Source organism: Odontesthes bonariensis, chromosome 10, assembly GCF_027942865.1.
Source record: "Odontesthes bonariensis isolate fOdoBon6 chromosome 10, fOdoBon6.hap1, whole genome shotgun sequence".
NCBI lineage: Eukaryota > Metazoa > Chordata > Actinopteri > Atheriniformes > Atherinopsidae > Odontesthes > Odontesthes bonariensis.
This window is the reverse complement of record NC_134515.1, coordinates 13,945,793-14,089,971: the sequence shown is the minus strand read 5'-3', so window position 1 is coordinate 14,089,971 and position 144,179 is coordinate 13,945,793. Positions and strand designations below refer to the sequence as shown.

Sequence of the window (144,179 nt, the reverse complement as noted above, 5' to 3'; positions counted from 1 at the left end):
GACATACAGTATATCTGTCTGCACCACCAGTTCTTGCTTTATGAACAGGGGCCTTTTAATCTAAACTTCTGTCAAATTTTATGTCTCACTTCCTTTGCCAAAACATGTCTACCCTTCCTGATGTAGGAACACCTGTAAAAGTGCAGATACTCATAAATCTGTCAAGCACAGTACTTTGCTTTTAATCTGCACATGTACTTGCTTTGCTCATTGAGTCCTGTTAAACACAGTGGTGATGCTGTTAAAGCAAAAACAGAGAGACATGAAAGGTGAATTTCTTTACAGTACGATCCAGATTTCCTCTCAAGCAAGAGTCGGACAAACAACAAGAAAGAAAAGCAAGAAATGATGTTAGAATGTCATTATGATTTCATTGTGTAATCATTCTTCACACTACAGTGATTGCAGCATTCTGTAAGGACTGTAATTAATGGATATTGCCATTATACAGTCACACAAATCTGTGCATAAATGTGTAATTTGTGTAGAGGTGTAGATTAGTGTGGATGGATTAGATGGATGTTCCCAAGAATACAATGATATTATGAGTGATAAATATATCAGTGACATTGCCAAAGGCTTTCACAGGGAGTAAAGTTTTATGGAGGAACTATATATATTGTAGTAACAGACATGATGTGCCTGAGATCAGTAAGCAAACAGTTTCAGTGTTTGGGCTCTAATGGAAAAGACCCAACGACCCTTTGCCAAAGCTGTAACCTGGGAACAGTTAGCAGGATAGAATCTGTGGATCTGAATGGTTGGGAGGGAACGTATCATGTCAGTAAGGCTGACATGTATTTGGAGGCAAGGCCATACCAGGCCTTTAAGGTGAAGAATCAGATTGTAAAATCAATATAAAAACCAAGAGGAAGTTATAGATGGAGAGTAGTGATGCCTCGGCTTAATTCAAGAAGCCTTGATATGGCATTTTAAAAGCAAAGGAGAGATTTATATCTCCCATTAGAACTAAATCAATAATTTGTGTAATTTATTCTGTGGAACAGTAGACCCTGATGAGTCTTGGTATGATTTGTGGAGTTAGGGAGAATTATCTCAAGAGATTTCAGTGTGTTTTTGTTGGAAAATGTTGTCATCAAGGAAATTGGTTCACATTAAAACAGCATTTCAATTCACCAACATGTGTTTCCTGGATTGTACAGGACAAAAATAAGTCTGAAACTAAAAGCCCCAGCATGCGCCAGCACTTTAGTAAGATCTGCATTGTGTGTAGGTAAAGTGTGGCTACTTGTGACGGGTGGAAGAGGCTGTGATGACACAGAGTGCATGTGTGAATGGAGAATTCAAGAACACAAAAACAACAGATGTCCACCTCTTACTTCTCCCTCAGTTCTCGCTTCCTCTCACTGTGATATGTCTCTGCTTACGGTCACGCATACGGTCAGCTTGTTGACATTCTAGTGTGCTGTAAGCTGTCAGAATTCTAACACACCATGTGTCTGTCAGAACCAGCTTCGTCAGCTCAGGAAAGAAAAGTTTATTAATGGACACACATCTGCTGATAAAACATCTCCAAAAACAAACAGAGGAAAAAAACACAAGATTATTCAGACAGTGTTTGTCTTCACACGGTGGGTTATTTGTCTAAGTAAATCATGTTTATGTTAATATTACTATGACAACCACCATCCTCGTTTAAAAGCTGTAAGCATCTCAGCTGATCCTTGCATCATTTTGTGAAATTTGAGGTCATTTGCAAATTGAAAGAGTAATCCAGCATATTTGGAAAGTATACCTTTGGCCTGAAGTTGAAGTTTTCTGGTATTTCTATTCAATTATTTAAAAGAGTGAAGTTTAATAACTACAATAACGAGACTTTAATCCGGTAAACTAATCTTTGGTCCTCCAGCTCAAACTCTGCTTTTATATCTGGCATTTAAACCTAGTTTATCAACCTTTCCACTCAAAACCTGACCAACAATGTTGTTATGGGAAATAAATGTAATTACCAACAACAGGATTTAGCTTAAAAGTCAGGCGGCATTAACAAACCATGCAGCCTGTATCCACCCAGAACTGTTTCCACCCCTCTTATTCAAGGTATAGAAATTCCCTTGATGGTAATTACTCTGAAAAATTAAAACAAACTGGCGATCCATTTCATTGCAAATATTTCATATGATATAAAAAAAATGTTCCACTTTGCCCGTGCTGAAAGATAAACACATTTGATTGCTATTTGATATCCTACCTTTGGTTGTTCTATAGGAAATGTTCAGTCTTGCTTTTAAGCCTGGAAATGTGATTGGCTATCACAGACGTTTCATATGTTTCAGCACGTTCAGACAACTGGTTTACTTTCTACAGTGTTTGCTTACGTTCATTGAATCGAGTGAGGTGTGCTGCCTTGGTGATTCTAGAGATGGCATCTAGCCCAGCTTACTTAGCATTGCTTAACTCCAGAGTAATCCCCCTGGCCTGAAAAGAATACTGTGTTCGAAGTGGAGTGTTGATAAAGGCAGAGTGTGTGTTGAAATTGAATGTTTCTCTTTGGGGCCACTTTTTTTTTTTTACAGAGTTTTACATTGTTTCAGCTCAATAATTAAACTAAGCAAACCTGCCCGTGTTTCATCCTCATGGCATGTTTCAGTCTACATGTACTAGGCTGACTTAGAAAATACAAGAATTTTTATATTTTATGTGCAAACGGAGATTGTCAAACCTCCGGCAGGTGATGTGCATGCGCATATAGGTTTATAAAACCATACATACACTTAGCTTTATAAATCTGTAAAAAATATGCATATATTTTGAGCTGGATGGCCAGAATGCAAAGCATCCTCACGCACTGAAAGAAAATAAAATCTGGTTACAATAATGTTTTACTTCAAAATGTATTGGCTTTTTAGTTTGGTTTGGATACGAGGGTAATATCCAAGAAAAACGGTTGCTAATTTAGGTGAACAAAAACACTAAGAGCTGGTCTAGGTACCAAAATATGCCTGCAAAGATCACCCATTCAGCACTAAATGTACTACATATTTTCTTTTCTTACCATAGTGATTTCAAAGAACTTTACACTGTTGTTGTCAAATTCACATATCCACACATCCATGTCGATTACTGGACAGCACACACTATGATCAAAGACACATCTTCCCTAACTACTAAACTGGTGAATTTTTGTCCCCTCCTATCCCCACAATCCCTACAGTCCCTAACATTAAAGACTCCAGAGCATTACCCCCAGTGAAAGAGACATTTTTACACATTTTTCACACATAACAGGTTATAACAACAATAAATCTATAAACTACAAATAAACATATTTCAGGTGTCTTAGTGAGCCACATGCTGAGAGAACAGTATCATGAGCTTTTCCATTGGTTCTACAATTCTTTGAAACTCTGCTGGAGGGATACATTGACATTGAAATAAAAGGCTTCCCAGAAAGCCCTCAGAATTTAGAAGGCCAAAGGTTAAACTAGTTTCTTGCTTCAGTGTCACATATTATATGCACATAGAAATGTCTAAAGTGACTCAGATTTGTAATATTGGAGGCCAGTTGTCAGTCATTCTGATTTACAGTCCAAGACTGTTTTGATTCCAGATTTATGACAGAGGAGATACAATCTCTCTTACAGTTTTACTGCTGACATGAAGTACTTGTGATAAGTTCAAGAAGAGAATGTGGCTCTTTTTAAGCCAACAAGGCACTTTACTGCTTCTGATTCATACTCTCTCTTTAATATCATTGCAGCTACATGTATATACAATACAGTCCATACGCACAATGAGTCAAAATAATGTCAGTCAGGATCATTTGATTTCCCCTGGTTGCTTTTCTCCTGGTTAGCCAAAACAAATGGCAGTTTCCTTTTAGACCAGACAAAGACTTATTGTCTTAGGCAGTCTGCACAAAACAGCAGTTTTACCTACGTCATTGAAGTTCAACAGAGATTATTTTGGGCTTTACTCTTCAAAGACAATTTCATTTCATGTTATAAGCACAGAGAGCAGTGTGAAAACTAGTTCCATTGTGTCAGGTCCATTTTTAATTCTCTTGAAATATAAGAATACGAAGAAGGGGCAATGACTTTACTGTGTAAAACATGTTGACGCAACAGCAGGATGAATTTTCAATGTAAGAAAATCAAAAAGACTGCAAAAGATGAGACGGAATAAGTAATTGAGAATAATGATTGTGGGAATTATGGTTGTACACTTTTGAATACTAACTTTTCTCTCATTAATACTTTGTCTTTGCATGAAGACAATGTCATTCGTGAGAACCACAAAAGAATTGTCTTTTCCTGCCATATTCAAAATCTCAGTCAGTGAGAATGTGTTCATTGGCGAAGGCCTCTGGAGTTAAGATCAGAGTAATACATCTGTCTTGTTTCAAACAAGGTTTCAGATTTACCGGCCAAAAGTTCCGTCTTTGGCTGCTCGTTGCTCAGCCTTTGGTACATCATCGGTTTGAGGATCTGCTTTGCTCAATTTGGTTCTAATTTCTGAAAAACTTTCATTTTTCTTCAGAATAATTCACATTTAATGACACCAAGGCTGATTGTAATGTTTTGATTGCATCCCACAAAACTTGCGTGGCTCCCTCAAAGCAATTGCATTTTGTAGTGTGGCTGAATAAAGCCCTATTCGGACGGGACTAGTTTAATGGGGGGACCTGGGGTAAAGTAATAATAACCGGGAAATCTAGTCCCGTCCGAACGCGCCATGTCAGTAAAGATAGCGGAGTATGTCGGTAAACTTTGCCGAGAATTCTACCTCCTGTGAAACGGTCCGGAGTATCTACCATAGGTAATACTAATCCCGTGCGAATGCGACCCTCGGTAATAAGTACGGAATATATCGTCACATCCTTTTAAAGACAGAAACAATTAGGTGTAAAATAGAAAATTACACTTAAGTTTCGTTGTGCAATCCTTTTTTTAAACTATACTTTACATTCAGGTAAAATAAGTATCCTGAGCAAAACTTTTGGTGAGCAGTACTTTACATTAAGGTCAAAAATGAATAAATCTTCTGTTATACTGTACAATACGTTTTAGTAATACTTATCATTCAGGTAAACAAACAAAAAAGTCTTCTGCGTTTGTATACAATAATTTTGGAGCAGAATGCTTTATATTCAAGAAAACCCCTCCCATGTTAGATGAATATTACAGGGATTTCTTGTCCCGTCCGAATAGGTCATTTCTTCTCCCTGGCGTCGTCTGGTTAACCAACATTACCATACGTCCCCCCATTGAACTAGTCCCGTCCGAATAGGGCTTAAGATGATTGTTTGCATAATTTCACAATTATGAGGTCATTAATCAACACACTCTTTTTCTTTTTCTTTCACTGTTCCCTCTTTTTTCCCTTTCCTCCTCCTTCACAGATCTACTGGCCCCCGTTACCTGGTAACAGAGAAGACTGCATTCAGAAAGGGAAGGAACAGGTAAGGATTTAACAGTTTAGTCCTGCCTCTTTTCACATATTTCACCTAAAAGATCATTGGGGATAGTTTATTTAATGGAAAACTGAGTTTGTTCAAACATTTATATTGCTTGACAGTGAGTTGAAAAATCTGCACTGCTCTCAGATTTGTCAGGGTCTCAAATGTTTTCAACTCCACCGAGATCGAATCGCTGTGTGCTTTTCATTCTGCTTCTGCTCTCCTGGCTTATAAAGTTCCCATTGCAGTTAATATGAACACACCCAGTGACACTCTCTAGCTTCCAGTTTCCATTTTCCCTCTTTCTGGATGTTTTCCTGTCCTGTCTTGCCTCAGCTGTACTGTAACTGCCCTCATATTTCCATTTTCCAGAGATCATCTGCCTGCCAACTAGCTCGCCCTGTTTTCTACATCTACTTTGTAACCGGCAATGTTGCCTATTTCCTGTCTGCCTGCAGAATTTTGATTTGATTTTCTTGCACGCCAACATGCACTTTTCCTATCCCAAATTAATTCTTGTGTCTGCCTTATTCCTCTCTGCAGAAACTTCAGCTCCTACTGTCTGATGTTGCCAAAAACACTGCAACAGTTTTATAAGTAAAGGGCTTGTGCTGAGCTAAGCAGTTGAACAGCTCTCTCCTTGCCAATAAATTGCTTCCATGAGAAGCATTCTCTCTATGACATCAGCTTGTCATCCTGATGAAAGATTTGGATTGCTCACCAGCTGATTTCTACATCTCACTCTACCTGGGTTGCAGTGTCTTTCCTTTATCTTCCGGTCCGTTTAGATTTTTTTTCTGCTTGACTTTACTGAAAGACATTTTATGCAGTTTGAAAATGATAATGAAAGATATCCTCTCACACTTGGCAGTGTAACAACAGTTCCCACTTATGAAGAAAAGAGCCGAAGGTTCCTCTGGCAGTACTGTGTATGCAATGAATGGGATATTGTAACACCTTGGTGCTGTGTTGTGTTGTACTGCTTACACTGCCCTACAAAATAGCTCTTTTATCTCTACTTCGTCACATCCTAAACAAGATCCAGTGGTCAGTTTTGTTGTTAATTAAGTTGACAACATTTATAGTGGAGCAGCAGGGAAAGACCAATGTTTCAGCTGATCATTGCATTTTCTAACTGAAGTTATTTAAATGAGAGGGTGTTCGATTGTATGTGCTTGTGTAGGTTTAGAAAACAAAGAGTAAGAAAAAGGACAGGAAGGACCAAACTGTTCGAGTTCTTTCAACATTTAAAAAAAAAAAGATGTTGATGAAGCAGTCTTTGTGTGCGGATTATTCTGTCCCCTCCGTCAGGTCTACACTGTACCTGAAACAGGTGGTGTCCTGAGCATGCAGGGTCTTTAATGGTGGTTTCAGTGGCATTACTGTGAGTGAGAGCAACGGGAGCATACGGGTTTCTCTTTAATCCGGTGTAGAATGTACACTAGTCTACACTGGTACTTTGTTTTGTCCAAAAGCTTTTTCTTCCAAGCCCCAGAAGTTGAGAGTAATTCTAACTTAATGAAATTTAGTGGGGAAAAAATGCCCTTTAATTTGTTCATGTCAGCACACAAGTCATGTTTATGACAACATTACACCTCCGAGTCACCCTTCAAGTCAGATTCAGGAGTCACATTTCTCCATCAAAACTTTAACTTATATTCTTCTCTGTATTTGTTCTTCATTGAGACAATCTGATTAAACAGGATCAGGTAATAAATTAAGGGAAAGAGAAAATAAAAGCTTTTCTTTTTCTTGATGTGGGACATTTTCTTTTATTTTATCCCAGTTGGAGGAGAATCTCTGAGCGGCTTTAGTTTTGCTTAGAATACATGAATGCTGTTGCCGTACTCTTGATTCAGTGAATACACACTGTTGTAAGATATAAAAGCGCTGTAATTTTTGTACCTTCTTGTGCTCACAGCAAGAATCCTGACAGCCACTTCCATCTGGAACGAGTTAGACTTTGTGTGTGTACGTGTGTGTACGTGTATGTTCTGTGTTTTTGAAGTGGCAGGTGTGTCTGGGGTGTCTTATATCAGTTTTATTAAGTGTTTCCTATGTGCTGCTCACAGAGCTCACACAGTGTTACGTGTGTGTGTGTGTGTGTGTGTGTGTGTGTGTGTGTGTGTGTGTGTGCTGTTCTACTATCTGCAGCGGAGAGGAGGCACAATGCGTTTTTACTGAGGTCTTTGCTCGTGTGTCACCTTAACTTACTTGCACAAAAAGAGTCATAAAGACTGTGTGTTTGCTTTAAATGGATTGAGATGTTTGCCAGCTTTTGTTAAGCTGCACAGACATCTTTTGGCATTCCTTCACGGATCCTGTTTTCTGTGACTTCTTATTGTCACATGGATTACTGCTAGCCTGGGAATTCCCATGCTGCTTTGCGCTCGATTTCATTCTCACTGCAAAGTCAGCCTGGAAACCACCGCCCTTATTTTTGTCTGAGTTTGGGAACCAATCACAGAACGGGGGGGGGGGGGGCAGCAAGACGATGACGACGTCTATGCGCTACACCGAAGCTTGTAGAGTGTTAATCCAACATGGCAGTGGACACAACGTTACCGTTCGATGCAGCCTTAGAAAGTGTTTCGGAGTAGATTCACCCTAGGGTCATTTGAACCGTGACATCCAGCCACGTTTTTCTGATATTGGCTGAACATCAGCCGAGTTACTGAGTTATTCCGAATAGCTTAGTACAAGCGCTAATGGACCCTGGCAGTATCTCCAAAATTACCACACTAAAATCACATGCCATGACACCAAACTTCTACAGTAGTACAAATATGGTCTGTACTCACAAAACGATGCATTTGGAAGTTTGTACATAGTCCAGGAGTTTATTATTATTAACACAAGCCTAATAGCTTCTCTGCTGCTAAAGCTGCATCGACGTCACTTCCTTGATCTGGGAGCTTCAATGTAAGATGAGGGTTGATCTACTACTGTAGACAACAAAGTATATGCTATATTCTACATGAATGTTTATGTTGTATAGTTGTGAATTTATTTTATCAATGGAGAAATTGAGCAGCCTTGCTTTGTTGTCTACAGCAGCGTGGGAAGAACCAGACGCCATTTGATAGACATTCGTAGCGCCCAATAAACGGCTCTAGGCATTCGTAAACCACGCCTCAAATACGAGAAAATGCACACCTAGTTCCCAGACCACCATCTCATCGAGATTGTGGACGCGTCAGCCAGGCTAGATTACTGCTGTACTTTGTAGCATTTTCAGTGCAAGAGACTCACACACTGAACACACTGACATACACACGGCCGCATGGGTTACATCTCATATGTTTGCTGTGCTGGTCTGTTTAACACAGACACAAACCGAAGGTTGAAAGATTACATTCTTTACATTGTTTCTTTTTACTTTTCTGTATGAGAGTGTGTGTTTATGTACTTGGTGATGCAATGAGGCATATGGAGTTTCGGAAATGAGACAGACAGAGACTTCCAAACTAAGAATTACTTACCTTTTAATGGCAAAAGTAAGTGCAGGCTAAGATTTGTATGCATTGCTTGGATATAGATAAGAGAAAAACATGCATCTTGCCTTTCTCAACACAGCTTGGCTCTCTTAAATGTGTACATACATCATAATGAAAACATTAGTTAAAAAAAAGAATAAAGGGATGTAGTTTTTAATCTCTTTTCTTTTATCTCTTTGTCTATATGTTCACGACCTTCTGCTGACAAGTGTCAACCACCTTCAACATGTTTTCACTGATAGCGTTTCCTCCTAGAGTCACAACCTCATGACCACCATGATCATTAATCACAGTTCAGACAAATAAATACCAGGCAGAGGGAAGGCATTTAGTGACTTCAGCCAAACATGCACCGTCTTGCTCTGGCTGTTAACACATTTTTCTGCTTCATTTGTTTACATGTTCTGTTAGCAACTCGCTTGATAATCAGATCAGCTTATGACATCCCTGCTTGTGATATAACTTTTTATCCCAGCCTCACCAGAAAATTTGTAATGAGGACATTTGTCCAAATGTCCAAAATGTAATGGTGTGACAGGCAATGGTATAACACCACCTTCGGCATCCTACCATTTCCTTCAAAGCATTTCTGAAAGTTATAGTTCTTAGATTTGTCCACTTTTGAGACAGTGTTGCATGATATAAAATGGACAATATGGCAACATTCTGAGCTCTGGACCAGTTTTGCTTTTCCACATTATGGGTGAAACTGTGCTAATTCGTGACACTTCATAATGTAATATAATGCGCCAAAAAAAAAAAGAACATCAACAAAATATGGAAAATAAATTACAGTTTGACTGTAATTAAGAGAATTTTCATTCTGTATGTGGTTTCCAAAAATGAATTTATGCACTCGGTTTTGGACTTTGTCCTCTCATGGCAACGCTGATTGTGTCAGTTACTGTCTTTATGTCAAGGTCTCACTTTCAAAGGTTCTGTTTAATTTTAATCTCATCGAATCTCTGCGAGATATTAAAAGACCAGTAGAAAAACATTCAGGCTTTAAGTCAACGTCCCTATTAAAGGAGATTTCATTTGTTTATCACTTCAGCATCAGAAACTGAAATGACGACCTCACAATGTCGAGACAGGCTTTGGAAATTTTTAACATTTTATTTCTGATATTTTTTTATACCCACTTAACCCTATTCAGCGTCACGGGGGGCTGGAGTCTATTTGAGTTACTTTCGGGCCAGAGGCCGAGTTCACCCTGAACGGGTCACCCCTCCATCACAGGGCCAACACAAAGACATGCAAAACAAACAACCATGCAAGCTTACTTCTAGAGTAGGTGTAGAATCACAAATTAATCAAACATTTCTTTTTAGCATTGTGGAAGGAAGCCAGCTCATCCAGAAAGAACTCCACACAGAAAGGCCCAGAGATTCAACATGGCTTGCTGTGAGGACACAGACATTTGATTCACCGCCACACCACTTTCCAGCCCCTCTGTCATATTTAACCACTATTTGCACATTTGTGTTAAATTAGAGGTAATCCCTTCAAGACCGATAAAATTTGTACAGTATATGGATGGATAAACATCTTGCTTGTTGACTGTGCTGAACCAGCTGAATGAAGCAGTTCCAGAATATCTAATGCCATTTCACTACTATTAAATGCGGATGCCAAATGTCAATGTTTCCAAGCTGAGACTGTAAATCTGTTTTGAACTATTCTTAACTTTAATGCAGTGGTGATGGTGAAACATTGATCTCTGTATTTGACTTAGCAGCAGCTCCTCTATATGAGTTTTCGCTGCTTTTAAAAATATTAATCAGAAAAATATGCTGCAAATTTGGTAAATGTTTCGTGCATTTCTAATCTCTGCCAGCGTTTGTGGTTTTCTCTACTAAAATGGTGGATATTGGGAAAAATCCTCTCATTCTATTTGGCAGGAGTTTCTTACCATGACTGAACATCATCAGTACTTTCTGGAAATCAGTCAAGAAAACTTATTTGAAGATCAAACAGCTGCAGAGACCAAATAGACCAGTTCATTTAGCTGTCCAGCTTTGAACTGCTTTCATGTTGTGTGTGTGTGTGTGTGTGTGTGTGTGTGTGTGTGTTTGTGTAGGTCTTTGTTTCCTGTTAGTATTACAGAATCAGAAAGTTATCTATTGAACATTGCTGTTTATACTGGAAACTACAGTGTCCAAACCTGCCTCTCTGTAGCCATGTCAGCCATCATTAAACATGTTTGACTGATGCAGTCTCCATTGCTGTTAGTTCCTTGTTAACTGTACCACTGCGCCCCAAGGACATTGATGATTGTGGCTAGTGACCACATCCATAAATTCCTCTGAGCACTGGTGACTCAGACTTTCTGCGTCCCATCCTGGTGTCTCAAACTTCACTGTGCATAAAGTTAAAGCCTTATGATGACAGTGACTCTGAGCACACAGTAGAGCTGACCTTACAACAATTCAAATTTAGTGATCTCTCCAGATTTCTGCATCTCCAAACCTTAGTATGGAGACTTCTAGTTAATAGTATGTATTTTTACTCTAATTTAGCTTGTAGCTGTTACCTAGCACCTCATTGGTGTCAGTTTTGCAGGGACTGAGAAATATAAGGAGACTTGTCATCTTAACGTTGCAAAGAAACGTTTTGAAGCGATAATGATTCCTTTTGACGTACAGTTAGATAGAGGAACTAATAGTCCACATGCTGTTGCTAATGCAGACACACTAATAATCACTCCTTTCTTGTAAAATTTGTCTTATGTCACTCGCACAGGTTAGTCACAATGGATCCTTTCTAAGGGGTAAAAAGAATGGTTGATTACAGCTGAAAATACCTTAAAATTTCACCAAAATAGCTGTAAAATACAAGAAACAATGTGACTAAGAAGTTACGTTTTAATCAGTCAAATTGGAATACTTTTTGTAAATAAATCAGAACCAAAATAAAAAAGTTGCCATACAAATTTCTACAAGCTAAATGTTTATTTAATTTAAAAGTCTGAGCCCACTATGATGTCCAAGGATATTTTTAGCGTAGATGTCATGATATACTGATCTTAGCAATATTTTAAAGATCAAAAAAAGCAAAGTCAAAAAAGTACATTATTTATGAAGTCCACATTAGCAGGCCGACAGGGGTCTAGTCTAGTACGTCATAGACTCCTCTACAGGATGACCTGGGCTTGAGTCCACTGTCTCTTAAGATGAGATAAGACATATTTAATTGTCCCATAGGAAAACCTTAAGCTTAAAGACCCTGTGTCTTGGAGCACACATCATCATCATGCTTAATCACACATTTACTGATATTGTACAAAAAGAAAAAGATGATAAAATTCCCAGTGACGAGAGCAACATAAGAACCAGAACTAGACCACCAATGATAATATGCAAAAAAAAAACACATTGATTATTTAATCTGTCACGGATGTATGGAGAAGAGGAATCAAAAGCAGTGAAGCTTCCAGAGGAAGAACAAATTTACTTTATTAAACTGTAAAGTAAACTTAAGGTGCTGCTAAGCAGGTGTCTAAGAAAACTTTGCATGAACCTGATAGAAATAAACTAAATGTGGACGGAATCGTGACACAGAATAAAAAGATGACCACGGAAATCTGGCACGGAACAAAAGAAACCGGGGGCATTTACTCAGAGGGAACTAATGACAAATAAAGGCCTTGCGTGGCAGTGGGCTAAATGAATCCAGGTGTGCAGGGACTGAGACGACCCCAGAAACAGACTGAGGAAATGAAACAAGTACATAAGACATTAAACGAAACGGAAACCTAAGATGAACCTAACCAATCAACACAGAAAGCACAGGAGTACAAAATAACAAAATATTAGTAAAACACCAACACATTAAGGGAGAATATCTTCATGGGGAAAAGGAACAAATAAATTCTTAAACTGGGATGATTTACAGATTGGAAGATTTGAAGCGGTTTCATTTTTCTCTTAGCCTTCTTCTTACTGTATTGTTTAGACCAAAGGTGGTTTCTGATTACGTAAAAAAAAAAACTGTGTTTGAGTAAGGAAAAGGTTGTGGTTTGGCTTAAAATGCAGCCTTATGTAACCACTTCATTAAAGAGTCGGTATAATACTGGGCTCTTTTGTAGAAACCCTAAGAAATTGTGAATTTGTGGTTTGCAGGAATCCCAACATTTTCTTAAAAAATAGAGCTGAAAATCAAACCATAATTAAAATTATATGAAGCCTGTGATTAACTTACTGCTTTTGCTTCTCACTGTTTCCTTTTGCCCAGTTCACTCAGAAATGACAGGAAAAATCCATTTTAGAGAGGTCAGTAGATTTGTTATCCAAATATGAGAAGTCAGAGTAAAACTTAAACATGCCAGACCTGATGTGATTTCTTAACCAGTAGCAGGCTACACTTGTATGACTCTTGTGGGAAGTGACTTAGCTGTTGTACGTTTACCTGCTATTGAACTCTCGAGCTGTTACTGGAAGCACAATGCCTTCCTGTTGTATGCTCCAGATAAATCACCATACTCAAAGGGAAATCAGTCTTGGTATTGTGAATTGTGAAGGCAAAGACAGGCTGCCAGAGGGCTTGGCAGTGTGCCTGTTTGTTTATGATAATGATTCATGTGCCTCAGAAAAAGTAGTAATACTGTGTTTAAAATGTACTCCAAGAAAGATGTCAAATGTTTTAACTGTGTGTACAGATTACTGGGGAGAATATTTGTGGTCAGCAAATTTTCTCTCAACAATCAAAGATTACTAAAAGGAACATTGGAAGCTTTTGTTTTCACCAGCTTGCCCTGACCCAGGGTATTTATGCTGGGATTTTCAATTCTGGCTCAAAGGCTATACTCCCTGAGATCTCCCCGTGTTTTAGTAATCACACCACTTCATTTTCTGTTAAACACCACTCCCTTTGCTGCCACTTAATCTCAGAAAGACCACACAGAATTGTAAAACCCAAAACCCCAGACTGGGAGAGCAGAGACATATTTCCCCTTTTCAACATTTCATTCCACTCTTTGGTCTCCCAGGCCGCACAGATCCTCAAGACAACTCCCTGAGTGGTAGAACGGAAATGGAGGAGAGGCAGATTTTAACACATTCTGAGTCAATTTGGCTGTGTTAGACCTTGTATATTTTAAATTGATTTGTAATTAAAATTGATCAATTATGTTCTTAGTATGTGTGTCTCTTTGAATCATTGGCCTGGTTTTGTTTGGTACATGCTGAGAAGAGAAATATTATGATGTCAACTGTGTCTCGGGGTACAGTTACTTGGTTTACATTAGGTCTGCAGTGTCGCCGAAGCACTCGAAGAAATGATCAACAATGGCTGAGGGTCTAAGAGCAACTTCTAAGGGACGGGGGGCCACACAACAAAGTGATAGATTTACTAGACATATCCACTTGTCAAAACAACAAGACTTGTTCTTGTGCACATGTGGGAATCAGGATGCAGACAGACAACACACTAAAGTAATGCAAAGCAAAGAAACACAACAACACTCTGAGATCTAATTTAGTTTATCTCATTCATTATTTGCTCATAAATGTACGTACTTGTGTGGAAGTACAGATAACAGTACATTGATTTACAATTCTTCTTGAGAGAATTACTCCTACTCACCCAATAATAACCACATCTTAACCTTAAACACGTCTTCAGCCTTAATTTGAAAGATTTATGTTATGAAGATTTGCTTCGTATCCCCACAAGGAAGATTTTCCCTTGCTATGTATATTCTGTAAACAGATTTAGGTCCCCACAACATGAGGAACTTGAACCACACACACACACATACACTACGTGATAATTATACTTATATGAGATTGACCTGGTTAACTTCTTGGAATGACAACCGACTGATCCCTTTCTTGTGGCCAGAAACAAATTCTGTAAGCTAGTGTTGTTACAAAAAGGAAAAAGGAAGTAGTCGTGCACCCCTGCTTCCTCTGGATTTCTGTAGTATACAAATGTCATGATACGTTTTTCCTTAGAAACCACTTGTATTGTTCTTATTCTTGTTAGTCATTGGTGCTTCTGTGTGGGATGTTTTACACATGTGCTTCTCAATCTATTTTCTACTCACTTTAGTTCTCAATGTTAAAGCAGTGGCAGCTTCTGTCTTTGTTTTGGTCTGTCCTTCTGCTAGATTTAATGTTTCTTTCTTTTTCATCAAAATAGCTTGACAATAAATTCAGATTTATTGTTGGCAGGATTGGATTAAGACTATTACCATATCCTTGTCATTTTCACAAGACTAGCACTTGATGTCGAAAGCTTGAAAATATCTACTGCATACACAAGCATACTTGGTGTTTCTGAAGTTTCTTTAATCAAGGTGTGTTGGAGTTTGTTCTTCACCATTAGCATGCTACTGACAGCTGACATCCAAATATCAGAGATATGAGTAGTGTTAGGGGAGCTATCACATTTCATCTGATAAAACTCTTTTCTTGGCCCTCATTAGAACATGTGGGTTCAATAAGCCTTGCTAAGAATCATTTTGCTTCCCTTCAATAGCATGAAAATCAACTTACCAGAATTTGGATGAAAGTTAGTATGATTTGATTTATTCATTGGTTCTCCAATATTATGTGCATGTGTTTGTGTGTGCAATGGTGAGTGATTCATCGTGCACATGGGCAGAAGTTTTCTGTTAACTTTTAATGGATGCAGCTTTGACTTTTTTTGTATCTGTCCATACAAAAATCAAGAAATCAAGACCCCTAAAACTTATGGTAGTAATACTGAAGAATAATGTTAATCTGTCCGTGTTTATATGTGTTTTTCAGATGGAGTGCGCCAACTTTGTTCGTCTCCTTCAGCCCTACAACCGCACCCACCTACTGGCCTGTGGCACTGGTGCCTTCCAGCCCATGTGTGCCTTCATCTATGTGGGGCACAGAGGAGAGGTAAGCAGGGAGTGAAGTTGGGCTGTGTTTTTGTGTTATGGGGCTCCAACACAGAGGGCCTGAATTTTGGTAAGACGATTGTCTCAAGACATCAGTTATTCACAAAACCACAGATGCAAATACTTATCCTTTTCATGCAAAAAATAACAATCAGTTGGTGTTTTTGAGGAAAACTCTGTGGGGTAGAGCTGTCAGACTTGTGCAAGAAACATTAAAATATGTATGCTTGGCTTCACTTTTTCAACCTTTTCTTTTGAAACTAAAAAATAAGCAATTTTCTCAGGCACTATAGCCACTGCTCGGTTTGGATTGTGCCTTTTAATGTTAGAAAGTTCAAATTTTATTCTATCTGTAATATATAGAATATAAAACATCTGCACACAGGCGGCCAATTAAAGCATACAGTGGTGGAGGACAAGGAGCAATTCAGTACTCAAACTTGCTACACACTGTACTCTTTCAACCAATCAGCATATGAATTACACACTTTTTGGAGGACTGTGTGCAAGCTTGCCTGTGTTTGTTGAATACCAAAAATAATTTAGTCCACATTTGATACTGGGTTACCAAAGGCTGCCACTGAATTGAGTTTTCCAGCAATCAGCGGCCTATTGACTTTTGGTGTACGACCCTAATTCCAAAAAAGTTGTGATGCTGTGTAAAATGTAAATCAAAAGAAAAAGGAATGATTTGAAAATGTTATAAACCAATATTTCATTGACTATAGAAAAGAGAAAACACATCAAATGTTTACTTTTTCTAAAATTGACGGCAACAACATGTCTCAAAAAAGTTGGGACCAGCTCGGACAACATGGCTGTATTTAATCTATTGGGGTAATAATGGATAGGTTGTTCAGTGTGAACTAGTACAGCATTCTACCCTGATTATTGATGAATACAAAGACAAAAGGCTAAAGTATCATTACCCAACAGGAAGATTGTATATGGGAGAATATGATGGTATGAGGAGTCAATGGTCCTGTTGAGGAGACTTTGGGCGAATTGAACAAATGTAGCATGTAAAAGTATCCTTTTTTAGAAAAACACTGAATAATTTGGCTGGAATATGAGTACAGATCGCAAGGTTCACAATAGGCAGCTCTGCCATGAGTTTTTCTTTAGTAGTACTCAGGATCTCTATACATCTTTTCAGCTGCGCAGGCTGGCTCTTTTTCACCACCACTCAGCTCAGTGGGACCCTCTGCAGTGTCTCACACTTGGACCCATTTAAAGAACTAGAACCAATGAATGGGACTATTAAGACAAACCCGTAGCTTTCGGTTTCAAGGCAGTTTTCCCGAAAGTTGCCCAGTGTGCTGCCATGCCCGGCTCAGCGGGAGGGGGTCAAAATTTGCATCGTGAAAAGGAAACGCTAGATGTTGGCAAAGAGATGTGTGGGGGAAACGAGTGTGGTGGGTGTGTGCCAGTCTTTCAGAGAATGTGTAGTGGATTGTGTGCACATGTAAAGTCCATTACAGCATTTCTCATTTTCCATATTGATTTTGGTGCTCAGTACAGTGTTTGTTCTCCTTGGTGGTACTATTCTCTCCCCTTCTAAATACGTCATTGTCATTGTGTTTTTTGGACTGTGGGTTTCATGGCACATCATTGGAAAAAAAAAACAGCTGACAAAAACTCTAGATGCAAAAAGAAGTAAGCTGAAACCTTAAAAAGTGTCACTGCCTTTTAGGATAGAGCCGACATGCCACGAAAAGTAGGTCACCTGCATCAGTTGTTGCCATTGAATCATGCAGGAAAGCACTTGAACTTTCTTGGCAACAACTGATATCAAAATTGAAGTATGATTTATGGTTAAATACTTTGTGGTGTATTTCACCAAATGTCTGTGTGCAGAAGTGGGACTTCTCAGATTATCCTTAAGTATAATGCTTAGCCATGTTTCTGAATAAATAATAGTTTGACATTATAGGCTAAAATGTCAAACTGTGATGCTGCTTGCAAGGTTTTTTTCTTTTTATGAATGTAGTGCATCTGTCTTAATTACTGCTGCATTTGCTTTGTTTATTTCCATATTGTATGTTTGTGTCTGTGTCTATGTTAGAAGGTTGGGTTTGTGTGAGAATCTGGCTGTGTGACATGACTCAAACAGGTTATGTCAGTTTGTGTCAAAATGTTGCCCGACTGATATCGAGGTACCAGCTGCTTTTCAGCTGCAAACGCATTGCAGGTGAATGTGTTTGCAACAATTATTCAGACCATAAGCATGTCCTCTCAGGGAGTCAGAAAGTCCATGTGACAGGACGACACTAAAGGGAGCCTGTCCATTTATTTAAGCAATCGTTAACTGGTGGAGAACACACATCAGGTCTGTTTGTGTGACCTCTCCCAGGAACCGGGGCTCGGAGACCTCGGACTGGACTCTGGGTGGGATGACCTTTGACGTTCTAGGTGTTTCATCTCTGTTAGGGGTAGATGTACACATACTCTATCTCTCACACACCACCCTGCTTGCCTCTTTCAAAGTCAGTGTGTTATACTGTTGTTTAAATGTCACAGAGGATTTAGACAAAATCTATGAAATGTTGTGAGAACTCTGGGTTTGGTTCATTTCAAAACAGCTGGCTTGAAGTGAAGAAATAGGCTCTTCTTCAAACAATGTTTTGTCAGACTACATTTGGATTGGACTTTCTATTGTTGTTCTTTAGCATTAGGTAATCCTAACAATATTTCATGCTTTGTAAATGCATGCAACAATATTCTAGTCCACTAACCACTCGACACGCCCTCATGATGGAAGGGGATGTCAGTGGTTTTCATATTTCTGGGAGGTCATTGGGAACAGACAGCAGTTTGAAGCCATAAACAACATTTTCAACCTGTTGTGTAATGAAGCTAAATTTCGTTTGGACAGTCAACAACTGACATTATGGGCTGGTTTATTGAACAGATCTTTATTTTTAAAAAAAAATTGTAAAACCAATGTTTCACTTAATTGTCATCACATGGTGTTCAACTTTATCCCTCTCAACATATAAGTCCACACTGTGTTTCTTTAGTCTGTGTTTTGCCTTCTTCTGTCTCTCTCACCCACAAACCCACACTCGTACTCTGACATAAACCGGAATCCCCATGGTGACTGATACTAGTGCCTGAGCAGCGTCATAGATGTGAAAATAAACCATCATGTTACCGTGACGACACAAAGGGGACAAGACCACACACACACACACACACACACACACACACACACACACACAGTCAAACAAAACAAATGACACCAATTTGGACATATAAATACGCAGGGACGCAGACAGAAACACACACAAACATGATGAAAGACATACACATTGAGACATAAACATATAGAAATGAGTGTTTATCAGAACACCAATGCACATGAAGACGAAACAGATACAGGCACCGACCAAGAGGTGACAGAACACGATGGAGAAAATGGACATTTAAAGGCTTAAAATGCTAAGTTTCACAAGTTTTACTTAACAGAAATGCTTGTTGATACTCTGAATAGAAATATGCCGACTCCTTCCTCAACTGTGTGCTAAAAATCACCCATTTATTATTCCATGTATGTTACCTTTGGATCGGAGTTGTACAAACAGAAGATAATTTATGACCTTTTCAGGCCAATATTACTGTTTCAGTTTTGTTCAAATCATCAGAACAAGCAACAAACAGTCAAATGAGCTCTGTTGTTTGTCCAAGTTTTAGGTCTAAGATACCTAAAGCTAGTTTAAACTGTTGAGGTTTAGACTTTGAGCATTTTAGAAGACCATTGGGACTACACAACCAAAAATGCAGATCATTTTTATCCAGTTTAAATGAGTAAACAAATGTATCCAAAGAATGCTCGAACTCAGAAAAAAGATTTGAATGTTCAAATAGCAGCCTTGGTTCATTTTCAGTGTTTTGTACACTCGCGTAGATTAAACTTTTCCTCATCTGAACATTTGAACGAAGGAAGGACATAAAGGTAGTAAGATGGAGAAGATGCAAGGCTTCTTGATCTCAAGTGAAAATAGATTTTCTCCCACTCTAAAACATTATGGAACATATGCAGGAGTGCCAAAGTGATAGGATATGAAGATCCTCACAAAGAAGGAATATCAGTGAATCTGCATCTCAGCCTCATTCAAGTTTATGTCACACACATACAGTAAATGACCAGAACCTCCTCAACATGTGTGGAAGTGCAAAGTAAAGTGTCATGCCATGTTGGCACTGTAGACATAGTGACAATGTTAACACTTATAGCAGCTCATCCATGGTGGACACACAAATATCTCCACTCGACTGAAGTGTAACAAAAAATAGTTTTGTTCTGGATAGAGTCATTGAATGTGTCATAGAGGCACCATTGCAAAGCTTTAAACCAACAAACTCTGGGAGTAGAACCATCATTTATCTAATATGGGTTTAAAGCTAGTATAATTGCTTCAATGTTTTTCAAAATACAAGGTTAAATAATGGATAAGGTGGAGTTAATGAAATAACAAAGTGAAAGATTCAAATGCTTCTTGTGTGTCCATGTGTCAGAAGTCACTTGTCTCAGTGGTTTTGTAGTTGGGTTATGTTGCATTTTGCTTGGCAGAGCTGAGTACGGAGTGGCCTGGATGTCTCTCTGTATCACAGCACTCAGCATTTGTTTTGGCAGAGTTAGGCCCAAGTGACTCTGACAGTTCAATCTGCTGCACCATTCTTCTGGATCGCAATGAGAAAGCACACACACACACACACACACACACACACACACACACACACACACAGTGAATTTATAGAAGCAGTGATGTTATCTTCTGCAACAAGAGGGCAAAGAGGTGCTGAAAAAAAAGTATGATAATGAGTGAGCTAAAAAACACCTCTGCAGAGAAAGAGCTGAAGAGCTGAAAGCAACTGGAAATAATAGCAAATTTAAGGCATTAGTATTTCTGTGAGGTATCGAATCATTCTTGCACAAAAAAATGTGATTCTCTGCTAGCTTGTGTTTTATCAGTGAATTAATCAAATTAAAAAAGTTCATCAGGTAGAGTGAAAATGACAAATGAAACTTAAAAAAAATGACACTGATGGGGGGACTGGGTGACAGGTAAGTCAAAACAGGATTCAAAGTACTTTTAAATATCCCTTCAGTAAAGTGAAGCTTGTGTTTCAGGATTATGTGTGCCGGTGTGGGCTGTGCATGTTCACTTTACCACCTGTATAAGTCATTCAAACCCCCTGATGAACATTTAAAAAGATACATGAGGATCAAATGGAAAAAGTTAACTGTGTACTTGTTTCCTAAGGTCTTCCAGTTGATAAATGATCCTGCTGTATGTAGCATTTTGCAGTATTCATGCTACTCAGCACGTATTGTTGTATTGCACAAATGAGCGCCTGGTGCACGTTCTAAACATTCGTGTGTGTCCGTAAGTGTATTGTCCACTATACTTTTATCAAGCTGACTTCTATGGCATCATCTCCCCTGTGATCTCTGCTCAGTAAGGACTCGCCCACCTTGTAACAATACTCCATTGTCTATTAGAGGAACAGAGACTGAGACACCGGGTTCACTGTAAGGACACTTCAATTTGTAACATGGATTGCAACGAACTGGAGGTTTTACCGTCGGTCTTGTCACCTCCCATTCCCCTTTTTATCCTGAAAGTGGACTGTGTTTGATCATACTCAGGCGTCTCTGGTGGAGACAGCCTGGCACATTGGTGGCATTGAAGTGGAAGAAGAAAGGCTAAAGACAAAAGGCCCTTTGTCCAAAGTGACCCTTTTTTGACCTGACAAATTACACAGTCCAAGAATGTGGAAAGTTTTCATCAGGTATACTGGACCAGCTTGTGATTAGAAAGAACCCCTTTGGTTATTTAATCACTTCCTTACTTCTTCACTGCTTGAAATTGAATAAAGATTGATGTAAAATGCAATCAATGAAATCCTTGGAAGTATCAGAGAGTTTTTAAACGGTTTTGATATGTACACAGCGAAGTGGTTAACAAGGTGACAAGCAGTTGGTTTTATTTCAAAGTCCACTGTTGCTGCAGCCGAAAGCTACATTTGTTTTCTTGGACCAGGGAAGAAAAAATACATCTGGCATGCTCCTGCTGAAATGAAACGGAAAAACGTTTCACGATTAGAGTGCTAGTTCAATCTGTTATTTGGCAACGGAGAGTGGAAAAAAGTTTTATCTAAATGTCATGCAATATGGCCTTACATTTATACTTTGTCAGTGACTGCAGAGTACTTGATAACTTGGTTTTATGCTTTCTGGAATCATAATGAAATCTGCAACTATTAGCACTGTAATAGTGTTGATAAAGTTTGAATTTTAAGTGGAGTTTTTATTAGATAGCAGTGTTGTGCTCTGTGTTTTCCTTTATTATGCTGTTGGCCTCCCAAGATCCAACACTCTGAGGACGGATCTGCTCTGGGAACTTGGTGGGAAACTTGTCTGAATTCTGGCGGCTTCACTGATCCTGCATTTCCTCTTATCTCTGACGACGCCTTCATTCTCAGACGGACATGAGTTCGGTGAAAGGACGAATACGTCTGGAAAACTAACTGAAACCAGAAAAAAAGCCCAAAGTCTGTTTTGTGTGGACAATGGGGAAAGGAGGCAAATGAATGGCCTGCCTGTAAGAATGCTCACAGTAATGTTTTATAAAAGATTTGCATTGATCTGCTGTGCAGCCATACCTGCTGAACTTTCATTCAGCAACATAATCAGCAGCAGGTGGTGGATTGGGCTGCCAGTATTTATAGAGCAGAAGGAAAAACATTTTTCTGTAAGAAAAACTGATGAAGAAAATATGATTCAGTTATTTGGTTTAACTCAGTAATATAAAACCATTTGATACAAATTGTTACTATATTTGTAGGGTTTCTGGAGAAGTGATTAACATCCAGTTGAAAGATCCCTTCTCAGCAGGACCACCTGCTGGAATTAATTACTTGTAACTGTGTCTTCTTCCTCCCCAGCATGTGTTCACCATGGACCCATTGAATGTGGAGAGTGGGCGAGGGAAGGTTCCACACGACCCCAGCTTCCCTTTCACAAGCACCTTCAATGGTATGTCCCATTTATTGGCCTGGATTTCTGTACATTTTCCCAGGTGGCTCATGGAGCTAAAATGGCAAGGACTACAGTGTAGGAATCACCAAATAAGTTGGCTTATGCCAATAACCATAATATTTACAATGCTAATGGTCCTCTTTTTTTTCTATCTTCCTCTTTTCTGGCAACTATCAAAGTAAAGACAACAGAGACAAAAAAGAGGGGAAAACCAAAGACTGGAGGCGACAAACGTCAATATGTGTTTAGACGTACATTCTTGATCTGCCACATCTGAGTATTCAAAATGCCAAACATGGATTTGTTTCTTGCCCCCCTCAACTCTCTGCACAGACCTTTACTGTTTAAAAAAAAAAAAAAAAAAAAGAACTCTGCTAACAGCAGCTCGGAAAACTTTTTTTGACAGTCATTTTGGCCTGTGCTGACTACATTAAATAGTTCAGGGTGTTTCTCTCAAAATGTCATTAGGTATTTATTGTAGCTTGTGAAATAACCTTGATTCATGCCAGTGACAGACAATCCTGGGATCTGTTGAGGGTGGAGGTATGTATGGTGTGTGTTAGTGTGTATGCATCCCTTCCTCCCTCCACAGCTGGGTGACTCCAGCATCAGAAATCATCCCACGGTGCTTCGTGTTTGGCAGGAAACTTTCTAAATTGGAGCCAAATATTTAATAGTTTGGACCACAGCAGTGATACACAGTGGCCACTTAGACTTCAAATTTAGAAGTTCACTGCAGGAGAAGGGACAGATATAGAGGCGTCCATACAGACAAAAATAAAGATAATAAGGATTATACATTCTGGGAGAGGCCAGCGATATATTTAGGGTTTGATCACTTTCATTATGCACAGAGAAAGTCTAAAAAGCTGACTCAGCAGCTTTCCAGACCTACTCCAGGTCAGTAAGGTTGAGATGGACAAAAAGACTGATTGAACTCAAACTATCGCTACAGGACTGCCCTTGACTCTCTGCCCCTGAGCACTGAACTCTACATGGACTGTCAACATGGGAGATCAATGTTGCACAAAACTAAAATGTTTCATATTGGTCTTTGCTGCTTATTTTGTGAATTTATTTTTCTCTGGTGAAAATAAGACAATTCTTGAGCCAGTGAAAATTTTGCAGGAACAGAAAACTAAAATAGGAGTAGATCTTTGAATCCCAGGATGAGAAAGATAAACAGAAAAAGAGATGCCAAAAATGAAACAGTAAAACTTGATGAAAGTTCTCACCATCAGTTATCAGCTCAAAAATGGCTCCTCTTAAATTTCAAGATCTTCTCCCAAAATACACAAAGCGTAACTCCCCAGGTCCCCTGTCAACTCTGTCATATTAGGATCTGTTTATATTTGCTTGTGAGATAATGTCAAAGCACATAGGTTTGAGGTGACTTTAGGTTTTTCTGTAATGAGTGTGTTTCTGATACTGTTATTTTAGCCAAATGAAATAAGTAAATCTTAACCGTGATGTCGCATGAGAGTGAACTGTGGCCAGATTCAATTTCAACTATCCCTGTGAAAAATTAAAAACAGTTGCGTATTTGAAAGCAGATAGTTTTAATAAAAAACTACCTTGAATAAATCTAATAATCATTAATCATCTGACAAGTGTGGTTTGGGTTTTCCTTTCCTGGGTAGTTTCCAAGTAAGCTGACTCAGCTGTGTTAACTAATGACAGATAACCTTGACAGCTACGCTGTATAGTTTTCTCCACATATAACAAACATGCCAGGGGAAAGATTTAGCTTTTAATTTCCACTTGCTGGGATGGTGTGAGTGATTGAAAGTGAAAGTCGGACTATTCCTGATGGTCTCGGTGTAGAATGTACTGTGTGAAGTGCGTCTGACCTTCAAAGTGCCCCTCAGTCTGTTCAGTGTTGGATTTGTTGGTTTTCCTCTTTCCTGTCCAGCTTCATTTGCCTAAACCACAAAATATTTCTGTCACTCACAATTACCTTATTTTTCTACTGCATCAGACATTTGTTTTATTTTTTCCTTTATTGCAGCTGTGCCTAGGATAAAAAGTCTTAAAGGAGAACTGCGGTATTTTCAACATTAAGCCTCATTTATGAGTCATCTGCAATGTTTTAGAACCCCCCTCACCGCTTTTTTGATGTTTACTGCTGTCTCCGGTATTTGCCTAATTTTGATTCTTCTCAACCTGCTTCAGAATGGCAAGTCATGTGCATGTCCTAAAAGGTCCGTAAAAGCACCATAAACGTCCGTTTTCAAAATAATCAACTCACCGGAGTGGTTACTGGTGTGCACTGGTAATCCATATCAAATTTCGTTGCGAAAAGTTGCTTCTGTCGTGTTTTATTTGGCAGCTCGTTCATGCTCGCACTATTTTCTTCGCGGTGGCGGAGTAATATCAACAAACATCCAGTACAAAATGTGAAATAAAACACGACAGACATGCACCATGCTTGCCATTCTGAAGCAGGTTGAGAAGAATCAAAATTGAGCAAATACCGGAGACAGCAGTAAACATCAAAAAAGTGGTGAAGGGGGTTCTAAAACATTGCAGACGACTCATAAATGAGGCTTAATGTTGAAAATACCGCAGTTCTCCTTTAAGTTTTCCAATTAACGTGACGATAACAGTATACAAGATAAATAGTTGTTTAATAAATTACCTTGATTTCTGTCTGATTCACTTCAGACAGATTTTCATTGGCACCATGGTAAAGACAAGCCCATGATTCTACGGTAATTCAAACGATCCTCAAATTACAGTATATTTTTGCCATGACTGAGAGATCATTAGAAATTGAAATGCTGCACTTTGGAATATTTTATCTCTTTCCTACCACATGTCCCTGGTTCTCCACAGGTGGGGAGTTGTATACAGGACTGACAGCAGATTTCCTCGGAAGAGACTCTGTGATTTTCAGGAGCATGGGGGGTCGCTCCACCATGAGGACAGAGACTGACCAGAAACTCCTTCATGGTAGGTTACAAATCATATTCAGTTTGAAAATTAAACAATGTAAACAAAATGATCTTCTTGCCTCCAAGTTGTTGTTTTTTTTTTTTTTTTCAAAATAAATGCATAAATTTAATTAACTCCTAAATCAAATCTGCTCTTGCTCTGGTCACATTGTTGTTTCCACTATCTTTAAAGTTATAACCTGCATGGCAATAGTTGGTCTGTAAATTTATTATCTTCATAGAAGCACAAGAAGTACAAATAAAACAGGGAAAATGGAGGGTCACTTGGAATAACTGGATTTTAAACCTAACAAGACTACAAGTTAAGTTGAGTTATGCTATTTAAATTGATTATTCTCATCTATCTGCTTTCTTCTATCCTTCCATTTACCCGTGCAGACCCCAAGTTCATTGCTGCCCACGTCATCCCAGACAATGACGACAGGGACGACGATAAAGTGTATTTCTTCTTCACTGAGAAAGCTTCCGAGGCAGGGGACAGGGAGGGGGCCATACATACACGAGTTGGACGAGTGTGTGCGGTGAGATACTCCTTAACTGTTTTTTTTTCTTTTGTTGATACTGCAAAGGGTCACGTTTCAGACTGCTGATGTAAGCAGTAGACAGCAGAGTTAGGGAACTGCTATCACTTTGTCTTTGCAGGTACTTTTTATTGCTGCTGTTCTGAAAATTGACTTTGAACTGAGTTCATTTACTCATGAAAAGCTCATCCGGAGTAAAAGGTGCGAATAATTAGACTTGAGAACTATTTATTGGATGGTCACATACAAACGTCTACATGAGTAACTTCCCATGACAGGAGATAATGGGTTTATAGGTTAATCCTTTTATTTTATGACATTTACAAACTCTCTTGTGGAAAAGACACATTTCTCGCAGGGTAATCTTATATTTACATTTCCCCAAAGGACTGTGAGGGTATCATCAAATTCCAACTTAGATAACTGTTTTCTCCTCCCGAAACGCACCCAGCTGTCAAATTTCCCAACCACAGTCTCCATCTGCTCTGCACGCTCTGTAACATTCTTTCACGCTTTGACTTGTCTTATGAAACCACATGTGTGCTGTGAGAACCACACGCATTTGAAGGTATGCATAGAGGAATACACACAAACACACTTCCACACACAGTCAAACATTCAGCTGCAGGGTTTTAGGGTTTGAGCCGGGTGGATTGTGCCAGAAAGGTTTCAGACAAACTTCTCAGACAAAATCCTACCTAAACCATCCAGTTTTACCTTTTCTTGTCATCTTTATCTCTGCTCCTGTTTCTCTCCATCTGTTTCTTCCCCATACTGTACGTGTATTATAGTATTTTGTCCTGAGCTCTCAGTCTTCCCCTCAGGCAACTATGAGGAGTTGTCAGTACATCTATCACACACACACATAAGCTTACACTGCTGTCCTTAATAACATACTGTCCATTCACTGTACAGTATTTACAGCTGTTTTTTTGTCTATACTGCTGCACCGTTTTAAGCTGTAATTTGAAGATTAACTGACACATTGAACGGGTACGGTATGAAAATGGGCCAGTGGTAATAACACACATCCTTGTAAAGTTAGGATGTTTTAAATATCTGGTTCAAAGCCACAGCGTCTACTTTATAGCCTCCTTGCTGGTGCTCTTGCTTTTGATCTAAAAACTCCTTGATTATTTTGAATAGGATTGTCTTTAAACTGGGAGCTTGTATGTAGAAAAAGAGGAAAGTCCTGCACTGTTCAGATATATAGATGGGAACACCTGAAATGATAGCTTAGGCTGGACGTCAACACTTTAACCTCAGCCATTGATTACTAAATCCTGTGTGCTGGAGCACAGAGCCAAAACCATGAATAACCTCTGTTTGGAAATATATATGCAGCTGTGTTTAATAAATTGTTTCTCTGCATTTCCTACCAGAATGATGTTGGAGGCCAGAGAGTTCTGGTTAATAAGTGGAGCACCTTCATAAAAGCCAGACTGCTCTGCTCTGTACCAGGACCTCATGGCATCGACACACACTTTAACCAGCTTGGTGAGATACACTATTAACTTCACATCATGGGCATGAGCATTAGCATTTGCATGCACACCCATGCAGTAACTCTTTTTTTGGCCTGTCAAGTCTATACTCAGAATACTCACACACACACACTAACTGGCATTGTCTTAATGTGGAACAGAGGATATTTTCCTGCTAAGGACCAAGGATGAGAGGAACCCAGATATCTATGCAATCTTCAGCACCATCAGGTAAACACACATACAGCATAATGTCTTACGTGCAGCTTAATGTGTTTACCCTCCTTGTCTTATCGATGAAAAGTGAAATCAATAATGTATCCATAGAGCATGATATAGCATTTCTAAAAGTGTTTCATTCCCAAACTGTGTATTTGCTCTCTCTCGTCTACAGTAATGTGTTCCAAGGCTTCGCTGTATGTGTTTACCGTATGGCCGACATCAGAGAGGCTTTCAACGGACCTTTTGCTCATAAGGAGGGTCCTGACTACCAGTGGGGGGCTTATGAAGGGAGGGTGCCCTACCCAAGACCAGGCGTGGTAAGTGATAGTTTACTAGTTATATCATCTCAAAAACAAAAATTTACTCCCATGTTGCCCAGCTTTAACTGAACCGCAATTGTACTGTGCCTACCATTATCTGGGCTGGACAGTTGTGTGGTGGTTCGTTTTGTTGCTTCACAACAGGAGGCTACCTGGTTCCAGCCCCAACTGGGGCCTTTCTGTGTGGAGTTTGCATGTTCTGCCCGCATGCAGGGCTTCCCTCTGAGTGCTCACGCTCCCTCCCACAGTCTAAAACTCTACATATTTGGTTAATTGGTGATTGGAAATTAACCCTAGGAGTGAGAGTGAGTGTGTTTGTTTGTCTTTGGGATGGACTGACAACCGGTCCAGAATGTTCCTTGCCTATCACCCAGCGGGAGTTGAAATAGGCTCCAGCCCCACCCCATGACCCTGAAATGGATTAAGCGGGTATAGAAAATGGGTAGTTCTTTTTTTTTTTTTTTTACCAGAATCATAGCATAGGCTGCTGCTCGGCAGTATTATGGGGAAACATTAAACTTTTTTTTTCATATGATGTTGACATACTGTTGTACATCCCTCTGTCCTCTGTCATCTCACCCTCTAAAAGTTACTTTTCATTTGTATCTGAGGATTTACATCTCAAAGTGAAACTGGTAAATTGATTGACCCATCAGTGGTCCAACAAACTGAGGCCTGCAAAAACACCCATAAATCTGAATTAAAATCTTTCTAAAGTTATTTCAACAACACCTGGAGCTCGATTAATAAAAATATTTATTGCTGGGCTGTTCAATAATGCCATAACTTTAGCTACACCAGGTTTTTCCAAAAAATTTGAGTGACTGCGTATATGGTTACAGAACAACTACAACAAAATGAAGAGCACTCAAAGTGCTGGAGGACTGACCCTATCAAATACAGGGATTGTCCTCACCACAGTGTAATAACTGTTACCATTTCCCCCAAAGCAGTTTAGTGTAAAATGATTGTGATGAATCTATAGTTTGTGTTTTCAGAACATGTTTACCTAAAGCAGCAAGTAGCTTATCATTCGAAACAGTTACTCAGGTCCACATTATGTACAAAAACAAAACAGAAAAATATTATGTTATAGAAAGTCTATGCAAATATCAAACATTAGGTGTAGAAAGTTTCCATATCAGTAAAGTAAACTACTGTATGTTGTAGTGCAGCTGTGGGGACTGTACACAGCGCAGACCCGGCTCCTGGTTTACATCCTGACTCTCAGCAGAGTCCTCTCATATTCTCTTGTTCACATCACCGTAACGCAGCCCTTTTACACACACAAAGCCATGTGTCCGCAACGCACGTACACATAATTAGGTTGTGTGTACGATTCCACTTCATTACCAGAGTGAATGAGGGCGCTCAGAGGAAGAAGAAGATGAATAATGTGAGAACAGAGTAGACACCTCTGTGGTTTCCCTCTGCTGACTCTCTGATTAACAGGAATGTCTTGGCTTGAAACTGAGAGTGAAACGGGGTAAAAGAAAGAGGAAATGATGGAAGTGAAGAAAAAGGTGGTGGCTCAGGGTAGGCTGGTGAGGAGGCACAGATGGTGGGAAGAGGTAGTTCTTTCTTTCTCCACGATTTGATATCCCACCTGGAGTTTTTGGCAGGAGTTGAAATGGTTATCGTTATTAAATTGTATCAAATCAGTATCATTACCCTGATTTTAAGTGCAATCAAGTCCTTGCCTACCTTCTGCATTGATAACAGTGTCCTATTTACAAGTGGCAGATATTCTATAATTATTGCATTTGTGCAATCATTTCAACCTTTGTATGATGATCAGTAATTTGAAAAATCCCATCATCTACAGTCATTTGATTATTTTGTGACACGTATTAGCATTTGAAAGAACAAAAATTTGAGCATATTTAAATATGGATTACACGTCTGTATTTGACCCCTCAAACTACGAACATGGCAGAAAATATTCACAGTACCTCACACCAACTTCTGATTTTAAATTTAAAATTTCAACATTCCTTGATTTTTTTTTTTTTTATGGAAAGTGTTATTTTCATGTTGCAGGTAACTATAACTTTATTACAAATGAACAAATAGATGCTTACTGCGTTATACCATGTTAAATCAAGAAAATAATAGAGATTGCATGAAATCTCAGCAACCTTATTAGAAGGGTTAGTTGTGTGGCATGGATTCCCACTTTGAGTATTTTAAGCTTTTTATTGCTCTTGAAGTGCACATAATTTTGGCCAAAAAGGGATACTTTAAGGTATACATTCAGCCATACAATTCTGCAAAAAATACTTATACCCGCTTTTCCTGAATGAAAGCAGTCATCCTGCTTTGGTTTAAAGTGTGGATAGGTAACAGACTTTTCTGTTAAGATTTTATGAGCAATGCATACATCATTAAATTAACAGGCTGACATCAGCCAATAGCTAGTCCATAATCAATGCCTTAAAGAAAATAATATATATTTATTTTTATCTATTCATTCTTTTTATTTTTGTTCCAAAAACACGTTTTGAGGCGTTTCGTTTTATTGAGGCATACATTTAACCAATTGATTCAGCAATTGGTTTTATCCACACAATTTTAAATGGGTTTCTTAGACGTGTACAACGGGCATTATTTATCGTCGGAAAATCTGTGTTTGGATTTGACATTCTACATCTTCTGCAACAACATGAAAGTAAAGCAACCTCAAAGGAACAGTCTATTATACATCAATGATTTCATTATAACTTGAATGCAACCTCTCTGCACAGTTTAAATAGCCTTTTGAATATAAATCCACACCATTTTTTGTTTATGGTGTGGATAATTTACTGTTATGGTAAGCTGAAGGAACAATAATTCTTCCATACCAAATTGCAAACTCAAACAGCAATATTATAACATTAAGATTAAATAAATACCCGTCTCTCAGTCAGATGATTAATTGATGAATTGCTCTTTTGTGTTGAAGAGCATCTGTCTCAGTTATTTACTTTCTTTTTCTCAGCCTCAGTTTATGATTTTTGGCTAAACTCTCAGGCTCATCTGTCATTTTAGTCATTTGTTACAATGTTACTTTCCCTCACTGATGCTGCTTCACTCAGCCAAACATCTTAGTCATCCCAAATACCCTTTCTATGAAATCACTAATTTTACAGTTTTTTTTCAATTGCTTGGGCTCGCACATTCATATGCTTGTTTGAAATCTTTTTAAAATGCAGTAGTCAAGTAGCCTGGGAATTCCCATGCTGCTTTGCGTGCGATTTCATTCACACTGCAAAGGCAGCCTGGAAACCACCGCCCTTATTTTTGCCTGAGTTAGGGAACCAATCACAGAACGGGGGGGGCAACAAGACGATGACGACGTCTATGCACGACACCGAAGCTTGTAGAGTGTTAATCCAACATGGCAGCGGACACAACGTTACCGTTCGATGCAGCCTTAGAAAGTGTTTAAAGTAGCTTAGCACGCAAGTTTACTTTTAAAAAAGAGCAACGTTTGGCGTTGAAAGATTTCATTGCCAAGAAGGATGTATTTCCTCGTCGAATTTCTGTCGCTCTACATACGTCATCTGGTATAAGTGATACAATTGGCTATGAATCGCGCGCAAAGCAGCATGGGAAGAACCAGACGCCATTTGATAGACATTTGTAGCGCCCAATAAACGGCTCTAGGCATTCGTAAACCACGCCTCAAATACGAGAAAATGCACACCTAGTTCCCAGACCACCATCTCATCGAGATGTGGACGCGTCATCCAGGCTAGTAGTCAAGCCTCAAATAAGAATTTAATTGTTTCATGATAAATTGGAGTATTACCCATGTATGCTCATTATGACTTGATATTTCATTGCTGCAGCACTGTTGAAATTAGCCTGAGAAGCAGTCTTTTGGGGAGTCTTTTAGTCTAGTCCTCCTTTAATTGAAGTGAAGGTCTGCTGACGACGCTCCTAAATATCTGTGCTGGAACATACTAGCCAGTACTCATGATGTCGTCAGCATAACGCATGGAGCCGATTTTGCTTGCTTACATTTTATGTTAATCCTCATTGTTTTAAACACACTGTATGTAAAGCGCTCACGCGGGGATTTATGAAAAAAAAGCTCTGCTCACAAAGACTTTGGCTGCTCCACTAATAAAATCTGAATCATGACCAAAGTCGGAGGCCACGTAGTTCATGTAAATGCTTTCATCTGGACAATGTTCAGCTCACTTGATTATATGAGCAATACAGTATTACTGCCAAGTGCCAACATGTTCATTTTCCCTTTGTTATGGTGGTACAGATTGGAGCAGTTTTTTGCTGACTCTGCTTCTTCAAAGAGGTTTCTAAGCACTTAATGTCGTAACAGTAGTTGTGAACCTTCATCCAAAGCTTTAAACTCTATATAACTCCTAATGAAGGTTCTCCAAGAAAATGTTAGGACCGTGATTAGGTCAGTTTTTGGAAGGAACACCACCAGTTTGGTGGAAATGGTGGGAAATTACAGTGAATGTGGAAACAGTTGGCATTTTTTTCTATAGACTCTTATTTGTGCAATCAAAGAATCTGCCAACATATCAGTTTGAAGTGTTTTCTCTTTGACCTGATCGCATGTTCTTTGTGTGTCTTTTCTCTACCCTTGTCTCTTCAGTGCCCCAGTAAAATCACCAACCAGCCTGGCAGAGAGTTTGGCAGCACAAAGGACTTTCCCGATTCAGTGCTGCATTTTGCCCGCAGTCACCCGTTGATGTGGCGGCCGGTGTACCCGGCTCTGCGCCAGCCTTTGCTCGTAAAGGCAAACATTCCTTACAAGCTGAAACAAATTGTGGTAGACCGGGTTGAGGCAGATGATGGGCAGTATGATGTCATGTTCATTGGTACAGGTAAGAACTTGTACTGGTCAAACTACCAATTATGTTGGTAGTCATTGAATTGGACATCTTTTACATCCAGCAGGAAAGTGAGATTCTTGTTTTTCAATATTTCAGATTTTGTATTTATCTGCTTGTATTTCAGATGTTGGTACAGTATTGAAAGTAATTGCTCTGAATACTGGAAATAGTTTGGAGACAGAGGAGGTCACACTAGAGGAGCTACAAGTCTTTAAAGTAAGTTTTACCTCAACAAGTATGCAAATAAAAGTGCGCAACTCTTTGCTTCCTCAGTCTTTTGCCCCTTTCTTTCTACACAACAAGCCATTAATCACTATACATGTAGACAACCCTTCTTTCTCTATGTCTCTTAAATCCTCCTTTGAGGCAGCAGATACCAACTCTGAAAGAGTCTTTACAGAAAAGCTACTTTAAATTCTCATCACCTAATTCTCTTCCCAGCTATTTTGGCCTTTGTCCTTGTAAGTCTTTTCACAAAAATGAAAAACATCAGAAGATAATGACTTTCTTTACTGCAGGTGCCAACTCCAATTACATCCCTGGATATATCTGTGAAAAGGGTGAGTTGATCCAATGTGGTTACTGTGATAACTGTAATCCCCACTTTTGCAACCTTAAATAAATAAAGTGTTGTCTTGATAATGTTTTACTCCCTTCTTTTCTCCACTCATTATTTCAAACAGCAAGCCTTGTATGTGGGCTCTCCAGCAGGTGTGGTGCAGGTGAAGCTGCATCGCTGCGAGACTTATGGGAAAGCCTGTGCTGAGTGCTGCTTAGCCAGAGACCCTTACTGCGCTTGGGATGGATCATCCTGCACACGATTTGTTCCCAACAGCAAACGTCGCTACCGCAGACAGGACATCAGGCATGGAAATCCCATGCTGCAGTGTGTGGATCAAAATCTGAGTGGTAAGTTCACTTCACTCGTGTTTTGCGACCTTTTTGTTGGATCTGACCATTTTTTGGCCAGTCACAGTGACTTTCTGAAGTCTCTTTCGCAAGCCTGGCAACCTCATAATGTCGGCAAGGATCCCAATCACAAGTGGTTATGTGATTCAAACAAATGTGTTACTACACTTTGATTAGTGTTGGGAGGATCGCCTTTTTTCTTTTGGATAGAGCCATGTTAGCTGTTTCCAGACTTTCTTCTTAGCTGACATATGGATGTCATTACCAACATGTCAAACTATTTGTTTACTGAAAACGAAAGGGAAAAGAGTAAAAACCTTTTTAAGCCTTTTATCTTATTTTTCTACCTATATTTCTTGTCCTTGACTTGAATTCATTTCACAATTAATGCAGAGATTGTCTTGCTTTTGAGGTTGTGTTCCAAACATGTTTGACTCTCTTAGTGCTTTGACATCATTGCACACTTTGGATGATATTTTTACCTGTTTTGAAAAGGGAAGAGCTTCCCTTACTCTATCTAAACTATTTAGCCGGAAAAAGAAAAAAAGCCCTGTTAGACTCCTCTCTTGTGAATACTGTATGTGCCTCTGTAGGTAATGCATCGTCATGTGTGTGTATGTATGTATGTGCAAACCGGGTTTAAATGAAGACTGTAGGAATGTGTTTGTATCTGTGAGGCTCCGTATCAGGACGGGAATTTATCTGAAGAGGTCAGTCTGTTTGTGTTGAGGTGCGTGAGACACATGCTAAAGTGTGTTTCACCAAAAAGTACATGTCAACAACACATGCTCATTTACGTGTAAACACTACACAAATAGTGCATATAAAACAAAACCTATACTCAATTCACGCTTCAGTGGCTACATTTACATGTGCATTCTGACTATTGATCTTATACTACAAGTGTTCCAAGTATGATGTTTACAGGAGTTTCAAATAGAATTTTCCATTCATATTTCTGTAAATGTCTTACTCAGAGCCATTATTGGAGGTGTTATGGGACTTTTATGTTGAAGAAGAAGCCAAGTAATAGACCAGTTTGACAATAGTCAGCGCTCCTACTGAGACAAGTGAACGGAAGAAACATGTATAAAGGTGATTTTGAGGTGAGGGTAAGAGTGTGAAGACAGACAAGAAAATGAGGAAAGAGTTTGTGAATGTGTTTTCTCACCTGAGTGCTTGTATGGAGGCGAGGTGATGATGAATGCATCCCTGAAAGCCTCCGGGTGAACCTCTGTTGAACAAGCTGTCTTTGTTCCAGCTGTCAGGTTTTTGTTTAAGAAATGTCTTTCAGAGCTCTTTGTTTTGTTCCTAAGATAAAGAATTGAGCGAAATTCGGACATTCAGTGTTTACTCACAATTTGCACTCGCATGACATGATGTGAACTCTTTTCTTAAGTGAGGTCAGACTTTCAAACATTGCTACTGTGTGTGTTTGGGGTGTGTTTTAGGAAGCCATAGTTTTCACACTGCAGTAGAACCGGAGGAAATATTTCCCCTGTCAGAAAAAGCACAAACACGTACTAACATTTTATGTTTGTTTCAATTATGTGGACAACAGCAATGTATATATTCTGGCTTTTTTTTTCACATTACAGACAAAAAGTGTAATAAATCAACAAACCAAATGGGAATGATTTTAATTTCAGTTTACTGCTAATTTCTTACGATTTTGACTTTGCTCTGAAACAATGAGGCCACTGACTGATGGTTCTAACCAATGAACAACTATAACAATACTATCTGGGTAAATTGATCTAAGTTCCCTTTAATGGTACTAAAAAAAAAGCTGAGATCAAAAATCCAAAACACACAGTTGATGCAAAATATTTTTGTGACTTTAAAGCTGTAGAAAAACGTACCTACAATAATCAACTAAGCACATGAGGCAGTTTTTAATTAACAGTGAGCAGGTAAAACTGATGATGCTGCACTTGGGATGAAGTCTATGAGAGGAGTGGGTCTTGACCACTAACAGCAGCTTATCCAAGAATCCCATTTGTCTTCAATCAAAGTTTGTAAATCTTCCAGGAGTAAACTGGCCACAGCAGAGACGGCTGTTGTTGCTCTTCATTAACACAGAGTGCTGTGAGCACTCTGTGTTAATGAAAAAGGCTCCAGAGGGCTGGAAACGTATGATTATTAAATGTTGAGGCAAAACAAAAGCAGTGTGAGTTTTTTATTTTATTTAAGACCAGTCATTTTCTGACATATCTAATGAGTTTTGAATCAGACTCTTTCATTTGCTTTATAGAGATTTATAAATCTAGTTAAAATGAAAAGTAACAGCTTATATGCAGGAGCGTTTCTCTGTGTTAGAGCAGTAACTGCCTGATAAGCAGATTTAGCCCCTTTTAAACAAAGCCTGACTGGTCAGATTGAGCTCCGTGGACAGGTTATTAGTTTGTTGGGTTGTACGCTAATTTGTTATGCCACATTCCAGGCACACAATGTCTTTTTCGCTTGAAAATCCATTACAAAAGTTTTTTGAAAAAGCTGAAAAAGCTTTCAAAGATGAATGCTTTATCAAAAATTATATGTGAAATGTGCCATTTAGTCCGAAGAGAGCAAAAATAATAACTCTACTATTTGTTTCTACATTTTATTAATTTATTATAGACAAAAAAAAAAGAATTACCAACATTTTACTCAAGAAAACTTTGACAATATAGGTTACTGATTGGATACATAGATGTATGTGAATTTTACAGTTTGTTAATAGTTCAGCCTCACAGACTAAGTCTTTATTTTCATTCTTTAAAATCTCCTCTTTCAATCTTTCTTTCAATGAGAAGACCTGGATGTGACAGAGGACAAGGTGGTATATGGAACAGAGAACAACAGCACCCTCCTAGAGTGTGTTCCTCGCTCACCACAAGCTACTGTCACCTGGTTAGTCCAGCGTGATGATCGCAAGGAAGAGGTAAGATGATCAGACAATTGAAACCCGAGATAATAAAATGCACATGTGATGGGAGGACAGACGGGAAGCTTTAGGAGACAGTTGAAGGGTGGAATAAAAGCTTTTGGCAAACAGTGGCCTGAGTAACTGCCTGTAAAAGTGAGATTTCTGTGTGAATTTGGCACATGGCTGACACATTTGACAGCCATTTGACATATGGTTGAAATTAAGCAGTTATATTTCAAAGCAAAAAGCACAATTACTCTGTCTCTTGAATAAACAGTGAATTCTTCGCAAACTTCGACCACATGCCACTGACGGATCACGTGTCACTCAACGTCTGCTGGCCACTGTGACTTAAACACGGAGCTGCAAAGTTGTTTAAGCCTATATGTAGAAAATGATGTTGTGTGTCTCTGCACCCACAGTAATCCCTCATCTGTTTGAGGTTATGTTCCTCCGGGCTCAACTGAGTGCCTCGGTCAGCCATGCAAGTATTAAGGCATTACCATCCCTCTCCATTTCCTTACAAATAAACATTTGGTTGCCACTAGCCAAGGTTGCCATGTTTGTGTTGGCACCGAGGGGCAGTTAGAGGGGCTGAGGCAAAGAATCTGAAAAGTGAGGGGAGGCAGATAATGTATGGAGTAAATGTATAGGGGTGGCAGAGAGGCATTGGGTGGGACTTGTGTAGGAAAGAGTGAAGGAATTAAAGAAAAAGAATAAAGAGAAACATACTCGATTCTATGGTTCATTCCTGCTGCTGCAGGAAATACCACCAGTCCCTTTTCTCTGTCTGTCTTCTTTCATGTCACGAAGTGCAGATAACTTGCTCTATCCCTATTTTTTCCTGATTTATATGCTTATACTGTATGAGACAGTGCTGTATTGAATGCTTTTCCTTCTCCAGACACATCAGATAAACATACTAATTCAAGATAAATCAGGATCAGAATGGGAGCTCTTTCGAGGCTGCTTTTAAAAGAACAAAAAGCAACAACTTATTGCATGATAGTCGGACTTTTTACAGTTTCTTCAAAAAAATTTACACAAATATGTCATTACAATAATTCAAAGTATTAATAAAATATAATTTCATATATAATATCAAACATGTACAGTCATTAAATTAATTTAGTCTGTTTTTTGTTAAACTATAAAATATGTGCCTATTATATAATAAAAAAAAGGAAAAACTTGAAATGCCGAACTGAATGACAGATGCGAGTGACTTTGTGTTGGTTATGTTGAATTTTGAAAATATTACACTTGGAAGAAAAATTTTCATTGTAAGTGTAGAATTCAAATCTGATCCACTTGCCAACAGATTGAACATGCATAGTTAAGTCAGGAAATCTTTGGACACAGCACAATTTTTTTTTTAGTTTCATCCATTGATCCAAATGGACTTACAGTTTAGACTCAACTTTAACTTGAAGGGATTCCCATTCAAACGAGTGAAAACAACTCTTTAATACGTAGTATTCAATATTCACCTTTCAGTCTGTTTCAGCCAGAATAGATGTATAGAATATATCATTTTAGCATAAACACATATTCTCCATCTGCCCCTTTCAGGTGAAGCTGGACGATCGTGTCATGTCAACGGAACAGGGTCTGCTGTTTCGTCGTCTCTTCCGCCAGGATGAAGGTGTTTACATCTGCCGCTCTCGAGAGCATGGCTTCACACAGACCTTGGCCCGCCTCACCCTGGAGGTCCTCCAGGGTGACACTGTTGACGAGCTCATGGCGCGTGACAACGCAGGCCTCTCTGATACTTTCAAAGACAGGTCTACGGGAGGATATAGGGCCTGGATGCCTTGCAGCACATACAGCAGGGGCAGCTCGTCGAGCCAAATCGGCCAATCACGCACATGGTTCAAGGACATCATGCAGCTCATTGGGCCGTCGAACCTGGCACATGTGGAGGAGTACTGCGAACGGATGTGGTGCAACGACAAGCTCAAAAGGAAACACAAGAGCATGCTAGAGAAATACCGCCAAGCACAGGACAGTGCGAGGAAGACTCGTAGCAAGAGCTCTGGTGAGCGGAACCGAACGCCACGGGATCTGAGGGCATGGGAGGAGTAACAAGGGAGAATGCGGTGAGACATGATCAAAGTGGGAAAACAGAGACTAAGGTTTGTGAATGAGATCAGAGAGGCAACATAAAAGACCGCTCTAATAATCTTATTTGTAAAGAATTTGTTAGATCAGTGTGCTTTGTCATTAATCTGAATACAAATTCTGAATTTATTGTAGACGAAAACTGTTTGATTCACCTGAATATATGACAGGTATGTAGAAGGAAATCACTGCTTAAATGGAAAAACTCCAGCAAAATGTTATTAGTCATATTCCAGCAGTAAGCAAAGCATGTGTTGGAGGTTTTCAGTCGTTATGAAGTTAGTGCACTAAATTACTGCATGCAGATGTTGTGGTCTTGGCTGTCACCCAAAGAAAAGGAGAAGATTTCATTTGTGTGGAGAGACAGCTCAACAAGAGGCCACAATGCTGAACTGAACAGATCGTTGCAGATGTGGTGATGTTAGTATAGAAGAGAGAAAGTGTTTCAGTTATGATTTAAAAAATCTTAATTAAGGACTTTTTCCCTCGCACACCTTTTGTCCTTGTGTGCTGTTGTCACTGAGATGACTGACTCAGCTCTTGTTTCATCATCATCAGAACTTCTTGGACCTCAGATTTATAAAACATATGCATGCTTGTGGGCTGACTTTACTGACAACAGGCCCTCTCTCATGCTTGATTTTCATCCTCGTAGACTCTTTAATGAATAATTCTTGCTGGCTCATATTAAATTCTTTGTTGTATTTAGCATATGCAGTTCAGACACACTTCCACACACACATTTCTTTTTTGGATGGTTTTCACACAATGCAATCACTGGATTAATTTACTTTTCAGTTTGTATTTAATGGTTCATGTCTCTTACCTCGCTCCTTCTTGGACTTATTATGACATTAGCTCATACCCTGATGCTGCAGTATATTAATGCGAGATATACACAGTTTATAATGATAGTGTATGCATGAACACAAACTCATATTAACTGAAATCTCTGTCATCCAACACACTGAATTCATAAGCTCAACTAGCTCAAACTAGAAGTTATGAGACGATTGTTGATGGTTCAACTGATGAAAGGCACATTGCTTTGTTTTTACTTTTGTTTGTCAAAGTTTCCATAGACACTAGCTAGGGTTCAAAAACCCAAAGTCACCAACCCCAAATAGAATTTTTAGTTGTTTCGTGTTTGGTTGAATGCCATCACACCTCTGGAAACGTACACCAATTAGTCACAGCATTAAAAGCACCTGCCTGAAACAGCAGTGCTGTCAACACCACTCTGATCCATCAGATGGACTCAGAACCTCTGCAGCTGTCATGTGGTGCCCGACACAGAGATATTCAGCAGATGTTTTTGGTCGTGTGGGGTGCAGGGGTGGGGTCTCTGAAGATCATGTTTGTTCAGGCCTATCTAGTGGTTGCCTAGTTGGAGAGATTTGGCAAGGTCATTTTACTCTTTGATGAGTTCCTCAGGCTGTCCTACTCGGGGAGGCTGCTGTCGTCACAAACCGCCATTGCTTTGGAGGTTTGCGCAATGATACATGTTCAACATTTTAGGGCCCAAAGTTTCCCTACAGTGCATTGCCTTGTAACAAGATGTCCAAAATTATTTGCTTCACCTGTCACTTGTTCTAAAGTTGTGTCTGAACCTTCTGCACCACAGTGCAATGAATAAGCCTCACTAAGTGACATTCAACATAGGAAAAGAGGCAAAGAGCAATTATTTTCTTGGCTCACTAAATATATGTCCTTATTTTTATAAATAATTGTTTAGTCTTTGAAATGTAAGGAAGCATTAACATTTTACTTCAAGGTTATTTTTCTTTCCAACCACTGGTCAAAAAAAGCCATTGGAGAGGAAATTCCAAAAGTCTTTGTTGTGACCTCGCCTCCTAATTTGACCATCCACTAAAGTCTTTCCCAGTGATACAAGATAACAAAAGAGGGGGTCAAGTGTAATGGCCAGATCTTCTTGTGCCATCTGCTTGTTTTTTTTATATTTCATGTGTTGAAAAGAGAGTAATTCATATCACTATTTTCATGAACATGATTTTTGTGGTTACCTCAAAAATGCCCCCCCCCAGATTATGATGTGGAATAAACAAAAGAGGATTGAGCTGGTGACAGAGGAGGACATGTCTCAGCAAAACAGGGGTTGAAGCTGAGAAAATATGAGCCCTTAACTGCCTACTTTCAATCATAAAAGCCCTTTCCTTTGAAAGGAAAAGGCACCATCCTCCAATTTTGAAACCAAAATGAATTTTGTATAGGTCCTCTTTAACAGCACCCCTCCCACCAGGGCATTATTTGCCTGTGCCTTTGAAAATCTGTCACGAATCTGCTGAAAAAGTTTACTTCAACATATATTTGCTGCACAATCATTTCTGGCATTACAAAAAAAAATGGCAAAGAGCATAGATACCGGGCTTTGGTTTCACTGAGTGTTGTACATAGATGGAAAGGAGACTGTTGGAGCTCCCGTAACAGAAGAAAAACATCAAAACAGTAACACCGATTAAATTAGTTCATGACTTGAGAATGGGCAATAAAAGAAGTGCAAAATTTTGCTTTCAGAAAGGTACGTCAGTATAAGCATCTTATGAAGACTGTATTTGAAACTACTAAACCCCTCAATTCTTATTAGGTGGAGTTTTCTACAAACTACAGTGTGGAATAAACACATTTTTACCCCAGGCAGTACAGCACATTTCAGCACATGCTTTACATTACTTTCTCTAAAACATATTCAGACATATATCTCCCAACTAAAGTGAAAACATTTTTTTTTTATTTCACTTTATTTTATGTGTAAGAAGGCACGATCTTCAAAGATCATTAAATAAAGTATATCTTTAGTTTTGGTGCAATGAATTTGTTTTAACTTCTGTTTCTTTAAGTTGTGAGTAGCTGTCAGCAGGAAAAAAAAACAATTGAAATGTGTTTGAATAACTTTTTAACCATAACTATAACATTATTGTGTTAAAGAATCAAGTGTAAGACGAGCAAGGTTTCATTTTACAACAGTTGTCATCAGACATAATTGCTAAAGTAAATGCTGACACTAACTGGTTAGTGCTTTGACACTGAACCTGTACAGTGAATTACACTAAATGCAGTTTCCTGTGCATGTTCACACACTATGTAAATCCACCAAATGCAGTTTTTGTACAGTTGAAAGCATGTTGCTGTATTGCATGTGACATTTTATACTTTTAACTTAATCCTGTGTCCACTGTAGCTAGCTGTGTTCATTGTAGTTTATTTGCCTTGTAACTTTTATCTGCCACTGTTTGGACATTTGTTGCCTTAACGTCCAGCTGTGGTATTCTTTTTGGTGTGTATATAAGAACAACTGATGGATTTGTCATTAATATTGTGATACTGTATAGAAATCAGGGGCAACAGGTTTCACTCCAGCCAAATTAATTGGTGGTATTTCAAATACTTTAAGGACTACATCCTTTGACCTTCACAACTGCTCTGCATTATCAAGAAAAACGATAGAAAACGCAGTAGTTATTTTTCAAATGGCATTAAAAATGTACATGATTTATCCTTAAAGTTGTGATTAGTCCAGCTATAGCACATAATCATTTTGAACCTCAGAGGTTCAATACGCATGCCTTCTCCATCAAAAACTGTTTTTCACAAATATAAAGATAACACTGAATATAGATTTAGGCTACGAAATGTGAAGATCAAAATAAACATCTACTCAGTGAAATGTTTCATGAAATGGGTTCTCTTTCAGAAATTAAATGTGTATTTATGTTTTATTTAAGTATGTTTCTACAGTGCATGCTATGAACTTGTATGCTATTTAACACAATTAAAAGTGGATCTTTGTAACATGAAGCCAAATAGATAGATTTTTAGTTTGTAAGGAACAGACAGAATCCTGCAGGCTTTTGTCTTTTTTTTGGTGAGACTAGACTAATGGCGCCAGTGATGTAAACACACAAACAGCAGTCCTACGAAATGAGTCATTCTTCTAGGCTGTGCTGTTTACTGCACTGAAACCAAGACACACTCTGTTTATAACGAAATCAACAACATGCAGACTGCACACCTGCAATGAGGTATTTTTTGGCATTAAATGCTGGGGTAGAAGCAACTCGTTCCATTTCCCATGTGTTTGATTTGTTATTTCCAAATGTGCGTCTTCTGTGCATGTGAGGGGCAACATATCCTTGAATAAAAAGCTAAAACAGAAAGACAACTTATGTTTCTTTCTTTTAATAGGAATTTCATTTAGACTGATGGCATTATCTGTATATAAGTCACCAAACAGGTAATGGAAGTTCCACAATGTACTATAGAGGAAGCAGGAAGCATGTGTGGGAGTGATTGGGGAGTTATGGGCCCGCTGCTGACTCATTACGATACCCAGTTACTGTGTCTGGCCATGCATGTGATTGAAGGGTAATTGGCCTGTAACATCTGTGTAAATGTGGGTAACAATGCCTGCTTGTCACTTCAACAAACAGACCATCTCATAAAAATCCAACCTGCAACCGAACCCACTAAACGACTTCACACCTTGTCAATGGTTGCAACCACGAGACACACACAAATGCAGAGTAGATGGCCGCACATGCACACAAATAAAGAGCTGCATGCAAACAAGCCCACTACTAACACAAGCGTGTTTTTTGGGTTCTGACTTCAGTCACCCACGTGTAAAAGCCATTAAAGTGGCCTCGGAGTTGATGTTAGGCTGAGAACTTTCTCAAGCTTTCATGACAAACAAATGGGATGTGGCTGGAAGCTCCACGAGGTTCATTGCATTGTTGTAAAAAATGTTAACACTCAGTGGGGTTACATGGCACTGAAAGGATCAGATAATTGGCTAAATTACAATAAGATTGAGTTATTAAGTGCATGTAGACACCTTAATCTGACAAGAAATTGGGTCAAATCGAGTTACTCGCGATGGGATTAAGACCCCGAGATAACTCGGTTGAAAGTCAGACTAAACGTGCTTGTAGACGGGTGAAGCACGTGGTGAATTAGACTTTGCGTTCTGCGCATGCTCGAGATTTTTTTCCAGGGTCGGGAACCGGAAGCTGGAAGAGACGATATTATTGTTGTAGTCGCCGTCAGAAAGAAAAACACTGCGATGAAGAATGCGCCGTTGTGCATCGCTTTTCTGCAATAAGCAACTCATCACAAACGAAATATAGGGGGACGTACCTTCATCTTTCTCTTCATACGCCATTTTCTCGAATGCCTGAGTTTGGTGTTGAAGGGGTCAACCAAAGTATGACATGCTTTGTGCCTATGATCCGATTCATTCACCGCCATATATCCAAGGATAATTACCCTTGCTCAACTCATTCTTAATGTAATTTAGCCAATTATCTGATCCTTTCAGTGCCATGTAACCCCACTGACTGTGCGCCTGTCTCATGTACAGTACATGACCAATAAGTCATCAAACTAAGTGGTGGTCCTTTAAAGTGTAAGACTTTAAGAATATCTGTATCAGTTTTCTGTCCCAGTCTCACTCTAGAATGTGTAAAAGTTATCTGTAGATTATCCACATCGCAAGAGTAGCAGTGTCAACCATAAAAGCTCAAAAATCTGTAACATGAAAACTCCAATATGTACAGTATTTTCACATTTGTAAACCTGACCATGTAAATCTTTATATTCCAAATATTAACCCTGTATTTTTTTTCTATTTCAAACCTGAAAGCATGTATTTCTAACTTCCGTGAAACAGCTTTATATGTATTTTTGAAGTGTTTGACAAATAAACTAATAAATTATTACTATGCATAACACTCAACACTACCTTAAGATAAAGTGTGTCTTCTTAAAAAATATATGTGGTCTGATACATTAGATTCATTCAAATTATTTTACAAAGTGGAAATATAAAACAAATAAAGCAAAGAATTTACCAAGGACTTCCAAAACTTGAAATGGCACAGGCAAAATCTAAAGTTTGCCAAATTTAAATACAAGTTAATATTTTAAGCAGAATTTACAACTATAAGGTCACAAACCAAAATACTAATACAACTGTGTCTTAGATTTTTAAAAAACGAAAAAACATATGGTGCAAATCTTAGCAGTCTGGGGCAGGACATGGTCTGCAGTCAGTCCGTGTGAGATCTGATGCTTTCCAGCACAGCAGCCTGAAAAGAAAACCTCATACCCTCCATCAGGATCAATAAGTGCAACAAACTTCACCAGTGGGTGTGATCAGAAACAACATAACGTGAACAAAAGATAACTTTATAGTCCACCGGACAAAAATAACCCGAGAGAGGATAACATGCTGGTTGGAAACTAACTCTGAAACTATGATGCTGTCATGATCTACTCTTATAAACCCAACTCAGAGGTTATAAAACAACTTTGTCCCACAGCTTTAAAAGTAAACTAATATGATACGATACAAGACATTTAAACAGAGTGTGGCTTCATGCCTCTTGTGAAAATATATGACACGGGAGCACAGCATAATGTAGGATCTCAGCAAAAGGTCTGACAGTAACCGGTTTAATACACATTTTTCTCAATACACAGGAAAAAATTGTCCTGGGAACAGCTGGCTTTCAGCAGTAATCATTTCAGTCAATATTGCACTTAATTGCATGCATTTAACTGTGCTCGCTGTCAAATATTGTTTTATAAGCTCTTTTTATATTAAGCTATTTATTGGCAAAAGCCCCACATTGCATTATGTGCTAAACAACATGCATTATTAAAGTCATTTAAAGTAATTTTAGTCTGAGCCATTATGTCTATTAAATGTATCCAATGATGAATAATTGAATGCTATTAAATGAGAATTATTCTTATAAATCTAATGACTAAACAATTTAAGTGTGTTTCCATATGCTTTCTTTAGGTTTTGACTTGCACAGATGGACTTTGGAATAATATGACAGCATCAAATATGATGCTATTTGCTAAATACACATTCAATACACACCAGTTGCATTTTTGGCCTGTCAAAAAACACGGTAATGTTTGCCTTAGGTTGAAACCTCAGTCAGAGATGTATTTTTTTATGCTGCTGTTACAATGACTGATAAAATACATATGTGACCTAAGGAAGTTAAAACCCACCTCCCTTTGGGTATTCATCATTAGAATTCTCTGAATTTTGATTAGCACCAAAAAAAAAAAACAATGAGTTGATCAATACAATACCATACAATAAATACAATGGCACCAGGTGTCCTGGACAGCAATGTGTAAACTCATTTAAAATGTAACAAGATGCATTAAGACTGGACATCTAAGACCACATTTGGAAGTGGTCTGTGGTACATTTATCTGCATTCTTATAACAGTGTAACTGTGTGTGTCCTGGGACACATTGAAGGGACCACCTCCTCACAAGCTGCAGGCTTTCTGTTCTGTAGTTATTCTGTGCAAAGCCCAGCTTAATTGCATTGGATGCATCATTAACAGAGAACCTTTTTGTTTGTGTTCATTTCTGCAGCAGCTGTGTTCAGCACATCTTGGAACACAGCTACAATATTTCATCATGCGTTGTGCATTCAACACATGGGTGAATTACAGGCAGTAAAGGTACTTTTTATATAACACAGCCTATAAAAGTATTTGTCAAAATACTGCAATGAATGTGACTAAAGTGAAATGTGATTCCATTCATACATGTGTCTGAGAAGATGAAGTCATAAAAACTTTTTTCTCCTTATTACCCTCCTATTTGCCTTGAAATAGCTGAGAACATTATCGCTCTGCAGCCTTTAAAGAAAGGGGTTACTTATAGCCAGTTTGAGCCACACATGTGTGTGTGCACTTGTTTTTTTTTATGTTCAAAAAGTCCAAAAATGGGGAGCCCATTAGACTTGTGGTGTTCAAAGAATCTTGTGGGAATGAAATAGAGTTCGAATAAGGTTGTGGTTAGGTTTAGAGAACAGGTTATGCTTAGGTATTCAACTGTGATGGCAATGGTGAGGGTATGAGGCTGGGGAATGCATTATCCCTGTGGTGAATCACCACAGAAATAGAAAAACAAGTTTGTGTGTGTATGTGTGAGGGGAAGGTGTATGCGCACATGCATAGACGTGAGAAGAGGCATGCCTAAGAAATCCACATGGAGGCAAATGCTGATGTAAAGTCTCCACTTTGACTGATGAAGATTAATCTACAGAGATGTGACTGGGTGAGATGGAAAGATCCTGAACTGATGTTTCACTTTAGAGTATTCCTTTTTCTACAGGGAGTTCCAAAGAATAAGAAAATATAAAGTTATTCTAATCTGGAAATGTATTTATGGCTATAAAGGATGATATTATTTTCATTCTGTCTTTGTTATAAAACATTAATGCTTGATGTGACCTTTTCTTTTCCACAGCTTGCTTGCTCGTGGTGTCCTCCAGGAAGTAGGTTGCTGCTAATAGGCACTGAGCACAGCTCAAGCCAGTCAAATATGCAATGGTGAATGTGAAGGTGGCAGTTCTTCTGGGATTCTTTTTAATATTAGCAGCATAATACACACTGCTATGACATAATATCATTAAGATGACAAACAACATGCAGTATGTGCTCATGGGAAACATTTACTGAAACATACGCTTCGTGTCCCAAGAGTAAGAAACAAGAGAACAGAATAGTAAAATGTTGTGAGAAGGCATTGATGAAGGGGAGAAGAAAGTATGCTGAGGAAATAAAATAATGACCAGAGAGAGGCCTCATGGGGAAAGATTAAAGAATATTTTGGTCCCAGCTTATTACAAGTTTGAACTGGGTTTTTAAGGCTTCAATAATTCATCAGTGTGCATTTGTGTCATCACTATCTGTGAGGAAGCATAGTCCATGAAGAAGTTTTAACTGTCAGGGAGGTTGAGAGGTTTGAGAGACCAAAGTCCAAAAAAATACTCAAACCCTAACATCAATACTTTAACCTAAATTATCAGCCTTCCAACCAGAATCATTTATCACTCTCTCTCACTCCTTTATGTTCCACACAACCACAGGAACCACACTCTCTCATGTTGAGGTCGGGAATGTACTTGGCTGAATTGATTGCTTTCAAGGTTTCCGCTCAAAAGCCACAGCATTTCCCAGTGCAGCCTGATTCTTAATTAAAAAGGGTGGCGAATACAGTCAAATGCAAGAAAAGAATTTCTTTTGAAAATCAAGAGGGCTCCTTAGAGAGACATTAGAGAGATAAATCTTGTAACAAGTTGGTTTCAATAAAGATGAGACTACAGCAGAAGATTTAACCTCTGAACAGAAATAGGTTACTATTGTTCCAGGGTTGCCTAAAACATAGCAAATATTAATAATAATAGTTAAACCTTGTTTCTGGTATTCCAGACAGCATTGAGTCATCACTGGTGTAAGCTCAACTTTTCTGTGCACCAAATAACTCATCATTGTATTCAGCATATGGCCTGCCGTCAAGAGACAGAGCTGATGATGAGGGGGCCTTTTAATTTCCTGGCATTAGCAGGATCCTTGTCAACAAATACAGGAAATCTATTTGACCCTTAAACAGATGTTTGTTACATCACAGGGAAGAACATGTGTTTTCAAGTTTCTCAGGCAGTCATCCTTTTGGTTTATTATAAACCAAAAGGATACCGTTTATAAATGGATGAATTGGAGACAAAGTGGTGTTTTTATCAAAAACATAATAAACCATAAAGAGGTGGACAAACACCTGATTATTTCAAGATGCAAGTACGTCGTACGGTAACAATCATCTTGCTGCATGGGAACTCTCATCAGTAACTCACATACCACTGGTTGCTTACATTCACCTACACATATGATTCACTTCCTGTTTAGGATCAGCGCTAAAATTGGATTTGGTTCCTTTCCTGAATGCCTGATTATGCCGGAGGTAATGACCAGGCTGACAGGACAGGCCAATGGTGAATGATGGCTGCAAAAGCTGTGCTGGATAATATAGCAGGCACCTCGGGAACTGCTCACCTGGGACCAAAACCTTTTCAAACAGACCCCACGATATAGCTGATGTAGAAATGTTGATCTAATACCCGATGCAATACTGCATGATGTTTTTGACATTCAACCCCAATTCCAGATTGGATGCTGTGTCGAATGTGAATTGAAACTAAACATATTTACAAATCTCATAAGCAAATATCTTATTCAAGATGCATCCTAAAAATATATATAAAATGTCGAAGGTGAGATATTTGACTCGTTTAGGAAAAATATTAGTGTATATTGAATTTGATGGCGGCGACACATGTAAAGCTAATTACAGGGCTACTGTGCAGCGTCTGCTCCTCCATTAACAAAAGTCCGAAAACTTCTGTGAGATGTGGAGACCAACTACTGGACCTCTGGGACTGAAAGTTGGAAGCGTTGTAGAGAGAGTGAGAGAAGTGGCTGAAATCTTCGAAGATCACCATGAATGCGTTCGGGTGTTGTGTCACCTGGCAACGGCTGAGGTGATGACATCACAGGCCTCATTTGCAGCGGCACAGGGTAAGATTTACATCACTACTAGAGTACAGAGAAACATGAGAACAAGAGAACACAGGTGAAACCTCTCAATAGATAATATGGCTGTAAACTCACAGCTAACAGTTCAGATAGTTTCATTGACTTACTATATATCCACATATGTATATACATATGTAGATACATAAAAATCTTTCGGGTAGAAAGAAACAAAAAACAATTGCTGACACTCTTTCATCACATCTTGTTCTCTCCTGCTGCGCAGTTTCCATTACACACACCTAATGTGTAGTTTAATCAACTTGTCCCCGCAAACTGTCCCCCAAACAAACAACCCCAGCCTCACCATCCATCTCGGTGTGACGCCTCACAGTAAATGAACAACTGCAAGTGTCTTGTGGAGTTCAGAGGGAGTAAATTAGTTCTATGTGTATTCAACTTCCACTTACCTGCATGCCAGGAATAATTCATTTACCATGTGGGTAAGTGTATGTTTGTTATAGCAACAGGAAGTGTCCCAATGCATGAGTCATTCAGCTGCTTCCTTCACAAACATGTGGTGACATCTTGACCACCAGGAATCTGTGTCTCTCCCTGGAACTGGATGGGTCATTGTGCTGCTTGTTGACTTTCAGAGCTCTTGGTCATTAGGATTTCATGTGATCAGGTCTTAGATAAGATAAATCTTTGTTTTTTTTATATTATCATCTTGAACATAGCTGATGGGCTCGTCCTCTCTATTTCATGTTTTAGTTCCTGTTTATCTTCCTTTTCATACTTATCTGTTAATTTATCTCTTATTTATGATGAATTGATGCAAGAGTTTCTTTGAATAGTTATTCTAAAGAATGATTTGATTGTCCTCATGATTGTGACTTTGTTTTAAAATATTACCAGCCACAGTGGTATCTTGGTAACTTAGTTGCACTATTCCTCACTCAACAAATCTATGTACAACACGATAGACGCAGACTGTGGCCAGTAGTAGAAATAAAGATGTAAATCATATGTTTGTATGTATGTGGAATAACTTCAAATGAAAATGTACTCCCAAATTAATTTGTGTGATTTAATAAAACAGAAAATCTCCAAAGTTTCTTACCGTGGAAATCTCAGTCTGCATTTATGTCCTCTGAAATGGTTTCTTTCAACCATAGACGTAATATTTCCAAACCTTTACAGAGTAGCTGCAATAAAAGAGGCAGGAGTCATTTTTTTGGAATGGTTTGACATTGATTTGGTAAGAAATGACAAACCACCTATTTTATCATTTGGGTATGAGGTAAGAACTCCTCCCCAAACCCAAGCTTCCCCTTTAAAGAGGTGTTCAAATGAGGTGCAATTCTGGAACAAAGCAGCCCTTCTCTGGCATGAATGACTCAATAACTTGATTTTGCTCAAGAGACAACTCATTTTGGCAGAATTTGGACATTACTGGTTCATATACCCTTTAACAGAGCTCAAAAACAGCCTGAAATCCGAACTTTTTACTTGCTCATGGTACATGATATATTGTCTTTACCATACAGCATTGTTTGAACTGTAATGCAACCCATTGGGTGGTGGTAAGCAGTAACTGGAGAATCTTTAAGGTGTTTATATGTGAGTAATGATAAACTATCCCAGACTGTCGGCTCTCTCTGAACGACAAGTTAAACAATACTGTAGACAAATTAGTCTAAATCCTTTTCTTTCTTTTTTTTAAAATATCTTTCCTTATTTGTATACTTTTTTTTTTCATGTCGAGCCCATTTTTTTCTATAGAAACAATTGCTGTTTGTTTGGTATGTCAAGGAGGTAAAGTTCCATCACTGCTAATCTAAGGCAGTGCTTGAAGTCTGTGTTTGGGTGTTTAAAAGACTGGCTATGGTTAGTTAGTGGGGGAGCCCTGTCTCCTTTGTGTCAACATGCTTTTTCACTTGCTGAGGCTAATCACCCAGGTAATTACTCTTAATTAGGCTCATAAATCATCAAACCTGTCCGTCTGCTTCACAGTGCTGTATCCTGTGTGTGTTTACTGTGTTTATTGTAAGAAAGATTGCCAAGAAATGGGTTTATTTAATTTCAGATAATATTTTTGGAGGATTTGAGTTCAGGGATCACAGTGAGCAAAATCACTGTTTTAAAGTCAGAAAAAAATAAGTAAATAATATAATAAGTGAGTTTTCTAATAAATATTTAGTTATGTGCACAGAAAAACAACACAAATTAGGTTTTTTTTAGTGTTCCACAGCTATCTAGGTTGAGGGGGGTTGTTGTAACAGCCCTGAAAGTAAAAGAAAAAAAATTGAACAATAAATATGGTATGAATTATTTAAAAATGTGCAAAGAGTGACAGTTAGTTTATATTGAGAAAAACTGTGTTAGATCAACATAATGAAGTGCTTTTACAGAGCAAAAAGACATAGATCACAATTTAGTTTCAGCAATGTCAGCTACAAGGTGACTTTACCTAATTGCGCTGTGACTTTACGGCGCAAAGTTGAGTTACTCTAAATGACGATTTCTCATTTAAAACTTAACAATAGTGTTTAAATTCACATGTTAATAAACCAGGGGGACACATTGAAGCTGTCACACTGCTACCTCACATTTCTCTGAGAAGTTTGGATGTTGTCGCTGTTAATTCACAGGTTTTGTAAGCATGCTTTAGTTTCCTTTTACAATCCAAAGGCATGCATGTTAGGTCATTTTGTAAATAGTTTACTGTATATTGTCCACAAGCATGAGTGCAAGCATGCTTGTTGTCTGTCTCTGTGTTTGACATAAGACCTGTTTAAGCTAAACTCCACCTCTGAACCAATGGCAGCTGGAATAGGCTCTGGTCCTTTGTGACCCTGAACAGGATGATATAATTACCTTGTGTGAATGGATGGCGGGGATGCACAGTGGTTAGCACCGCCACCTCACAGCAAGAGGGTTCCTGTTTCGAATCACGGTAGGTCCCTTTCTGAGTTTGCATGTTCTCCCTGTGTATGCATGGGCTCTCTCCGGGTACTCTGGCTTCCTCCTACTTCCCAAAAACACGCATATGCCAGGTTGATTGGTAACTCTAAATTGACCCAGGTTGTTTGTCCCGTTTGTCTTTGTGTGGTACTGTGATGGACCAGCGACCCGTCCACGGTGTACCCCACCTCTCGCCCAATGACAGCTGGGATAGGCTCCAGCCTATCTGACCCTAAATTGGATTAAGTGGGTATAGAAAATGGATGAATGGATGGCCATTTGGTCCATTGTAAGTGACTCCTTGACCATAAAGCTAAAACAAGTTTAACATGTGTGCCATGGAGAGTTAAAGGTATGGTTGACATATTTGGGTCAGCTATGTGTTATCTTGACAGTAGACCTCTCTCAAAAAATTACATAATTGATTGTGATCATTATGCACATTCATGGTAATTTTGCACAATTATCTTAATGGTCATCTTTCACCATCATGATAAACTCTGACATCCCTCCCTGGCACTTTCACTATATTTGCATCTTAATTTATATGAAGTTTATTAACACAAGGTCTCACAGGATAACAAACCACTTGTTACTTCAAAGTCAGGTAAGTTCAATGAGCCAAAAAGTTAAATTAGACTCCTGATTATTTAGTTAGAACTGAGGAAAGCTCTTAGATGAGAAGTGAAATAAAAGAAAAAGGTTTAGTTATCGGACCCTCTATTTATGGACCTAGAATCACAAAATAAGAAAACAGAAGTAGTCATTTTTACAATAACATATTAATTCAGAATGAACTTCATATAATGAGCACATGAACATTCAACTTCTTATGTTCCAAATACTCAAAACCCTTTGTCTTGTGATTCCATAAGTTAATATACTATTACCTCAAAATGTATGCTGTGAGTTTATTAAAATGCATTTAACATGATAAAAGATGGCATGGCAATGACTTTAAAAAGCCTTCCTCATTCTCTTTTAGAAGCAAAACAAATTGAAATGTAAATATGCTACAGTACAGTACACATGCCACTAGTGTGCATGTGTGTTGGTTTCAGTGATATAATGTTTCATACATAGGCCAATTACCCTGTTATGATAGACTGAAGTGAAAATGAATATTTTTGTCTTGAGAAAAGCACATAGGCACCTGAATGGCAGTGATAAACACACACAGAGAGATATGTATCTGGGTAAGGGAACATTAAGAGAAAATCATGAGTATATCAACATTTGTTAGTTCAGACTATCTCAGCCATAACTGCTAAACTGCTTATACCACCAGGCATTTCTGTCATATTCTTGTGCAAAACTGCACAACTGATGAGGGATAAAGTGCGTAATCATAACATTATTTCTATTGGACAGTCACTATTGATTTGTGTGATCTTTCTGTCCATCTGTTCACAACTTAGTCAATTTGGACAAGCAAGGAGTGACTCAATGACAGTTGTTCAAAAATGTCCTCACTCTCAAAGTCTAAAAAGAAAAATGAGAATGGTATAAGTGCTACCTGGTAAAATCAATGTATGGGAATGAGCCCTCAATTAGGGCCCCACAGATTCAACTGAACACACATTGTACCGAAGGCCATTTTAAATGCACTCCAACTAATGGGTTGCAAGTGTTAGAAATACAGACCCCATTTAATTTCCTACGAGTTTACGACTGGTCACCAAATAATGCATGTGTGTGTGCGTGGGTGCATCTAAGCATCAATAAATGCTAAAACATATGTGAGTATTCATGTGTAACGGAATGCAAGTGGTCTCACTTATTGCAGTGTGTGAATGTGTGTCTGTGTTCCCGGTGCTGACAGGCAGGTCATGATGGTATTAGTGTGAAGAATGTAGGTCTTAATGTCAAAGACGGAGAGGCTGATAAACATATGGAAAAAGAGGTAGTGGGGGAACGAGAGCCAAAGAAAAAGAGAAAAATAAAGACTTACACTCACCCTGCAAGGTACAACAATCTGGAGAATTTCTTTTGAGATAATTTTGAGCCAATTTTTCTACTTTTCTGTATGCTGCTGTCATCTGTCAAATTGCTGGAACTTTTTCATCACCTAACATCCCTTATTATGGAACAAACCTGTGAGAAACTCTTCTTAAAGCTGAATATTCCATCTGTAACATGGTATTAATTCAGTCAGTCTGTCATAACTCATACAAATCACATGGTAAAATATCCTCCAAAAGCAAAAGCAAAAGCAAAATAAACATATGCAATTAAGTATGGAACTTATATATGATAAAATACTGAGTGTCAGAAAAGGTATTTATTGCATTCAGCTTAAGTGTGACATGAGCGAAGAATTGCTAAATGTTCTGTATGTATGAGCGCTTCGAAGCAACTTTTGATGTTGTCATGAGATAACTTTAGAAATTCTGTTTGTTTGTAACAATGAAAAAATGTGGTCATATGGCAAATGAACAGTCCCTCACATTTCATGTGTCATATTTCCTGTGTTTTAAATCTGGTTCAGGGAGATTAACACAGTTTGGCTCAAACTTCCAATAGTTGTTCATATTCTCAACATTTTTTAAACTTTTAAACTCTTTCAGCGCAAACTTCCACTCTCTTTTATATGAATTGTTCTCAACTCAGCTCAACTTTGATATCACTGTAGAATCTAATTCTAGTGTTTACACTGCCACCCTGTGGTCAAAACATAAATTTCATAATCAACAATTTATAGCTATTAAAAATTGTACTAAACCCAATGAGCCATTTGCTGATTAAAATGCCCATGATATATGCTCAGGTTATGTAGTCCCCAGACTGCCAAGCAAACAGACAAATCTAAAGGAAATAGTTGACACAACCCCTTAGAGATAACTTAAAATGTGCTAATTGTCACGGCACACACTGTTTCCAAAAACCTTACACTTTTCCAGTCTTCTCCAACTGAGGTGGCAATCAGCACATTGGTATAATGGTTGATTATTTCACAAAGTGCTCAGAGGCTTACCGAAGGGTAAAATCTGCAGAAGAGGTGAACATGAATACATGCATTGTCTTAGCTCAATACATGGGAAAGTTTTATATGTTTCTTATGAAAGTTGTTCATGACCTTCAGTCACTGTCTCAACTCAACAAAGAACACTGTGTGAGCAAAGGATCTTCTCACAGTAACCGGCAACACTGTGTTATTTTGCCCAGCTCATGTACATAAAGACTCCCTGCAGCTGCAGCCCTTTGTCTCTCACTCCATGCTTTCTGTATGACTGATGGACTTTTCTTGCAAGAAATAAATACATAAAGGACAGCTTAATTGTTCTTCTCCTATTAAGACTCACTTTTCAGCAACAATTTATATTCTAGATTTTGTACAAAAAAGAGGTGTGCATTTCAGACATTTGACAAAACTTGCAACTTTATGAGCAACATTATTAGTTATTCATGTAATTACAGCTCTAAATAAAAGATAGATGCTTAAAGATAGTTCACTGTGCAGTGCGAGGATGTCTTACAAAATTAAATATGACTCAATAAGTCACAGTCGCACAATTTTTCGGGAAACAACAAAGAGAAAGTTGAGTTATGATCAGCAGCTGAACAGAACTTGGTTGTAATGAACACAACAAAGTTCCATCTCATGCAGCCCAGCTCTTCTGTGCCTGCACCTGGCATCATGTAGACCACACTTCAGTCATGTCCACTCATTGGTAAGATTAATGCTACTCTGTCATATTTGATAGATGCCCTTAAAACACAGATACAGGTGTGACTGAACCATAGCACCCCCTCCCAACCCCAAACATTTTGTTTAAACAATATAAGGTTATTTATGGCATAACCTCTTATTGCTGTAAATGCTTTATTTGTTTCCATGAGGCACTTTTTTAACTTTGTGGTTTTTTTTAACTAAAGCCCATGTAACTTGGCAATTGTACTCAAAGACCAAAGAACTGTACTTAACTAAATTAAATCTCACTTCATTACTTACTGAAATTCACTAGATTCATGGCTGCCTGTATAGAATTAAAATGACTTGTCTGGAGGAATGACATTTGGGTCTGACTTCTGCCATCTAAACTCAAAATTAGTTATTGTATGCTCCATCTTTACGACTGTGATCCTCTCAGGAACAACATCTGGTATTGTTATCTTGGGGGATCCAGCTGTGCCTTCAAGAATCTCCTGAAGACTCATCTCCTCTGAGAACAAGTCTTCCCCTAAAGCTTCTAACACCTTCACATGCCCTGCACGCCCAGTTTGCACTCATTCTGCACACTGTCCTTTAAACATGGCATTATAATGTAGTTTGTTACTCCTAATAATTCCTTTTTTTCTTGCACTTACTCTAAGCGATAACCTCTAATTCAAATAAATTTCATGAAAATGAAAACATTTGGTTTTAATTGGCGTTCAAAAGAGTTACAAGAGAGTTACAAGCATATCTTGAAGTAACTGCATATTTTTTTATTGTGTTAATCAAAAACAGTCTGACATGACATTTCACAAAGACCTGGGAGTATTACAGTGTACCACATTTACTTTGGCCTTCGACCTTTGAACCTTCAACTACATACCTCTCTACACACCACCGCTCCTTTGCCATTATATACAAAGCTCTACTGTCCCCTACATCTCACACACAGACACACATAAAGCACACTTTGCTCTCTTACACGCACACAAACACACGAGCCTCTCCTTGTGAGCTTTTGAACAACGATGCGTCACAGGGCATGGGATACAACAGGAGTGTGGATTGGAGAGCTGTTTGAACAACAAAGACTCTACTTGGACACTGTCTTCAGGAAGAGCTTTTCCATTGGCTGTGATGTACAAAAACTTTCAGGATGAATCCTCATAACATGAACAATACAGATGTAAATCTACACTTATAAGAAAAATAAAAATCCACCACAACATATCAGCTTATCTTTGCACATAAATACATAGGAATAATAATAATAATAATAATAATATTCAACATTGTGCTTTCTGTCCCTCGCTCTTTCTTGCCACTACACCATTGTCAAACGCATTAGCCACTAACATTAGTCATGCAAATTCAAGCACAAAACAACAACTGGCTTAAAAGGGATACTCAGACAACTTTGACAGCACTACTAATGGAATTATCTATCTTTAAAGGAAATCCATGTAATCAGTAATAACAATTAGCTTTCAATTTAGTGAATTGGTAGTCTTAACTATAATGGACCTTAGATGGTTTTAGGTTAAGGGATTGGTGATGCACTGACCATGAGCATCTTTCTGCAATCAAAATGAGTTTATTGATTATTATTCAATCTTTTTGCCATGAATGCTGTCTTTCTGGATGTGGTGTCAAAATGCAGAGTGTCCTTTTTGTAGGCGTCAATAAATTCATTTTAGTTTACTGAGTTAGTTACATATCTATAAGGAAGGTATATAAATAACAACGACAATGACTCCATACATCTAAAATGTAGCCACACACAGAACTGGTTTATGCTGCTTTATTTTGCCTGTGTGAATCAACGAACCCGCCAAAGTCAAATTAGGCAGTTTCATTAAAACCACAATACTTGGTAGCAGCAGCACAAATCAGATGATCTATTAAACGTAAAAATCATATTGAGATTTCATGACTGCAAAACATGAATGCATGTAGTATCCTACAAGTTCAGCCAGTTGCTTTCTTTAATGTGGAAATACTAGGATATATTAAAGTATCGTACCACAGGTAGGCTATTCATCTAAGCCTATACACACAACGAACACTAGGGGGTAGGCTACACACACAATGTTAGCACAGACAAGCAACAAACAAGATCTCTTTCCAGATAACACACAGAGAGATTAGACTAAGACATGGAGAAGGAAGACATTATAGTACTAACTGTCCATTATGTAGAGATGACATCCTTAAGCAGCAAAAGTTGATGAAATGAATGACTGTAACACTACATTAAGAAGTGATTACAACAGTGTTTGAAACCATTTTTTTCTTTTTAAAAACCGTGGAAAATCCTTGTGGGCAGCACAGAGGAACAGCTCTCCATGCTTTTGCGACTCACACACTTCATATTACTTGCATATCTATTATCACAAACAATTTATGCAAGAACAGTGTAGAAGAAATTAAGTACCACTTAGAATACAAAAGAAAAATCATAGTCTCACTCATAAATATCATGCTAATATATATACTGTACTGTAGCCCAGAAACATGGGTTGTCATACTTGGAGTCCGCTGAAATCTCCTCCTCTTCCTCCTCGTCCTGCTCATTATATTAAACCTTCTCACCCCAACCACTGCAGTCATAGTTTCTCCTTAATGTTAATGGCCAAGCTATTGTGAACATAGCAAACTTTAGATATAATTTTTTCCGGATTAAGGTTTTGGACTGTGTTGATGTTTTTTCTCTAATTGCACTTCCATTGCGTCTTCTAAAAAAAACAAAAATCTACACAGAAGATGCTATATAAAACTTTCAGATGTAATTCAATTCTTATTCAAGTAGTTATCTTGCTTTAAGGGACTGATTTCCTTTCTCTTTTGGCTTTGACAATTTCATGTAAACGTCTCACCTTTTTCTCATATCCTGGAAAGTGAGAAGATTTTTCACTACTCGCTCTCGAGTGGTTTGGACTGGAAACATGACATATTATATCTGGCCCTATGAAACTGCTCTCTATCTACACCTGCATTGTCTTGTGGTATTTATTTTACTGTGACGTGCCTCAATGTGCCTCAGGAAATTGCTAAAAAAAAAGATAATAAATTACAACATGATATAACCAGTTTTTCAACATGCTGATTTGTTTCACAGGTGCTTGCATCGCTTTTTGACTGCAGACAAAACTTGTGAAAAGTGGCATTAATGGAAATATGTGCACCAAAAGGGCAACAGGAAGATGGTCAGTTCATCAGTTAACTGGGTTATTCTGTCTGCATGCTTGTGCAACTAAACACAAATGGTCATGGTTGTCCGGTTAGAAACACTTTGCTCCATTTCGTCTCCACTTGAGTCAGCCACATTAGTATGAAACCTTCAGATAAAAACATTTGTGAGCAGTCTTCATCCAAACTTCCGAAACTGTTTTTGAGTGGTGCAATCCAGAGAGTAGGTGTGCATACTGTGACCCATTAAGGACATGAACTGTGTGGTTGACTTGTAATAGGCAAAGTGCTCATCTTTTGTGAACACGCCTTCCAAATACAGTCATTGGCAGAAGGAATGACAGGTGAGTGTAAGTTTATTGCCGGCAGATAATGGTAGGTTTTTTTCAGTATATCCGCTAGTACTTGACTTTACTGAAACCGTGTAAAGGGATCGTGCAGAATCAATTTGGGCAGTAAGGCAGCACATGCAGGGGCTGGTCAGAAGGATGAGGACTCGGGGAATGGTGTACCATATAGTGGGGGCATCCATAGATAAATATACACAGTACAGGAGGTGCTGTGTGTGAGCGTGTGTGTGTGTGTGTGTGTGTGTGTGTAGGTGTGTGCATCTGTATGTGTGAACACCTCCATGAGTTTTTCATCTCTCAGTCTCTTTCTTTCACATTCCTCCCTCCTGTATCAGTCACTCTTTTCTCCCTCCATCTCTTTCTCTGCATCGTTACTCCCCTGCACTGCGTGGTGCCCGAGGGTTCGGTTTCCCATCGTGGGTCCTGCGGTTTCTCCCCTTCCTGATCTCTTGGAGATGCTTCCACTTCTTATTAGTTGGGCGAACGGCGGGTCCCACAGGCAGGGGGTCCTTCCCTGGAGCAGGAAAACCCTTATTTGCTGGGTCACCGCCAGCGTTCTTGCGTGCCCAAACTTGCTCGCAAATCTGATCAACGGTGCTCAGGTTAGGGTGGTCCACCAGCTGCATGAAATCCCTGTACCAAAGCTTTTGATTGGTCACTGAGGACCCACCTGCACTGCGGGGTTCTAATCGGACAGGAGCATCAGAGGGTAGATTAGAGATGGAGGAGGATGTTGAAGGTACAACTTCTAAGGTGATGCCAAGTAATGTTTGGGTAAAACCATGCTCCATAGCATGACACTGGTAGACGCCAACATCCCTCTTTAGGACACGGCGAATCAGGAGGCCCCTGTCTGTCTGAAGGACACGTTCATCTAGACGTACCTGGAGGATAAGAAAAATTTATGCCTCAATCAAAATGCAAGACAACGTTTTTTTTTAAGTGTTCTGTCTTACTGTAGCTACAAGGAAATGTTTTAGTACAAGCTTTGCAAAGTCAAGATCTATGAATGACTGTAAATAGCACTGTCCATCTTTTGCTGATTGTACAATAATAGTGTAAAGCCTGTAATTTTATGCTGACACTAGAGGCCTCATTGTAACAAAACAATGTCTTGGTCATCATCTCTTGTCCACTATTCTTCTCACCTCTTCTCGTGGGTTCTGTGGATGTTTCTGGAAGGTCCAGGTGACTCTGGCTTGAAGTGATTTGGGAATACACTCCAAGAAAGTACTACTTCCCTCAACTCCATACAGCTTCCTTTCTGCAACGCGGTGCTTATGGTGGTCTGTGGGGGGCAGTAGAGACAAAGACATTATGGGTGGGCTTCACCCGAGGAAGTGCACACTGATAAAAATACAAGTCTTGGCGAGAGTGGGAACAGCTGAGAATGATAAGACTGGACAAATGTGTAAATACGTCAGGAGAGGAAAAGAATAGAAAAGGATGGGACAAGGAAAGGATGGGACATCCTAAACATAGACTTCAGGGAAAGAATGGACTGACTGACATCACAAGAGAACTGTGACCCATATTATTGGTCACCACTGAATGATGCCATCCCCGTCATGGCTGGTGGGGAAATACGCAACAATCACCTCATTATGACGGCATTCTGTTTGAATAAGCGTCAGCACTCACTATCACATGTTTGATGTGAGATTTCTTTCATCAAATCAGTAAATGTACCAACCTCTAAAAGTTCTCAGGGAATTAAAGACACTGCACAGCTTATAGGGGTAACAATGGTGTGCAATCTGCCAAACAGACTGATCAGCAGTTTGGGACAGGGCCAATCACACCAGACAATTACTCTGACCTTTATTAGTTTTACACAACTCGGCTTGCATGCCATATGATGTAATCGTATTACCAGGAGCTGCTTCAGATTGAGCGATTACCCTGAGATTTGATTGTGTGGCAGAAAGACAGATAGCAGCAGAATACTGGTATTGTGATCTAACAGAGGTCGCTGGGGGTGAAGGAGGAGGGGGTTTTTGGATTTTGGATGTTTTGGCTAAGGGACAGTAAGATATCAGATGACAAAAGTTTCTGAGTCAGAGCAGGATCAAACTACTGCTCTGTCCCTGTCACTTGAATCTACATCTATAGCTGCCAACCTTCAAAGACAGTTTTAGTCTTGAGAGATTGAATGTTTTACTACCAAGACTAACAATATTTTTCCTGACAAAAGAAAAATGACAAATGTTTTAAAATGTGTGGCAATTCTTCATTGGTTTTACCTCCAGAGCAAAGGGTGTTGGGGTCTCCGTTCCGTACATCCTGGCGGCGGAAACGTCTGGAAAGAGTTCTACAATTTACAATTCAGTTCTCTCTGTGCATCATTTGTTTTTCATTGGGGACTGATGCTGTGTATGCCATATCATTTGTGCCACATACCTCTTTGTGTTTGGCAGGTAGCGAGTACAGGATGTTCCGTCCCAAGCACAGTACGGGTCTCGGGCCAGGCAGCACTCAGCGCAGGCCTTCCCATACACACTGCAGCGGTGAAGGGGAACTTGGGCAATGCCTGTGTCAGAGCCGACATACAGCTGTTGCTGTGAAAATACACAGTGAGCAGAAGAAAAAAATTTGAAAACAGGGTTTCAGGAATGTGTTCTTATCAAAGTTAGAAACAGCTTGAGTTGTTATCAGCCATCAACTCTGGGACTGTGACGACTTTTTTAATTTATGATGCCTTCAGGTTATTTTGAATGGATTTTTATTTAGTATTGCCTTAAACAACGTTTTTTTTTTTACATTTCTTTGCAAATGTACAGTTTCCTATCCATATCTAGGATTATAATGTGAAATAAAATAAATTTCCAGGACTTTTGTTTTGCAAAGATGAGTATTTTGTCAAAAAAGAAAGCCACAAAATTCCATGTTTTCATTGGGATATTGAGGATGAAAGCATACATACCCGTTTAGAAGAGATCTGCATGTTGATGATAGATGAGGCATCCTTAAGAACAGAGGAGATGCAGCAAATTAATGAACGTGCTATTTACAGATGCTGTCAAAAATGTAAGACTAGCAAGGGTACTTTAGTCATGTAGACATCTATAAATAAAACATTAAAAACAAACTATTTATAATGAATGCATACCATATATTCCCACAGGTATACAGTAAAGTACAAGTATGATTTAATCTAGACAGAAATTTGCATCATAATGTTCTTACTTTGAAGACTTCCAGCTCTTCTAATAAAAGTTCCTCCATGTTGTTCCAGCTCTCCTTAGGGACATTGATCACCTTTAGTATCGTCCCTTTGTCTAAAATAACACACACGTAATCTTTCACTATCATTTTATTACTGTAATGATTAAATTTAAAGGTGAAAGAAAACAGATCATTAACCTGTGCCAATAAACATGACATCATACTGTCCATCAGCAGCATTGACCCTGTCCACAGCGATCTGTGTGAAGCTATAGTCCATGTTAGTTCTAACGAAGATGGGCCGTCGGCTCATGGGGTAGACTGGGTTGTACATAAGTGGGTGGTGACGGGCAAACTGTATCACATCATCTGGGAAACCCTTTGTGGACTCAAAGCTGCCGAACGTCTTGCTGGGACACTAATGGAGTAAAGTAAAGTGAAGTTTAATTTCTGTACATATTCAACTTTATTTTGGCACACAGTTTGGTGAACTTCAGTGGGGACACAAGTAACTTCAAAAGATAAAAAAAACCTACTCAATCATCTAAAAATCTTAATCTGATCATATCCAAATTGAAGCCACCATCAAAACACATGTTGTGTCAGGCTTTTGCCAATGAAAGAATTTATCTGTAGAGGACTCAGTTCGAGGACATGCTCATCACAGGCACTCTTTACAATGTGTGCGCTCACCCATTCCAGAGAATAACTTATATTTGCTGAGTAAATTTTCTTTGGCTCTATACATGCAAACTGAAATAAAATGTCTGACTTGTCAGCAGTTCAACTGGCCTGAAATACACTAAGCCACAGTTCAGCATACCAGTGAGGTGATTATAGTGTGATGGGTCTCAGGGACTTGAAAGAGATTTACTCCAGTTCAGAGTCCAGCCTCTCTCTTTAATTAAAATTCCAGTCCTGGATTTTCTGAATGCTAAAGTGAGCTTTTGCCAACTAAACAGGCTGTTATGTTTTCCTGTCATTAATGGGAGCATTTTGATCTGTTAAATCCTGTCTCCTACTGTTGAAAGTTTACTCAAGAGGTTTGACCTGTTTTATGCATTTAAAGTCAGAATAAGCTTTACAAGCAGCTTTGGCTAATTTCACTTGTAGGGACGATGGCTTTCTTGAAATTTGATTTGTTCTGCTATTATTTTACAGCCCATTGAGGTGGTGATAGTGTGACAGAGGGTTTACTGGAGGCCAAACACATTTTCTATTCTGCACTCATAAAACAGGGTCTGTTGCAGTAAAAACTGAGGCTCAGCATCACAAATCCTGCTGATGCAATGCTTGTTTGCCAAGCAGGATGTAAGAGCTGTAATATTGATTAGCTGAACTCTGGAGAAGTTTTGAAAGAAAATAAGGTCTAAAAGTGTGTACTTAAGTACTTACAGTACAAGACTAATGATATAATGATATTACATAACATCAGAATATTAAATTAAAAAAAAAACATGTATTTTTACAATTCACCACTGCAAATAGAAACAACATAAACACACAGACCATAAGTGGATGAAAAAGTCTTAATAAGTCTATTTAAACAAGGTACTTCATAGCATATTTCTGTACTTTCTCAATTTCTTTGATAACTTTAAAGTCTGTAAAAGGGATTTTTACATTAGGCTGTTATATTATTATCTATGTTATATAGGTACTACACTAAGTGGTTTCATCTATAGGTATGTGCTATGTTTTATGAGATGATATTTCCCTCAAGATTACACTATGTAGTGTAAGTGTAAACATGTAATAAGTGCATATACCTCATAAATTTAAGTAAAGCAAAAGTGAAAACTGTATGTAGAAGTACCAAGTATCAGAAGTATCAGAAAAGTACACAAGTAGTGTATTTACTTGATTACGTCTCACAATTGGAAACCCTTGTTACTGTCGTTGGGTCATTTTGGTGACATACCATTCCTGGGCGGGGATAGGGCACTTTTCCCTGGAAGGGGACCCACTGGTAGTTGGGTCCCTCTTTGTGAGCAAAAGGCCCCAGGAAGGCCCTCCGGATGTCATTCATGGAGTAAAGACACACTGCTGAGCCCTTAAATACACTGCTGCTGGGACACAAGGGAAGCAGGGTTAGATACAACAAATACAACATGCATGCACTTTGTTGTCTCTCCTCGCACACATACAGACATGCACGTGTGTATACACGAACACACAAAATGTGAATTGACAATGACCTGGAAGTAGAGAAGACTGTGTAGACCAGGGGGTTCTTTCTGTCCCTTGTCTGCAGCAGAAACACGTCGCCTGAGGACGGACACACACACAAATGCACACACTCAGGTCAGGTGGCGGTAGTACAGAGGTCAAAGGTTAGAAGAAAGATAAATAAAGCCCTATGGACATGTCTAACCACTTTAAAGAGACATTTTACTGATTACTGAGGATTATGAAAAGGAACAAACTCCACTGCAGACTCATGAAAGTGTTTGCTAAAATAAATTTTGATAAAGATAAGTGCTATATAAACATTTTGGTCAACTTGCCAGGTGTTTGGCTGCCATAAATAAAGATGTTTCTCTGAACTATTGGCCCGAGAAGAAAGAAAATGATAAACTTTTAAACTATACCATCTGGTTTGTAGCCATTAAAAAAGGAACAGAGTGCATATATTTTGGAAGATTAGCTTCATATGTTAACAAACTCATAGTCAAGATAAGAGACTCATTGGTTATAAGGAGGAATGTGAGTGACAGATGTTGCCTAAGGTGGGGTTAGAGTTTGGATAAGGTTTTCCACTTAGTTAACCTTTCACTCCGTCATCAGATGAGCACAAAGGCAGATCATATTATAGCCCACAGATAGGTTCAAACAGATCTATCAGAAACATCTTTAGAGATGAAGCTCCTGCAGCTGCTGGGCAACCACATGACTGAAGGTTTGTTAGGTAATGTTAGATGTTACAAAATAAAGATCTAGTCATTTCAAAATTGAGTAATGATGCCTTTAAGGAAGGCTTACTTTTCAGACTGAGGTAAACTAAGTTTTCAGTTAACATACAGTAACAGCACTCATTAAAATTTTTTTTCACAAATGTAGTTTTCTTTTTACATGAATCAAGTTAACATTGTTCTAGACATTGAGTTGAAAAGCTGTCAAATTCTTTGTTTTCAGTTCAAAAGACTTGTTTTATGTTTATGAGCATTTTTTTCTATCTTACTGTCCTTGCTGCTGTAACATTGTGAATTGCCCCACTCTGAGACTAATAAAGGACACATTTATTAAAGGATTATCTTATTTTATCTTAAAAACTGGAATTAAATAAGCCCGCACAGCGTTATTAGGACAAAAATAACTGGCTGTGTAACTTGGTGCAAAACTATGTACCTGTACACTCACTGATGGGTTTGGTGAAGAGTTCAATTTTGCTGAGGGGAAAACATCAATAAAAAAACCTGCCAGCAGTTTCTTTGTAAATCTACGCAGGCAGACTGGCTCCAGACAACTGTGGAGGACTCCATGTGAGTTTACTGTGACGTTATGTCTTCTTTATCTGAAAGTATTTCCTCTGGCCTCAGTCTATGATTTATAGATTCATCCCACCTTATGAGTACAATTATTGTTTCTTGTCATGTGAAGATTCACCAGAAACCAGCCTGTGGGTTACTTTGGACCCACAGCATTTACACTGCCTTCAGTTCAGGACAGGATCTCTAATCATTGAATCCCTTAGTCATGGTTTCTTAAAGTCTGCAGAAATGAGAGACAAGAAAGAATAATTCCTTATGCTCTCATAACAAGCACACTTTTTAACTCTGCTTGGATTTCTTTATTGATTCTGATTGGAAAGGTTCTTAGAGCAGTATAGGACATCTGCTGAGGCAGGGGTGAAATTTAGAAATGGACCTTCTTCATGCTCAAAGTGACTCATGATAAATTTTACCTGAGTTTTCCACAGAACACGTAGTTCACACTTCACCTATATTATTTTATAATTTACCTGGCATTGCCTAGGTCATAAATGTCATGTTAGAGTATTTGTGCCTCGAACATAATACTTACGCAGCTCGTCGAAGTATGTGTCACTGCCATCAGCTCCTGGTACCGAGCAAATCAGACGGGTCTTGAGGAATGTTGTCCACTTGTTAACCAGACTTCGCTGACCACCCATGTCATTCTGTATCAAGGCAGGACAGTTATTCAACAAGAGATTAGACTTCAGTTTGTGTTTGATTTATCCTATCTGCAATTTGACCACCTAACCAAATAAGATGTATTTAAAGACTATGATCTGATTGTGTGTTTATGTTTGTTTTTGGCGGATCAATTCAAATCCGTGGACTTGTCGGATAACGCCGTCTCTCACCCTGCACAGCTGTCCAATACGAGAGTAGGTGGACTTTCCCAACCCTTGAGCCTCGACCGCAGTCTCCCGGAAGAAGAAGAATACTTTGTCATCGTCAGGATTTTCACTTTCAGGGACCCAAAAGGAACCAACAAACTTTGGTTCTGAATGACAGAATTAATGAGGAAACAATGTCAGTCTTCATAGCATGCTGTCCCAACAAGAGACAAATGTTTTGATTTATATTATTTTATGTTAACTTGACTGAATTACTTGGAATTTGATCTGACACATAAAGAGAAAAGCATACGCACCGTTCAGCCAGCGCGAGTCGTGCTGCTCAGTGCGAATGGAAGGACGTTTTCCTAAACTCCTGAAGATGGTAAAGTCCCGTCCCATTAAGTCTGTGGCCACACCTGCATAGAGCTCATCATCTAGGAGAAAGAATTATTCAATGAATGCTGATCTACTGATAAATTATAAGATTTATGTAAAGTTAAGATAGACTATGAGGCTTTTTATCAGCATCGGCATAATAAATCCATGTTAAGGTATGCTGGTTCAATTACCGACGAGCACAGATGCAGCATTATGTCGAGGATCATACGGACTCTTCCCTTTCCCATCTTCCACCTTAGAGGGGTCAATCCTGAACACGTGGTCCTGAAGGAGAGCAAGGACAGAAAAATAAAAGGTTTTGAGATGCAATTTGAGATGCATTTTCTCCCCCAGAACTGTTCAGTAATTTGGGGGTTGAAATAACGGGTTTAAGATGTTGAGAGCATGAAGACATGGAGAATGATTTCAAACCAAAACCTTCAGCTAAGCACAGTTGAATTTACCTTCACTGCAGCATCAGTCCAAACTACAGCTCTGCAAGCATGATATACAGCTAAATGCCAGATGTACACTTTAATCTCTTCACAAACATAAATCTTCTGTTTTTAAGGTTCTTTCTTGCAGTTATGTTTTAGCTTAAAATCAACATGATTGTGATTTGGTTGGCATATGCAATACGTATCATTATCTTTTCGACTATACACCTTATACCTAATTAAAGTTGCTTTGGTTTATTTTATTTCTCACCTCCATCCTGTGTCCCACCTCCACAAACGCACAGGTAGGGTGGAAGGCCCCAGTTCCACAGGCATACAGGTGGGTGCGGTTGTAGTGGTGCACAATTTTCACATAGTTCACACAGTCAGACTGAAAGAGACACACACAGAGACTCAGTGTCATTTTAAGTATGAATGGGAATTTAAAGGGTTTTCTTTCTCTTTTGACCCTACATTTTCTGATGTTAATCCTACCTCAGAGCATCACAGGCAACATAAGAACACACTTGTACACTGTCAGCTGTACCACGCTCAATTTGGACTGTCTGTCTTTTGGTTTAGTGATGTACATTCCTCACATAGCTGATCACACTCTCGTTGGTTGTGACAGCCCCACTTCGAGCACACTGTTGTGACACCCTTTGTTTCCCGGCTCAACACACACGTCTGCAGTTTGTGTTGAGAGGAATGTGCATAACTACCAGTATAATGTTCACTTGAACTGCCATGCAGCACTCAGCAACATTTGCTTGGAGTTTGCTTTAGATTATTTGCTTATTTGCCTTTCATTTATCTAATTAAATTTCTTGTTTGTTTGTTGACCTTTAATCTCATTCATGTCGGTTTTGTGCATTGGTCAATTATTTCTACGCATGTCTTCCCCATTTGCCATCTTTACATCGACAGCTTTCAGTCTGACCTCTTTCTCTTCCCAGCTTGTCTTTGCATGTTATTGGTCCACATGTAAATCTCTCCATCTCAGAATCAAGCTACAATATACTCTACTCAGTGTATACTAAGAGGCTACAGATGGTTCATCATGTTTAAAATCTTAGAACACCAGACCTCAAAGCGGCCCATAAAAGAGAATGTGGACCTAATAGTTACCATCATTATTACCATGATTAATAATGGCTCCATCATACATAATGAGCGGGTGAGAAAAAACTGGTCAGTTTTCTAAAAGCATAATTTGAATAGTTCAATGTTATTATCCTTTCAAATAACTGAATTCTACACTATGAGCGATCTGTTACTCTCTCGACAGTCAACTTTTGCCCTTACAGGACACTTTAGTTACTCCTGTCCAGTTGTCCAACTGTTGAATTGCAGGTTACTGGAGACTCATGAAGACATAAAACTGATCATTTATCACATAATAAAAGACTACCGGTATACGTCTGAAGTTCTGGGTAGGTGAAAGTCTGATGATTCTTTCAAATCTACATTGTGAATGTTCCCATTTCATTGAAATGATGATAAACGGCATGTTATTTAGCTTTGGTCTTTTCTTATCTTTTTCCAATCTTTTCCAAAATGACAGAATTGCTTTGACAACTTTATATTTCAATTAGTATTTAAATAATATCATAAAAAATGCAACAGGATGAACACCATGGATACATATAATCTCAAACTATCTGAGAAACAGAAGCATTTGTTTTCATTCATCTTTTGCTAGATATAGATATGTAGTTACCCCCTTCTTTCATCTTGTGAAACAAGCAAAACAAGCAGACCTGTTGCTCATTAATTCCTACACATACACAACAAACACACACAAATATATTTCACAAATGTCTTTCAACCTGAAATGATAGAAATCACTTCAAAAGGGGGAATTGTTAAAATTGGCTTTGTTCTTAGACATTATAAATGAAATAGTCTCTGTACTCTGTACTTTTCCATGCAGGAATGGGAAGACAAAACAATTGGGAAAGCCTGGGAAAGCAAGGGCAGATTCACACACACACATTGTTTTGGCTGATCCAGAGAATATGACGAAGCATGTTGAACCTACTCATGTCCAATCATACTCGGTTGAGTGTGAGTCCAACCTATGAGACTATAAATGCAAATGATACCCGGAAATAGGGGCTCAGTCTGACGGATTTCCTGCGGGAGGTCTGTTCCACTGAGCCCAGCGCTGATATACTTTGACATGTGACTTCCAATAAACACTTTATTTTACTTGCGATTCCTCCGGCTTGTTCTTGAGCTGCCATCGAAAGAATCAAATCTAACAAACCTTTAAAACCCACCACCTTTAGTGAGGTACGTGTGCCATAAAACATACATCAGCTTTGGTGTGAGTGTTTAAATTTGAACATGTTTCTACAATCCACAGGTTTGGTAAGTTGCAGGCAAACACATGAGACAATGAAAAGATAGAGATTTCACATGGGCGCAACTTCACTCATCATTCTAAAATATAAATGTGCAACGTTTCAGTTAACCTTTTCGATCTCAAGATTTTCAGTGTCTGTCTGAAGCCTCGACCTCCTTGTTTCATCTCGCATTGTATTCTAAACCATGTTGTGTGTGTGTGTGTCTATGTGTGTCAGGGAGCATCAAACGGTGAGATGGTATGAAGAGCAGAAGCTCTTTGATGTGACAAAAGAGAAAAAGAGCAGGAGGGCACGCAGAGGATGCTTGAAAGACTTTGAAAAGATCTGAAAGCCAGGAAGAGAACAAGGAAGGTGAATTATGCCAGCAATTACATTTGTGAGTGGGCGTATGTGTGAGAAACAGTGTGGTAGTTGTGGGTGTGAAAGGGTTCGGTGATTAACCTTTCACCTACCACTGACTCATTAGTTGAAACAGTGAGTGAAAAGCTGGCTGTGACCTCACTGCAGACTGAGCTTTAGGTCTCTGCGTCATGTCTATTAAAGCCGTATTATTCTGTTGTGGACGTCTTTTTCTTCTTTATCCTTTTGTCTTTTCTAGAGATGATTAACCTGATTGACCGATTTGTTATTTCACCTATTCATCTATTCTGTCCTTGCTCCCATCTGTCCAACAAAAACTAGAGTCGATAAAGCAATTCACATGTTAGCTGTTATTATTGATTATAAGTAACATACCGTCATGCACACCAATTGCAAATTAATAACACAGTTTACTTAAACCTGAGATAATTTATTATTCCTTAAAGTCATTAAAGCAAGGGGGGAGGGGGGGGGGGTGTAGCAGGGGTTTATGTTTGCATGACGCATATTATTCTTCATAATGGTTTCATTTGCTTTTACTTGTTTCTCTCCTTTTATTTTTATCTGTCATTGCATTTTTCAACCAGTTTAAAAACACGTATCCTCAGTCATATCACTGTGAAAGTCTGTCTTCTGTTTTCACTGTGAGTCCTTATGATTCAGGAAACTTCAATAAAGTTGATGGCTGAAAGGGTCTGACTGGGCTAGAATGGTGGAGCACAGTTGATATCCATTAGATACACAGCACAGCACAGTGTAATAGCCTAGGAATGCCTTTGATCGCTTCTGCTGATCAGAACAATGTAGTAGCGTTGACATTTGTTTGACATATTTTTCCTGGGATGAACCCACCTCTGGAATCTGACTTTCTACAAACTGTTCATACGGTTGATTTCTTATTTCCATTTATTTCCCATTGTTTCATGTGTTTATGTATGCAAAGATTAAACATGTGCTGTAGATCAGTGTAGAGACACAGTTTAGAGACACAGAGTAGAGACACTGGTCTACCTTAACTCTAGCTAAGATTGGAAAATGGCAAACAATGTCATTTCTACTCAACAGAACCATACCACCGTTGTTACTGTGCACGTGTGAGCATTTATTCTATGACACCACTGAGATTATGAGTGCAGCCCCACTGAGCTGCTGTTGTCTTTGCATACTTGCTTTCGAGATAGACTTAAAACATAAAACATTTATTAACCATTTGTTTGACAAAAGAAACAAACCCTGCTGGTGTAGGTCATGACCAGAATAGGGACTAGGCTTCAATATTCACAGATTTGTACAGCCATGAATATATAGCCCTTCATCCATGCAGACCAGCAGCAGCAGTAATACTGTGTTTTGTTTGCATGTGAATAAATGAACATCTGTGCAATTTCTATACAGAAGATTATTAAAAGCCATCAAAGTAAATGAGGAACGCTTGTTTTTTGTAATGAGGGCAGTTTAAGACTTTCAACACTCTCAAGGATTCTGTCTCCCAGGACTTTTCTTTTCTTTTCTCCTTCAGGAGGCAGCCAGATTTTAAAGGCTGATAGTCAGAATGCAGATCGTAAAGCGTAAATTGCCGTTTTGTGATTCATCCGTCACCCAGTGATTGTAACTGCGGTGGTGTTGTTTTACCCAGAAATGGTTTCTGAAAGATGTAGCCTACTCTGAATCTAACTGTGCTATTAATTTCTGCTGAATGATTTGTGTGGATCTTGGAGTACGGAGAAACTGACAAAGAGGGTGCTGACATGGCACCATAATCACACGATCCATCACTTCTGTGAACTTGAATAGAACAGTCTTAAATTGATGCCTCAGAGTTCTGAGTCAGACTGAGAGTCTGAGTTAAGTGTCAACTGTTTACCACCGCTGTCTGTGTTTATGGACATGTGATTGGGTTTGTCTAAGTGTGTCTGTGTGCATGTTAATTAGCTCTTTAGTTCTACACACACACACACACACATACATATATATATATATATACATATATACACGTATATAGTCTCAATATCTAGGGTCATTACTGAAAGGATTATTATCCTTCTCTGGATTCCCACCTGAGAACTTTATACAGAGGATTGCAGCAAACTCTAAGCCTCTAGGAACTGAATCATTGTGTTGTATCCCAGTATATAAACACAATATGAAGTCATGACAGTGGATAAATCGTTTCCCAAATACTTTGTATGAGTGTAACTGTACACAATGAGATATCTGTCAAGAAGAGATACAAATATTTGTGATTTTTGCTCAGTATTCTGGTCAAAAGAAGTAAATGAGAGTGAAAAGAGGGAAACTGTATTTTAAAAAAGGAGAATAGAATTACACATAATTTAGACTGATAAGAGAAAGTTGAGGAACAAACTAGAAAAAATGAACAGAAGAAAGGACTGAGAGGGGCGAAAGGAGTGTAGAAAAAAAAAAATCCATAGAGACCTATATGGAAATACTTCTCTACAATTAGGGTCACAAGTGAGAGGTGAGCTCAGTCCTTATGTGGGCGAGTCTTCACCCAGAAAAATAATTTGAAAAAAGAATGAGAAGAAAAGAAGTGCTTCACAAAAAATTAAAATAACACTCCAAAGCCATAAAAAGCAGGAATAACTGAGCGGGGTGAAAGACGCTTCAATGCAACTTTTGTCCTCAGAATGACCCAAAACCTTTATTTTCTAGTCTCTTTCTTGCTATCTCATCCTCCCTTCCTCCTCTAGATTAACTTTACTAATTCTCCTTGCCATTCACCGTCTCCACTGTTACTCTCTCTTTCAAACACACACAAACAAAACACATACACAATGAAACCTGAACACATGCGTATTCTCCTGGTCAGGAGAAATTGGAGCCTGGATTTTCGAATGAATGGAGCTCGTTGTCTGTCTGCTACAGCTGTGTAATCATACTGATGACGGGTTTGTTTTACACACACACAAAGGCACAGACATGCACACACACATTGGATATTTTCAACATAGAGAGGATGAATAAATGTAAACACACACTGTCAAAAACCTGAGTACGAACACAATATGAACAAACTAATGGGCGGCATGTCTTTACGTGCAGGTGGAACAATACCATTTTAAACAGAAACATACAGACAAAACGCATTTTTAAACACACACACATATGCACACAAACTTACAAGGATATATAGAGTGGTGTGTAATGAAATTCTGGGTGGTCTATGGGCTTTTAGTAGCCACTACTTGTTGACCAGTGAAGCAGAACCCGAATTAAGGCACCTTATCATCATAAGCTGCTTTTATTCAGCATATTACTGGAAGGTGAATGTTATACCATAGTTCAAAATAGAAAATCTTTATGCTAAAACATATGTTGGTAGCCAAAGAAAAGACTACGTGTGGACAAACTGACCTCTGAGCATTACAAGGGGTCATGAGTTCAATCTTGTAGAGTCTGTATATGCAGTCAAGTCTTCAAAAAGGTTAGATCAAATGTCGAAGTCACCCAAGGTTCTCACTCCTTATGTTTTGTTTAAATTTCCATTATGTTGACTTTTTGTTGCTCGTCATGGCCACAACATAATTTATGGCCACAGCCAAGACTTCACAGCAACTTAATGTAAAACAAATCAAATTTCTCCCACCCATGACTATTTTCTTGTAACCATAATTAATGTATTCAGTATGTTATATCTATTACTGATGTGATGCTTCTATACTCAGCTGTGAATATAATGGAATGGCGACAGGGTTTAGAGTTCTCGAAGCTACTAAGTGCCAATTTCAGTATTCATATAATCTTCTCTTAGTGCTGTCAATACACCTCGCTGACATTTCTGATACCTGTTTCTTCTATCAATAACACAGACCCAAACTTAGTGGTGTCGATAAGTTGTCAATGAAGTCTTTACAAGCATTTATGTGCCAATCTCTCCCCTCATATCTCTAATCATTTAAGCCAGAAAAATAGGTTTTTCTATTAGATGAAACTATCACTATCAGATACAAGTAATTTGGTTTGTCCAACAGACCAAGTCCAACTTTTAAACATCCCGAGTGTAAGCTGCTGTAGAGTAAAGTGTGTAGATCACATGAGAGTTTGAAAAAAACAAGATTTTGAAGAAGTAATATCGCCAGATGGCAGGTCCAAAAGTGGGAGTGCTGCACCTACTATTATATGTTATCGGTTTATATGTGGGAATTCTGTCTTGTGATGACTCCCATGACTCCAGTGGATTAAAAGGTAGCATTGTATTGGGCCTTGTAGGAGTAGACAGTTAAATAGGAGCCTCTTATTTCTGTGCATGATGTCTGAATGCTGATAAAGAGTCTCTTTGATGATTATGAAGGTTGTGTTATCTGATACTATTATTTCAATTGATAGATGTGTAATAAGTCCAAATCATTCAGGTTATAAAGTAGAGAAAATTAAGTCGGGTAAAGAGTAATGAGGAGACTTACAGTGATATCCTTGCCAGCCCAGTTACACTCCTCTCTCCAGTCAACAGGGGCGGGCCAGTAGATCTGAAACATGAAAGGCAAAGTTTAGGTAATTCTGTCACAATTCATTCCACAAAAAAATATTAACTTTTCAAAATCTCCAACAAGTAAGACTAATTTGACCCTTGAGCCAGGTGCAGGATTTCTTATAAGGCAGCAGTCTTCATAATGAGACTGCATACCTTTATTCAGGTCACCTCCTATCTACTTTTATTCTTTCCCCATCTGATTCTTTGTCTGACATGTCTACGTCTTCATCCCACCCACACTCGAACATTTTGCATAAATGACTTCAACTGTGATGAATCTGCACATCCTAGTCAGAAAACTCACTCGCATATATACAGAAAAACCAACAGAGGTTTCAGATCTTACACCCCAAACCTATAATTTACTCCAAACTGCTGTGGACAGCTGTTTCTAGTGGACTGTATTTAGATATTATAGCTATAGTTTTCTCTGTGTCTCAATACATTCTTAATGGGTTTCAAAGTGTTAGAAGCATACTGTGTACTTCAGTGTGTAGTTTTAAGGTTGTGTTACGTGTGCCTCAGCAAGATTTTGGAGCGTATGCATGCATGCTTGCTGCAGAATTAACGTAATTAAATGTCTGCATCTTGAGCTCTTAGAGGTTCTGTAAAGAGGTATATTAGAACATGTGCATACTGTAAAGGCAGTCATCTCAATTTTCTTCAACCAATATTTTCTTTTCATCCCAGCCCAGCGCCTGGATTTTGTACCTTTTTCTATCAATGCCACATTTGTCTCTCATCCCCTGAGGTCACTCTCTTGAGTCATCTCCTATGCCCAATATGCACACATGTAAAACATGTCCACACTTCTGAAAATTTATCTTTGTGCCATGTCTTTAAGTCCACATGAATACAAAGGAATGAAGCACTTGTGGCCTGGCTTTCATAAGCGAAGTAATGAATATTTCCAAGAAATCAGACAACATGGCACCGGTTGTAAATAAGATCCATTTCCGAGCTTTCATCTATTGCCAGTATAATTGTTTAATCTACTTGGTGATTAACACAGAAGAAAATGATAATAAAATCTTATAACAGGAATATATAAGCTATTTGGGTGCATCTCTTAAACATATAATACAAAGTTTAAGAAAATACAATAAATACGCAGGAGTATTTGTATCTTTTATCGGACATTATTGAAAAAACCCTGAGCATGTGAGCACTTAAAACCTAATGTAATCCATCCCCGCACTGAGTCTGTTGAAATCTCTGCCATATTAAATGGAAAGGATCAACAAACTTCCCAAACTCCCATATATCTTGCAGATATGCACGTTTACCTTGTGTTCTTGTTTGGCAATGTTGTCGAGTGAGAGTGACAGCAGGAAGTTCTTTGCCCCCACAAAGAGTCGGCCCCTCTCTTCATCCAGCAGCAGGGAGCTGAAGCAGCAGGACCGCTCCAGCTCGAACCGCCGCACTCCGTGGAACTGCTGCAGTTCTAAAGAACAGGACGTGGGGTCACAGCCAGCTCAACCGTGTACTGTTAACATCCAAAGATTTGACAAAAACTGATAATATATGTGTGATTTTATAGTTACAGTAGCTGTCTGCAGCTTAACTCATTGGCTGCCAGCCATTTTCAGTGCAGAGACACCCATACTGCCAAGTGTTTTACAGTATTTTGACTGATTTTCCAAGACCCACAGAAAAGTTAGATGACTATGTACACACCGAAATTACCAAAAGAAAGAGTAGACTCTCTTCTTTGATCAGGAAAAAAAAGTTTGTTTCTACCATTTTCAGTCCTTTAGTAATAGACAGTAGAACATAGGTTGGTTTCACCAAAAACAGCTGTTTGACCAAAAAAATGGAGAAAACAAGCTCTTTTTTTTTGTGCAAAGTGGCACTGCTGCCACCTTGCGGGTAATTTTGCCAGTATATTCTCTGTTTAGTGTTTACAAGCCTAAGATTTAGTGACGAACTCCGCTAGATTGTCCCCCAGCCCGCTCCGTTAAAAAACGCAATTGACGTCTATAGACGTCTTTGGCAGTCAACGTTTTTTTTTAAATTGACGTCTATAGACGTCAATGGCACTGAAAGAGTTAAAGATGGTTCAACATTTTATGAGAAAGATTTTATGTATGTTATGTGTTTTGTGTTTGTGCATAAAAATGTCTGTAATGATTGTATCCCTTTTGTTGCAGTTTGTTTACCACAGTCCATGCATCTCTCAGTCACGTTGGGACAAATGAGCAGAAGATCGTTATGTACAACATGTACATGTAACCCTAACCCTAATCAAGATGTTAACAGTTACACCACACAGATGCTCATTCACTTCTTAATCAAATAATGATGAACAATGACTTAAGTAAGTCTCAAAGTATCAATGAGTCTTTAGATCCAAATCAGCTGGTTGGCTACAGGCCTGTAACAAGTCATATTGTTGATAAAGAAGATTACAACGTCATTTTAAGATATTTGAATAACATTTCAGAGCTATGTCCTAAGGCCGATTACTTGTGAAGAAACAGGACAAAATGGTTTCAATGGAAAAAGTTAGTGTCCTTGCTGTTTCCAAACTGGCAAAAACAAATTCTGGAGGAACACTGCCCAGGAAAATTCGTCTTGTATTTGTAAATTATAGTTAACCAATGGAAAAAAGGAAGAAAAAAAAGCCAATGAAGGAAAAAAGGGTTCTTGGCCTGAGAAACCAGAAAAAAAGGGACTTTATCCTCCTCTGATGTCCCAGCTCAAAGCATGAGCTTAAGAAAAAAAAAAACAAAGCCCTATGCACTTACACATTTAAAAGGCTTTATTAGTCTGTTATTGTTCTAACTCTGACGCCACCTAATAGCTGCCTGCATGACATCAGGGACCTTATTACTTACTCCAACCACACTGCGCTTAAAATAACCTCAGGCCCAGGGAAGACACATATCATATTAAAAAGGACACGTGCTGAGGGTAGCTGTAGTCGAGTAAACCTAAAAAAATGATGTCATCAACTTTTAAAAGGAAGCGGTAAACTGCATTCACCTGAAGACAAATGGATGAATGAGCAGCTAAATGCTGATAAATCTTTAAATAGTAACTATCTCCTAATCAAATGAGTGAATCATGAGTTCACGGTTGGTAGTTAAAGACACGAATGAGGAACAAATCAAGAATGAATACGAATCAGACAGAAATATCGACAAGATCGTTATTTAGTACTTTCCCAATGATTCCAAATGGAGGAACACTAAAAAGTGATCTCACTAGGAGATTTTATAGAAATGGAACCGCTTGTAAAGAAAGTGATCATCACACTTTGATTTACTGACACTGATAAATAATCAGCTCCACATAAGCTAAATTGTATTTAACTTGCATGTTGACATATTTATTAGAGGTGCAACAATGCTTAAAGTGAGACAATAATGCTAAAGTCCATGGTCTCGCCTTACGGGTCGGTCTTCCGTGTATGCATGTTCAATACTAGATATCCCTTTACATCTTCACTGGTCTTGCAGTGGTGGTACAAGACACTTTAGTGCTGCATGGACTCGTAGCAGCACAAGCTGAAACACAATTTTTTCTGCTTTGCTAAGTGAGCTGAAAACAGTTAGTAGTTATACAGAGTTATAGTAATAACTACTCACATCCCACTTGGCTCTACTACTGAGCTTACAAGAATAGAAATCGTATAATTGAAATCCCACAGCCCCAGCTAACTCTGCTCTGCTAACTTCCTGGCCATATAAACTTAGACGCTATTACAGCAATGACATTGGTCTTGTTGTGTCCTCCATGAGTCAAATAAAACCCAAACATTTTTCTTTCTACCGTCCTGCATGCTGCATGTTACCCTGCATCAAGATTAAAATTAGAATTAAACATATTTCTGCTGGGCAGGCAGCCTTCAGTAAGCCTGTTGTCCTTGGTGAGTAAGTTCAGGCAGTAAATGCCAGCTTTCAGTGATGGAATACATCCTTGGTTTATGTGGTCGAGTTGGCTATTGAGCTGCCTTCTTCTAACATACAAAACTTTGAGATGAAATACAAAACTGCGCTACTGCGTGTTAAAGCTGTGTGTGTGCGTGTGTGCGTGTGTGTGTGTTTGTGTGTGTGTACGTGCATGTTTGTGGTTGTGAATCACACCAACCACAAATTACTGCTGGCTACTGCTCAGGAGTGTTTACCTTGAAAAGGATATGGCCAGCGCATTAAAATGAAACAGATGCAGTGCGTTTGTGTGTGTGTGTGTGTGTATGTGTGTGTGTGTGTGTGTGTGTGTGTGCTTGAAGCTATTTGGGACAGTGGACAACACAAAGACTCACACACACATATGAACAATTGTCTTTTTAGCTATGAAATGCTGCGGCTTCTGCTCTTACCTTTGTATGAAAGCTTCATGCGTGGCGAGGAGGATGACGACGAAGAGGAGGAAGAGGAGGAAGAGGAGGAAGAGGAAGTGCGGCTCACAGTGCTGGAAGACGCATGAGCAGCGGCGAGCCCCAGCAGTAACAGAGAGCTGCAGGTGACCATCATGGCCACCATCATCATCATCATGGTCATCATCTTGGCAAAATTAAAAGTAAACCCCTTTCTTTCAAAAGTTAGGATTTGGAAACCGTGGGTGGCTTTAAATACTCAATATCAGTGTTGATGTTTTATTTATAAAGTTTTGTTCTGGTTCTCGTCATTGATGAAGGAGAAATCCACGTGCCTTTTAAGGGTTTTTTAAAAAAGCTGGGTTTTCTAGTACATGTCTTTTTCAGCTTTCTTTTTCAGGTCTTAATCAGTGTAATCTTTAAAACACTGTAAGAGTTTTCTCTCTTTATTTACTGGTCCTCTTGTGAAGAACGATGCAGTTCACTTCTCACATCTAAGACAGGAGATGAACATCACACATGGGCATAAAGACCTAAAAAAAGAAACAGAGAAGGAGGGGATTCAGAAATGTACACTTCTTTTGCCAGGGATACCCCCATGCACACACACACAGAGACACACAAACACTCTGAGGTATATTTAGTCAGAGTCAGATTGATGCTCGTGCCAGGCTGTGTTAATGCCAGCCTCCATTATGGCACCAACACTATAATCTCTTCACATTACAGCAAGACTCAGGGACAGAATCCAAAATAGACACACATGCACACACTGACCATAGTGATGAAGACAGCGAGTATGAGATAGAGATATGCAGAGTCTAATGCCAACACAAGCACAACCTCTCTGTGTCTGTGACACTGCCAACTCCCTCCACACTGGCAGACTGTGTCAGATCTCTCTGTTGCTGATGAGCCAAAAGTGATGTGAATGGATAAATGTATGCATCAGTGCTTTGTCACTTGTGAACTTGTCCAGTTACTAAAACTGCCAGTTGGTAATGAGACTTTGAGATCAATACTGAATTACACAGTAAAAGAAGAAAAAAAATACAGAATTACAGGTTATTCTAATTTCTGAATGTGTGGGGAACTTGCTAAAATTGAATGTGATAGATTTGTCTCAAAAAACGCTACCAATAACTTAATACCTAGATTATGTACATTCCACAACTGTTTCACAGCCAAAGCAAGGTCACTGGTTTGTAAGCCTGCACATATATGAATGTTGTGTGGTGAGGAGTGTGCAGAGGACACACACACACCTCTTTCAGTACTTTGGACTCTGCGGCCAGGCAGAACAATAAAGCCTTTCACTGAAAGCAGTCTACTTTATTATATTGCACCTCACAGTTGGCACTGAGTAATGACAGACAGTCGGCTTTTCCTTCCTTTTCATTCTTGTTCCTTCTGCCCGTCCTAACAATTACTCCTGTCACTGCCCTTCATCTGTTATGCTGTGTAGACATCCCTCCTGTGTTTTGGCCTTGAGATCAGCACTTTAATAATACTCTGCTCTGTACAGCAGAAGGGGATTTTTATCATTTACTGGGGCAATATCAGACGTAAAATAACAGTATCTTTCATTATAGGGCACTTTTTGAATAAAAAAAAAGTTTTGCATGTTTAAGCGGAATCATATTGACAACATTTAAACAGTAGTGTTACTTTAGTGACACCTTACCTACTTCAAGCTGATTCTTAAATGATCCCTTTAATCAAAAGAAAAATCATCCTTCAAGTAAAAGATCACATGATTTCCAACAGACACTCAGTTAAAGAACATTTCTTTAAAGGCAAACTTTGTAGAAAATTTGAAAAATCTCAATTTTAACTACAGGTATGAACATATTTGGGAAAAGTAATGCCTTTGAAGTTATATTTTTTAAAAAAGAAACTCTATAATATGCAGCTGAGGTGAGAAACTTTAGGGTCGGACGTGGGGCATTCATGTAATACCACTTTGTGCAGATAGATGAGTCGTGAGCCACCATAGTGTCTAGTCTGCACAGGAGCCAACAAAAGAACAAGAGTAAGCAGTAGTTGGCACTGGCAGTAGAAAATTTATAAACTGCCGGCCAAAAGAGCATAGAGACGAGTAATCGTTTGTGAAGTAGTTATTCTAGTAATTACAACAATGGCAGAAGCTCCTGAAAGCGAACATTTCCATAGTCACCCCTCCAACAAAGAAACCGCATTCAGTAGCAGAGATATGAAATTACAGAAAAAGAGCCATAACAAGAGCAAATATTGGTGGGGTTTTTTTTTTCTTCATTGGAGAAAGATTTTGGGCAAGAAAGGACTGAAATTTGACATGGAACTCGAAACTCTTCTTCTGTTTTAGTACGTCAAAAGTTTGCATTGTTAAAATTGTGGATTAAGCTTATAGCTATAACTAGCTATAATGTGCTTTTGTCTTTGCTTTTCCATGCCCACTGACTGAAGTGTCCTTACCATAAACTTAGTTTATGTGACTATGTGATGCCCTATGTTTTATATAATGTTTTGAACTATAGTTACTACATGATGATCCAACTAAGAGGAAAATTTGCTTTCTTTACAATAATGTAAGATTGTTTGTATGCATGCAGAAGTGGTATTTCCCGTATCATTTGTCTCAGAGTTTAAATGGGTGACTGGTGTCCGAAGTTGAAGTCTTTTGTCCTTGATCAATTGTTTAAAGTCAGTCAGGTTTCTGAGAAAACCACATCATCATCATCTCAATCCTCTTCAAATCCTGCTGAGTTACAAACAAATCTTCCACTTTTCTTCTTCTTTTCCTCTGGGACAAATATCACATTAGTTCACAAATTTCTGGTTGAAGTACCGCTGACATATGTGGAGATGACTTTAGAGTACTCATATGAATACCAAAAAACACACAAAGATGTAAAGATACACACAAACACACACACACATATGCATACACACACACTCGAAGCTGTCAAGGCTGTTGGCATGGAGTTTTATGAATAATGGGGCTATTGAAGCGTAGAGACAGGAGAGCTCTCATAAGCTCATGGCTGCCAGGCCACAACACAACAGGACGGAGCTGAATGGGAACATAAACTCCTTCATATCCTTCAGTATGTAAACACACATGAATGGACAAAAGTGTACATGCAAGCACTGGCCAGAACACAACCTCCCATCTCCCGTTTAAGCATCTGAAAAGGCCTGGGGTACTTTTACAGACATGGCATGGCTCATGATTGATGAAAAAAGACAAAAAACACAGCAAATTCTCCCACCATCAGAAATATAAATGAAGTGATAATACGTGCAATTGTCTGCGTGTTTGTGTGTGAAGCAGACAGAGACAGACAGTGTGGGTATGTGGGGTAAAGGTTCTGCACTGAGCTGCAAAGATGCTGCAGTGTTTCAAGGAGACGGACGTCAGCACTCTCGTCAGCTGAACAGAAACAGGCTCTTGCACAAGTCTGCACAATTTACGTCACAGTCCTACAGTGACGAGGCAGCAGTTAAGCTCTTACACTCCTGTCGGCTGCTATAAAATGACCAGCTCTATTGTCCCTGTGAGGCTCCTGTGTGTGTGTTGCAGTGTCTGAGTGTGTTCTCTAGATCTGTGATCACGAGTTGAAGGGACCATTATTGTTCCTCACACATCTTCATCTAATTGCAGAGCCCTGAGCTGGGAAACAGAGAGCAGGGTGCTTATATTCTCATCTCCAAACTCCTACCTGTCAGCACTTAGATGTGAAAACACAGTCATGCTCACACATATGCAAACGTCTTGCATGTTTCATAATGCATTTTAATTAAAAAAAAAATAATAAAAAATGCCACTGGGCCCACTGACACTTGCATTCAGTTCAGCTTCAATAGACATGAAGTAGCACTATGCCAATAGGGAATGGATTAAAAATAACGACAGAGACAGAGATTCATGGGGGGACATGGGGCCAAGCCGTCCTGTCAAAAAACAACCCACATAGAGACAGGCAGTCAAAGCAGCCCGCCCTCAGGGTGAGACAAGCCTTAGAAGAGTGGGGTTAGAATACAACTCTATAATACTGCATGTGTACTTGAATAAATGGATATCAGCAGATTAACCTGTAGTCCTCCACTTCAACAGGTCAAGCCAGAGAGGAAGAGTGAGACACTGATGGTTGGATATATTAAGTGACAAAAGAAGAAAGAAGAGAGAGGAAGGTAATGATAAAACAGGGAAGAATATGAGATGGGCAGCACTGCAGATGGGGGGCATGATTGAAGGGTGTAAAGGGAGATGACAGATACTTATAAAATACAAGGTTCAAGCTACACAAAAAGTTAACAAGAGGAGGCAGGAAAGAAGTTATTAAGGGGGTTGTGATATGTGATAGCTGGGGAAAAGACTAATGGAAAGAGAAGAGTTGGAAGGCAAAGAAATCTTAAAAAGTAAAAGGGAAGGCGAGATGGGAATGAAACTGTCTGGAAATACAAATAAAGGAGAGAGGAAGGGAGAATTGTTAGAATATGGTAAAAGAAACAGAGAGGAAGAAAAAATTGAAAAGGCAGGGAAAAACAAAAGGAGCGAGTGAGAGCATAAGCAGAGGGAGCCTCTGAAAGCACAAGATGTAGACATTTAAGCACTTAAACCCTGCAGCATGCCTGCGTGTATACAGTCCCACGAAAAGAATGGGAATTTGATGGAAGGCGGTAGGCATAGAGAAGAAAACGAGTGAGGCGAGAGGTGATGGAGAGAAAGGAGCCAATTGTTTTGCCTGCGGAGAGAAAAGAGTTTCCCTGGCTTGTGACCAACAAGTCTAAGCCTCGCTGCAACAGAGCAATGAAAGGCGGGAGGGATGGGTGGATGAGGAGGAAGAATAAGATTGAGATAGAGGGGCAGAAGGAGGGCTCTGAGCTTTACAGAGCAAAATGACTGAAACAGCAGGTAACTGGTGGCTTTTGCACTGATTTGATTGGCAGGAGATGGTGAGAGCAAGAAAATGGGGCAATAAGAGGGTGGAAGCAAAAGCAAAAACACTGCGAGTTAAAGTGGCAAGATTAAAGGAGATTTCACACCTTTGTTCAATGATTATATACTACCATATGCCCTGCACTTTGAAAAAAACTTCAATTAAAAAGTGTGGGGGGGTAGGAGAGGAAGAAGAAGAAAGGAGAAATAAGAAAGATGACAATATGAATGATCTGGGATGCACTCAAACAACAAGCCTTAAAATCGAAATGACCATTAAGGTTGTTTGTTCACAAGCTTTATCATAACCCATATCACGTCCTGTAAAGTACCGTCCGTACAAGCTGTAAGTGGAAAGTAGGACTGACATGAGTTTTTACACATCAGAGCAAAATTCATTCTCAACTATTTTCTTCAACAAGCAACAAAATCTTCGTAAAGAGGCAGGAGGGATGTTTGATGGCATGATCACACACAGTGGTATGAACAAAAACTACTTAATTGAGATCATGGTCAGGGATAAAATACATCCTTTGTTCAATGCAACTTTCACCCTCATGTACACTATTTAGCTGGTTGCCTTGGTTACATGTTGTCACAAAACTTTATCACTTCCTTGATTGGGTTAGTGAATAATATCACATGATTAGTGTTAAAAAACAATCATTAGGATGGCTAAAATATGTCTTTTTACAATATGACCTTTGTGTGAGCTGTTTTTACAATTCATATACAGTTGCTCTCACGACTACTAGAGGTCACATTTTCTTTCTTTCAAATGTAATTATAGCTGATTTTGACCTGCATGAGAAAATGACCCATGGGGTCATATTTGGGAAGAGGTCGGTCTCGACTCAATAGGGTGAGAAAAAAAAAGTATCCTGAAAGAGGGAAGGTAAGATGGATACATCTGCTGCAAACAAAGCATGAAATATAGATGGTACAAAGGTTCTGGTTTTGGAAATGTGTGGCTGCATAACAGAGTTAAATAGTTCCATACTGACTGAACAGTTGAATTGCGGGCACAAGGTTCATCTCTCTTTGTGTTTTCATTCTTGTAATATTTACTAAAAGGCCCATATTATGTTCACCTATGGGTTTACGGTTCTGTTTTGGGAATTTAATAACATAGGTTTACATGCTTTCATGACTCTTATTACATTTTGTATAATACCTTCGCTTACAGGGGAAAGCAAAATGCGCAATTTGTCAAAGATTTGTGAGGCAGTATCTTATCCTTTATTTGAACCAAGTCAAACTAGCCACTAGGTAGGCAAAATCAGAAATGGTTCGTAGAGATATAGACTCGTTGGAGAGGAAATAGTTGAGCCATAAATGAGGCATTATAGGAAGTCCAGTAACAACGACTTCTTTGTGAAAGAATAATTATCTTTGGTGAGGACTTTTAAGTCTATTTACATGCACAATAAGATATAACACACTGAAGGTAAGAAAAAAAACATAAAGAAATGATAAGTGTTCTTTAATCATATTATAAATCGCTTTGCCACAACGCTGATATGAGTGTCAATAAGAATGCGTCTATAGCACTCATAGTCAATGTTGGAGAAACCATTCAGTGACAGTGTTATGTCTTCACATGCACTGCAGTACAAATGCAGCAGGCATCTAAAAAGTTGGAAATAATCTTATTACATTCCTACTTTGGCTGTTTAAGAAATTCACACTGTAGCCACATTCTTTACAGCATAGTTTTGTTTTGATTGAGCTAAGGTATTCAGTATAGGAAGCCTTAGGAGCAGGTGAAGCAGGGGAGCGTGGCCGTACATCAACATACTGCACAGTTTTCCAAGCAATCTCTAGAGGGGAGTAGAAGAATGCAACAAGCTTGTACAAAGTGAGAGTTTTTAACCTCTCTGATAACATTTTTGGTTTGAAGCAAGAAAGAGTTTTGTTTTACCCAAAGGAGCAGTGAGGTGAGCAGTGCCTCATTTCACCTGAAAGTTGAAGTAAAAAACAAAGCTAAAGACAGGCCACCGATGGTGAGTATAAAAAGTAATTCAGTGATGTTTAGTGTTATCATTCTGATGTAAATGACCCATACATGTTATCTGAAAACTAAAGATTTTAAAGGTGGAGAGTTGGAATGAAAGTAAAAGCTGGGTTTAAACAGGCTGATATACTGATATACTGAAAAGTGCAAAGCTCACGCGAATATATGAAGTCATATGAAGGTTGGTAGAAAATTTAAAAGCAGGCTCTGTATCCACAGCGTAATGCAGCTTAGAAGTTCTCCAAGATGAGTCTTGGAGAAAAAGACTTGGTACAGCAGTAAATTAAAGGTTCACTCGCAACATGCAAAGTAAAGCAGTATAAGCCAAAAGCGACAACCAGTGTTTATGGGATTTAAGTTGAAACAAAGTGAACAGAAAAAGGGAGACAACTCGAGGCAGAGACCCTGGTTGTTCTGAAAGAGACCCAATGAATGAAAGAGCCGGGGAGGCTGTAGAGCTCTGCTGGTTGCTGGTTTTCAGCCATCTGGCCCAGCATCGTGAAGGGAAAGTTTCCCATCCTGCAAACTCGTGGCGAGCATTTGTTCACTTTGGATGAATTATCCTTAGTATTCAAAGTCTGAATGGCAAAGATAAATATTACAACTGGAGATGAAATCTGCTGAGTTCTGCTTCTTTTCAAGTTTGAGGTGATACAAGTCGTACTCGTGATAAGCGATTTTTCAGTAGTCGGTTTTGCTTGCAAGGGGTTTAATTGTGGATAAACAGATGTAGTACAAGAGAGAAACGTATTAAAATGCTGTTGGAAAAAAATGCCTTGCTGTGGTCCTTCAGTTTAAATCTCTTGTTTGGTACAATAGAGTAAAAAAATAGAGACAATGAAGGAGCCACGATGGCGAGGGCAGCCTGCTGGTCACTGGTAGCCAGCCATTTGGCTCTGTTAAAACTAGAAACAGCAGTGAGTCAGGACCTTACAGAGCCGCCTCTAGTCTCCTGACTGGATCTGCTCCAAAGTGCTCTCAGAGGAAAGACAACTCACTTGGCTAAATGAAACAACAGGGCCTATTTCAACCCAGTTCTCTGAAGAAAACCCCCACAGGTCTTCAGCATGACTTCTAAAGAAATATATTTTGGTTTGAAATAGCGAATAACAGAGCCTCACGAGTTTAGGTTTGAAAAGAGCAGGCTAGATAGAAATTTTACTAAATGGGTTGGCAGCAGTCATTACTGCTTCTTTCCTTCCTGCAACAAACTAAACTTATTTTGTGGTGTTGTCACAAATAATACAACCTTGCACTGTCACAGTAACTCATATTAATAGACAACAATAACTTAAACTCATACATGAAAACAGTTTAGGAATATGGGCAGTAATCCAAATGTTTCTGACAGGACCATTCAAACTCACCTTCCTGTCCGTTTCCAAGGGAACCAAAGACCACAGGAGCTCAGAACATTCCAGGTTTGGATCAGCATCCACCTGAGCCCAACATGCCTCCGAAAGTTTTCATTGTGACACAAATGTTCTGTTTCTGTTTAACATCTCACAGTCTTTCCATTGTAATGGAAAAAGAAAGCAAATTTGCCAACATGAGTCAAAACGTCGCGCTGTATGCACACCTAAGTACACTCACAGAGCTTTGGTCATTTGCTTCCAAAGCACCCATTTTCAATTTTTGAATGTCTGAATTCAGTGAAGAAAAAAAAAAGTTGTGGAATCAGGTGAAACTGAATCTTGAAATTTGACAGTCCAGAAATAAAGAGGGAAAAAAATAACTTCAAAACAATCTGTGAAATAAAATAGAAGTAATTCCAGTGATGGGAATGTTGCTTTGAGGGCAAAAAAAGAGCAGCAGCGGAGTCCCAGTTTGGTGCAAAAGGAGAAAAAAAAGTCCAGTGAGTCTTAAAAGAAGTCCAATAAGCAGCTGGTCTGTGAGTTAAAAAGCGGCACAGTGAGATCTGAGTATTCCCCTGTCTGCAGTCAGCTTCACTGATGAACGGCTGCACTTCAGCTCCACTTAGAAAAACACACAGCCCTCCGCACACACATAAAACTCCTCTTAACACACACACACAAGGAGTTTAAACACACACACAGTTTTCACGGGAGCTGAGCGGAGCAGAAACGCTTAGAGGGAGAGCAAGCTGAAAGAATGGACTTAATTCAAGAGGGGAGGAACAGGGAGGGAGGCAGGGCAGGAGGGAGGGGTTGAAAAGAAGAGGAAAAGGTGGGAGATGAAGAGGAGGGGCGTGGAAAGGGCCAGAGACATGTTGCGCGTTGTTCTCAGTGTCTGTGTAAATGCTACTGTATATCAGTGCTGGTACCTGAGTAAAACAGTTTATTCTTTACAGTCTATCATTGTGATCAGAAGCTTTAATCAACCTCTATTGAAAGCATTAAGCCTGGGTTGAGAAGAAGAGACTCTGTCTGCAATATGCACTTGGGAGTAGGACAGCAGCCATTGTTACATTCACTGTGCAATTTTGTCCTAATTATGAGAGAGCCATTGGAAAATCTTTCAAAAGTCTAAAAAGAACAGTTCTTCTATCACATCCTCATGATAGTTTCCATGTGGTTTCCATTGTTTTGGGTTTATTGCTGTTCCTTAAATCGTGTAATTTCATTGTGGCCTGTGCAATGGCTCAATAGCACGGAACTGGAAAAGTTGTGCGTGGAAATACATTAATTATCTTGTCTTTTTTCTCTTTTTTTCTTAAAATTCAAAATCAGCATCACATTTGCATGAATATTTGACCCCGATGTGTCTCTCTCTATGTGTGTCTTTCAAAAGAAATAGTGATGTGCATCAACAAGCCTCTCACAGATGTTGTCTGGAAAAGATTGCGACAACGATTTTCCGAGAACCACCACACACAGTGTGACATGCAGTGAACTGAGTTTAGCTGCGGCACAACTCTCATCCCTCGGCTGTGATTGCTGTAAGACGTGACTTGACACTTACTCTGACTGACTCATGACAGGCTTCAAAAGTCTTTGTACGTTGATGGATCGAGATAAGACAGACATTTAGATCAAAATCACTATAAACATACAGAGAAAAACAGAGATTTCAAGATACATAAGAATGACTTACACTGACACCATATTGACTGATAAGCTACTGTCAGTAAAGTAAGAGGGTAATTGGCATACATTTTTAGCAAATGAGGGTTTACATCATCCTGTGCACATATCAGAGTTGAAGTATGGGTCAGCCATTCATGATGCCCAGCTTCTGTCCGCATAAATGTATGACAAGCACAGAAAAGTAGACAAAAGTTTTGCCAAACACATTTGAAAGTGATATGGAGGCATAAAATAATACGTTCACCCATGTTTAATACCACGGTCCTTTCAGGTCGAAGTTCTTAAAGTTTTAAGCAAAAGACAAGGGAAACCAGCTAAAAAAAAACAACGGAATTTTTCTTTGAGTAAAATATTCAGAGGCAAACAGATGTAATGTAACCACCTAAATCAGCTGAATATTCAGCCATGGCATGTAAATAAATAAATGCTACCAGTGCCCATAAAATTGCAAATATAAATATGTTGGTCAGATTAGAATCAGCTTGTTTGCATGTCACATTTTTTCCACAGCAGCATGTTCCTGTTGGAAATATCCCATACAATTCATTAAATGCTAATGATGCACATGGTTGCTAATTTCTGTTACCTTGCAGCTGTTGCCAGTTATAGTATTTTCATTCAGTATGGGTCTGATTACTACAATTCTTTTTTTATCATCTGGTGTGATTAGTGTCAATGTAGTCAGCAACAGTCTTTCCTTCAATAATGTGTTTTATTGAGGGAAATAAATCCATTCAACGTGCCAAATAAACTCCCTCAGTGAGATCATGTCTTCTACTTCCCATTCAAACAGCTCAGAATATTTCAAACACTAGTTTCACAGCTTTGTGGTGGACATAGTTGCCTTGTCTTGTTACTTTTTTGTGACGTTTAAATGAACAAAATACAGTCAGCAACACAGCATTTCACTCACAAAATGTAAAGCAGTTTGTTCTGTAGTCCAAACAAAACCTTAGTAAATGTCACAATTTCAGCAGTATTGTGTCGTATATCTTTTTGGTCTTTAGTCTTCATTCCAGTAGCAGGTGTCGTACTGCGCCTGGCAACCCTCACTCACACATACATCCACAAACCCACTCTCACCAGGTCATAGGTCTCACATTAGGGGGGGGTCACTAAAGTAAGGCTGTGTGTTGTCTCCAAGTTTGCTGGCATTTTTCACACAATGCTCACTTATATTCAGGTCTCTAAGCACTTTCATGCACTTAAGGCGTGTGCACAATTAAAGCTACATGTATGTCTCAGCCCACTGCCCACCCCATGCTGACCTGTCTGTCATAAACCAGTCTGATGTCTCTACAGGCTGCAGAGTAAGCTCTGTGATGCTGACAAAAGCTTTTGTCTCAGCCAAAGCCTCTGTGCTATTGAAACAGATGAGGGCTCAGTATCCTAATAGCCTCCAACTGAATCTTCATTTTGTTGGAAGTCACTGAACTGAGATGATCTTTAGGTTGCAGCGAGATGACTATCAGACCAGTGTCTGCATGTAGGAGTCCTCCTGTGGTCATATTGTCTGATCATTAATCAATTCAAAGGTTACAGAATTAGATGCTTAACAAGGAATAACAAGAGATACTAACCTTAAACAGAAAATTTCTTATCACAACAGATCGGTCTGATAAGTTGAAAAACTATCAGCTGGGCTGCATTTTGTAAACGGATAGTGGGACTTTGTTGTGTTTTGTCATATGCTTCACATTGCATAATCAGAAGGGCAAGAATGCTCACATGGCAGCTCTAATTACTGTGCTTATTTTAGACTTTAAGAAATGCCAATTATGTGTTTAAGAGTGCTCTTTAGCAGTGGTGTTGTCATTCAGTTTTTATTCAGTCATAAAAGGAAAAGAAAAAAAAAGAAAAAAAATATATATATATATATATTCAATTCAAGTTTATTGTCAATTCTGCATATGTATATATCACAAAATCCAAATAATGCCGGACTTCTCATCCTAGACACCTGAAAGCTGCACCGAGCATCTGAAATAAACTTAGTGCATATTTCATTAAACCAAAAGGCTTCAGAAATTAGCCATAAAAGTGATACAAGTCATTAACATTAAACCATGTTGTTTTACCTAATCCTAACCAGAAGGGTGTACTTCAAGTTCCACACAGCCAGTATTTCTTTGAGTTATCTGGCTCTTTAAAACCTAAACCTCCTCTCAGAGATAACAGGTACCATGACAATGGTTCTGACCTTTATTTGATAACTCAAGCTTTCCTCTTAAGGCACCATGCACTCTCCTGCAAAATTGTTTTTTTCATTGATTCATTGGAAGAGCAGGTTGAAAAATATAAAAAAAAAAATCATAATAATAAAGACTCAGTTGCTGCAGTAAAGACTAGATTGAAATGCTGTCAGAAAACTGTTAGTTGTGCAAACTTGTACATTAACATACGCCTGCCTTTTAATTACAGTTGTACATAAAACTTTAAACATTTAACTTGCAAAGAAGTGCATTTAACTTTGATACTGTCCCATTATAACAAGGAAATCACATAAGCCGTTGGCCAAATCAAATCAAATTATTGATTGAATAGTCTCTGTTATAGGCCTTGACTAGATTTTCTGTGTTAGATCAGATATTAGCTCATAGAACGGAATAAAATAGTGAAGTAAGGACATAGACAGTGTATGTAAATGTGTTTCCCCAACCTGTTTTCACTCCCAATTTATCACATACTGGCACTTGGTCATGAGCTTGTAGCATCAGTTTTGAAAGCAAGGGAGAGCCTCAAAAGTTTCCCTTCTGGACAAGTAGGGATGTATGATATATCCCAAGAGAGTAATTTAACAGTCATGTAATGCATCACCATGGCACTGTGGAAAATGTCAGAAAGTTTTCTGCAATAAGTTGTATTTTATTGTGTATCTTAGTGCCTAACTATGATGTTTGCTTAACCTAAACCAAGCACTTTTAAAGTGAAATGAGTTGTAGAGTGATAGAGTGAAGAAAGTCAAAATAAAGACAAAAAAAACAACTTTAAAAACACAGATGCAAAGGTTGGATTCAAACAGCAGCCTGATATCTAACTCACCCTAATTTGGTCCACATAGAGTGACTTTTTCATGTCAACATTTGCTGTTGGCATAGCTGTTGTGTCACTTACTACAGCAGAAGGATAACTGGCAGTATGCAGCAGTTTCCTGTTCGTTGAAAAATCTTGTTAAAGGGGTTCTTTGACATGAAAAGCTTTTAAACAAATGGCAGGATGTCATGGGTTGGGAATGTGAATTTGTTGGTTCTCCTGAAAAACATGAAACGGCAACATATTTACCTGGCAACTGCATTGATAAAACACAACGTCCCACACTCACAATCATGTCAGTCCTCCAACAACACAACTGTTTTTTCCACTCCATAGACATGCATATATAGAAATCCAATAGCCCATCTTTAACAAGGAAACAATATGCTCAGCAGTTACTGTAACACTAACCTAAGTATCACAGCACAATGGAGACTGCCAAGAGGCTCAGCAACCTTCTGCTTTTGCTGCTGAGGGAAATACAGCCAGGCTGGATTTTGGCATCTAATACCAAGGGCCAAACCCAACAATAGGTCCATTAGGCATTTAGATTTGTTGGTGACATTAACCATACTCACTGTGTGCATATTATAGAAATGCTAATGTAGCATCTGAAGGCAACCTTTAAACAAAACATCCAGGATAATAAAATGAAAATACCAGCAAGAAGTGTTGGAAGGTCATGCTTCACTGAGCTTAATGATACCACTTTCGCTTTAGAATGTGCACCTATTAACATGAGTGCTGTGGAAGCAGAGTGTTGCTGTTGGAAGAGAGACCCTCAGCAAAATATTGAATCCAAGCTTTCATTTCAGAATTTTTTTTATGAGATGCTTTTACTTTGCAACAGAGCTGGGAACCTGAACCTGTCAGTGGCTTGATTCGCTTAATACACCTTGAGGTAGGTATAGCTTTCAAGAACCTTGACGTATAATGATGACGCTTTCAAACAAATGTTTAGTATAATTTTTAATCAAATTATGTTCAGATGTTAGAAAAACTGGGAAGTCCTCTCACCAGAGACAACACCTTGATGTCATCTACAATACATTTTAGTATTTAAAACTGGCTTTGTTAAAGCTATGCATCCCATAGAATTAACATGAACTCATTTTAACACACACACAATCTTCAATGACTTTTTCAAAAGCTGAGACAATTCTGCACAAACACATTATATTGTTGCTACACCCTAATGAGGAATGTTCTGATAAATCCTGGTGGACAGATGCAGAGTCAGGCAGACCCTTCAAAAAGCAAGAGGGGAACAATAGACTCAAATGACATGCATAAACAGCAGACCCACCATCCCTATTAAATTAATCTGACATTGAGATACTTGCCAGCACATTTGCTCAACAGTTGCAGAAATATCTGGGCCTGGATGCCACGTCTGTAAAATTAGTAACATGAAATCAGACTGACCACAACAGGAGCTTTCCTCTGTGGGTTTTCAGGCTTCTGTGGATGTTACAAACTACATAAAACAAAGACCAGTACTAAGTGGATCATGTGTTTCATAACAGCTATGAAGCCGGTCTTCATGCTGTAATGGCATGCTAATCTCATCTATGAATGTGTGTATGTTTGTGCATGCGAGCTGTGAATTTATCTCTTTAAAAGCAAGTATGGCAGTGCATCAAGGATATAGAAGGCAAACAAGGAAGTTTAGATTCTGATCATAATAAAAATAAATACTATTTTGATGCTCTTGTTCTAATTTTTGTAATTCCTTGTATTTATCCTTGTATTATTTAAAATGCCATTGTTATGTTAATCTTTACTTCCTGTCATTGTCTGTTTCACATTCACTTTGATTGTCTGATTGTTCACACCTGTGTCTCATCACCTAGCCGCACCCTTCTATATGCTGCAGTTTTGGAAACTGGTTATCTCGAATTTTCATTCTCCAGAAGTCCGGTAATTGAAGGGTTTTTTTTAATCCCCAACGTCTGCATTTTACATCATACGTCACAAAAACGGCAAAATGTTTTTTCATTCTTTATTTGATAAAACACGAGAAAATGTCCTTTTTTTTTGCCTTTTTAGCTCTTCATTTTCTTTGGTTAAATGCACTGCAATACTGTTCATGAACATTTGTTGTCTGTAAAAAAAGTAACAAAGCAAAGCTCGTTTATCCTCCACTTTCATTAATTGCCCCTGCTTTACCCTGAGTGAAACAAGTGTCCTTTTTCCCTTTGTCCCTTGCAATTTTATCCACCTGTTTACCCAGTCTCTTCTCACATTTCTTATTTCTTGGACTTTATTTTGGATTTGCCAGCCACTTTTGGCTCTCCAGTATCACCACCCATTAACTTTTGTTGTCGCTCCTTTCTGCCTTTTTGGGTCAGTGTTTTTTTTTTAAATGAACATAGTAATTATAACAGGTTTGGGTGCTTTTTATGGTGAAGTAGCCAGTTGGTATAGTGTGGAAAGAATCAAAAGAAAAAGAACATTAAAGACAGAACATAAGGAAATCTTATTTCTTCTTACAAATGAACACAGAAAGACATTCGACTTTAGCATACAGCTATGCTAACTGCCCATGTAGTTTATAGCTGTATTATATTGGTCCTGATGGGTCGTCAGTGACATGGTCCCCTGACCCCTGACACCAAAGGGATTATGGGGGCCCTAAGGGAGAGTGGCAGGAATGAAAAGGGGTGTGCGTGTACGACAGTTAGAGAGAGGGAGAGGGGTCTTGCCTGAGACCCCTTGGGACACAGAAACCTGTAATCCTCCCTGTTTCACTTTGATGTGATCACTCCCAACTGAAAGGATGGAGGATGGAGGAGGGGGTAGGGGGTAGGGGGTGGTTGGATTGGCGTGTCAGGAGGGCAGCCAGGGATGGATGTACATAGAAACTGACTGCGGTGCCAGGAGGCTCAGATTGGGACTCACTCACACACACTCTCAAAGGCATGCAGTCACACACCATCTGGTTCAGAGGGTCATTGAGTGGATAAGACCACCTTCAAACACAAGCATGGCTTTGGTGACACATTTGCACATACACACAGAGCAGGTTCTGGAGGTCACTGAGTGGATTATAGCACCTTGCATGACCACGGCTTTGTCTTTTTCACACAAATATACATTTGCACACACACACACACACAGTCGCAGTGGCAGCATTTCTCAGTACAATGCACATTGCTGCACTTGTTCCCACCGCTATTAAACTTAGTTGGTTGAGCAGAACAAAATGAAGGCCTGTTTTGATTTAAGTGCTTTGCACAAACATGCCAACAAGGAATGTATTGAGGTTTTATTGATCATTTTCTAAATGTACCGTTGTTTTTGTGTTTGTTTTATTCAAATCACCACAATAACTTTGAGTGCATGTCTCTATATTATTATAAGAATTAAGTATCATGTCATTATTTTGTAACTGTTGAATTCAATGAAGTTGTAAATGAATCTGTAAATAATAATAAAAGATCACATTAACAAAACCAGACAAAGCAATAATTTCTTCTAAAAAATTAGACAAGGCTTAAATGTGTCACGTGATATGCAGCCCACTGCAGGGTGTGAGCCAAATGTACTGCAAAGGGACCTGTAATTCTGAACTACACTCTAATCAAACTTTGCATGGATCACAAGGAAGTCAGATAAAAGACAAAAAACAGGGAAATCACCTACTGAAATACAGTCTATAAACCTCAGCCCACACACAGACAGTGCACTGAAAAGTACCTCGTGCATCCTCTATTTTCTACACGTCACTCAATCAAGCAAAAGCCTGCTTTTATTTGTGCAGATGGTTTGAAATTATTCCTTTAACTTGTTGAACATGTTGCATCTGTAATAAATGTTACATGGCCTATTTCCTTTAAAATACACATCCCCTGCTCCTAAGAACCAACCGATGTCAAGGGAACTTGTCTAAACCAAGATCTGAATCAAGATTTAAGTTTTTATGACATTGCATATCAAGCTTTGGTTTTATACAGCATTATGCAAAGACAATAAAAACTTTATCAGACATAACTGACCAGTTGTCATATCCACATGGGCTCCATCTCCCCATGCTTGATACTGATTAGTTTATATTGGAGATGTCGCAGTATTCTGGAATTAAAGATGACCATGTTATTAAATGTCAGTGTAGTGTCAATTCTAAGGATGTCAACAGATTAAAAAATGTATGATTGATTGCATACAAATATATATATATATATATATATATATATATATATATATATATATATATATATATATATATATATATATTTCAACCAACACTTCATCCCAGACATTCTTGGACATGCTCAGATGCTCTTTGTCCATACCCTGACCAGTAAGAGCTGTTTTGCAGTATGAATAGCACCTATTCAGTATTAGGTAAGTGGTCCTAATGTTATGTCTGGTTGGTGTAGAAGGTGGTCTTGTGGGTAATCTGGTTAGCAGCTTTGTTGCCAGTATTTGCGGAGGAAGATAAAGAATATCTGTCAGTAGCTACTTTAACTGTAATGTTACTGCAGTCAACATAGTAAAAGGAGATGGATTGAAAATGTGTAATATCATCTGACAGACATTTCTTCTCAAGTGAAAAGCCTCAAAATCATTGAGACATTTGGATTTCCAAAGTCTTGGATTTATGAACACATTTTAGCTGAGAGGTGTGCAGATAAGATGCACAGGGTGCTCGTGAAGACACACACACACACAAACACACACTGCAGTGCTGCTGTGCTGCCTCATTAAGACCTGAGATGTGGTGGCAGTGAGCGGACCTAACTGATCCTGACGGGCACTGATCCAACCAGACAGGCTGCTCTCAGCACCATCGGAGATTAATAACGCACTCACACAAACACACACATGCAGAAACATACGTTTCCTCAAGGGGCTGTTGAAACATCAGATTGTACAGTTATTAGTGTGTGAGTGTGAACACGCAACCCCAGGGGAAATCTGAGACAAGCTCAGCACTGAACACATTTCACCAGCACATTAATGGCGTTCGCTCACACAGGTGATACTGCATGTGACAATATGTAAAAACATATGCACACACGCACTACACACTCTGTTCGACAGTGCGTGCTGCAATGTGGATCAGCACAGTCTCACAGCAAAACATGAAACATAAACAGAGAGGTAACTTCAATTTACTGATCTTAGCCACAGTTACCATCTTTTTTTGCTACTGAACACAAACTAACCTAATTGAGTAACACAATGTCAGAGAATTTAATGAAATAGTCATATTTTGACTGTTGCATAACATTTAATAAACTCAAAAGTCTATATTTGGAAGTCAGAGGGGATAGGGGGGGTGACACAACACACTCCTCTGTCAAGTCAGAGAGTCTAGATCAACCCGTCCTGACCACTGCTGTCTTCAAGTAACTTCATTTGAATGTTTTTTTGCTTTCAGTCGCTGTTTTATACATTATTGTGAATGCAGCGGAAAGAGTTAAAGATTTGATTAGCACTCTGTGGTTGTCGTCGTCTGACTCTCCTCTTTATGATGCACCATACATTTTCAATAAGAGACCAATTAAGCGCACACACACTGTAATCTTTGAAGTCACGCTGTTGTAACTTGTGCAGACAGAATTGTGGCATTGTCCTGCTGAAACAACCACTTATCTAACAGGAAAAGAAGTTGCCTTGTTGGTAGCAAAAGTTTCTCTAAAATTCCAAAATACACCTCTGCATCAATGATACCCTCACGCTTTACCAAGTCGTCCATCCCATATATACTGATGATCTCACTTACCATCACAAACACTGGCTTTTGCATCTTTCATTTATATTAGCCTTGAAGGCTAAACTAAGGTAAGATGTCTTTTTTTTTTAATAAAAGGCAACTGAAATGTGGACTTATTTGAACAGAGAACATGTGTCCATTGTCCTTCATTGTCCGTCAAGATAAGCTCATGCCCAGGGAACTGGGCAGTGTTTTTGCACAGACTGAATACATGACTTACTCTTTGTAAATACAGTTTCAGGTTACACTTGATGGACAATGTTGAGTGAAAATGGTTTCCCAATGTACCCGAGCCCAGGTGGCAATATTCATTATGGTGGCATGAGGGTTTGCCGTCTGAAGGCTCAAAGGTCTTGCCCATCCATCAGTGGTATCCATCCTTTATGCACTGAGACTCTGTGAATCTTTTCACAGTATTTTTGCACTATAGAAGTTGCCTGGAATCTTGCATTGAGAAACTGTTTTTCTTTTGGAACTTACTTTTGATTTATTTTCTGACCAAGTTTGACGCAATGACCAATCCTTGAGTAGAAAGACCAAATCTCCTTTTATACCTAAAACTGAAACCCTTATCTCTCACCTGTTTGTCTGCTGACGGTAGAATCTTCCAGAAAGCTGTTACTTGTGTATTCTTTGAACTTTTCTGTTTGTCTTTGCCTCTCTCCCAACATATTGTTGAGTGTGAAGCTGGTATCAAATGAAAAATTTGTTTAGATTTTTTCTGAATACAGTGAAATTAGTCAGTTAACAGACCGAGAAGTATTTCCTTGTATTTGTGTCTGTAAAAATAAAAGTTCAAACTAATAAGAAAATGTTTGAAGTCTTTATTGCATTTTGGAAATGCAATAATAGCTTTCTCAATGAAATGATCAACGTTCCTTTTACTTTATTTGTCGCAAAACAAAACAGGAGGAATTTATCACACTGCAAAAAGAAAACGACTGCTTATTTTGATCCCTTTCACACAACAAAACCCTAAAGTATACATTCACAGACTGTGTAAAACCCTCACAACAACTTTTCCAAAGCGAGGCATTCAAAAAATGCAGCCACTCACTGCAAGGCATCCAGAGCAAGACCCACACACAACTAAAGAGACACTCTCACTTTGAGCTTTACCATAATTGTGATTTCACTTTTTGATGTAGAAACAGCTGCTCACAAACAAACCTTTAGCTTCGAGGCACACGCGCGTATGCACGTACATCACAGGTGCACTAATGGCAGTTTGTGTCTGGTGGGTCAGAAATCCCCACCATAAACCGGCAATTGAGCATAGTTAAAGTGGGAAGGATAAAAAAAGGAGGATGATATAAATCATGAGAGGAAAGGTGCCAGAATGGATGAGTTGAAGATGAGATTATATGTAATTGGTATTCTACCACTGAATCTGAGGTGTATCTCCTCTTTAACGACAACATTTTTGTTGCAAAAAACTGTAACTATATACTTTACACACACACAAACACATATCTATATATATATCCAACCAGACACTTTTACATATTTTATATATGTATATATATATATATATATATGTGTATATAGATATATTTGTAAAACCTACTACAATTACAAGAAAACATAATGAATTTAAACAGGAGAGAAGCGCAAATAAAAAACAGCATCCATCATTGCTAGGAAAGCAAAAAAGCAAGAGATGATCAAAAACTACAGAAGGTAAATGTCCATGTATTCTAATTCTCCTCAGTAATCCAATCAACATGAAGCGACTATCTACTATTTCAGGTGTCAAGTTACCATCAACTCCACTGCAGGTCAGATCAGTGTCAGGGAAAATACATGGTATAGGCTTAAGATTCCGTAAAGTAATAAGAGATAGAGAAGTCACTGCTGGGATGTCGTCTTATTATGGTACTGTTCAGCTAAAAATCTGGGAAACGCTAAAAGCTGGCTTTAACTGTGTAATAGTAAAACAATCTGAGATTTCAGTGCCATTTCGTATTCTGTTTAAATATATTACTTAACGCTTTCCCATGCATTTACAACAAACAGTCCTTCATAACTCATGAATAAACCCAGCCAGGCAACATGAAATCGTTGATTTAAAGTAAATAAACTCACAAAATTTTTAAAAACTGTTAAAGAGCCTTTGTTAATTAGTGGTTGTTTTTTTCCACATCAAACAATGAAGAACTAGTAGAGATTGCTGAAAACCAGATCATCTGTGTCAGCAAAATCCTTGTATGTTTGATGTGTCTGCAAGCTGTTACATTACCACACCAAAGAGCAGACGAATGTGTCTTAGGCAATAATTAGGTAGGTGTAATGATAAAACAGTCTGCAAAGGTGAAGTCCATACTCAGGTTTATCAGATTGAATGACTTTTCTGAAATCTTACATTATGTTGGCTTTTTATGAAAAAAGTCATTGGAATTAGCTGCTGGGTTTGGTGAACTGGAAGAAAACAATTACGGTATTACATTTTATTGTAAAATAGAAGTGTCATCATTATGCAAAATACATTTTTCTTTAGCATTGTAGATTACTGTGGGGTTACAGCAGAGTAACAGAACTGGCTTAGACCAGTTTATTATTACGGGGGAACTCAAGAAAAGGACCAGAAAGACTAGAAATTTTCAGCAAATGGTTAGTACTGACAATATTAGACAATAAAGGAATTAAAGTACTGTATCTGAATTTCCTGAAAATTACGTCATGTTCAAGAGCAGCATGAAGTATCCGGATGCCACCATTTTAAAATTAGATACAGGTCTTTATATTTTTTTTAAGTAATTTGAAATCCAAAGACTTTTTTATTTTAGGTGACTTTATTTTTTCATGGTTTAAACCAGCAGTATGCATTAAGAAAGCCAGGATTCTAGCTAAATAATACATTTTACCCCTGTAAATCCTTGTGAAACATGAAGAGGAAAAACTGTTGTTTTCGCTGACTTGCTGTTGACCTGCAAAGGCACAAAGATCAACTCACAAAAACAATAAATCTTGCCTCAGATTATAATACAAATTTAGCTTTCAACAAGAACAATTCACTATGTTTAGGATTTTAAAGCCTTTAAAATTGAAAGGCTGTAAAAATTCTGATCAGAGAACAAAGGCAACAACAGCACACAACTAAACGGTGAGACCGTTAAGGAACAATTGGGTCCATATTTAATCCAGACACAAAGCAGCATAAATAAGAGACTGTCAGCCGCCTTACACACACACACACACACACACACCCTAATAGTACATGACATAGGGTGTGATTTTGGGTTACCAAGGAAACCTGGGAAATCACCTCATTTTCACAGAGGCAACAGCTGTCATTAAAATATCCCTCAAATCACAGAGAACAAACACATTCACACACATAAAACTTTGGTAACACAATAAAATAAAATCTGGAATCTATGTTCATGAAGAAAATATGCATGTCTTTTATTTTGTTGCCAACTGTAGCAAAAAATAGTAACCTGCTCTGCTTTAGGTCAGCACATCAACTCAAGATGTCCAGTCACAGCTGGCAAACAGGAGGAAATACTCAGGCATCAAAAGCTTTCTTTAGGAGAATGTTCATAGGTTGTGATTCTGCATCAGTTTATCATTTTTGCATAGCCTGATTAGACCATTGAGTCAGCCCTTGTCCTCCTCATTTGCAGCTGTGTCTTAACTATTTTCAGACTGAAAGTTATGGAAATATGGTGCCGTGCCTATTTCAAGCAAGGCCTGGTAGTTTATTCTATTTAGTCAGATATACAAGTTAATCCACAAATACACAGAAATGAACTCATCTCTCCACCACAGCCTGTGTGTCCAAGCTCATTCCATCCATCCTGTTTGAGGTTACAGGTAGTCGGCCAAGTGGAGGAAGATTAGAGTGGAGTGTTCTAAGTAATAGACTGTTTTGACCAAACCCTCTGTTTTGGCTCAACCCTTCTTCTACTTCCACCCCTCCTTTTACTCCCTCCCTCTTTTTGGAGCCAACGTGTCAAGGGGAAAAACAAAGCTGTTTAAACTAAGCAGTGCAAAATGCTTGGAGAAGGGAAGAGCGAAAGAGAAAAAGGTACAAAGAAAGAGCTTGAACAGGGACACAAAGTTAGAGGAGTAATGCCTACACTCAGCCGAAAGTTAAAATAACCAATAAAAACAACACTTATTCCTCCAGAACAAGCTTTGGAGGAGACAAGCTACAAAAGCAGAAAACCAAAAGTTTAAACAACATGGATCCTATTTCATGCATGTCCTACAAAATGAAACCACCTTTGTTTTCATAACAACACACAAGTCTAATTTTTCCCTTTTCGGTCTTCACAGTAAATATATCTCCTTGTGGAGTGCAAGGACATCATAACATGGGACATCTGAGAAAATCTATTGTTGTAAGGTATATAGAGATAGATCTAAAAAGTGTGGATATGACATGTATCAACGAAAGTACCAGGTCTTAAATTTGGTTTAGGCACATCGATTCTTTTCTTTTTCAACCATTCTGTTGTAGATTTGATGCTGTATTTGGGACCATTGTCCTGTTGCATGACACAATGTTGGCCAAGCTTTAGCTGTCAGGCAGATGGCCTCACATTTGACTCTAGCATACTTTGCTATACAGAGGATTTCACGGTCGACTCAATGACCGGGAGGTGTCCAGGTCTTGTGGCTGCAAAACAAATCACCTTGTTGACATTTACTATTAGGGGTGCTTTTGCAACAGCCTTGGCGAACAGCCTATGCAAAAAACAAACACAATGTTTGTTTTTTGCATAATGTGGCGCTGTGCATTATGACCAATCATCCCCACTGTGGTATGGTCTGTTCAAAGGACATTGTTTAAAAAATCTTGTGGTTTATTTGGATGCAACTTTGGAAGCCTAAGCTGTGCTGCCATATTTGTTTTAGCGAGAAGAGGCTTCCTTTTGGCAACCCTTTCAAAAAAAAACATACTTTTTCATTCTTGTTCTAATTGTACTATAATGAAGTTTAACATTTAATATGCTACTATATTTAGTTTGGCACATACTGTTTATATCTTTTGGCTTAGTTTTTGTTGAATATAAGCAGATATTTTGCAATATGCCATGTGTTATTGTTCGCCAAGGCTGTACTTACCTAATTTTAAGGCCTGGTAATGGCCAGTTGATATTTTATTATGTCCTGACTCTGAAAACCTTATCATTTAAAGTGGGTGTACTTCCTTTTTATCATGGTTATATAAGACAAAGCAAAAATAACTATCATAAAATGTTGCAGTCCACAGGAAACAGGTGACAAATAGAGAGAAGCGATTTTAAAGCCTGTACTGATCAACAAGTACAACCACACAGAGAGACTAAGACCTAGCGGAACATGTACAAACTCACTGTTCCCGATGGATCAGGCTAATGATCTATAAACTACAGTCAAGTCACATAAACACAAACACACTGTTACCTCTTTTATTTTAGCTGTTAAAAAGATTTGCAAAACACGTCATCAGTGCAGTCAGCTGGCTCTCTGCAGAGTAAACTTGTAGATCCTGAAGGCCACTGTTCTCTTGTATAAATTTATTTTCTCTCAGAGGTTCATGCAGTAGCAGTAACACATCTGTGTTCAATTAGGTGCCATCCTTTGAGTATATCAGTGTTGTATCGAGGTAACTTTTCTTTTGTTAATGAAAAACAACAAAATTCCACAGCTGTTCCACTGAGCATTCCGCATATCGAGCACATGCTAATGAATTAATGCAAAGTATCTGTTTAGCAATGAGAATTTGTCTGTTTAAAGGGAAAAAAAAACATTCAAGTTTAAATGCTTGTTTCCATCTAAATCTAGTTTTCCATTACCTCAAATTCCCCCAATTTTGAGAAGTAAATGCAAAGACACAATGCTCTCTCAGGTGGATACTTGGCTACATCCGCGCAATGTGATTATTCAAGATACTTTACTGTAGTACTGATATATTCAAGGTCCCTCTAATATCCCAAGGCCATTCATGCCAACATACAGCTGCCAGCTTGGATAACAAAACCTCCCTAAAGCATAAAATCCGCAGGCTGCAGCCTCCCTCCTGCAACTACAGCACAAAAACATAACAGCCACTCTCCTCATGTGCTATTGCTTAATCTTGAATTGCTATGTGGGCTAAAATCAAATAATCCTGCCTATGTCTTCCAAAAAGATGAAGTCGAAATAAGATAACATAGGATGTTTTGGAAAAATAGTGTGTGAGTATGTATGGAGTGTTTTTATATGAAACAGGTAAGAACATTTTCTAAAAGGGAAGTTGAGGGTTGGTTTTAGGTATAAGATCAGCTATAATAGGTTAAGACCAAGGTTACATATCAGATTTTGTTGTGTGTGCTTGAATGGCATTATGGGGACTCTCCCATGAGAGAAAATGAGCTTGTGCTTACAAGGTTAACTATTATTATTTGTGAGATACTCAGGACATTCCTGGCTGCTGTAAAACACTCCCACTTCCACATTTTTGGCTATCAGACCATGTTTTTTCTGCTTCTCCTATCAACTAACTCCCAGCTAAAACCAAAATGAGTTTGTTTTTAATTATTATTTTGTCTTTGTTCATTGAGCGTATTATTATTATTGCTATTAACTAACCTTGTATTCCAGATGGTTTGGTACATGGAACAATTTTGAAAACCGAATGTCCATTGGGCAGTATCTGGAAAAGAACAGCCACATTCAAACAGTATTTAGCTCCACCATTTGTGTACCAACCAAATAGAATTTTGAAATGAGTTATAGAAGCCATCTGGTAAATCAATTATAATTATTATAAATATATAATATATATATAAATTATAAAAGATAATTACGAAATGAGCATTGATTCCTTTTCCTTGGAAAAAAAAGCAAGAATGCTCTCAGATTCAACATAAATGTTGCTATTCATTTATGCTAACCACTTTAGAAGCCATAGTTGTTACATGTCATTACACCTGAAACCTGCCTGTAGTTGTGAGTAAGGGACATTCATTGATCTGAACCACTGTGAATTAGCCACAGGCTCATAGCTAAGAGCCTGCCAAGATGCATGTTTTTGTTATCATCATCCTGCAAATCTCACAAAAATCCCAATGGCTCACAGTACAAATCCACCAATTAACCATTGAGTTTCTAAATGCTCAACTATATTCATCGTCAAACTGTTACCTTTATTGTCTGCCCTTTAACAACCTGCATGTGTTGCGTTTTTAGATCTTTCTCATTAAAAGTGATATGAGTATATAGGGAGTGACCAAAATGTTACTAATTAAAAACCAATCAGAGTGACCTGAGAGAAGGTTAGTACTTTTTGGAGCAAGTCAGTAGCAAAATGAAGATAATCACTTGGTTAAGTAAGTCTTCCCTTTGTGCGTGTGTGCAGCTGATCATTCTCAGCATCAGACTCGTCTCATACATCTGTTCATCATTAGTGGGATTCTCCCTCTGATACTTTCTCTGCCCTACTCTCTGTCTTGCTGTACGTTCCTCTGCTTGCTACAGTTCCCTTCAACCTCCTTTTCCCCTTTGGCATCTGTTCTTTTACCATTTATCATATTAAATCTCTTTGATCGGTGATGTCATATTCAAATACTTTTGTCCCTCTTGAATGTTTCTTTTCTTTTTCTCAAATTGCTCCTGCCTCTCAATTTTCCATCTGAGCCTCTATGCTGTCCAAAACCACAATGTGTTGTGCTTCCTTTTGAAAAGGATTTAAATGAATGTGATTTGGGTAAACTGCCCCAAAGAAAAAATATTCAACATGACATATAATTTTTATTACAGGTTGCTTGAAAACCTTTTGCTGACAACAGGAGACACCTGACACAAGGAATGAAACTACCCCACTGTTGGTCCCTGCAGACAGAAACAATCTACAATTTCATGCAAAGGATATCCAGCCTCTTCTGGTCGTGAAAGCAACTGCATGTGAAGTTTAAAAATGGTGTCCATTAAGAAGATGGGAGCATTTTACAAAAGATGTTTTTTTAGTTATAAGCATGTTTTTTGAACCCTCACCAAGTAGGTTTGATTTCTGACTCTAATCCAAAAATGTTATTGTCTAAACCCAGACAAAAAAAAGACAAGAGTGTTTTAGTGAAGCGTTTTCATGTTACTGACTGAACGTTAACCCAGAAAGGAAATATATAGTCGGTAAATGTTGGTGTTGAAGGTGATTCGTTGAAAGGGCCACATGTAACCATACCATCTACCTCTCCACCATTTCTGAGGGCTTTGTGCCTTGTTAAAGGAAACATTGAGAATATGCTCCAATATGCTCCAGAATAGGCTTTTATTCTCCTATAAGTAATAAGTAATAAGGTCCAGAAAAGGTTTGGGAAACTGTGTCTAAATGTTTAACTATTTATTTTACTCCTATCCTCCTATACTCATTTGGTGGATCGTTTATTTGTGCCAGAAATGTTTGCATTATATACCAGCATTTAAGCAACACAAATATGAGTATAATTTTGCAGTGAAATCAGGCTGTAAAAGTGTTTTTCCAGCCCTTAGGATCACACAACCAGTTTGAAATTTCCAGTAACCACAAGAGTGTGTTCACGCTGCATGTGTGTGCTGAATGTAACCTTTGTACCATTGCCTGTGGTCTACCAGATTCTGACCAGAGGTATCAAAAGAACAACTGCGAATTCTGACTAGAGAAATGATGCGTCAGCATTCTGTAGATTTTCTTACTTTTACCACAAAAATTGTGTTGTTTGATTATTATTTCTTTATCAAGTTGCCCACTGAATTCCTCTTTGTTAGATGTGTGAGGGTTTACATTGTTACAGGGTTTAACTGCAAGAGTATCCTATTAAAAGTTAAAAAAGTGTGCAGTTACTAGGTTAATAATTTGTGCCACCCTCTCTGGATCTCACAAGAGTATATCAGTAGCAAAAATAACACACAGTGGGTTGATTCTTAATGTAAGACAGCTGTGTGATCGTCCCACGTGTCAGTGCCACCACAGTGAACCCTGCTGCATGTTGGTCAGCCGCGCAGCAAACTTGCCTTGTGTTTGAGGAAAGATCGTAAAATAGGTGGTGCCCTTCAACGTTGTAAATGTGTGGTCAGGGCTTCACCAAGCACTGGTTTGAGGAAAAAATGAGGGAACAAAGTTGTGAATATAAAGTGTACACTGGTTGGGGAAGCCACACACACACTAACAAACACACAGGCAGAGTTTGGCATTAGTCCAAAACCACAAAAGCATGAAGCTACAAAGGGGAGCTCAGAGATTGCCTCCAGTCTTTTCTTATTCCTGTTAATTTTCCTCGGAAATACCTTAATTTACTGTATTTTCTTCAACTATTTCCTCCTTGTCCTTCCATGTTTCCCTCTTCTTCCTTCTCTTTCAGTCTTTCTTCTCATTTTTCTTCTGCACTCACTGATGACTGATAAACATTTTAGGCTTCATGGCCTTAATTTACCCCATCTCTTTTAATTTCTTTTAAAATAGTTAATAAAATTAGATTTTAAAATGACGATGAAAAAATGACTCAAGGACGATGCAGCCCTTGTCCATTGTGGTTAATTATTTTTACCTCACAGCTTTTCACCACCACGATCCTCAGATGGGAAATGTATCAGACGCCATGAGAGCGGCTCACACTGACAACCAGTTGTATCTGCACTCTTGACTAAAGCTGGATAAACAAACCACACCTGCCACAAAGAACCATCTGGGAAATTTGCGTGAGACACAAAGATCTTGAAGATTATAAGAAAATCATTTGAAATAAGCTTCTTATTTTGTGACTTCCTAACTGGTATCACTTACAGTTGAATGTGTTTTAAAGCCAAAGCCAAATCAAATTTGTTCAGACTAAACTGAATCCATGAGGGTGATGCAACCATGTCATGGGTTAATTCATCAGTGTATAAAAACTAAATTTACATGCTCTTTAGCCATGTTATTATTTCAAACCGGGGTTGTGTAGTTCGTATTACTAATTTATAAATAATAATATGATCCAGATACAGTGATCCAAGGACATGATGTGTCATGTTTTAAACTGATATGTTATTACAGTGTCTGTTTGGACGCAAGACATCATGCTCTCTTAACCTTAACCATGTGAATTAGAGACGGTTCCCTCCCCAAAATATGTCCATGTGGCATAGGTCCATGCAGGCAGATACAGCCAAAGAATATGCGATCTCTAGTGGTCGAGAGAGCAAAAGCTTGCAAAGGGTAAACATGGGATCCATGATGGTGTGGTTACGTTGTGAAAAAATGTTTTTTAGCTTTAGCCATGATTTTTTTCTAAACTTAAGTGATGTTGTTTTCTAATGCCAAACAGAAACCAACAAAGTTTTATCCCAACATAGTGGCGTCAATGAGGGTGACGGTTGAATTGTAAAAAAAAGTTTGCATTAGCACTGGCCATGACTGCTCTTTTAAACCTAACCAAGTCGTGTTATTACCTCAACTCAACCAGGAAGTGACAAAAGTGTTTCAGTAAAGTGTTGTTGTGTTGTTACCAGAATATAAGTTGTAAACTGCATCTCTGACCTATATGGACTAAGACCATATCCCTCTTATATGGGAGTATTTTCAGCCGAAGACAATGAGGCACACAAAGTTGAAACTTTGCTTGCTCCATAAGAGACTCGTGTGCGGGAACATGCACGTGTGAGCATCTCAGCTTTAAGCAGGAAATACAAGGCACACAAAGGGAGATATACTGCATGCTGTAGTACCATCATAAGTACGTTTTTAAAATGTTTTTTCAATTATATTCTGTTAACTTTCTATGCCTGTAACTGAAGTAAGTTAATCTCACACAGAGAGACCCATTTTGTCAAAATAGATAGATTTAAATTGTCTAAAAGACAATTTGTAAAAGAAATGGTAGCGGCAGATAATGGATGGATGGATAAAAGAAATGGGCTTTGTCAGGCTTTTGAACCTCGTCTTGTAGCCTTTTCACTTTTGTCAAAGTGGTGATATCAATCATATTCTAGGAGTATGAAATGTTTTTTTTCAATAAAAGGCTAAAAAGCCTTGAATCAAGACAATCTACTGCATGCTATAATTATTTCCTCACTATGACAGTTTATCCGAAATTCTAATCATTGGTTTAATCTGTAATTTGATCTCTTGTCTGGGTTTTGAAGTGGCTCACGGGTGACATAATGGAGCTACTGTGAACTCTCATCAGAGAAGGTCTGAGCCATAGGCCAGACAGTTAATTAGGTTAGTCAAACAACATGTGTACTATAGACAGCTGGGAGATGATAAGGCCATGGAGCTGGAAGAAGAAACAGAGAGGAGAGGGATGGATGATAAAAACAGCAGTAGAACACAGCTGAAGAGAGGAAAGCGAGAGGCAAGACCCCGAGGAGTAACCGAGGAAAGAAAAATACCGCCTGCTCATAAATCATTTAATTTCTTTTTCTTCCCCGCCCTCCTTCCTGACGACACCTCTCACTCCTCTGCCACTCTGTTGCTCTCTGGCTGCCAAATACGAAAGTCCCATTTGGAACATCACATAATTACACCAGTCAGGGAAATAGTCTGACATTTTACTATACATTGTAAATGTCTGGATTTCTAGTTTCTTTCACCAGCTGGTATAAACTGCACATTAATCTACACCCAGACAGATTTAATGGCCAAGTTTTATTCTCTTCCTTTAAGACCCTAAGTTTATTGCCTTTGCTGTGAGTGAATATCTTCATTTTTTCATCAAAGATAACAATATCTATAACTGATTGTTACACTCGGGACCTTGGTAAATAATTAGTGCAGTGGTCTGCCAGTGTGTTTGGTTGTTTTGGATAAAATAAATTCCTTGATGGAAGTTATGTACTTTATGATTCAATTTGGGTTTTTTGGAAGAAAAAAATCAAACAGAAAATAACGGAAAACTGGGCCAGTATAACCTCCGAATTTGACTGACATGTGGTGCCTGAGACTGAAACACCACAGTATGAGCTCATTTTATATCTCCTTTCAATAAATTCTGTTGATGTCAGCAGTGATGTCAGTACAATACTTATCCCAGACATCCAGCACCAAAGAGTGGTGAGGAAATACCGCAACAAAACCTGGTGGGGCTGCATACTTCTGGTGCCCACCTCAGTTTTTTTTTTTTTTTTAAACGAATGAAGGCAGTAGAACACACAAACAGGTCAGTGCAAAATAGGGTCGAACCAGTTTTTCTCTCAGATCTTCATGTGTATTTAACAAAGACATTCACAGACAACAAAACTAATCTGTACTTCACTCCCAGGACAATCCATGGATAAATACATTAACCTAGACCCTGTTTTGTGATCTATGAATCTGGAAATAATGATATACATTTGCACTTCGGTTTAGTCTGGTGCTTAAGACCAAGCTGTGTGAGTTCACCATTCTCCTGCTCCTCTCATTTACTCTGCCTCATTAATCAACACACTTAACGAATTCATACTTAACAAGTTCAATCTGAACACAGACACTAATTGGCCATGTCAAACTGCATGTGTCCCATGCTAATTGGCTCTTTGATAGGGGCTTCATAGAGTTAATTAGCCAATTAACCAGTTCAGTATGCCAGCTCAGTTTCACTGTGGCTTATGTCCCTGATTTTTAGCACTGCTGGGGAAAATCTAGAAAAATATTCCACTTGACCTGGAACATTAGGAAAATGGAAACATCTAGACTTTCTCTGAAAAGTAAGATATCGTGGATAAGAGAACTTAATAATGTAGCTAGATGTTGCATGAAAAATGAATGGGTCAAAAGGTTATTTTGCAATACTTTAAGACCAGTCATTTAAATCTTAACATGAGCAGCAAACCTCTGAGAAAGACACATTACATGCTTCTATGAGTTCCCACAAGCTCTGCAAACATAGCCAAGATGCCTTACTGAGACCAAAAGGGACAGCTCGGGGCTAACATAGCCCAACTGTCCCTTTGGTCCCCATAAGGAATGCTAACAATGAGTGCAAGCCTTTGTAGGCAAACTGAAGGTCACAGTGTAGCATCACATTGTGAAATGTACTTGATCCCTTCCATACCAAACACACCCGTTAAGAATTCTTGTGAAGTCCACGCATCTGATTTTAAACCACAACCATTTAATGACCGGAATTTTATTATGGGTATGAATCTCAGTGCAATGGTGGTGCAGTGGTTATCCCTGATGCCTCAAAGTGTCTTATCGTGGCTACACACGTTCATTTCACAACTACAAAAACCGCAACAACCAAAACAGCTGAAAAATCAAATTACTTTAACAAGGATCAACAGATTTGAATTTGAGGAAACTTAAGAAGCTGGCAGATGGGATTTCTTACAAATCCAAAAGAGCTCTGGCTCATTTCATTTCCTAAAGTGACAGCATGTGTGATGTATGGTTGTATTTGTAGAGGTTGCACCACTTGAGATGTGACCCTGGAGTGTGATCAGTTTGGAGTAAGCACATATCTGTATGCTACAACTGAATTTATTTTTCAGACAGTAAAATGACGACTTGAACAGCTTGAGGCAACATTACTTTTTTTTTTTTTTCAAAAGCAAGCGTATATTCAAATCACTAGATGATGACACAAAATTTGTTGGCCATGAAAAATGTGTGTATGTTTATTCTGCTAAATTTCTTCACACCATTACTTTTGGGGATGTCACCAGGTTTCAGTTAGAATTTAGCTTATATAGGCAGTAAAAAGTGAAATCTGCACCTGTAAATGGCTTCAGTCATACTGCAGCTCATTATCCTCTCAGAAGAACTGGTATATAATCCAACAGTGCAAGCTGGGATTTGAGACCACTTAGGAAGATGACAGATGGGATTGGTAACAAATCTCCTTATCCTCAGCTCACTTCATTACCATAAGTGTCAACATGTTTGAAATCATGAGGGAAAGGAGAAGTTACAGCAAAAGAAGCTTTAATGCAGGGGTTTTGTGAATTAGACAGAAATACACAAAGCTAAGTACGGTATGCTGGAATATTTATACTGTGATGTACATTAGTGAAATTCAGCACCACCACAGAGTGTTTGTTGTCACTAGTGTAGGAAGGGGCTGTGTACAGATGAGCTTTTCTTTCACGATAAAGTCACTTTTTACTGTGCAGGGATCTGAAATCCCTTTTTAATAAGAGTTGAAGGGAGTTCTTGCATGCAAGCATGGCACACACAAACATACAATCTCTGGAACAAGGTGGATATGAACATTCACAGAGGAATGCCAGGAACACACACTAATTGGGCTCTGTAAGCAGCAAGAAGGTAATATGCTTCACCGTGTGTGGTGCTGTCATAGTGAAGTGATTCATGCACACGGGGGAACGGATTAGAGGATATCAAGTGTCTCCTCTGCGATTCCTGCTTCTGTTTGCACCACTGTCGATACGTATGGGAGTTTTTCAAGGGAGAAAGAATGCAGTCAGGAATTCTCTTAATTGTCCAAACTCCGCCTCAGTGCTCGGCCCACTCAGCCATCTGACACACACACAGCCACATGCACACACCAACTGTCAGTACATACACATAGCAGTCATTCTGTCTGCACAATGCTCCATTACCATCCTCCATAGTACACTCTATCTGGATACTTTTCCTGGCCAACCTACATTCTCAGCTAAAGACACTATTAAACAAAAACGATTCTATTGAATATTTTTCCATGGTCTCATCCAAGTCAAGTCAGACTGATTTATGCAACTATCTCAACACAGCTGAGGACAAGTGTGTGTTTTCATCTAGTGGCTCCTGTTTGCTGTTCCTTGCTCTTTATTCAGATTTCTATTTGTTTTTATTCTTTTTTTCCCCTATTTTCTCAAATAAAGACAACTATCAAACAATGTATTTTATTCTGTTTGGTTATGATATTGACTACACCCAGTATTTAAATCTATGGGGTATAATTTGATTAATTATATCCTCAAAACAGATAAGACAGACATTTTTTTTATCGTATCACTATAATGCTATTTGCATTATTATTTATTTGTAATCCGTTCCAGTTAATAGTAGCTTGTTGTTTACTTTTTCTGAGTATTTATACAAATTGCATGCAATTAACTGAATTTCATATATTTGATATCAGTCAACCTGGAACAGATTTGTAGTTACATAGGGTTATCAATATTAATTGGTTATAGGGACATTATAACCATTATTACAGTGTTATGTGTTATTGCACATTAATTGAAGAGGTGTTCAGCTTATCTGATGTTTACAGCAATGCTTTCCACTTTGTATTCTTAATCAAAGAAAAAAATGTCTGAAGCTAAAGCAGCAGATGCAGGCAAGCTTAGCATTTGTGCTTTATTATTTTCAGTGGCAAAATTAGTTTTTTTTAAACAGTTAGATAAGCTTAACATCACAGCTATGGAGTGAGAGGCAACATGTTGTAGTTTGTGTTGTTACTCCTAACAACAACTATTCATGGGTGAAAGCGAAGGTAGAAAGTGAAGCCTGCAAGCCAGAAAAAGCAGAAAGAATTGTGAAAACGTTTTGTCAGATGGTTGTCGATCATGTGATCTCTTGCCTTGAAGTATCTGAATTAATGCCCTCCTTCTTCTTATTAACAATGAAATCAAATGTATGAAACCTTTTTTATCCTCATGCATCGACAAGCCGTGGGTGAAAAACATACATACATACTGTATATCACTTAGTGAAAAGTATGAGTATGCTGTCATCATGCAAAAACTGTTTGTGTCCACAGTGAAAAAGGGAAAAGAGTGAGAAAAACATTGTCATCGTACAATTTCCATGACTGGGATTTTTTTGCACAGTGGATCACAAAACTTTTGCACATTCTGCTGTGATATCGTGTTGGGTAATGACAGAGCAAATGACTGAAGAAGCATAAAACATAATCTTTGATTTCATCATAGCAGTTGTAATGATTCCTATTTGCTGAATTATTACACAGATTTTCATATCACGTTCGGGTTTACACTTATTCATTGAAAGTAGTATCAATAAGTAGGCAAAACTATTGGTAAAGTCCCTGCTGCTTGCTCCAATTTGTTGTTTATTAAGTTGTGTCCTGTGGCACATTGGCTTGTGCCCTGTGATAACATCCCTTGGAAATCTTTTTTTCAGTATTTGCACATTTTTCTGACATCCCCAGCTAAAAGTATGAACCATTGCAGAAAGCACTACATTTCTCACACACTGCAGAGTAAAGTTAGCAGTAAGAATATTTTGAATCTCACACAGTGGTATAAATATAAAATGTTAAGAGGCTTTCAGTAGTGCCTTCACTTTGCATCTTTCATCAGCTTTAATCAACAGCCTCACCAGATTCATGGTACAACCAGCAGTCATAAATATACACGTACTTTTAGTAATGTTGTAGTCAAGACTACTTAACCCGGACCAACTTGATAGACTGAAGTGAAGACTGATCTGGAGTATTCAAACATTATCATTTAGCTCTTCCTGTAGTTTGCCTTGGCTTCCTTCTCTACTCACAGCTGTCCCACTTAAAGCTGCCCTTGGGGTAGGATTCATTGTGCCCAGGTGTGTGTCTCGAAGTCTATGTGTGTGCTGTATATAGAGTTACCAAAGGGCCTCCGAGTACAGCTGTCTCAGATCTGGCTGGATCAATGAAATGGAATACAGGCAGATAGCTGACACTTTCATTTGACACACTGTCATTATAAACTCAGCGTGATGCTGAGCAGAGCACATCCACTTCATGAGATACAGGTGTACCTTTGCTTTGTTGTTTTTAAAATATGCACATACATTTCAGTTGGGACATAAAGGCATGCAGCCTGAAGTTAGTTCAAAGGCGGTGGTCTGTTATGCAAAACACTGTACATAAGTGACTTGGAAGACAGACAGAGAGGAGGCAGTGACAGAAACCTGACATCAGATGTCACCTTGTGTTGTTGTTCTCGCTTGTGTCTGACCACACCCCCACCACTCTGTGTCTCTCTTCGTGACAAGACTTCATGTTTCAAAGGAGAAATTACCCCATTCATACATAAGATGCACAATGCCAACAAACCATTATTATGCCCTACAGCGCTCCCGTTCTCCATACCTCTGCTCTGTTCCTGCTTCGTAATGACAGAGGTCTATTGCTGCTGCTGCTGCTTGGCACCGCTCACAGCAGCTAAGAAATGGAATGAAGTTTTTATGAAGAGATAACCTAAACAAAAGAAGGACACTGAGAGGAGAAAGTGATGTTTGGAGTTCAAGTTGAACAGACTGTACTTTTCTCTATCGGTTTTGTTCTCTTCTTTTCTGTGTTTCCTTCGTCTGCTCCTCCTCTTCACATCCCTGTCTTGTATTCTTGCCTGTCCTTGTCTCTCCTTCATGTATCTCTGTCTTGTCTACTCCTCTGCTCCTGCTTGTTCTTGGCGCTTTTATTATTTAGCACCTGTCGACCATAGAACAGAAAACCATTTCATGCCAAGTGTCTGACGTAAAAACACACTTGTGCTCCAAAGCTGCAGACCTGACAAAACCACACTCTTCAGAATGATCACACACCAAGACCTGCATATAGAGGATAAAAGATACTGTGTATATGAACACACATTACACACATACATACAGACATACACACTCTTGACTTTTCTGATGTACATTAGCTAACGTGCAAAGACGGCTGTGCTGAATTACCACTACACCTAATAACTATTTCATGTCTGGATGGAAACAAGAGCAGATAAGAGGATGACAAGCCAGGAACTAAATAAGGGCTTAGATTCATCTGACTCTCTATTTCCTTTACTTTTTCTTCTTTGGCTTGTTATAATGAACCAACCCCACAACTTGTGTGTGCTTTTTTGTTTTCATTTCTCGGACTCACTGACAGGCTAGATGGGGATGACTGCTGTTTTGTACTTTTCCTGAAGTCCCTTCCCATTAAAACATTAAAAATCATATTTTCAAACATGTTAATGGGTCCATGAGAAGTTTTTTTATATATTACAAGTCATATTGTTAGCAAACTCAGTCATGAATGCAGTAGCTATGGCTTTCAGCCTTGAGTCTCAGAGAGGTATGCTGTTATGCTCATAAGTTCTACGTTGAAGATTGGAGGAACCAATCCTGACTATAGCTGGGGTGGCCCGTACATTTTGTTTTAATGTTTGGTAAGGAACCAATGAAATGAGAACTAGTACAAGCTAAAAATAGATTTTTGCTGGGGCTACAGGGGACTGGCAGGAGCTAAGTTCCAGCCAAGTGAGCCAGCACTAGCCGCTAGCTGCTTCTGGCAAAGAGAGATGTAAGTGGAGGGAATTGGTATAGTTATTGATCTCCATTTATTGGATGATGACAAAGGTACAGTCATACACAAGACATTTAAGCCAATTTTAGGCCATGAGAGGTTTTTTTTTTCATGATAACAACTTTGCTATCCCTGAATGAGTCAGGTGTACTCCCAGTCTCCACACTGACCGCATTACAAGTGTGTCACGGGGCTCCCAGCACAGATAATAGATATGTAATTAAGCAGAAATTGTCTCAAAAATATACTTTTGTCTTTGTGTTCAGACTTTTACTTTTGTAATACAAATCACTTTATAGATAGTGTATACTTTAGCCATGTTCTCATATGAATGTTCAGACCAGAACAACTGACTGTAATTGGTTTCTAGAAGTCCACAGACACCTTAGTCTTTAAAGCGTAACATCATGCCAAACTTTACTTCCTGCTTAATTTTGAATAATACAAAGAACTGGAAAAGTGATGGAGAGTGGTGGAAGGCATATCTGTGTGGGGCAGGAACTGCTTGGTATAGCACCACATTTATGAGGACACAGAATTGCAAACCAAAAAACACTCTTTTGATATAAAAGATTTTCCCCCACCAGAATTATCTGAAGCAGAAGTAAGTGAGATTAAAAAGCCAATCGTTTCGAGCCGTATCATTTTAAACCAGGTGACCCAAAGCCAAAGATCCTGAGGTTGAGGCAGAGTCAGCTCAAGAGAGAAATGGCAGAGTCTTTAAGTGGTTAATTAGATTGGAAAGAACATATATACTGATGTGTAAAGTAGTAGTTTACAACACTATGCTGAAACTGAAGATGTGATGATCAGCAAAAGATAGCATGACTTTTTTGGGGAATATGAGTAAATCAGCATATTTAAGATAAGATAAGAGTCCTTTTTTAGTCCCACAGTGGGGAAATTCATCATTCATCCATCATTTGACGATAATCCCAGTGTTTTAAAAATTTCCAATCAAGGGTGAGTGTTCACCCCCCTCATTCGACAAAATAGTTTTAAATGTATTTTGAGCAAAGTACATTAGATTACTTTTACAAATTTGGCAAAAACATCTATACTAACACCAGCGCTGATGTGTTGCATGTATAGCCTACCTGAGGACTTAGTTTACAACACAAAAATAAGGACGTTAAACCTCTTTAGTACATCATTTGGCTACAGAAATGATTTAAGAAAGACAGTAAAGTGTTTATACCCACTTGCAGTGTCATTTCAAGCATAAATTATCTCGGTGCTGGAGTTGAGTTCACACAGAGAATGGATGACAGGACCTCCCATAAGGCTCACTAAGAGATCATAACACACTGCATGGGATGGATGTGGTTTAACGTTTACACACCATGGTTCATTGGCTTTCATTGACGTCTCGCTTGCTTGGCCAATAACTGTGCTTGACATTTTTTTTTCCCCTGTTCAGGAAGAGAGCATCAGTGTGTCAGCATGTAGTCATACCCTGCTGTTCAACCTACACTTCCCCACTGAAGCCCTGCAGGACTGATGACATGGTTTTAGTCTGGTGTGTGTGTACTTTTGTCAAAAAGCTGTATGAACTAAACTGCCACTTTAAGCCATCCAAATTACTTTGTCAAAAGTTTTTCTTGTCTCATCAATAAAAAGCACACATGATTTCACATGCTGAGACTGAGGTTATCATACACTTTTTATATTTTCGATGACTTCTGAAAGAAGCTTGGTTGGTTTTGGCGTAAGTGTCCATCTTTTTTTTTGTAGTGTGAAGGTGTGTTCAGGTATGTTGGTGAAACATAACATGTCACAGCTTGCCTCTTGCCCCCCACCCCCACTAATATTTTCACAACACAGGCTAAACTCCTCGCAGCATGCTGGTCACTCATTGTGTCAAACAGAACAGCACATGCAGATAGAAGGGAAAAAAAACAAAGAATACCTCAAAACACCAATCTTTTTAAGTTCTGAAACAATCTGTTCTATTTGGAGATATTTTTTGCATACATGTCCATTTCTGCCAACAAAACAAATGTTTTTCCTAACATGGACAGTCTTGGACTGAGAGCAGAATCTCTGTCTCATTAAAAGTTTTATGTGGCCAAAAACTGACTGTGAAAACAGTGAATGAAGCAAGAATAAATGATGGAGGACCATGAGTATGTGTTGCCCTCAGGTAGGTATCACTTCTTCCTCTGACCCTATCAATAAACAAGTACAAATAATGATTTCATGACCTGCTTCATTACGCCTGCTTTGCAGCTGTGTTTCCTTCCTCTGACTCTTCCCACCTATCCCTTTCTCAAGGCCCTGAGGTGCAAAACACAACAATGGACAAACATAACAATACCATCAAAAATACAACATTTCAGAAAACAAAACAACAAATCTGAAAACAAATAACTTACACAATCACAAAACAAAAGTCATGGCATTTCATAAAAAATCCAAACAAAAAGCACAACAACATTCCATTTAAAAAAAGATTTCTCTTAATTGTCGTTTTCTACGGAGCCCCTTGAGTCTTAAGGTGAAATATATTGGGGTGTCGAGAAAGCGTGCACCCGTTTTAAAAAGCGCGCTCTCATTTAACCAAACCGTGCTCTCCTTAAAATATAGCAAGCGCACGTTTACCTAAATCGTGCGCTCGAATTACTAATGTCGTGTACTCGCTGTAATACAGTCGTACTCACGTGAGCACAATTTACTGAAACGTGTCTTCACTTTGCAAAGTGCGCTCTCATTTAACCAAAACGTGCTCTCGTTGAAATACAACGTGCGCACGTTTACCTAAATCGTGCGCTCGATTTAGTAGTTTCGTGCTCTCGTTGTAGTAACAAAGTTATATACCTCGTGACCACAATTTACTAAAGCGTGGTCATGATTCACAAAACGTGTTAACGTTATTTAAGAAATGTATAGCCTAATTAAAATGGGCACAAGTAAGCAAAGCGTGGCCACGATTCCACACTCTCATAACATCATGAGCCAAATTAACCAGCAGGATATGATTCTTCACCATTTTGAAATGGACTTAATCAGGGTTTACCATGGGCTAGGTATGGAATACAAGAATATTCTTTCAACCTTGGCGTCCAGTCATGGCATCATCATGAGCCTAGTTGACTCAAAGTACTTCACACACCCTCACCTGTTCTCAAGGCTGCCTTGTAAGGCGCCCAAGTCAGGGCTGTAGCCAAATGAAAATCCTAAAATATTTATTTGCATTCGTTAATTTTTTCCCCAGGATGAATTGAACAGCATCCAAGACACATGGAATGCACATCGCATCCGTCCGTCCAGAAACCCAGGTGTTCCGGCTGGAATACCGGATATAATGCACCTGGCTCCGCATCTGTGGGGGGCTGAAGATCATCTCTTTCCTCTCGATGAAGCCAATCTGACCGTCTGCAAGTGGAAATGCACCTTCCTCGACTCCATACCATGCGACATCGATGTATTTGATTTTTGCACAGGCATAATGCAAGAACGAGGGTTACAGTTGACAAACAGTCCAGACCAAGCACTTGAATTATACATTACATTAAGGGACACTGTTCGTCCCATAATACTTGCTTAGGCATACATTCGCCATAGCACAATGCACTTACTGTTCCATTCCAAGCAACTTCCAAATAGATTAAAAAGGTAAGATGCTCACACTGTAATGGTAACAGATTTCGTGGCCACAATTAATACAACGTGCGAACGTTTCAAGCAATTTGGATTTATTGTTGCCATACAGAATGTCGTGGGCCCGTCTTACAGATCGTGGGCACACTTTTGTTTATTGTGCTCACAAGGTATATAATGTGGGCACGACTGAGGGGCAGTGAGCGCACGGTTTTAGTAAGACGAGCGCACGGTTTATCTATACGCGCGCACGCTTTATTTAGACGAGCGCACGATTTAATAAAGCGAGGGCACACTTTGAAAAGTGAGAGAACGCTTTCTTGAAACCCCCTGAAAAAGATATTGTTTGATCTCCACCGGGCTCCGTAGTTTTCCCTGAAATATTGATCTATTTTGTGAGATGTGCTTTTTGTTTTGTTACCTTTTCTCAAATGTGTTTCCTGTTTTGTTGTTGTGTTTTCTGGAATATGTTTTTTGGTTTTGTTTTGCTTTTTGTTCTTTTTTGGGGGTGCTTCTGAAATGGGTTGATGTTTTGTTGTTGTGTTTTCAAATGTTATTTAGTTGCATGTTTAGTTGTTTAGAAAAAAAAAAGAAGGAGTAAAGGAAGGAAGACTTAAGCAGGTTCTGCTTTAAACAAGAAGAACAAAGTTGCTTCTTTTTTTCTCGGGTCAGCAGCTGTAACCACACTGCTGTCCATCGTCATTGCATCGCAGAAATAGTTTGAAATGTCTGACCCAAAACGACCTGCTGCAGCACATTTCACAGTAATCTATCACTGTTTACAAAAACTATTCTCGTCTCCAGCTCAAAATCTCATCTGCCTATTCCTGCTCTTCTTCTCCTCCTTCTGAGCTATTCCTTCTGTGTACAACTATAGGCCGTCACATGCAACATCTAAGTAATATGTCAAACACATTGTTCAACATTAAGAAGATATGCATGAATATGCTAAGTGTATGCAAGTGGACAATTTGATAAATAGTTGCAGCATAAGACTTTCTCTCCTTTTTTATCAACACAAAAAGTCACATTTTACGTGCCCAACTAAATGCATGCACACACACAAAGCCAAGGCTAATGAGGAACATAATGGCGGTGTATCAACATATGGGATCTGATGCATGAAAGACTGTTGTTTGAAGCCCCCTCAGCCTCACATTAGACACCATCCAACTCTCTTTTCCATCTTTTAGTCTGCAGTCACATTAAACAGTGTCCAGTGCATGAATGTCTATGTAATTTTGGTGTGAATTTGTTCATTGCTATTCATGTGGGGTATTTAAATACATTTTTGGCCCTGTACAGAAACACGAGGGATGTAAGTAAAAGAAAATGCATGAGTCAAAGTCTTCAATGTAACAGCAAAGAGTCCAGGTCTTATTATATATGTACATGGCTTAGTCCACGTGAACCTTTCATTAACTTAATTATTTGTGTCACTTCATGAAATAGTTTAAACTTACTGCAACACAGATTAGCTGTAAATTAGGAAGATGGCGACTGCACATCCAGCAAATGGGTCACTTTAGACCAGGTTGAATCTAAAATCTCATGTTATGGGTCTGCTTTGGGATCTTCTGGAGTTTTCCCAAGCAGGAATCCAAGAGACATCCAAATCAGATGCTAAACCACCTCAGCAGTCTCTTTTCAAAGAGAAGAAGCAACAGTTCTACTACACAGTTCTACTGCACACTCCTTCCAGATGTCAAAGCTCCTTTTCAGTTTCCATCAGGAAATTAGTGTAGTACAGTAAAATCGGTTGCCGGGTTTGAAAGCACCAGCCCCTCATAGTTTTCCGATGCACGAGCCGGGCAACTCCATTTGGCCATTTCTGTTTCCAAAGCCAGTAATGAGACATGCATATCCGGTTCATACGATGGCTGATTGGCCAGTTGTGGAGGTGAAAAGGCAACTTGAAACTGCCCTTCAGACAATATTTTGCCTTCCATCATGGGAGAGCGGCACATTGTACAGGATCCTTTTCAGGCACACACTTTAGAGGTTGAGGTTACACATCATGTAAAAATTTGCACCTTCGGGTTACAAGCATATATTCAGAAAGTGATATGCAACAGTAAAATAGAAAAAAAAATGGACACTGCTTTCTTAACATCACCACGTTTTTTTATGTTTTGTTAAAAGTACTACTTCTGAAATTGCCCCCATGCCGTGGTGGCCAAGAAAAACTTACCCACTCCACCTGACGGCAAACTTAGAAACTTCATCTCTAATTGGAGCTATCTTGTACATCTATAGTCAGTAAAACAGTAAAAGGCTTTTGGAGCTCATTGTGTTACACATAGCTCTCCTGTAACACTAAATTTGAAAAAGCTAATCTATATATAAACGTATTACTCTACCCAGTACTTACATATTATTTACATTCAGAGATGCATTTTCCATGTTTTCGTGAAGCTGTAGAGTCGATCTCAAGTATTTCCGCAATCTGAACTGTGGACAAGCCTTACTTGTTAAATGTGTTTTCCACAACCCTAAAATACCTATCCATCCATCTGAGAATGTAATTTTGCAAATGGACATAGCTACATACCGGCTCTCCTTGTTTTAAATCATTTGTCAGGGTGTCTTTGAGCTGTGCCTTTTGTGTGCATGTGTGTGTGTAATTGTTAATCAAAGTTGAGTCATTTTATTTTAAAATTCCTTCTTCAGTCAATGCTCTTAAGGTTCATTTTACCTTTTCTGGCAGAGATAGTGCATATTCTCACCCCACCTAAAATTCTAATTATTTATATTGGACATTTAATGCATGCATACAACCACTGTTAGGTAGATTGAAGTACAAATAGCTCCACCATATTCAAATGAGCAAAAATACTCATTTAATTAGTTTGATGTAGAAAGGTCGAAATTAAAGAATTCTGATTGTTTTGGCTGATTCTAAAGATCAGTAACAAAGTGGCTTTGTTCTCCAGCAATGTCTGCTTGTTAGTGCAGTGAAGCTTAGTTTTTCCACACAGGCACACTAACATACACACAGCTACGCCCTTTAAAGTCCCCAGGTGTGGTTTGTAAAGATGGAGGCTCTCTGAAGGTGAACCCCATGGTGAGCAAAGGCAGGGTGCTGTGATTAGTGAGTGTGTGTGTGTGTGTGTGTGTGTGTGTGTGTGTGTGTGTGTGTGTGTGTGTGTGCGTGTGTGTGTGTGTCTGCGTGTGCGTGCGTGTATCGGTACTTTCATGTATTCACTTGTCTATAATGTCTGTATTTGGGGCCGACTGTCATGTAGTCAGCCAGCTAGAAAAAAGAGGCGCACAAAGGAGAAAGCCTGAAACCGGACAAACGCAAATAAATGATACGTTTTTCACACTGTTAGTTTCCTTAACTGAAAAATAATTGGAAAACCCAAATGAAAATTCTTGAATAGGGAAAGAGATTGATAAATGCTGCAGATTTCAAGAAAAAGGTGGGGGTTGAAGGATGGAGGGATGCAGCTTTTATCTGGAGGAGGAGAAGCCAAATTAGAAACGTGGCATGATCCCCCCCTCCTGGGACTGAGTCAATTAGCTTGCCTGGAGGAGCTGCCAAGAGGCTGGGGGATGGTGCTGATAAAGAGGGTGGTGGTGGGCGTGGGATGGCAGTGTGGGGACGGGATGAGACAGGACAAGGCCAAAAGATATCAGCAGAAAGGTTTTCATGGGATGGTGGGAGGATAGCAATTATATAAAATGTTGTGTGTGTGGTTCTGCAGGTGGAGCAGGTTGCTCACTCATCTTGTCATCAGAGGATCCAGAGTCCCTAAATGTTCAGTAAGAGTCAAGATAATGATCTCCAAATTATTCCAGATTGTCAGATTATCATTTAAATAAAAGATGATAACCTTGTTCTAATGAGGACGGCACAGGAACTGTGGATGAAACTAACTGGAAGACAAAAAAAGGATTGATGAAGAAAAAAAGGACTGCAGGTCTGATGGTGGATGCGTGACAGCAGCTGTGCTGCAGGATGAAACTGGAGTGGAAGGAGAAAGAACAGCGAGAGGCTTGAAGCTCTGACAAAATGCCTTTTTTTTCATCAAATCACAGCTGGAAATATAGAAAAGCTTCTGCCATAACTGTCAGTGAAATATGAAGCATCACTAATGAATATGATATTCAAAAACCTTAGAAAACAATCTATTTCTTTAATTCTTCGTCTTTTTCCATCTGTGATACTGAGCAGTTGTAGAACTGCAGTAAGCAGGATTACAGGTGGTGATAAGAAGGGAGGGAGGGCAAAGAGGGGAGGAAAAGGAGTGTGTCAAAAGCTGGGATGTGTAAAGTAGACATGGGGGAAAAGAAGGAGGCAGTCCTGAGAGTAAGGGAGGAGGAGGGGAATGGAAGATCAAATACAGGCGGGCAAATATATAAAAACAGGGGAGTGGTAGAGACCAAAAAAGGTTGAAAAATTAGAAGTTAGAAAGTGAAAAAGACAAAAATCAGAGCTAATGGTTATGCTCCAAACAACAAACCTTTCACTTACTGGTGGAATGAATCAAATCAGTCTTGTGGACACTCATCGGTGGGCTTCTCATTAGGACACCCACAGCAGCCAGTGACAAAGAGTGGAGGTGTGATGGGATTCAGCATAAAAATCCCAGTAAGACTGTGTGTGTGCGTGTGTGTGTTTATCAAATGAGATGCCAGACAGCCCATGTATGTGGTATCATCACCAGTGGCAGTAGAGGGTGGCAGGCACTTGAGTGACAGGTTAAAGAGGGAAAAAGAAGGAGAAGAAGCTGCACTGCACACGCTCAGTAACGTGTCAGCAGGCAGGCCTGCGTCTCCGGCCTTATCTGACAGGCACACTGCAGAACAGCAAAATCCTCTGCATAAGCCCCTCAAGCACTCCCCTGGGACATATAGTGTGTGTTTGCGTATGTGTGACAGAGATGGCGGGAATCTCGTTATTTTTCCATCTTTCGGTGTAAAGCTACTAATTCCCCCTCACCTTCAACACCATGTGACTGCTCAAGGTGATGAGACAGGACAGGCCTGGAGTCCAAACACACAGGTATCCCTGTGCACATGTACACAAACTGAAAGTGCAATTACAGGTCAGTCTGGCAAAGGAAAGGCCGTTCTGCACCAGCAACTGATCATACTGGAGCATTCAGGAAAGACAGAAGAAATTAGAAAGGACAGTAACTGTACAGGAAGGTAAAGTGGAGGGCAGGAAGGCTAAAGGAAGGGACAAGTAAAGGAAAAAAAGCATCACATTAAGGAAGATACAGATTTATTTCACTTCACTTCTTCAGTCTGTCTGAAGGCAAAAAAACATTTGATTATTATATAGTATAAAGTATTCAGTGCATGGTTTCACCTGATTGTATAACGTCTCCAGAGAAAATCCATTTTTAAACTGCACACTAGGTCCAGCCTGAAAGTTGTTTCTCTAACTTACCATCAATTTATATATTTACAAAAACAGACTGCAACATTGAAATATTTTACATATTTTATTAGGTCTTAATTTGGATTCATTGCTCCATCACATTGTAAGAAACCTGTCACCAAGACAACTTTTGAACTCTCTATCTATGTTATCTTGGACGGCTCCTCACATTAAAAGCTTGAACTTGAACATTAGTCAAAGTGCTACCTACATCCTTTATCTACCTCTTGAAACAAAGTGATGAATTAGGAAAACTATCCTTTCTGACCTCAGGCTCAACCCTTTTGTTACTCATCCATCCATCCACTGGCTCAGGTTATCCACACATATGAAATGACACCTTTAAAAAATGAGATGTGTTGTTTTCTACGGTGTCCATATCTTCCTTCATGCTTAAAACTATTGACTTGGTTATCATGCATACTTCACTGAACGATTTCTACTCAAAGTAGTAAGAACTAGCAACTTATTCATAAAGACACAATGTCCAACAAAAAGATCATAATCTACCTGGAAAACTCAAGACAAAAATGTGCTTTATTTATATTTAGTTTCATTTTATACCTAGATGGGAATATCCTGAGCTAACCTAACCATTAAGGTATCAAATGTACTGTAGATTACAGACGAAATGTTTGGGGATATGAATACAGTTCCTATTGGACCTTTACACCTTTAGCACTCAGGATACGAATATGAAAACTGCACATTTGGCATGAAACAGGAGAGAAGCATTGTACACAAAGTTTTGAAGCTCTATACACACACACAGACACATATATACCTACTGTACATTTTATTAATGGTAACTACAAAGAGAAATGACAGTTACCTATTAACTTTCTAACACACGCACATAGACTCACACTATACCCTTCATTAGCTGTGGCTTCCAAATCCAAATTCAATCCTTTTTTTTTTTCAAATCAGAAGGTTTGAAAAAGAAATCCAAAAATAAATAATAAAAAGAAACTGATGAAAGTTTGATGCTAACAGCCTTTTGCTCTTTATTTGAATGGGATAACAACCTCCTCTTCCGTCTGTCCCCTCTGGCTATAGGGGAAAAAGTCAATATTTTAAGAGAGCAGAGACATTCATTAAATATTTCAAACAAAGGAAAACTGACATTGCAGCCAGCTCTCTGCAAACAGGCAACCGAGACAGAGAAACAGACCAACACTGCTGGTCCATGAGAGGATTTTTATCATCTGGCCGACCCAGACACATTTAGTAATGTAACATACATTATTTCTTTAAATGTTTTATTTCTCCTTTGTGCATTTGTTACCCACTCTCTTCTGAACTTGTGGATATTTTGCCGTCTGAGCCTAGGGTTAAGGGAAAGGTCAATGTGTTTTTCCGCCTTGGAAGGGTTGAGTGAGAGGTTAATGGGTTTCAAGGTGTGACAGTGGATCAGTCTATAGCCACTTTAACCGTAGAGTTACCCTGGTGGTCCATTCATCACCTGGCAATCAGTACACCCAGCTTGAAACCAGAGAAGATGTTACGTTAAATAAATGTCCACTTTGCTGCTCTTTGATGTAAAATGACTGCACAGGTGAGCGAATGCAGCCTGACCATGTGGTCAAAACGATTATACTGGGCATGTGCTTTTGGATGCACCAAGGCTGATTGTCTGAGGCAGAAATCCTGTGACACTAAATCAACAGTGTATTTTAAATACAGAGCGTGTGAGAGTTAATATCATGAGTGGCAAAAGACCTCGTGCTGAACAAAGATTAATCAACTATCACTTCCAGAAACTCAAGAGAAACAAGCTGTCCTTTTTATTTACTTGGAGCCCATTACGCAAAAATCTTGCCTTGATTTACCTCCTTGTGACTTTTACTTAGAACAGTAAACAAGGGACCCAACACCAAAGTTTCCACACGGTGGAACACTGTAAGAGCTTCACAGGCCACGCTCCATCATTTCTGCGACACAATTGTCAGACAAAAAAGAAAAAAAGAGATTAAAAATCAGTATTTCAATTGCTCCATGTGGTTTATCTGGTTTAAAAAAAATGCCAAAAATTGCAATGGGACCACCAACACTTTGGTGTGTTCTGATTGTGGCAGCTTAAGCCAAGAAATAGGAAGCAGGTTTCTAGCTCACTCATTTTAAAGGCGGCTAAAAAGTGTGTGCTTTTCAGCTGTCCCAGGTGAGAAAATGACAGACGTTACAGAATCATGGCAGTATCTTTGATCCTCGCTCGGTCAAGCGAGTCAACCATAGAGGTTCAAAGACAGTCATTGTATTATGCAACCAAAGATAGCAAGTGACAAGTTTCTAACAGCATCAAAAATTTAGGATGATGATCCTGTAGTGGCCTGTCCAGGGTGTACCCCGCCTCTCGCCCATTGACCGCTGGGATAGGCTCCAGCACCCCCGCGACCCGACCGACGGATTCAGCGGTATAGAAAATGGATGGATGGATGGATGGATGGATGGATGGATGGATGGATGGATGGATCCTGTAGTGTGACTGCTGCTATGACCTATGTCTACTAATCAACCAATACAAATGTGCATGGGGTGGCGTGTCGATCAATGGAACATTGGTGCTATTACAACCAAAACAACCAAAAATCCCAACACCAAAGTGTGCATTCAGTGTAGACTGTCAGCAAAACATAATATGTGGAATTCCAACAACCAAATCTGGTTGAGTTGTAGCACCAGAAGACTCGTCTGTGATGTTTTCTCTAGCTCAAACTATAACCACAGCAAAAAGGACCCAGCAGGGACAACATACGCGGTAATAAACAGAGCAGTCATTTTTCTGTCTGTCAGATCAAAAAATCCTTCTTTACATAAGTATGATGCTTGAAAATTTCAGTCACACAGCCTATGAATTAGCAGGTATCCTAATCATACAGTCTGCATACATCGAGCATGAGGTCGTAGCTATGTTCATTAGATGCTTTTCATATATTGCGGCTTGCAGTGAACTCATAAGATACAATTTCACAACATGCTACAACCCATGATTATTAATTTGTGGGCTAAAAATCTTTAACTGCAACTGAATCATCATCACATGGCTCGATGGTCATTTTTCCTGTACATATAAAATAGAGAGGATATAGCCATTGTGACACATTGATTTGTCAACTGACATTTATCTCTTGCCAACTTTTTTTTAAGCCAAAAGTGAGAAGCACTAAGTAATAAGCTAGTGCCACCACGAATGATTAAGCTTGTTAAGCAAGCTGTGTCCGTAATTCATGGATATATCAAGTGAGATATTATTATCTAATTAACGAGTCTAATTAACTGAAGAACATACAGAAAACAGAAGCAAACTTAAAGCAAAATTGTAGAAAAGAATATATAAAAAATGTCATTTCAAAACAAGAGTCAAAACAATATGCATGTGTCTAATGTTCACTGTGGTATTAACTTCCTGAGTTGTAGTCAATGACTCCCAATGACTCAAAGGCATGTCAAGCCAGTCATTCTCCCCTTAAATTATAGAATTATTTTCAAAAGGACCGCAAGCACACCAAGCAGTCAAAAGGCTTTCAGCTAATGGCAGCATAATGGCATTTGGCAAAAACTTACTGGCATAAAAATTCTGGGAGAAGTTGAGGCGTTTTGATGGGAGCATTTTTTGGAACAGCAGCCGTCGGTGGTATTGTACTTTATGGAGCTGCTGCATTCTCTTTCAGACCTTTTATTACAATCTAAACAAAAAAAACTTGTATTTACCATAGACCACTATTCTGAAGACATCTGCAAAACTGGAGAAACTATCCTCTAAACTGAAAACGAGGTCAGCTTTCAGTCTTTTTATTATATGTTTCATATGTAAAACTTCCCTCTGTTCTAGGAAATTTATGTTTCAGTGACCTTGTTCCAAAAAAATCTATATGGGCTAACCTTTATCTGCAGTGGTCTGCAAAAAGTGCAACAAAACCTGAAAGTTAGAAAACTTTATTCACCAGGCAAGAAGATCTCATACAAAGTGAATCAGTGCCATCTTGATTACATTGCACAGTAACTACACCACATCAACGATCAAAAGCAAATGAAAACACTTTTAAAAAGGCTTTATTTGCAGAGGCGAAGGGTGCAAAAAAAAAGCCACAAGACATGTTTTAGGCTAAGTTATAAACTATATCTGCTGTTAATCACAGATAAAATCTTCTAGATAAAATTTGATGTTTATAATTCAATTAAATTTAACAGATGACACAATGAGTGTTATGTAAGCATATAAAGGGTAAATATGTGGGCTCCATGGTATGGAAATGGAAGTTACTGTGCAGGTTAAGATGGCTTTGGGGTGGAGGCGCTATAAAGACTAGTGAGACCATGGGTTATAGAACTGAATAGATTAAATGACAGACAAAATACACACCTGTAGGACAGAAAACATGTATACAGCCATTTGCACACAAATCAGAGGATCCTCTGACTGACAGGAAAAATGAGAAACAATGAGCTAAAGTACATAAAGGAGGGCATATACACAAAGCTTTGTAAGTAAGTGAATAGTAAGAAAGATAGTGATGAGGAAGAAAGAGGAGAGGGGTGGGAGAGAGGATGAGAGCAAAGAAGAGTGACATGAAATAAGCCTCTGTCATTATTTGGGGGATTTTGTCGAAAAACCTTCAGGAAAGACTGAATGAAATAAGATTAGAGAGAAAAAGTAGAGTGTGGTGGGATGAAGGGTAGAAGATGAGAGACTTACAGCAGGTGTAAAGAGTCAAAACCACTAATTTACGATCTTTAAAACTAAAAGAAATATAAAAAATTGCCAAAATAGGCATAAATGGCTCTCAACCTTTTAAAAAAAGCATTATCAAAACTTGTAGTGTTCTTAAACTGAAAAATAAGTTTAGTGTTTCATATCAATGCCAGATGAAAAAAACTGTCTGCAAAAGCAACAATAACTCCCTCCAAATCTCCCACTTCTACTGGTGGATAAAACATCCAAGACACATGTTCCTGCCAGCATGCAAACTCATTGCCTTTATGCTCAGATGATTCACCAACTGATCAAATCCAATCACAAATAACAAACCCACAAAATGCTCTCACTTGTATATTTCCTGTGAAAATGAGTCCACACGTATGCAGTCCAGCAATACTATTATGTTACTCATAAAAATCCCCCTTGTGAATAGCACAGATCTGAAACAACATCTACAACAGATCTGACAGATGTACGTGTGTATAATCCATTACAACACAAACCCACATAGGGTATTCCCCAGCTTCAAGAGACTACTTTGCAGGTTCTTTTAAGTCTCAGTTATCAAAAACTATTTTGGAAAATAAAAATGATTAAAAAACACCCATGCACACCTCACTTTGTCCCAAAGTCAAACACACACTTCCACAAATCAGTTACTCATTTAACTGAAATCTCTGATAGATACATTTTCCTGAGACAATACTGTTGTGAAGGATAAAAACATGCCAGAGCTTCATGAATTCTGTAATTCAATCACAATCTCACCTTCATCAGCTGCCTCCACTGCTTGTGTCCCGTCTCAGTCCTCAGCCCATCTGAGTCATTTTCCCCTTGGCAGGTGCCGTCATGGTCAAATAGTCCAAAGGGCTGGAGAGGCTATTCTGTGTTTATTTTACTCTGACTCTCTTATTTTATTCAGTCCTTCTCTGAGTCCTGTTGTGATTTGAATCGCCACAAGAAAAGCAATATTTATTTGTAAGTGTGTGTGCTCACAACTCCAAAGATCCTGGAATTCCTGAGTCCTGCGCTAAAGAGCGAGCCTGGCTGAGCTCCCTCTCTGTCTCTCTTTCTGCACTCCTTTTCTTTTTTTTTTTTCCTTTCCCTCCCGTCCGGAGAGAGAGGAGGGGAAGAAACTCAGGGGGTGGGACGGAAGACAGAAGCTGCTTTCAGCCAACTCTTTCTCTATCTGCTCTTCCTCCCTTGCTGTCTCTTCCCATGTCCTTTTCCCTGCTCCTCTTTCTTTTTGCCTTACTTTTACGCTCTGTCTTTTGGCTTGTCCTCTGTGACAGATACTCTTTCACCGCTCAGCAAGGCGTGAAAGCAAAGCTCTCTCTGTCACACACACATGCACACACTTCCCTTTCTTTCAATGCCACTCCCTCATCCACAGTCCAGAGGTAAAGTCGCTCCCTTGTTCTGTCACACAGCCACAGGACACTATTGTTTGAGATATTTTCAATCTCTGTGATAGGTTTCTGGTTAACTAAAGGTTAAATAAATAAGAAAGAAAAGCTTTTTTCATCTCCTGCTGCTGTGCACAAGTTATCCCTAAATGTTCACTTCATTGTGAGTTCATGAGTGCTCGTCATTGTGTGATTTCAGTCCAAAGTTCCCTCTAAAATTTCACACATTCTTCGAAAGATCATGTCATCCATTAGTTCTTTGTTCTTTCTTGAGTCTGCTGTATTTTTCCAAATTGTAAATTCTGACTTGCTGAGCATGTTGAAATTAACAATCAGAACTTAATAATCAAATCCCTAACACTGCTACCCTTGGTATTTTACTCATTTATCTGCAGAATGTTCTTCTCTGGACTAAATGAAGATTATCATGTTATATTTATGGGAATATTATGTTATATTCATCATATTTGTGGAGGGAACACTGAGGATGCAATTTACTCCAGTAAAAGGGATACTGTCTCTCAAATAAATAAAAACACACTTAGCATTGATATTACATCATTAGTTTCTTGGAGTCAATGGATGTTTTAGGTCTTTCAACATCCAAAACCCTGTAATCTACACCACCTACAAAACTAATGTCCTGGCCTACAGGCCCTTGTGATGACCAGGATGTTGAAAGAGCTACAAAGGAACTGACCTGTGCCCAAACTCCAAGGGCTTGCATCCTGCTTCTGCTTTTCCAGTCGCCTAGGAGCTCAGTGTTCTTCGCCCTCTTTCTAATGTTGGTCTCCCAGTCATTCTCCACCCAAAGACAACAGTGTATTAGAAAAAAAGGATCTGCTTATGGAGGGTTTCTAAAATCAGCACAATGTCTGGCCTTCCCAGAGTTATCATAGCAGTTTCCAGGAACTTCTGCTGCTTCTTTAAGTCCAGGAGAGGTGGTCCCATCAGGTGCTGTTCTTCTTCAGCCACAAAGAGGGTGAAGGTCAGACAGGTGCTTGCAGGTTTCCGTTATGGCTTTCAGGACTTGATCATGGTACCCAGGCTAATGCCCTTCAACAAGGGCTTCAAAACAGATACTGAGGATGGTTTCAAGGGCCATATCTTCATGTAGAGAGGGTGAGCAAATGACTCGTAGCCTCAGTAAATGATCTTATCTACTCTTATAGATTTCTGCATCTGCTGACATTAACATCCACTCTCTACAATATAGTAAGTGTCAAATAAATACTGTGGTTATGGCAAATTATTTGCATTGCAGTGGCTTGGTGAGATCAAGGTGAGTAAAACACTTAATCTACAAGTTGTTTTTTTGTTTTTTTTTCATATTTGGTCCTTTGTTATTGGCACCCCTTGTTTATGGGTGAAGTAAATACACCAAGCTTAAACCATAATTTCTTGAGGCAATTTTTGGAGCATCAAACTGAAGACAGGTGGCAGGCATTTTCCTGCTCTAAAGTGGCAGAAGGATACTACACAGAGGAGGAATAAGAAGATAAACAGTACAGCTTTCGTGTGGCTTTATAGAGACATTATTGCAACAACACATCTTCACAGCAGTTATTGATTTACTTATACAACACTCACCCTCTGGACCAAAGCAGTTTATCAAAATCTTATACGAAAGTAAATCATGAGATTTGGACTGAGGGATGAGCTGAAAAACAAATGAAAAAAAGGAAAAATAGTTCATATAACCAAGGAGAAAAGTTACACCTTGTGGGACACACTCATACAAAACAATGACCAGTTTATTGCTCTCACAATCAAGCCCCAGACAGTGGGTCGCGACATGGTATCAGTGATGCACACACACCCACATTATCATGTGGACACTGACAATATGGACATTCTAACTGACACTCGAGGAGCCACATTCATGCTGGTACACACCCAAATACACACCCATGAGAGCCCATAAACACTCGCTGAAGATACTTTAATCTAAACACAAAATGCAACACACATACACAGGCACACTGTAAGCCGCCTCTCTGGCGTCGGGCTGGCACCATTCAGACGGCCATCACTAGAGGCTGAGGAGGTAGCCAATCACAACTGTCAGTCAGCAGCTTTCATTATCACACACACACGCACGCATACACGCATATACACATGGTAGGTCCTTAGAGACTCCACAGTGGGAGAAGAAATGTGTATACATGTGTGGGTGTTTAGACAAATGAAAATGCTTTTCATGTCTAACAAAACTAAACAAATCAAAACAAAAGAGAGCAGAATTAGATGTGATGATGAGACAATTCAACTGCAGGAAAGGGACAAATGTTACAAATTCTTACAATATGGACGAAACAGATGTGCTTTAAGCTGGTGGGAGTTTTCTGTTTCTGCTAGCATCTGTTTTCATCCAGCTGTGCGGAACAAAGCTGCAGTTCATTTCCTCATTTGGTTTTCTGCAAAAGAAAACCTCCCAATCCTTCCTGTACATTTCTTTATTAGCATTTTAAACACCAAACATGATCAATGTGTTATTCATCATTTTATCAGTGTTTACTTATCAGAGACAGCAGCTAAATCAGAGCATTTCAAACAAGAGGTGCTATACATATATACATGTGAAAATGTTTTTTTTTTTTTTTTTACATTAAACCATGTAAAATTGTTCTAGTAAACATCCAAAAATAAAATGATGAACTTGTACATGCAAATAGAATGAGCTCAATAATTCTTACAAAAAGAATTAGTGTAGTGTCCCTTAAACACAAACCATTTTGTACCTCCCTCAGCTCGTCACAGCTCTGTTTTTATTATGCAGATTTACCACAAAACAGGACCTCATAAAGCAGACAGTGCCAATGCAGGGTGAAAACAGTTTCTCAACTTCTTAATAGTTTTATTTGTTTACAGAAATTAGCCCATTTCACTTTGAAATTATCATTATTATTATTAATATGTTTATTGCTAAATAAATATTGCTGGTAGCTTTTTTATTAGAATGTCTTGCTCTACTCCAGTTGTCCCTCACCATTATTTGAATCCCCTCGGTGGACTTCAGTTCTTTTCTTCCGTCCCTCCCTTTCATTACTCAGCTGCACGCCTCTGAATGAGGTTTCACGTAAACTGATATCTGACACCTGACACATAGCCCGATAAGCCTGTGAGTAAAACACTCTCTGATGTCACAAACCGGACATGAGCATGTAAAAACGCCACGCCATGCTGAAAACATCAACACCTACACAACTGAGCCGCCACATATTTTCCATCGCAACAAAAGAAGCACACACACATAACTCCCACCCCCGAACGCATGTGCACTATGAAGCCCCATCCACTCATTTTTTTCCCTTTTATACTCATGAGTGCTTGGATCATTTGGTTTTCCTGGTTCCTTTTGAAATTTTGTGGCTGATGATTTATTTATCAGTTATTGATTGGCTACTTCTACTCCACCAACACACACTCACAGACGTATTGGTTTCCCCTCATACTTTCTATCACGCAGAAACAGTGAGGTATGTGAGAGGCAGAACAAAAATTCTCTCGTCCCTTTGTGTTTCTCTTTCTCACACACACACACACACACACACACACACACACACACTTGACCCTGTTGCCACTTTCTTCCGTCACAGCTAACCTTTACTCAGAAAAGCCTGTGTTTTTTCTCTCTTCTCTTTATCTAAAATTGCTTGCACTCCTTTAAATCCCTCTATCCATCCGTCCCAATCATTCTTCCAGTAACACTCAAACTGCCCTCCACCCCTTGTCCTCCCTCTCTCCCTCTTCTCCACCCATCCCTCTTTCTTTAATCATTTTGTTTCATATTCTGACTTCATCTGCCCCCTTCATACCTCTTCCCTCTGCTGCCATCCTTCTCCCTCTGCTTCGCTACCTCCCTAATCCCCCTCTGCCTCCACTTGTCTCAGTTTCATTTGTTCAATTTTCCCATCTATCTCCATTTAATTTCCCCGTTTTTCACCCATGAATCCCTCCATGCAAGCCTTTTCTCCCTCCACAATTCCCCAAAATGCCATACATCCACATTTCCCCTATTTGTACCTTTCCCTCCATTTTTCCCTTTCCCTTGTCCCCCACCAATGGTTGCTCTTGCACACATGCCTCCCGCCAACCTTCCGTCTCTATTCTCTATTTGTTCAAGGCCTCTTTTAACGAAGCCAGTCTCCTCCCAGGTCTTAACAGGCTATTGTCAATGCTGACGTCTGGCCTCACATGCACACTCAATGCACACACTGAGACTTATGTGTGAGCACGAACACACAAACTCACAGACTTATAAATACGCTCACAAAAGTACACAGGGCTCTCTATAAAGGTCTCAACCTCTTCTGTCCTTTGTCCCGTCCTCCTAATTCCTCAAGTTTAGCCCTTAACACTCTAACCCAAAGTAAAGGAGAGCCAAGTTCACCTGCTCTGAATTCTTTTCAAACCTGTATCCAACATTTAGACTGGCAAGACACTATACTGCAACAAAATTTGGCACCAAATTACAAATACCGGCTAAAAAAATTTTTTAAAGATGCACGCAACATGTAAGCTACCACTCTGAAACTTTAAAGTTTACGAATTAATCTTGCTGAAAGGTGGGATAGACTTTTTTCAGAACCTGGCAACCTGGTACTCATTGGTACTTCATGTTGAAGGCATATAAAGGTAAAAAAAAAAAAAAGAAAAGGTTTAGTGTTTAGCAAGTAAAGGAAACTCTTATTTCAAAGATCTAAATTACAGATTTATCACCAATTTTGTGACTTTAAATTAGACAAAATAATTATGATATGGCAAAATCCTTTAATTGCAATTCAGTAATGGACATGCTAGGCTCTCTGGATCTTTGCTTTTTGTTGTGTAAACATGAGTTCATCCCTCTTTTCTCTTCTCTGTTTCTCTCAAATCATTCTCCCAAAGCATCACTCCTGTTTGTATAAATATTTCAAACCAAAAGTTAAAAAGGCCTGTTTCTTTACACTTCAAAGACCCGGTGGATTCATCACTCCCTCACACACAGCACATGTGTATATGGTCAAATTAAAATGGTATGTCAGTAAACAAAGAGACAATAACTTATTGTACACAAGCATAGAGAACGAACAGCACATTTGTACACCGATACATAAGCACATGCACTCTCATGCACAAACACACACACTGCAGGCCCAGGACTGGCCATGGAGAGGTGTAGGCAGATCCACACACCTCATTAATGTTTCATAATATGAGGATGAGAAGAGAGGAGCTGATAGATTCTGCACTCCAAAACATTCCTGCAGCACCCCGCTTGGCCAAAAAAACAGATACTGCAGAGGGCCTCGTATATATACTGATGTTGATGGGAAAAGCAGCCAGTGTATCAAGAATAAGGTTTCGTACAAAGCATCACTTTGCAGGGTTTTTACGTTTCATAGCATGAAGAATCAGAGGGTTCCATGTTTGTATGTTGAGCCAAAATGTTAAAAAACAAATGTCCAGATTTATTTAGTGCGCCATACTGTCTCAGTAGGAGAACTCAATACACTGATAATTTTTAGGTCTTTGGGAAATGAGTATTATGTAGTTTTATTCCATGCCTCTCCTATAATTATACAAAATTATTCAACACTGACAAAAATACTCTTCACACCAGCTAACAGCAGATAACTCTCCACTGACCATGAAATGTAATTTGAGTGACTTCAGCATTCTGGTCTCGGGTTGGGGTTTGTGTGATGAGAAAATGTCCCAACTGAATTCCTCAGAACCTGTAAAACCACAAAACTAGGTCCACTTTACGAATGATTTTTAGAGCAAGTTTTTTTGTTTTTACGTGACCGTGTGGGGATGTTTGAGACCCCCCCCCCCCCCCCCATGCACCAGCCTGAAAAATAATCTTTCAGTTAGAGCACTAATTCCAACCACACCGACTGATCCCAACAATAACATTTGTCATTCATGATAGTGAGTACCGTAGCAGTGTTGGGTAATCATACTTTTGAATGTAACCAATTACAGGTTTACTGCCATTTATATTGAACTAGCTGTATTACTAATCCACATACTGAGAAAAATAACTAATCAGAGTACATTTGCATTAACAAATACAATGAGCCCTTTGCTTTTCCTTGTGCACTTTTGCTATAACGTCAGGGTATATCTACCTTTGAGGATACTTACTTCACCTCATTATATAGATATGCTGTAAAATCCTTGACTCTAGAAGTTAATAGAAGGAAAAACAGACACACAGTTTATAGTCCTTTATCAATGCATGTGGCTGAACAAGTTCAAGGCATTTTGTTAATGATCTTAGCGAATGATGGTGACTCTGCAATTGGTATTGGTTGCATTACAAGTTCATTAGCCAAGGTGAAATCCGATCATTGTTGCTTAAAGCCCGTAGCCCTTTTACTTGTGTTGTAGAGGTGTGCTTAGCATGCCGGAGATTCTTCAGATACGAGATAGACTGCTTCTGTGCTGACAGACACTATGCATACCTTACATTTTTCATTTACATTTTACCATAAAGTTGTGCTTGTTCTTTTCCCACACAAATTAAAAAAAAAAAAAACACAATGACTTCCTCGAAATAAACGCCATCCTCCCTGCCATCATGCTAGCTGAGTGAGCTACACAATTTGTTTTGTGGCAAAAAGGTTCAGGCAAATACAGTAACTTTTTCACATAAACAGATGCCTTATATGTAAAAAAAAAAATGGTTACCCAATAACTTGAATTGAAATACTATTAGATTACATTACTGGTTCCACGTGCTTTGAACTTTCCTTTAGTCTGGACAGCCGTTTCACATTCATCACACAACAGAGTGTATCTATTACATTTTCCATCTAGAATGTCACTGGAATAATGTTGCATACTGTCAAACCACAATTACACATGGTAGAGCTGCTTGTTAAATTTTCTGCACCAGACTTTTGCAAAACATACACAGAATCTCCGGGTTTTAAGTGCACATCAAACTGTTGTGACTTTTGACCATAAATGTCCACTTTCTATTTCAAATCAGCAGATGTGCTGAATACTAGCCCACTGAAAACAGTTTACACGGTCCCATCCTCAATCAATTAAAAACTTCTCTGGCCACTAATTACGACTTATGGACCATCTATTCTTGCCAGTTTCACAGCTATGGTGTCAACATGTTTAACATGCACAATCTTGGCCTTAGCCACAGTTACTTTGGCCACAATTTTAATTTGACTGCCTAAATTTGCTAAACTGTGATTAGGCATGCAATACATTTATATGGATGCAAGTGATAAGATGATGGAGCCCGATGGACAAAAGTATCTATTTGCCATACTATTTTCACTAAATGTAAGATATTTTGCAGGAAAACTTAATCAGCTGTTGTTAAGGGTAAAGTTAGGAGGATTACAAATTGTAATTGCAAATGATAAGATAGTTAAGATGGGCAAATTACATCTGCTCCGATCGTTCTGTGGACTGAATTTACAGTTTTCCTGTGAAGAATTTTTTTCACCAGCAGCAAATGTGCTGTGTTTTCATCTATTCATTTCTTAAAATTATTACAGGTGACTGTTCTGCAATCAAAGAAATTCAAATACATTATTTTATCACTTGTCAGGGAGGGACATTTTTCAAGACAAGCAAGGAACCACTTAGTTTTCCCCTGTACTCTCCCATGGTCTTTACACATACACAAATATGTGCTTGATGTGTGAGTGCACACATACTCACACACAATCAAGCAGGTGCATTTGAAGTGCCTAATAACAGTCAAGCAGCCGTTTGTCAGAGTCTTTGTAGGCAGATAGAATGAACCACAAGTCAGTAGTGTGTTAGGATCATCAAAGCCTGCCAACAGTGGACCTAAAATCATTTTACTGCTCTGGAGGACACACAGCTGCGTTGATTTGAAAACCACCTGACTTCACAGAGTGGGTGTGCTTGTTTGTGTGTGTGTGTGTGTGTGTGTGTGTGTGTGTGTGTGTGTGTGTGTGTGTGTGTGTGCGTACAGTCCTCGGTATGAATGACAGGTGGTCACCGGAAAGTATGCATGCGAGTAGATTTGGAAATTGGGATTTTTTTTTTTTAAGTGCAAGTCTTGTGGTTAGACCGCATGCTTATGCTGTAGTAATGTTCTGTATGTAAATTTATGCATGTCTGTAAACGTGTGTCTGTGTGTGTGTGTGTGGGGGGGTTACTGTTTTCCTGCAGTCTGTAATTGCTTGGCTGGGAAACCCTTGACTTTCTGACATTTGAACCCACAGTAATCTGTCAGCGATCCATGAAAAAAAGACAAAGAAAGTAAAAGAGCATAAGACAGAAGCTGGGAAAAATGAAAATGACAGGATGGAGAAGAGAGAAAGAGAGAAGGAGAGAAGGACAAAGTGTTCCCTGTGCTCCCTCATGAATCCCAGAGTTCTGGATGATTCTCCCAAGACTGGAGGGTCAACCAAGGTCCAGAACCAAGAGCCAACACAGGACTAAAAGAAAATGAAGCTTAAAGAGAAATTTTAACTGCCGGAAAAAAAAAGTCAAGGCAATAAGGCAATTTATTGGAGAATTACTTGTATGCGCTGTGACCAAATAGTCTCGGGTACTGGGTACAGCCTATGAAAGAAGGGGCACAAGTAAGCAAAAAAACAAACAAAAAGATTACAGATTACTTTGAAAGCATTACTGCTAAAATAAAAAAACATATTTGCACAAACATGCAGACATCTCAAAATATTACAGTCCAAGTGCCTGTGGCGTCCATTTTCTTATCAGTGACTATTTCTATGTCTGAACCTCCCCTTTCAGGGAGAAGAAGAATTCAGATAGGTCCATAGGTAAACACACTTGACTGATCATGCTTCACTCCCTTCATAGTTCACTGCACAGGGCCCCTTTAATTAGATAAACTGCCTGTCCAGGCTATGAAATGACAAGCTACTGTATCTAAACTTTACCCTTCCCATGTCCTCAGCTCCTCTTCTCTCACTTTGTCTTTCTCAACTGGTAGTCTCATGAATTTTCTCCTTAGCTTGCCCTTTAAACCCTTATTTGCCACAAATCCTCCTTATCGAGAGCGCCTCTCCAAGGGGAATGGCAGCAGCACTTATTTCAGGAAGCATGTTTAAATGATGAAGCCCTCAATCAAATGTAATGCGTATGACTGGAACTGAGGTGATGTTACTTTAGAAGAGCAAAGTCTAAGTAGAGAGGGGTTCAGGGCTGATGGATGGATTTCAATAAAGAAGAGTCTCGTAATGTTTTAAAGAAATCAGTCATTGACCAGCTTAAACACTTGTTTTTTGTCATGATGTCTGCTCTGGATAATTAGTAAAGTTACAACATTCCTGGAACATGATGATATTTCTGTGAGGTATAAGCCAATAGAAGACTACTTTTCTGAACTCTTAAACTCTGCATTTACTTTTCTCAGTCCTTCACTGTATTCCTCCCACACATTTCTTGGCAATGTTTCTCTCCATAACAGACAAGCTGTTAGGGCATCACTGCCACGTGTGACCGTGACCTGATGATCGGTGCAAGATGATCCAGAGGACTTTCACTGACATTGTGCTTCATTTTCCATTCGTTTTCTTTTCCCACCTGCACAAACTCATCTCATCTCACTTTCTGAACACCCTTCTTTGAGTCTCAGATTTTAGGTGAGTGAAAAAGAAAACATTGAACATAATATAAAGAAGAGTCACTATACGTTTTTTTTTTGCCTGCATCATTTTCTGTCTCCGCTTACTGTGCTCCCATCAGTCAGCTAGCAGCAGCCGTTTTGATGCAGTTCTCAGTGGTACAGGTCTCTATACCAATTCACGAAACCTATCAGTGGGACAGTTTAATCATGATATCTGCTAGTTTTCACAATATATTTTTACCAGGTCAACACATTATCTATTGAAGAGATATAGGCTAATGCCCAGTAGTAGTTGTAAGTAATCTGCTTTGCAGCATGGAGCCATAAAGTCTACAACAATAACCTTTGATATATCACATTTACAAACATCATGACCCGTTTACATGGAAGTGACCTTGTTCCCTCAGTGTAGAGAAACATGGAGATAAGATTGTATTTCATTGGTTCTTTCATTGCTGGCATGCCTCTGTTAAAAAGATAATAATAAAAAGGCACTGGATATGAAAAATATCTCCAGTAAGTTTAAGTTATACCTTTGTCAAAATAGCTGTATAACACTATGAATTCCAAATCATCAGATGTTACTAATGGTCATCAAAATTTGTCAGTTTTGATAGAAAAATCAGGACCTCAATATTATTTTTCTGCAGCAGAATGGACAAAGTATGTTCACTCTAAAAACAAAATGAAAACACAGACTGGATTAGAGAAACTGACTGAAGCACCAACACGCCTACCTCTCTGAAAACGTTTCGTGGAAAGCTCAAAGGAAGAATGTGAGGGAATGTATTTTTGTCTCAATCCCCTGAAAGTGGAGAAGGCAAGAGTGCCAACTTTAATAAATCAGCAAAGCTAAAACGTTTCTAAACCAGCGTGAGCAAAAACTCTAGTAGTTGGGTTCAACAATAACTACGGCAGCCACCGGTGGAGCCACTGGTCCAAGTGGAAGGTTGACAGTTTGATTTCCTACGCATTCGTGTGTCGAACTGCTTTAAAACTGAAACCCCACATTGCCCCCGATACGTTCATCTCCGTATGATTGTTGAAAAAAAAAAAAAGCGCCACATACTGTATATGGAGTGTGTATATAGTTAATGAGATTCGCTGTAGAAGTGTCTCTGTGACTGCTGTTTAGTAAGGCGACGATGACCGAAATACTTCAAACAACCCCCTCGTGTTTGCATTTCTAGATGTTGTCAGGAAGTGCTGTTATCTTTATGTGTATCATTACTTCCTGTGTGAGACCCTGTTTGACCTTTCAGGAGCCAAGTGCCCAAGCTTCTCTGCATGTCAGTATGTGTGTGTTAGCATATATCCTACTGAGCAAACACACACAAACTTACAGGGTTGTTATGACACCACAAACAGATAAGCCTGACGCTCACAGACCAAATACACCCACCCTCCGCCGTGGGAACCAAGTGAGGAAAATAAAGCCTACACGTCTTAATTTTCCACAGTACAACCAAACTAGTCTTTGTGTGTGTGCGTGTGTGTGTGTGCGTGTGTGTGTGTGCGTGTGTTTGTTGTCTATCCTTACATACACATCCCTTTGTTTTTTGTGCATCGCCTCTTTCTTACTGAAACATGTCCAAGGTGAACACAAACTTGCTTGCGAAAATATGTGAGTCAGCCAGGCATGCATGTGTGTGTTTTTCAGTGTTGCTCAAGGACACTTAAATGCTGATAAGTGGCACAACACAATAGCTCTACATCTAGAAACCTTGAGAGCAGTCACCCAAAGTTTCTCACACACCAACAGATAAAGACATACACATTCACACCAACGCATACAAGGAAACTGACACTTAATGTGGTTATAAAATAGGCTGCTATTGCGAATGAACAGTTTTTAAACACAGGATGGGACAGCGGAACATAAAATACATTTATATAATGGTTACCGTTTAAAAAAGTAAAGGCACACACGCACACATAAGAAATGTCATGAACACTTGATACGTGTATTTTCATCACTAAGGCTAATGCGATAAACAGGTTGATGCAGCACTAATGTAAGACCGGGTGTTGGATGTTTGAATTGTCTTACATGAACAATCGGAGGGCTGTGGGTAAAGTCAAAAGCACGAGGACAACTTCGGCCGTAGAACTCGATCCACTTTTAATGTCTCACCAGAAGAAACGTCAACTCTCCCCTCTTACATATTACTCTGCCAATCTTAATCATCACTGCACATAAAATCTGCCATATTATATAGTTCCAGATTAAGCAGCAGAATATAATATTTTTAAATGTAGAAACAATTAATTAAATTATGTGGACTCAAAATAATGAACAATGCAAATAAAGGCAATCTGCTGAATATGGAATCACACCAAAATAAATCTCCTCTTACACTAATATTAAAAGATACAAAATAACTACCAATATGATACAACTGTCCTTGATGCAAAGATATTTGGCAAGACTTAGTCATATGATACTAAAGAAAAGGGTGTTACATAAATTAGTGTTACAGACTGATTTCTTAAATTTGGTTCTTGATTGGTCAGAAAATACGAATATTGGAAAATTATCCATACATTAGAAACTTGGACATTCAAATCACATCCACATGGCAAGAAATCTGCACGGGGTGATCAAATCATAACTTCTGAAGATCTAACTGTTGTGTTTATCTCAAGGGTAATGTTTTTAAAATATGTATAACTTAAAAATTGTGTAACACCCAGACCAACTGACACCCACTTCTTGGACTAGCTGGCACAGGAATTCATAATTATCACACAGCTTCATAATTATCCATATTGATAAATTACTCTGTTTGTTGTGAGTCCTCAATGTAAAATAAGGATTGCTGTGATAATGTGTAACTGAGGCAATAGGAAGATAATACACAGATGTGATCACATAAAAAAAGACTGAAACAAAATTAAGCCTACAGAAGTTAAGCCGTTATAAGTGCAACTTTCCTGTATCGTATATGGGAACGTACGTTTGTGAAGTCATTATGGTTGAGTTTATCACAGCAGCAAGGATTATTCTGAGACATGGTAAAACAGCTAAACCTCAAGAGTTAAAACACCAAAAAAGTGTGCAACTTAAAGTGTGAGCCTATGCTTTGTCAACTTAAAGCCAACATAGAAGAAGTATTATTTCTCTTCACCCATTAATTT

At 38.9% G+C, this 144,179-nt stretch overlaps 2 protein-coding genes across 3 annotated transcripts in view; one reads left to right on the top strand and one right to left on the bottom strand.

The window, feature by feature from the left end:
- Window positions 1-42,931, top strand: part of sema3bl (sema domain, immunoglobulin domain (Ig), short basic domain, secreted, (semaphorin) 3bl) — a 66,012-nt gene extending 23,081 nt beyond the window's left edge. The window contains exons 3-16 of the mRNA XM_075476351.1: window positions 5,363-5,422; window positions 15,669-15,788; window positions 22,739-22,829; window positions 25,668-25,784; window positions 26,165-26,307; window positions 27,690-27,804; window positions 27,953-28,022; window positions 28,186-28,330; window positions 32,943-33,174; window positions 33,308-33,399; window positions 33,702-33,743; window positions 33,867-34,092; window positions 36,888-37,015; window positions 38,573-42,931. Of these exons, the coding sequence (XP_075332466.1) occupies window positions 5,363-5,422; window positions 15,669-15,788; window positions 22,739-22,829; window positions 25,668-25,784; window positions 26,165-26,307; window positions 27,690-27,804; window positions 27,953-28,022; window positions 28,186-28,330; window positions 32,943-33,174; window positions 33,308-33,399; window positions 33,702-33,743; window positions 33,867-34,092; window positions 36,888-37,015; window positions 38,573-39,085 (2,094 nt within the window). The 3' untranslated portion in view covers window positions 39,086-42,931. The remainder of the gene's footprint in view (window positions 1-5,362; window positions 5,423-15,668; window positions 15,789-22,738; window positions 22,830-25,667; window positions 25,785-26,164; window positions 26,308-27,689; window positions 27,805-27,952; window positions 28,023-28,185; window positions 28,331-32,942; window positions 33,175-33,307; window positions 33,400-33,701; window positions 33,744-33,866; window positions 34,093-36,887; window positions 37,016-38,572) is intronic.
- A 13,932-nt stretch (window positions 42,932-56,863) lies between these two features.
- Window positions 56,864-131,383, bottom strand: sema3b (sema domain, immunoglobulin domain (Ig), short basic domain, secreted, (semaphorin) 3B). Of its 2 annotated transcripts, none has more exons than XM_075476349.1 (18): window positions 130,821-131,383; window positions 79,482-80,011; window positions 76,444-76,601; window positions 75,090-75,152; window positions 68,208-68,327; window positions 67,691-67,784; window positions 67,436-67,555; window positions 67,143-67,285; window positions 66,839-66,953; window positions 65,014-65,083; window positions 64,737-64,881; window positions 63,014-63,233; window positions 62,837-62,928; window positions 62,574-62,615; window positions 62,051-62,208; window positions 61,894-61,949; window positions 60,799-60,938; window positions 56,864-60,534 (listed from the first exon to the last, which is right to left on the bottom strand). In XM_075476349.1, exons 2-18 carry the CDS (start codon window positions 79,663-79,665, stop codon window positions 60,022-60,024), a joined length of 2,433 nt encoding a protein of 810 aa, XP_075332464.1. In that variant the 5' UTR covers window positions 79,666-80,011; window positions 130,821-131,383; the 3' UTR covers window positions 56,864-60,021. The 2 variants fall into 2 exon arrangements, with proteins under 2 accessions (XP_075332464.1, XP_075332463.1); XM_075476348.1 differs by lacking the exon at window positions 130,821-131,383 and adding an exon at window positions 87,781-88,503.
- Window positions 131,384-144,179: the final 12,796 nt, after the last annotated feature.

Coding starts and splice junctions, on each gene's coding strand:
- sema3b (XM_075476349.1), bottom strand. CDS start 79,665: ATGATGACCATGATGATGATGATGGTGGCCATGATGGTCACCTGCAGC. Junction 64,882..65,013: donor ACAGTCTTCTCTACTTCCAG/GTCATTGTCAAT, acceptor GTGTCCCAGCAG/CAGTGTATTTAAGGGCTCAG. Junction 62,616..62,836: donor AAGAGCTGGAAGTCTTCAAA/GTAAGAACATTA, acceptor TCTGTTCTTAAG/GATGCCTCATCTATCATCAA.